Genomic DNA, 144,179 nt, shown 5'->3' on the forward strand with positions numbered 1-144,179 from the left:
TCAGCAGTGCTGCACTGTGTCATTGTTTACAGAACGAGTCAAATCGACTCTCTCCAAAGCGACTGAGTCACAATCCCATCTATAAATAAGACCTGTCCTCTTCTCGGAAGATGACTAACCATCAGTCACCCCGCATTGATAGATTTTTGCGACGAAGTGCTGAGATCCAATTTTGATTCGTTAAAAAAATTTCCATGTTTCTTGGGAACTACATTTTACCGTTTATACTGGTGTAGAACATGAAGTCTCACACTGGAACCTTTTCTGAAGTCAGAATTAACACAGGCCAGATATGCATCAATTATGCACATCGAAACTGAAAATAAAACCATCTTTGCCTTTGAGGGGTGACATGCTGATCAGGTGTGTCCTTACCCACAGGAATACAGCAGGGACCTCAGTGATGCTCAACGCTGTATTTAAGCTTTACATCACACTGCATTTTGTAACTGTGTGAGTTGTGCTAAAGACATACTACAGGTGGTGCTTGGCTTCCTTGAAAGGCGAACTCTCAGTTGATGCAGACTGGAGAGAAAAGTTGATAGTGATACTAATCTCATCACAGTATGAATGTAATGTCACTTTTAGTAACTCGAGCTTATAACAAGCACGTGAAGCTTTTGATTCATCTACAATCTCAAGAATATCATGAATATATATATAAATACTACAAAAGTATACATATATACATCTCTAATGAGTTTATGTAACCATTTAAGGTTTTACACAAGCAAACATGCTAATGAATAATATGAAGATATATCTGCCCATTAGTTTATATTTTCTGTAATGAACAGGTCAAGATTTATCTAAAATGTAGCAGAATTAATTTTCATAACTCGCATGTCAAACTCTCATGTTCCGAACTGCAATCTCAATGATTTTCACAAATGATACAGCTGCAAAAAGACCATTAAGATTTTTATTACAATATATTGTCTTTTCCATTAAATTGCACTATTACCAAACCCCATCAGCCTGATAGGATGTGTGCTCAATAATACTGAATGGATGGATGTTAACCAGTCGTAGGATGATAATGTAACCATCAGTCACTAATAAAAGGGTGCAAATTCATAATGTGTTTAAGATCTCTGACTGGCCGGAATTCAGAAAACAACACTTTCAAACTATTTTCTATTCAACATTCAACTTTGACTCGGCTCATTTCATGACTGCATCCCAATCTGTGAATGTTTAAACATCCGTCTTTGGTTGACAAATCGAGGCTGACAGTGTTTTAGATGAAGAAAAATGTATACGTGAGCCTAAGACCTCGGAACACAATGAAGAAACAGCCTCGGATGAATCAGATTCCGATAAGGACAGCAATACTGCAGAGCCCAAAATGATCCCTGCAGTAAGGAAACTCAAGCCCAATAGGAGCGACGATGTACTTTCGCTTGTGATTGTATGATATGGGATGTATGGCTGAAACTATTCCGTGCTGATGTTTATTTTTCCTCAAGCCAGCACCTCCTACCTGATCCGTCATCAGACTTGTCCTCATTGTCCGAGTCGGTTAGTGTCAAAGCGGAGTTCTCCCTGCTCGACGGGCCGGAGCTACGGCCGGACTTGCCAGCTCGGCCAGCCCAGAGGTCCACAGCGCGCTCCGGGGACATGGCCTCCTCTGGGTCCGAGTCGGCGTCTGAGCCCACGCTTGGCGAGTAGCCGCGGGCTGCGGGGCCCAGGTCCGAGCAGTACAGGCTCGGGTGGGCCGTCGCTGCTGCCTCACAGAGGCCCAGCTCTGCCAGCGTGAAGTTCCCTGTGGAGAAAGTGGTAACAGCCAGATCACAATGGTGCCAGACCAGACCGAACCGAACCAGGAGGCAGAGCAATGGCAGAGTACAGCAGCTCCAATGTGCAGGCAAAGAAATTACATGACGGGGGAGCATGGAGGCAAACAGAGGCAAACCAATCCCCCAGCCCTTTGCAAAGCCCGCTGGTCATGGTGTTTATCGCACATATTTAAAAACACTGTTATTTCTTTAAAGACTGTAAGCTGCCTCTGGCCAGGAGAACCATAGTCCATAAAGACATTCTATGAAGAGGAAGCAGGGTGTGTTGCCAACACACATTTAGACTCTCCCAGTTGTCGTCTCGAGTCATTGCCAGTTTTCACAGAGTCAGATCCTCTCGAAGCTAACGCATTTCCTCTAGTTTCGCTAGATACGTACAGAAGGGCCTGTCTTACCGGGAGGATGCAAACTGCTTTCCAGTTGCCTCTGAGCAATCCAGTCCTCCAGAAAGCTGCTCCATACACTACAGCTACTCTCTGAATTTCGATGTGCCATAGCAAAAGAAAGAGACCTTTCAACCAGGTCTTACCATTGCCCTCATTCTGTACCACACGGGTTTTAGAAAACAACTGTGTACCTCGAGAAGTCACAAAAAAAAGCCCCAGTCAAGTGTGGTCAGAACACATGAGGCATTTCTTTCTTTCTTTTTTATTTATGAATGGTACAAAAGTTATAATCAAGGCAAGTGCTATCCAGCTGGCTACCATCAAATTATACAGATGCTTTTTCTTTATAAAAAAACCAGGGAACCAGCTAGGGACATTCAAATAACTATAATTAACATTTTTTGCCCACAGAAGTATATATTTAAAAAGAATAAATCACATTAAAGCTTTTTCAAATATTAAAATAAAAGTTGGAAGGGGAATGCATTTGAAACTCAGTGAAAGACTATATCTTCCCGGTCACAAGAAACAGAAATGCGACTGATGGAGGAGGCCACCTGAGCGGAGGAACGAGAATCCCGCTGCTATCGTTCTGCACCGAGGAGACGGTAAGAGGATGCAGACATTGTTTAAATCGAGTGATTCAGAGAGGCCGCCTCCACCCACCCACCGGCTGTCCAAATCTCCGCGGCGATGCCACAAGTTGGAAATCCTGAAAGAATTATTCTACTTTTCAAATCGTTTTGGCAGGAGCGACTCGGAAGCGAAACCTTTGTTTTGAGTCTTAGTGCTTAAACCCGAAACAGCCATTTCCATAAGGCGGCGGCTGGATATAAACATCTGCAGGCGGCTGACTGCACAAATAGCGTCTTTCAGTCTGTGTACGGATTAGCGTAAATGGGCCACCGGTTTCTGACCTAAATATAAAAAGGAATTATGCATTTTTTTTTTCCCCTGTCAAAGACAGGAAAGGAAAAAATGTGGAGATTCTGTCTATGCAGCAAGAAACGTAAATATTTTTTATTGCAGATAGCCATTTTGCAAACACTCATTTTCAACTTTTATGTTTTTAAAATTGATATAGTGTAAATTTTATTTATAACCCCTCTTTTAGTGGTGACTGTCTACTTCTGTAGTCTCAGGCACCATCGCAGGAGTCAAGAGTGACAGCTAACGGCAATTAAAATGTGTATCGCAGCAAAGGGCTGCTGTGAAAGACAAAAAAAAAGTGAGGCAGATTAGAAAAGGAGAGGAGCACACGGGTCATCATACACACAAAGGTAAAGACATCATCATGAATGTATCAGACATACAGGCATGTACTCAAAATGAATGTATGGTATTGTGCATTACTTGAACTTTACGTTTGTCACTTTAAGAGAATAAAAATCAAGCTCAAATGGTGAGAGCAACAGGTAACAGCTGCCTGATCATTTCATTTTGCTCATTACTGATAGCAAATTAAAAATTAAGATGTAAGTCAAATGTACATGTACTCAAAGCGCTTCAGAAGAAGGTCATTTAAAACAAATACATAAAAAAAAACATGTATTAAAATAAATCAAACTGAATCAATAAAACAATTAAATCTGAGCTGAGAGGGGAAAGCAATTTTTTTTTAATGCACCAATTTACTCTCTTTTGTAATTAAAACAACGTCGTAATGGAAATCCCAACAAACTGGGGGGAAAAAAGCGCTCTGTTAGTTAGCATCTTCCGAGAAAATGAACATCTAGGAACTGTAAATCAATTTGGTCACAAAAACACATTGCTAAATTAATTCTCTGTTCATTTCTGTAGCAATGCAGTGAGCAGAGAAATCACAGTGTGGCGGGGAAACAGCAGGTGGGCGAGGGAGACGGTAATCACTGTGCGTCACGCCCTGGCTTAATTGTAATAGCTAATAGTTAAAGAACGACCGTGACAGCCGCGATGTGGGATGCGGTTCCTTAAGGTACATTTTGGAGCTGTGAGCCAGACTGAACACAGTACAGAGCAACATACACAGAAATACAGAGAAAAGACAAACAGCTAGAGCACAGTCAGACCAATGCAGATACACCTGTTGAGACACTTGCCTTGCCCCTCCCCCCAACACACAGGTGTATCCACGGCGATATACAGCAGCGTGGTTCAGGGTCCACACTTGGCGCTTCAGTATATCCCCTGGGGGGGGGGGCGCCATACCTGCAAACTGCACGCCTGAAAGGAGGTAGCCAATGGTGACGGGGGCCAGTTCCATGTAGGCTGGACGGGAGGGAACGCAGTGTGAACAATCTGCTCCTGCCCCCCACCTCCTTCGCACGCGTCCACATTACTCATTAGTCATGTGACACGGCACCGTTGGCTAGCGAACAACAGGACGACGAGTCAACGGGGGAAAGAAAACAAAAACAAGCCTGACAACTGGCAGGATTCATCATAAATAATGCATCAGACGGACAGACGGTCACACAGACAGACAGCTCTCAGTTGGGGCGTGGACAGCGGGGTGGCAGACAGACACGCAGTCAAATGACAAAGCCGGGGACCTGCTTGGGTGGGTCTGCTGGCAGTGTTAACGTTTGGGAAACTTGACAGGGAGGGGTACTGTTTTAGCAACCAGCATGGGAAAGCTGGAGGCACGCCGGAAAGCAGAGTGACTGCTGACATGAGAGAACAATGAGACCTTGTGACAGGTGCTACACACGGGCCGCTCCTGACAAAAGAGGCTTATTTCGCAGGCTCGGCCGCATGTGGACACCGCCGTTCCATTAGCATGTCTCCCTGACAGGTAAACGCCGAGGGCACACGGCAGAAAACCCCACCGTACCGTCACAGGGGTAGGCCCCATGTCAGCCTGGGTGACACCTACAGGATTATTCACACTAATGACCTATTTCTGGTGCTGGGTAAAAATAAAAATACTGTTTGCAGGCAGTTGTAACCATAGGAACAAGCCATTTTAAAGATGCTAGAGGAAATAAAATAGATTTTACTCTGGGGGGGAAGCAACAAAGAAAAAAAAAACGAATTCTAGGAAGTCTTGTCATGTGTGAGGTGCTTAAATGTCGCAATGCATTTGCATAAGGCACATCTGAGGAAAATGTGATCTGAGAGTGACCTACGACACAATGTGTGATAAACACAGAATTCAGGCCACACCTGTTAACACACCTGGGCACCTGCTCGCCCTCACAGCTGGTGGTTCCTCAAATTACCGAGCACTGCAGAATACTGACAAGTCCAGGTAAACTGCCTATACATTTATTAAAGCCTCTGTAAAGGATTAACTGCATCATTGGCATTAGTTTTAGCTGTTTCATTGCTAACTGTTTAATTATTTTACGGGGGAGGGTGAAAATGGCCCATGTAAAAGAAATCGTTAGTTAGTCATTAGCTCATAATTAGTTAATTTAGTTGCATGTTTGGCCGCAGTCTGTTTTGTGCTCGCGAGCGCCGGCTTTTAAACGCAGTCCGGCGATTTCTGATTAATTTGTCCTTCACACTTTCTGTACTTTTGAATTTTTGAACTTAATTAGCGAAGGAAACGTTCGGTCAGCTTCCTCACAGAGGGATGCTAATCAAAACACACACCGAAGAAAAAAAAACAAGCCCAGCACATTCTCTCATGAAATACAGCGTTTACTTCAAAAGAAAATATCGTGGAATTAATACATAAAATCCTTTGTGCCTTCAGAGAAAAATCGACAGCTAATAAAAAGGCGACTATTTTCCAAAATTGCAGCCTGTGTGGGCCGGCATTTCATTCCAAACATGTCCCCCCTTCTAGAAGGAGGACGAAGACTTACCATTACGGTACTATATAATTCTGATTAAAGTAAGCGAGTGCCTTCTATATCACAATCCTGATGCTGCCCTTCCCACAATTCCACAGGAGAAAAGAGGGCTTTGGATAGGCAGGCGGCAGTTCTGGAGGAACATCTTCTACTCAGACCTCCTTGGTTCAGATCGAGATCTACAATAAGCTACAGCTTTGAACGGTAAATCTGTCAATATTCAGGTTAAGCCATTTATCCATTACTGATATCTCCCCTATAACACACTTCTACAGGGTTAGGTGGGGGGGGAGCACGCTTTCATTTTTTAATTTCCTCTCTCTCACACAGGTCCATATCTGCAGGGGCACAGTGATCGCCCAGCCCCGCTAACCCTGTCGCCCACCAAAAGCCCTGTGCTCCACGCATACCGATATCCCATCAAACCGGAGGTGGCAAGCGAAACAGGCAGGCGCTCGGACTTGTCATAGCCTCCGGCCACGTGATGCCGACGGCCCCGGCCGTCACGAGATGGCGACGTGATGGAAAGCGTAGCACTCGATTATGTTTTCTCCCACTGGTGGGGGTGGAGTGAGCGGTGGTGGGGGGGGCAGTGTCCCCTGTCTCCCAGCAGCACTTGCCATTTCAGACTGATATCTCTAAATGTCACAGGCCGGCGCCTCCGCGGCAGCAGGCTTGTGATGACAGCGCCCTGTTAATGATGAATAGCCTCGAACGGGGCGCTGGGCTTCGGGAGGTTCAGGCAGCCCCTGATACGACCGGGCCCTGGAACGAGGAGGGAGCGTGTGGGGCGGGGTGCCGTGCCTCTGAGCTGCCCGCGTTGTGTCTATACGAAGGTGACAGAATAATCGGCGAGTAAACCGAGGATCCTCCCAATGAGAGAGACACCCCCACGGACGAAAAAATAAAACATCGAAAGCGTGAAATAGCAAGGGGATGGAAAAAGAAGGGGCAAGTGAGAGGCGGAGATGAGCAGATGGAGGAGCAGAGGAGAGAGGGGTGGAGACGAAGAAGGAGACAGAGCGGCTGCGATGCAGACTGCAACCACGCCACAGAGGACACAGAGGTAGCATGTCCAGCTTCTGCACTGAAGATTGATGGTCCTTCAATGGAAAGCAGCCCCAGTGCACACAGGCCGAACTACCATCGCATTCATTATTTAAGGCGGCGGATAGCAGGCCAGGGTTCAAGTCCCTGGAGGAGCCACACCGTGGCACCGCTGGGAAGCATACTTAACGGGAAGTGCCTGGGGCGAGCAGGCAGTGTGACGGTTAAGGACGTGGGCTTGTAACCTGAAGGTTGCTAGCTCAAATCCCAGGAGGGCGCTGATGTGGCACCCTTAAGCGAAGTACTTAACCTGAATCGCTCCAGTTAAAATATCAGGCTATATAAATGGGTAAACACAATGCCGCTTTTGGTCGGATCGTTAGCGAGCGATGAAACACACCGGGCAACGTTTCAACAACTATTCTGTATGTGAGTTTCTGCGGAAACGCAGTTCAGCAAGAACACTTTCATGGAACATGAAAAGATAAAAACTAGATTTTTAACATGAACAAACTGCTTTTACAAAAATCTCAAAAGGGGAGTTGTTATAATAACAAGAAAGAACATTCTGTTGTTAGGGTAAATTTAACAAAAAATTATAATAATAATAATTTAAAATCCATAAGCTAAGCATAAATATAAACTGTGTAGTTGTGCTGTCAGATATCAGGGTCAAATAAACTTTCACTGTAATGTTTATTGTAAGTTATAATGGTAGCACTTGTGTTATTAGTAGAGGTGTAACGGAACACGGTATTTTATCAAACCGTTCAGTATGCCCTTCATGGTTTAATACGCACACGTGAACCACAGTATTACTATATTCCTGTCATTTTCCTATATGTACGAGCACAAATATAAGATCTAAATACATCTGAAAAGCTGTGGTTGACTTATTTTTGAGGGTTAGAATTTAAATGTTATTATACAACAGCAGATGATAAAAATTATCCACCTCCTGACTAAAGGTGGTCGCAAATTTCAAATGTAATTCACGTAGTTTCAGCAATACTGTGCTGTATTCCCTCCCGCTGTCGACAATTGGCTGACATAATATGACGCTGTCGGTCCGCAGCCGGCATACTTTGTACCGCACCACACTTATCTTTAAATGATGTAAATTAATATGTATATTTGTCTATTTATGTTAATTGTAAATGTTGTAACTGTGCAATGTTTGCTGTGGAATGTGTGCGTTTCATTAGCGTGTAACCGTGAGTGTCATGTAAACTGTTGGTTTCCTTGTCGTGGCACTGCTAATATGAAACCGATAGTGGCTGTTAATAAGTCTTTATTAAAATCACTTGATCATCTGCTACAATACGTTTGTTTTACCCCCTTTACATGGATCTGCTGCATCAAAAACATTCTGCACTTTCTTGGGTTGTGGAGTTATTATCTATCTTCACTTACTGTGAACATAGTTGCTTTTTAACAGTGATATCCTTAATTCTGCATGTTCTTGTCAAATAAAACTATTTTTCTTTATAAAGATAAAATTTGATATTCCGAACTTGGTACTCCAGACTTTTAATGGTAATATTTTTCCCTCCTTGATTTCATATAGTAGAGACATAAACTAGGCCTAGTTAGTCATACTGCCATTTTTCTGAATGCAGAGTTAATCGTTTAATTAAAGAGCTACGTGTTTTTATGTTCTTCCTAAATATACAGATACTGAAACCGTGCCGTTACCATGGTCAAAAATCCGTGACACATACCGAGTAGTGGGACAACTCTACCGTTACACCCTTAGTTATTCATTATAATTACTGTATATGAAAATGTCAGAACACAGTGTTAATATTCATGCTGTGCTATAAATGTAGGTATTTTAGTTGACATTCTTCTTTATTATATAACGGTTTTGTATATCAAACCTTAAGACATGTAATCGTATAAAGTATATTTTATAATGTGTGTGAATCTGGGACGAGGGTAGCGGACTGTAACAATATTCCACATACATGCACAAGTACATAAAGTACAACAGCTACTGGAAACTGATATTTTCATAGATGGGAGCCCATCTCAGGCTCTAGCAGAGTCCAGAATGCTCTCAGAGGAGAGTATCTTTCTGTAAGGAACCCTGTCTGCCGATCCTCATCTTCCAGGAACACACAGCTCCATTATAATCATCTCTTAGCATCCCCACCTCAAGTCTGAATGGCTGTTCACCCGTTGCCTAGGTTCTCCTCCTCTCATATTCTGCAAGGAGATCTCAAGTGGCATTGAGAAAGTTGTGAGATGGAAGCTATTTGTGCTGGGCTACAGCTACGTCCTCCCCAACTCTCCAATGATAACAGAGCAAAAACAATCTCCTTCCAAACACAGCATCTTCAGCCTGGAACCTCCAGAGCTGTTTTTCTCTTCTCAAAGTAAACTACACGTTTACGTATCATTAGGAAAGAAATAAAATAGCTCTCATTGACCACCAAATGCATGAAGTCTTTAAACGCCAAAGTACCAACTTAAAGTACCAGCCAGCATGTGAGCAGTTCTGAGACTCTTATCGATAACACGCTCAAAACCCAGCAGGGAGGCTCCATTTAACCTTTGCGTTATCTACGTCATCCAGCCACTACAGCGAGTTAGGCACAGTTCCTGAGAAAACGGGGTGGCTGCCCCTATGTGGCCCCCGCTTTATGGCAGGAGAACGGTAGAGGAGAGGTAGGTGGTGGAGAAAAATACTAATCCTAGCTTTCCGTGGCATTAAGGTTGGCAGCGTGTGTAGCAAGCTGGATCATGGATCAGCATCCTCATGGGGCTGGGGGCAGATTAAACTTCATGTTTATTTGGGCGAGGGGGGGGGGGCAGAATGCATCTTCCAGCAGTTCTATGTGTCACCAGATTAACATCTCAAAGAGTTGTGGTCACAAGTATGGCGCGAGCAGCCAAAGAGTGATAGAGCTGGCTCCAGACTTCACAATCCCTTTATTTCAGTCAAGGTCGCAGCCACAGAGGAGGCCAGATACTATCAGCCTCAAAGGACACAGATGCATGCTGAAGCAGGGTGCAGGGCTATCTGCCGTGCCAACGGTCACCATCAGCTGGCCAGTTCGGCCTCTCTCCGGCAAGCACGCACAACCGGCGATAAATGACCTCCGGCTCAATTAAAGCTACTGTGGCTGGCTTTCATCGTTAAGTTCCTGCACCGCTCCCTCCACCCCCCCCGTTGTACCCGCTTTGCCGTTTCGCTTTCATTCACCCGTGTTCTCCAGAGGAAGGCGGCTTTACAAGATGAAAGAGTAAAGAATAGCTAATAATTAGCACGTATGCAGCTATGAGACCGTGGCAGAGACTGAGCAACATTCATATCCATAATGAATGAACTTTCTTTTTAAAAGTCTAGCGCTACAGTCCAAAAGTCAACACAAGTCATTTCACTGCTTCATGTTTTGTGAGCCAATCCCATCCTCCCCTTTATAAAAGCATCCTGGCAGAATGGCATGGCCACCCCTCACATTCCCACATTTCCCGCTGACCCCCCCGATGTTCCCTGTTCTGATTACTTTAATCCAACATTCGGCTGCATGGTGCCAGAGGTAACCCACATTTGAAAGCACCTTGGGTCAGGGTGATAAATATAAGCACACAAGGCGGGTGCTCAGGCAGTGAAAGGCGGGCCTATTAGTGAAAGGGAGTTCCTATTCAAGGGTAAGAGAGCTTGGGTAATGATAGGAATGACACACACACCACGGTACATGGATGGGGAGAAAGGTGCTGTTTTGATGAGCAGAAACGCCAAATGGAAATGCGAGACAGGGACAAAATAAATGATGACAGGCAGTTTTCCTGCTAGGTGTGTCGCTCTGGGATATTAGTGACAGAGAAAAACAAAATGACAGCTTTTGGGGATGACTCTGTGCCTCACCGGTGCCCTGCCACCACAAGGCGGCATGCCATGTGCCCTTTCCAAACCAGCTGCGTGTCCCATCACATGCGGGGTGACCCTCTACGGCCCTCGCGGCAGAGTGGATTACGCAGATGTCAAGCATTCCGACAAAGAAGACAGAGAGGCAGGCTGAAAAGACACTGTGCGTCTAATGCCGCATAAACCAGTGCATTAACTGCCAAGGTAACGCTATTAAGTAGGAATATTCTATATTATCTGAAAGTGCAATAATTATATATTCACGGGGCACAAATTTCAGATGAGATGGTTCCTAGATTTTTATTATTTATATATAATAGGTTCTAAGAGTTTTAAATTGACCAAGTACATACTGACTTTAATAAACAGCAGCAGTTTTTAAAAAAGAAAGCTTCGTGCAATACTGTTTTAAACATATGCAGCTTTGTTCTAGTTGTACTCATTGAATCATAATATATAGCATATATTATATTATAAAATTGGCAGTACTTGCATCTCTCCCCCAGTATAGAGAATGGGGACTAGTGTGATTCAGGTAGGAAGGGTAAAATTAGTCTTGGTACTATTCTGGCAGAGTATGGCAAGTATCTCGCTTGACTGACAACCAAAATAAAAACCGGAAAAAAGCAGATGTTCCAGACAATGAGTATCCATGGGATGGGATTTATCAACCAGTCACGGAAAGCGAAGGCAGGGCAAACGGAATCTTTGTAGGCAGGTGAGCGGTGCGGGAGTCCAAAGCAAAGAGCAAGAAGGTGAACCGGGCTTGGCGTTGGCGGAGGATGGACTGGGCAGTGGAGGGAAAACGAAAAGGAATAAGGGACAGAGAAGTGGAGAGGCATGACAGAAAGGAGGAGGGACACTGAGTCACTACATTTTTCAACTTTTTTGAGGCATTTAACTAGAAAAGGTACCGAGTTAAATCCTTACTATTTATAGTTGGTTCACTGCCTCTGCATTTATTTTTACAGGTCTGTGCTTCTATTATTTACTACTGTTGATTATATACATGCACCATGAATACACAGTGCTAAGTCCAGCCCCCCTTGTTCTGTACTGTCCTGTGTTCTTGCACTTCTTACACTCATTGTGAATCTCTGTTTTTATCATTACTTGCTGTCTGTATGACACACCGTAGTCCTGGGAATAAATTTAATCTCCCGCCACTCTATACTTGCATATGCTTCATAAGCATTGAGTTCATACATGAATAATTTTAATAACAAGCATTGTTACTACTGACATACAGAGATATCTGTTTCTTTTAGAGCATCCCTTTGTGGATACAGTGGGTACCAAAAGAATACACAACCATACTGAAACTGTTGATATAAAGGGTGAAATCAAGAGTACGAGTGTCAGACGTTTTTCACCTTTACTGAGATTCTGTAACCAACGATATGAAACTGAAAAATAAAAACAGCACCCTTTCAGTGCTCTCCTTTGGCATGCCGTGGGAAATTGTGTTACTCTGTGCAGCTCAGGCGGAGAATGTCGGCCAGCAGGTCGTGCTGTGGTTGGGCACACGGACACGATGGCCGTACGGGTCCCTGAAGTGCCACTTGAGCTAAAGGTGAATGAAATCACTCTGCCTTGCAAACAGACCATAACCTGCTTCAAACAAGCATCAAGTCAGACTACTTAACTATCATTTGATGACTAACAGGGAGGGCAACTTTTACTTGTGCGAGCAGGACAGCCAAGAGCACGCATTCGTCTCCGAAAAGGAAAAGTCTTACCACCCTGAAGGAAAAATTACAGGAATGGCAACCGGCAGTCGCATGGTTTCACACGATGATGGGCGCTGTAAATGTATTCTAACAACATCTAAAATGGCAGTCAACTGAAAACAAGCATCTGTAGCTGAGAGAAAGAGTAATCATCCCCTACCTGTGTTACCTGCAGGACAGAGGGACCCTGAAATACAGAGTACGCAACCTCATAAAGCTTCCCCCCCCCATGAAAACCCAGAGCTAAAAAGCTGAAAGCGGCACGTGGGCACTTCCATAACCAGCAACGGCTTTCCCGACGTTCCGTAATGGTCGAAGCTGGGACTGCGCCACGCACTGCCAGATGTTGCCAGGAGACAAACTGCTCTTAAGAGAGAGGCTGGTGGTCTTTAAGTGCCAGAAGATGTCATGCATTCTCATTACTACAAGGCCATTACGGGAACCCTAGGACTCGCAAGCTCCCTCCGCCATATGGCTTTGGTGGGGAGGGGGGGCACACGAGTGGCTCAGAGTCAGAAACCCTGACGACACGCGCGGCGCGCCGGTAAGCGGGCGAAGTGCATGGAGAGTGCCTCTCATCTGTCACCTGTGCGCCGCCTGCCATTTTTACGACTCCGTGAGCAGCGTGCGGCTGCGGATGAGAGACAGCGACGAAGCATCAAGTGGAGACGCAAATAACGAGCGTAAAAATGCGACAGGGGCTGACCGGAGGGTAGCTGCAGCACTTTTACGGGTAGTTTATAATTTTCTCCCCCACTGACCCTCTTCTGCCCCTCCTCATGTCCTGGAGAGAAATTCATCAAGAGCTTACTTGACTACGAGACTCCTGGATACCTGGAGTGCTGGTATAGGACATTGGGTATAGGGCATTGGTATAGGGCTGGCTCATCATGGTGGTATCGTTAAAGTGAATTCTGTACCAAACCCAGGAATTGTGCTTGGCAGACCGGCATCATCCAGCCCAGTATTAGGGCATCCCAAAGTCGCCACCAAGACGACAGAGAAGGTAAACAGGTTAAACACCACCATAAATGCAGGCATACCCGCTACACAGAGCTATCTTTTCCCATCCTATTTCTGCTGAAATAAAGTACATTAGGGTGAAGAGAAAACGCGAAAGTGCGTGGCCTCCGGGGGCTGCATGGAATACCTTGCCGCAGCTGCCAGGTTTCTGAAACCTGACATCGATTTTGTACACATCACCATGGTGATCTGAAAGGAGCGCGTGGAGTCTGACAGGGAGAGGCACACGCGGAACACTTATCCCGAAAGGCCGCCACCCCGGGGAATCTCATTGTCCCTCGGATTTCCGCTTGTACACACCTAACCGCCACAAACAACACGATGCAAGGCCTTAATGGCACGGCCATTGAACCCGGTGGCAGATTCTGCCAGATCAGAATAAAGGAAGATGGCACACAGTGGACGAAAGGCACAGGGGGGTTTGCCTCCATAGCCAGAGACATCCGAGCCAGGGGAAAATAATCTCAGGCCTTCCTCTGCCCCCTGAGGAAGCATTTGCCCAGGATGTGTGTTTGAAAGCCCAGCGTGTCCCCACAACAGCTGGGTTCCTTTGAACTGGGATGGGAATGTGGTGGAAGAGTGTGGAGAGACACAGCTTGAGAGTGTTGATGGAGCAGGCAGCCTCCGCATGGGCCTCCCGTCCTTACTGCAAGGGACTCATGGAACAAATCCATGCAGGCCCCAGATCGAGGGAGGGGGGGGGGCGTTACTGCAGTGGCAGATCGATCCACTCCTGTCACCCATCACACAATTATTTCTCTACAAAACGCAACCTGACGTGAGTTACAGAGTAACCGAAAAACAAAAACCAAAAAAAAAAATTTAAAATACAAAACAAGAACCTCACCGTGGCACGACAGATTCGCAGGGAGGAGATTCATGGATTCAGAGCAACTGGTCAGAAACAGCGAAACAAAGCATAAATCGATATTTAAAAAAAAAAAAAAAAACACACAGGAGGAGGAAGTCAGTTTCGCGTCTCCCTCCATCATTTCTGCCTGCTTTTTGGCAGCAGCCGCAGCATCCTGGGGGCAGGCGACGTGCGGGACATGATGAAACGCGACACTTCTGCTCTGGAACAGTCCTCCCGCGGCGGCCGCTGCCACCTCACCTCTGGGCTCCCGCCGTAGCCATGGTGATCAGGACCGAGTGCCGATCGTTAGCACACAGCCCCGGCCTGCTACTAAAACGATTCATAGGCTCATTTTCATCGCTAAGACAATGGCGTGATCAGACCACATTTTTCCCAACAAGGTGACCTCTCCCTGCTCCCGTTCGGCATACCTTCCAGTGTCACAGAGATACACAAAACTGTGTGAAACATTCGGTTTATTCATGTTGCCCCTAAGACTCGCCCCTAAATCCTAAATCCCACCATATCTCAGTCCAGTGCAGCCACACCCAAGCAATAGGGCACAGTCAAAATTATCAGCCCCCAGCTCCACTTGGCTGAACTCAGGAAACACAGTTGTTTGGCTAGCCGAATTTCCCCCTTCTTCCCACTCCAGGCAATTAACGAGGCTGTAATTACATTAATCAAGTAAGTGAATTTGATGTTTTTTTCTTCCCTTCCACATACAATTCCACACTAATCACAGCTTCTACCGCATGTGGATACAGCAGCAGCAGCACAACTCCACTTTGTTTCACGTCCACCATTGTTTTCGTCCTTCCGCTGCAGATGATGACCGATTCCGAACGGCGGAGTTGGCAACTTCCCTGAAGCAGCCCGATATAAAAAAACCCCACAAATACAAAAAAAAGAATCAAAACACAGGCCCACACCCAAATCCAATAACTGCAGTATTTGAAGCTTTTAATTAATATAATTTTTTAAAACATATTTTTCTCTAGACACCTAGCGTGTACCATCCCTTTTGTTAAATGGCGGTGACAAGGAATGACTCAAGAATCTATTCACAGAATTATGAAAAGGCCGACGGAGGAAAAAGAAGAGCTGTTTAAATAGCCCGACTATTGTTTTCTTACACAGATGGTTAAGGGAAATTCAGCGTTTTCAGCTAATTCAAATTCAACATGTCAATGTCTGAAGTGTTATAACTCATATAATGGTGTCATCGAACATAATTACCAAGTCAAAAAAATCTAAAAGGCATTCAAATTATCCACCAGCTTCTTTTGACTTTTTTTCAGCGGTACCCTTTCAGCAATTGGCCAACATATTAATGTTTGACTTTGAGTGTGAAAATATTTGTTCCTGGTTCAATATATGTTTTATATCAAAATAAATCTGCAAAAAAAAACAACCACATTAAATTCATTGGATAACTCAATACAAATAGACAGAATATTTACTTTTTTTTATTTAATGCAGTCACCCAGTTTTATATATCTTTTTTGTCTTGACTGATAAAATGCAAAAACTAAAATTAATCTAATACAGAACTATTACAGAACCCAACAAACAATGCCGTTTTGCAGCTAGGTTGGAAAGACAATACACTTACTAAGCCATATGTGAATAATAAATGGTAAGATGCTGACTTAAATTATAAAGACTCCAGAGATATGAATACAAATAATGCTGTGACGTATAAATGTGTAATTTGTAAGTGATACATTGTGTATTTCCTTTATAACGCAATACACTCCAATTGTTACCCAATGAAAGGCCAGGCCTTGTGATTACTGACAGCAACTGCTGTCGTTCACCAATACGGTCCTAAGTGGTCTAACAAAGGGACAATATAGTTTAAGCGTAGAACAAAAGCCAAAAGCAACGTAATCAAATTCACTGTCACAATATCAGTGAGAAACACTGAGTAGTCATTTAAATGCATACATTGAATAAACAACACTTAAGCCTGTAAGGCGAAGCTGAAACTACAAATGCGTCTGAGTCAACATGTACACGGTGACTAACAGGCTATGCACACAGCATAGCACTTATTAACACCAAAATGTGGGGTTTGTAATCGGTGATCACAACCAACTTATGCCTTATATGCACTCTTGACATAAAGAGTGAAGGTTGTGATGCACATCACTGGCTAATTTATCACAGCCACATCTGTCTATTTTATGACAGACAAAAACAAGAGTGACACCTGGCATTGTGTTTAGATGGGCAATCAGGCGTCAGCGTGTGCTGGGGTTTCAAGGTCCCCCACAATGACTGTCCTCTGAAGTGCCTGTTCCGAATCTGGTCTGCGTCTCATGCAGACATCAATGGTTCGATGCTATAACACCTGTAATAGTTACACATCAATACAAAATACAGAAAAAGAATAACCACACAAAGATATAAACATAGATATGAACAGGGATAAATAATTAATCAAATGTTGCTAATGAAGCAAGAAACCATTATAGATAAATCAAACATGCTTCAGACTATTATGAATAGGCAATTCCTTAGTGTGTCTTGGGGTGAGGTATCTTTACGGCGCTGTGTTGCTAGAGGCACTGTTCTCCCAGTCATATTTTGATTTTATGTCTCCCTGAGATAAACACTTTGGGATGTCTGCTCCTAATTTCTCACATTATGTCTCTTAGCGGTCATAGCTGCAAATGTCTCCAAGACCCGATAATGTCTGTATATTATACATATAAACATATGCATATAATTTACACACACACACACACACACACACACACACACACACACACACACACACACACACACACACACACACACACACACACACACAAACTCAAAATGAAATGGGCATCAGGTTTTAAAGGGCAACATATGAGTGCAGGGATGGGCAACAGGGACCGGGTGTGTTCATTGGGGCCGAGAAAAGACAAAACAAAACCTTATATAACGATTAGGATTAAGAAACATGTCAAAATGATTGAATTTGCTTGTCAGTTGAATCCCCCCCAGATTAGGACGCAAGAACCAAGACATTCCGCTATGCATTCAACATAATACCCTATAAAGAAATGATATAAAAAACACTTCAGATCATTGTGGTAGCTGTTCAATTTAATTCTACAGTTAAGAAGAAAACTGTCACAAAAAAACTGCAGGACATAAACAGTGCACAGACTCCCATGTTATTTTCAGACAAACCGCTTGCACTGATATTTTTATTCACAGCAAGGCCTGGTAGCTAATTCTGTTTGCTGTCGCAGGCAGTGCTTGTGTGCAGCCCTCTATAGAGCATCCCGTGCACAACGGCAGCAGGTGGTGATGCAGTTAAAGGACGGCACTTCTAACCGAAAGCTTGGAAGTTAAATCTTAGGAAGGCGTCTGGTACAGAAGCAGTGTTAATATATTTCTAGCTGTCTACACAGGTGAAGTCAAGTAAAGATAAATACCTCCCACACAACTAAATAATAATAACTGAACGTGTCAGGTGCCATGACAGCTCCGTGAGTGGCACTGCACCATCACAACTTCAAGGTTCGAATACAGTTTGGTCAGTTGTTTACTCTAAATTGTCCATGTTATGTATGAGCAGGTATTCTGTCATGAACAGCATCCAATCCAGTCCAGCCCCCCCCCCCATCTTGTACCCTATGCTTCCTGCAATAAGATCCAGGTTCACTGGAACCTGGCACTGGATAAGCAGTTATGAAAGATGGATGGATCAGAGATTTCATGATAATATCATTGTACATTGTATTGTGGGCCTCCGCGACCTCAGAAGGAATTTTCCAGGATCACATACATTTGCTATAGGATTATAAGAGATGTCAGACTGCATCACCTACAGAAACTGCTTGCACATTTTGAGCCAAATACATTTGAACGACACAAACATGACCAAGAGAGACGAAAGCTTTCTTGAACAAACATTTCACAGTACGCTACAAACTACCCCCGTCCATGACTAGTGCGCTGTGTTGCCAAATGTTTCTTGCTGTTTAATATCCGACATGACACTCATTTCGGATGTCAGCATCGCAACTCTTCGGACCATATATAATCTTCAGCCATTTTTAACTTCTGATGGAAAATCTGGTGGGCTGTCTAATTCCAGATTATTATGTAGTCTCCCATCAGAAACAACAGATGCATGAACAATTGTCTGATAATCCCACACAGCCAAATGAAAAAACATTTCTGTTGCTATGTAGACCAGCTTTCAAATAAGCCGTCAATATAGACAGCAAAAGCAGACAAACTTGAGCATGCACACCAATGTTTTGCACCTTCTGTTGATGGTGTCCCAACTGGCATAGGTACGGTGCCAAAAAAAAATTAAGAAAAATATGAAATAATTTGTAAACTTGAGACTATCAAATGGAAGTGAACTGCAGTAAATGAACTGATCAGAGGTCAGTGAAAGCACACTATGTATATTTGCGTTGACTTAATTGCTTACTTCAGGGCTGAGCAACATTTATTTACTACAGCTATCATCATATATAGTACCAGCCAAAAGTTTGGAAACACCTACCCATAGACAGGTATATTTGTACTATTTTCTACATTTTAGAATAATTATACAGATATTAAAACTATAAAATAACATATATGGATTATGCACTGACCAAAAAAGAACTAAATAAAATTAGTTGGGAGGGGCAGCTCTGTGGGTTGGGACTCAGAAGGTTGTTGGTTCAAATCTCACTGTCAGCTGAGTGATCCCATCATGAAACCTTGAGTGAGGCCCTTAACCCCAATTGCTCCAGGGACTGACTGACCCTACTGTCTCTTCTACGCCGTTTCATGTCCTGAAAGAGGCCCCACATATAGGCTGAGCTCTCATTGGCTGCTTTTCCATGACTCTTTGGTCAAACTCCTCCAAAACCATCTCTGCTGTGTTTAGATCAGGTGGCCAGGTCAAGTCAAGGGGCATATCACCCTCCTTTGTAAGCGGCTTGGCTGTCCAAACTTTTTACTGGTACTGTATGCCTGCATGTCCTTTGCATCTTAAACATGCATGTGTTAATTACAGAAATGTCAACTTCCACAGCTCACAAAGGAGCAGAAGTGAGGCTTGGAGTCCTTGGTAACCTGATAGAAGAGCTCATACTGGGCCCCAACCACCGAATTACAGGCCTGTTCCAGGTCTGTGCCCATTCACCTCTGACCCCTGAACTGTTCCACTCCATTTACAGTGCCCCTGCACATGAGGATGTATACCAAGGAAGTACTTTTTACGTTTTTAACTATTATCTACCTCAATTATCTGACTGAACTGCATTATCGGAAAAAATATACGAGGAAGTGGAATGTTTACAAATATCTGCCCCGTGTTTACTACTCTGACTCTGAGTAAGAATGCGTGTGCTCGCAGAAATCCACATCTCTGCTGACCACTGAAGATCCATGCCACAGTCGCCCATGCCTTAGAAGCCTAATTAGTGTATTTAAAAGTGTAAATTATAATCGTGGCTCTCAAAAGCCCAGACATCTTTTTTAAATTTATAGACCAGGGAGTGCTAGTAGGTCATGAATTGACTTTCTAAAGATTGTCTAGTGATTGATTACACATATCACATATCAGGAATGCAATACTGGGGAATGACTGCCGATAACGTATACGGGGAATGAACGATCGCACCATGCACTAAAGGATTTAAGTGACCTCAACCTATATTAGCCTGATATGGTTTAGATTACATGTGTCAAAAGTTAAAGATTATGGGGAAAAAATGCTCTGCATATACACGCAATGTTCAAGCACACCCTGTATTTGGGGATACAGCTCACATGGAAAACCTGATATGGGTGCAGGTACATTGTTTCCTTTATGAGAAAGTCATGAATATTTTTGATGCGAGGGAAGGTTTGGTAGGAAAAAGTGCCGAGTAAAACTACATAGAACACAGTACAGAGGTGCTTGCAGAGTGATCACCATGGGCGTCGCCGCCATTCAATCTGGGGGGGGGACATGTTGATGCAAGGGAGGGGCAAGGAGAACCTTAAAAGGGACACTTACTTTGCCTGGTGAATTCGTCAGCGTCGCAGTGCACCAGGTCAGCCACGCAGCCGGCGTAGTGCAGCCGCGAGTCGTGGTCGTATGCCTTCAGGGTCTCACTGGAGCTGTACGACTTCTGCGTAGGTACACAGCAGTCCTCGGCATCCAGCGAGGAGTTGTAGTGGAAGTCTTTGCCGTGGCGGCTGCGGGTCAGTGAGCGCTGGCGCTGGTCGCTGCTGTCCATCCTGGCAGCGCTGCACGCTGAGCCAGCTCCAAAATCAAGACCCTCCTTGCTTGAAGCTGGCCGACTATCTACCTGAAGGGGTAGACAGAGGGAGGTCAGGGTGCAGGTTAGCAGGCCAAGCTTTGATCTGAACAAAGCCCGCTGGTTTTTACTAGAAAGCAAGACTGGCACGATAACTGGCTTTCAGGTAGCCCAAAAGCATTACAGTGACTGTACTATAGTTTGTAACTACATCACATGTTGCAAATATCATCTGCATTCAACGTGAACGTTTCACTTAGCTGTAGTATTGCCCTCCCCCTCGTAAACCTGTGCCTTCAGAGATTAAAAGAAAAGCCTGCCCCCTTTCCACCTCTATTGAAGTGGTTTGCAAGTCAGCACAAGCTAATTGGTATGCTAAAAGTCCGGCCTCACCACTGACGTCACAGAAAAGGGGAGGGGTGAGGGGGGGGCAGAAATGAAAGGTTTGTTACCCATTACGCATGAGAAATGGAAAGCGAATGACTGAAAAGGCTGAATGGAAAATGACTCCAGAGCTTTGCTGGTCTCCTGTTCATTATCACTCGGAGAATGAGTTCGGCTCACACGCGAGATAATCACAGACACTCGATCATGCTGCAGGCGACCAAACAGTCAGGCCTCACTTTCTGACTTTCACTGTTTGTCTGCAAACTAAAAACGGCCCCGCCACTGAGGGGGACCAAGGCCGGACCAAGGCTGAAGCAATACAGTAACACGCAGGCTGGCAGACTTTCATTTATGTGTTTGCAAAACACATAAACGGTAAGTGATGTGCCCGTAAAGCTAGCCAGGGCACTTTTTAAATGGTCTCCGACAACATCGTTTTTTACACGGATGAAAGTACGTGACCCCAACACACGTCTACACCCAGGCCGCGAGTAATGTATACTAGCCGCCTCACAGAAACACAAAAAATACCAATAACATTGGCTTTTACCGGCTCGCGTACATGCCACAAAAAACGTACGTGGTACGAGGCCGTTTTATGGCCGGTATATGGTGAATGATTCCCGACTAATTAGTCGTAATGTGGATTTATTTGTAGAGTTTATAAGGCCGTTCCTCGGCGCCGGTTGACGGTCAGCTCACATTCACCCTCGCGCAGGCTGCACCTCACGGTCACTAGGCACGCGCCGGCTCATGCGATTAGCCGCGCGGCGGCAAATGAAGCGTTTGCTTGTGTATTTACGGCTGGGACGGCGACGCGCAAGATGCGGTGAGCGCTGGGCTTCTGTTGCCTCGGCGTCACCTCACGGAAAAGACCGCTGTCATTTTGTCGAAGATCGCTTGTTGACTTTATGTTTAGGGCGAGAAACGCGGAACTCGGTCTCGTCGCGTGCCCGACGCAGCGTCGCATGTAGAGATGCTGGGGGCGGCGGGAGCTGCTCTGCCGATGGCACCTTATCTCAGCTACTCCATTTAAAACAAACAATAAAACACACACAACTGTATGAATGTATTACACTGGGCGAGCTGCATCTCCTTCTCCAAGCATATAAATAATAACCTTCCAAAAAAAAAAAAAAAATCAAATTTCCCAGCCTGACCTGGGCCAGCTGAGTAACTGGGGCTGTCGGCGGGAGGGGGCTGCGGGGGATGTCGCTGGGTAGATGGCGCGTGAAGCGCACATGCAGGCTTGCAATTCAAGGTTAAAGATGCAATCTGCCGCTCTACCTAGGCGCCCCTTTGCGACCCGCACTCGCATATAAAAGTCTTGTTAATCAGTGAGCGTGAGTGGATTTTTTTTAAAGATATATTCTAGGTACATTTAATATCCAAGCCATTTGTTGTTTTTGGAAACCGCAAACGCTGTAAGAAATCCACAAAAAGAAATAAGAATTAGTACCGGCATATTTAATGTGGATAACTTTAAAAAGATACTCTTAATTTCTGCTTTGGCAGAACCTCATTTTAACTGTTTTTGATTTTTATAAAAATGCGGACAGCTCAGCTAAGGAAATCTACCTGAGAGTGAAAAGAAATAATATATTCATCCCCAAGACATTTTCCTGAGTCTCTGCCAGCCCTAATCCCACAATGAACAACTCATAAAAAATAAGAGACACACTAATTTATCTTTTTCTCGCTGTTCTTCACCTGCTCCATTACCGAGCCCGCTGCACTGTTTGCACATGACAAATCGGAGGAGGAAACCCTGGACGATGAAAACCATAATTCAAGTCTTCGCAGAAGGGGGTTCATTATCAGAGGCTTCTCATTATCTAATTCTGTCAATACACGGGGAGTATGAACGCACATGACTGCAAGAGTCACTCCGGGGAGGATGGTGAACTGAACCGTGTGACACAGCTAGGGATGGGAGTGAGCTTCTCCAGCCTGACGTCGGGTTCTTCTCGCTGCTGCGGTCAGGGAGGCGTTACTGCAGCCCGAGGCAAAAAACGGAAACACAGAGGAAAAGCTTCTATGGCGATATGCCGAATGAGGACTCTCCATAGTTAACAAGTCACGTTGCGCACGTATATCATACCATTGGGCACTTGCAGATCATATAACTGTCGCCAATATCATCGCCTATTGTGCATTCGTTTTCTTATTTCTGAAATTTCATTCGTATTTTATTGTTTTTATTCATTATCTTTTATACTATTGCTTTCCTTTGTACTGCATTCTTCTTTCAGTCGCAGTGCAGAAAGGAGGTGGAAAAGCATTTCACTGCACAGTGGTACAGTGTGTGATTGTGCATGTGGCAAAACTTGGAACTTGAAGCCATAAGGACAGGCTAGAAGATGGTCTAAGTTCGATAGAAAAGGTCCTTCATGTTGGGGCCAAAACATACATAAGACATTAAGCTGCAGAATGGCTGCAGCAGAGTGGGTTCCGGGTATGGGGGGGGGGGGGGGCACATATACTGGGTAAAGGGGAAAAAAAGGCAGTGTTACAGTTATTGGGGAAAAAACAGGTGAGCTGAATGACTGCGGTTAACGCCTGGTGTTTCCTGGGATTAGCATGCCCACTCCTCATATTACATACCAAGTCAGTCCACATTTTTGCTCCCTCCCAGCTCCCAACACCTGTAGCAGGTATTCAGTGTCTTTGTGTGCTGGGAGTTGGGAAGGAGCAAAGACGTGGAGACTCTGGGGCACCCTGAGGACTGGATTGAGAAACACTCTACTAAGTGATTCAGTATAGGAATTTGATTGGCTTTCGTTGATGTTTATTGATTAACACTCCTAATGAGGAAGGTCGGCTGAGATGCCAGCATTGTTACCTCACACCTCTAGGGGGGTGGGATTGAATCTTGCCTCTGGAAGAGTGTGTGTGTGTGTGTGTGTGTGTGTGTGTGTGTGTGTGTGTGTGTGTGTGTGTGTGTGTGTGTGTGTGTGTGTGTGTGTGTGTGTGTGTGTGTCGCCATGTGCCACGGGTTTCTCCCATAGTCCAAAGACAAGCAGTTACATAAATTGGCATATCGGCATCTCAAAATTGACCTGGTACGTGATCGTGTATGATTGAGGTCCACCCATACCTGGTACCCTGTGTTTCCAGAGATAATCTCCAGGATACCTCCCCCCCCCCCCCCCTAGAGGTCAGAAGATGTAGCACCAGCAATGCTTTTTTTGTTGGCTTGGTATCTATATTCAGACATGCTGAGTCATGGTGACGGCTGTCTGTCCCGCTTAATTTCTTCGAGTAAAGCGCGCTTAAAATTTTTGCATTCTTCGTAGGTCTCAGGCTGCGTCGCTCTGAAAGGTTAAAAGGAGTGATTATCCACCACTTGTTCTCCATCACGCGGCCAATATGGAGGTTGTCAGCGAGCTGCGGGACGGATGGCTTCATCTACGGAACATGAGACAGGACAGCAGCCTTCTGGCACTCTACCCTCAGAGCCCATGTCCTAAGAACATTCCATATGTCTACATCTCACCGGCACATTTACTTACAGAAGAGAGCAGGATTAGGGTGTTATTTTTATGAGCGACGGACAGGATTTGAAGACCTCTACGTTTTATTAACCAACTTTGTGTTCCTTTTATTAACTTGACTTTATCTTCTAATGTCATCACAGGAACAAAATAGGATGTGAACCAGTGGGGGAACCTTCTCTACGTTCGCAATCTCTGTGGTGCAATTTTCAATTACTGCAAGACACCGTCCCCTGACAACCAATCAGGGATATTTAATACAGGAATCACCGCATCTAGGAGTTCAATTTGTGTGATAAACAGGGAAAAAATAGAAGAAAAAAAAAAAATATATAAAATCAGTACACACCATGCAAAATCCTAAATCTGGGTGTATCACGTTATTCTTACAACATTCAAGATTTTTATCGTTCCTTTTTGAAAGCCAGCTTGCAGGAAAAATTGTGGATACACTTCTGCCGCTTATGTCTATGCATTCAAGACATTTCACGTCTGCTCAAATTGGAAAGTTTATGCCTGTCATCAAGGAAATAGTAGGTGTGACTTCTCTTTTTTTTTGTAATGTGAATGTACTTGGTTTGAGACCAGCCAAACTCGAGCCGAAAGCCATCCCAAAGGCTAAGCTGTATTACTAGGCAGGGAACTGTGTCATCCGCCTTATCTCTTTTCCCCCTTCATTTGCTGCTAGGATATGTACTGTGGAAAAAAATATATATATATATTTGAAGAAAAATGCTTTTCCCTTCCTTGTTGTTGACCATTTTGTGGAACACAAGACAATAAACGTGCTGTGATTTATGATATTAAAACAATTTCTGTACTGCCTCAGGTAAAGAAAAGAAATCAAATTGAAGCTATATACTGATCAAGAGAGGGGGAAAAAACTATAATTCATTTGTTTTATTTAGGTTTTATTATGTCATTCAATGCAGCAAGCGGTACATTGCCGCCTCTCTGGTGTACTGTGAATACATGTGTAATGTTCTCATTCAGAGCTATGTTTCTTGCACAAAACAGTTGGAAGAAACTTGGCCCGCACAGAAACAGAGGCGTCCCTCCATCTCCAGAGTGGAAGTTTCAGTCACACGGGCGAGAGATGATTCTCACTCCAGAAGGTGAGTAGGAGTGAAGGATTTCTTTCCCCATGTCAGGAGAGGCCAAGGACGAGTCAAGGGGTCCACTCGAGGGCCGGGAGGAGCGAGGAGCAGCAGCTTCATCAGGAGGAGTGCGAGACTAGGACAAGGTTGGAGTGCAGGAGGCTTCGCACCGCCTCCCGTTCTGGGCTTTCCACGCGGAACTGGGGGAGGACCCATCTGCCGAACGCGGGATCACGGCAAACTGCGACGGGTGGCGCTGTTTATCGAGATCGCCCGGCGATCCACACGTGCCAGATCTCCGAGCTCCTAAATCTGCCTCGCGACGGACGGGTCCAAAATGGCCTGCGCGCGCCAACGGCTTGCAAACATGGGGGGGGGAGACGCTCCTACGTAACCACGGTAACCGGGAGGCTGAAAAAAACGGCACTGAGGAGGGAGGGGAGCCAACAATCAAGACAAGACAAGGATGTGGTTTGTGCAAACTCAGCTGTATAGGGTAAATTTCATCCCACAGTTACACAGGATAAGGTTAAAGACACCTAATGAGACTATAGCAAGGGTGTCGGCAGAGATTCCCGAGGGCCAGGTTCCTGCTGATTTCGGAAGTCGTCAGAAGGAGAAAAAAAAACATCCGAGCACATTATTATTAGTGTCTGATTTGCAGCTGAAACAGCAGGTGCGGTGATTTGCTCTCCAAATAATTACTTCGATAGAGCAAGTGGGGAGCTGAGCCATGGCGAGAATACGGGGAGCCTGCGGTCCGAAGGACAGGTGGCCCAGAGCGAGCAGAAAAAGTCGTGAGGATGTCCACTTCGGGGCGGTTAAAAAAAAGCAGGCATGGGAGGCTGACTTGTTTCAGAGAGGAGACCCCGGAGACCGGAGTCGTCGTCGGGACGACGGCATGCGGAGGCAGCCGGACCAGAAAGCGGGCAGCCAGCCGGCGAGTGATTGATGACTCACGAGAATGGAAAAGGAGAGACACGGGAAAGTCCACTTCTGAGCACGGGGGGGGATGGGATGGGTGGGCGTTAACGCAGGTTTACGAAGTGGCACGTCAAGATGACCCCTCCTTCGGCGCCGACGTGGGTCGGAGAAAGCGAAGCCATGCAGAGTAACGGGAAAACTCTGCCAAAACAATGTACCAGTGACAACCTCACGCCTCCCATTGGGGGGAAAGAGTTATAGATTAATAAACCAGTGTCATGGCTTGACATTCTCACCATCTGCTGGATGAAATATTCATATCAGCATAGAGAAAAAAAAACCAAGCAGACCGCAACCCACACTGTAATGCTGCTAAACACTGTCCAAAGACCATGAGAAATTAGCACCCTTACAAAGGTAATTCGGGTAATGAGGTATGATTAAAAAAAAAACAGCACAAATGACCGCATTGTTGGCACAGCCGATGATGTCACTGAATATCTCTTGAGTAAATCGTAAACAATGATTGAGATCCTTGACCCAGGAATGGCAGAGAAATGCCAGCGTTTGCCAATTTGCTCGACTGAAATGTCAGCGCGGCAAAGCCGGGTGAAACGGCTCAGTGATCCAGAGGGACCGCTTCGCTTCCCATTTTCTCATTTTCAATTGGTACCAGTAACATTCGATCAAGGTCCATCCTGAGTGTCCCTCATTTATTAACAAGCTCCCCCACACCAGCTTGTTCAATACCAGTAGTTTTCCAGGGAAATAACCACTGGGTATAATGGGAATTCAAAACAAAACGCCTGTAGTTTTTTGTGATAGTTTCATAAGAGGTTACGGTTAGGACTGAGGGTTCATGGGAAATGGAGTTTTGGGGAGGCGCGGTGTTACATAATGTGAATGAAAGCCATCGACAGCAGGAGAAAAAAAAAAAATCAGGAAAATGTGGCTTGGGTTTGTCAGCGAGATCACGAAACGGCGATGATTCACAGAGCATAATTTTTTTGCTCTTAATAAACCACTGTGGCGACATGAGGAGTGTAGGAAAGGAGGAGGAGGGGGGCCTTTAGAGAATTCAACTGAGGCACCCTGGGAACCTCATTCCCTCCCCAGCTGAACGGTAATGAGCAGCACTGGATACACGTGATTAATTAATTCGCATTACTCCCAAACCTGACTACCTACGAACAAATCTACAGGGCCGGAAATTTCTAGAAGCGCAGCCTGACTGCACGGGAGGAGGCTCTGTGTGATCACGCGCGTCTAGGCAGGTAGGGGAAACAATAGCTCTGGCGGAGGGAGTGCACACGCGGGCTTTTTATGGCTAAGCGGAGCCGCCAGCTTAGCGATGCTTCTCCCCTCTTGATTCTGCAATTTATGGGTCGTTACCGAGCGACTCGGTCTCAGTGGTGCACGTCTGAAGAGCAGAAACGCAGCGGGGAGTTTAGTGGCAGGCTAGTGGAGCAGGGAGGGCGGGGGGCCTTGACTCCCCCTCCGGGCTCCAGATGTGCTCATCAAACACATTATATTCCATATAAAAGTAATACGGAGTCCCCTCCGTGGAGCAGGAAGGCCACAGCTATCATTTAAGCACCCTATAGCTACCAGGCAAACAGCGAGGGCAGCCATTTTGTCTTTCCGTGTGCGTCTCTGCCATTACACGGTCGGCACGCAAGGCCCCTGCTGATGTTTTCGTCCAAGGTTTTAGTACGTTTTTATACACTTGGTGGTAAACTCGCGTCTTCCACCAGAGACGACGTGCACTGCTCCGATTCAAATCCAGTGAGTTATGTTACAGTCAGTAAAAAAAAAAGAGAAGTCCATAAAAGAAAATCATCGGAAATGACCCAGCATTTGAAGTTGGATGATGTGGGGGGCTGTCGGGGGTTAATAGAAGGTTTCTGATATACTGGAGATGCCTCAGTCATCCCTGCTTATTGGGGGCGGGGGTCAATAAGTGGGTACTCTAGGTCAAACTAATGACTCCAGTGTAGAATTTCAGCTATCAGGCCTCTTATCAGTCTTTATTGTATGACTAATCCCACTGGATCATTTTCCCCATCTCCCTCAACTTAAAATATCTGGTCACCCCCGCCTGCCCAGCACATACACTCATTCCTCCATTGCCCTAATCACACGCAATCAGATGCTACATACAGGCTCTTACGGTAAATCGATCTGTCATTTGTTACGACGATGGCTAAACTACCCGTCCCCGTTTTTCTCCCCCCATGTATTTTGACAGTGCTCCGAACTAATAACGTGTCGTGACTTCAGTGATGCATTTCGATTTCAGAGGAAATGGAAATTAAATTTAAGCATCAGTGTCTGTGAAGTCCAAGTATACTAGCATACAGTTAGAGATAAGCAGATTTTTGCTTTATGGACGTCTCCATTAAAAGAACACAAGAGCTGTACTCTCCGTGTTAAAGTTGTTTAGTTAATTACTTGACTATAGCAGCAATAGATACATAGGGACGTCTCCACAGTTATCTAGTAGAGCTTAAGATCCATCTTTTTGTACGTTATGAGACTGAACGGGGGTGTGACCCATGGACAGACCAAACAGATTACGCAACCAAAGCTTTTAGATTCAAGATTATTTTTCATTTTACGCCAAGAAAGTACTTATCTTGGCGGATTAGGGAAGAGCCCGTACTCGGGGGAATTTTCATTCATATTCAGATTAATATTTCATTTTATTCTATTTTCCATTTTTTTTAAAGAATTCTTCACAGTTAAAAATTCAGTGTTTTTTGATATAAGCAGACTTATTGTCCTTTTCCACTGGCATTCAAGACTCCTGTCCTGAGGGTTAGACTTAAATGCACCGAGGGTGGAAGGTTGACTCGGTCACTGTACAGGTTATATTTAGACCCGGCTGTTTTTATGAGGCAGTGACATCTCGCCGATGGAGTCCCATTTCCGCGGCCCAGTGACCGCCGCACCACACTGTATTTACCAAAAGAGTCCGGCGTGCACTCAGTCGAGACGATAGTAAACAATGGAGAAGGCAGGATATCTCCAGGAGATGAAAACATCCGATCTGAAACCGGAGTCACGATCGCAGATCTCAGATCAGCCTGGGCAGCACGAAGCTTCTCGCATAAAAAGGAATTTTACAACAGAGTTTCACCCCTATATATATATATTTCACATTCAAACTCATTAAAAAATAACCTTGATATTTCATACACTACCAGTCAAACTTTTTTGTACACCATAGGTTATTACTACTTTCCCATTTATTTCATAAGCTGCAGATTTTTTTTTTATTCTTGTTAGGCACTGGACAGTTGAGTCAACAACTATAAATGAAAAACGTAAGTTTCCTTTATAACGTGGAATGAGTGTGTAACAGTGCATGTCTGACATCATATGGACTGGTTGTGTGGTGATGGCAGAGTCAGATTCTAGGCTGTCCTTCATCCCAGTATTTAATGTCCCTTGTAGAGAATAATGCGTTGAATTTGCTCTGTTGTTATAACTGCTAGAGGAGGCTACTTTGCTGAATCAAAGGTGTGACGTCGTCTTACTAATGAAGTTACTCAGATGGTGAACATACTGCAAATTAATTTGTCAGCAAAGAATATTCAGTAAATGTTAGGTGAGTAACATACAAATGTAGAAGTTCTCATTGCGCAAAAACCTTTGACTGTATACCAGTAGTCTTTTTCCGCTAGGTTACTCTCAATATCATGCCTGCAAAGAACGTATTTTTGTGTATGTTCATGCACCAGATAATATACGAGCGTAACAGCAATATATATTTTTTGAGACTAGCCAGTCCCTGGAGCAGATGAGGGTTAAGGGTCTCGCTTAAGGGCCTGATGGTGAAATCCCTCAGCCAACCCTGGGATTTGAACCGCTAACCTTCTACTCACAGACATTGTGTCCTAACTGTTTGAGCAACAAACCACCTCCAGCCTGCTTCAGTTTGTAGCTATGGCTCTAGGGCAGATGCACCATAAAGGAAGGAAGTTTAAAAAAAATAAAATAAATTGGAACATAAATGGATTGGTTTGGGTTCAGGGCCTAAAATCTCTAGTTTTGTTCCGGGGTAAATCATCCTACTGTTGATTGAGCATCCAGATCACATGGTGGAAATGCAGGCAGGGTGAGAAACTGCATGAACACTCAGCTCCTCCCCTCCAGATGTGTTTTTTTAATCCACATGTTCACACACATCTGTCGTTTCTCACCTACACACGCCGAAAGCAGTGAGATTAATATTAAAGACATTTAACATGCAACGGTTTAAAATTCAAAGCAGACTGCAAATGCTTCCACATAGATGTCGCCCAACCGAGTGTCATAGAAGCCAACCCCACCCACCCCCAAAGGAAAATCAACAAAATATTTAGAGACTTGGGTGAGTCATCCACAACCACGTCCTGATGAAGAGGCTGGAGGAGAGAGACAAATGGAAGGACAAACTGAACAGCATCCTCATTTCGGAATTAAAATAGGATATTTACATTTTCCTGCCCTTAAGCTACAAGAATGAATGTTTGTAAGGTCTTTAGTTAATTAATTCCCACTACAAGGAGGACGATTGTAAACCATAAAACCACAAAGCTGAAAAAAACTCAACCCTGCCCCATCTAATTTAGCTGCTATCCCAGCTTTCTTCTGCTGTTCATATCTCGTGTCTCTCTCCACTCTATTCTAGGCCTATTTCCTTTAACCCCGGCCTCCACACAGGTCTCTGTTCCACCGGAGCCCACATGTGCTCTTTCATCTTCCTCCCAGGACCTCTCCCCTCCCCTGCTTTATCGCCTCGTCACCGCTGACCCTTCCCTCGTCCAATCAGCAACGCTCACATTCTCCGCCACCTCTCTCATTGGCGTGATCTTTTTTTTTGTTTTTTTTTTACTGCTTTGATGTTTTTCTTCCCAAAATCACAAAACTGATAAAAACGATGTAGAAGGACAAAGGAAGAAAAAAGAAAAATGCCAGGCCCATTACCGATTTAATTGATTAACTACTGTCAAAGTAGCAATTTAGCACACAGTGAAAGTAACAAAAGCCTTTACATGATTGCCTAGCTACTAGCATTTTGTCCGGTTCCAAAGGGCCATGGCTACGACAGGTTTCCGTTTACAAATAATTACCTGTCATTTACTCATTTCTTTGGTAGCTTTGTCTGGCTAAGAATACAAAGGTCATCTGTCAGTTTGATGCAGAAAAACAGAGAGTGATAAGAGTGCGTATTTTAATGGAATGAGAACCTTCTGGAACACTTTCCAAACAGATTTCACTCCCAGTCCAGGGCCAGGCTTTGACGTTAAACTGTAATCAGAGGTCGTTAGCGCAGGAAGAATTTCAGAATGTCACGTGAAACAAAGACGATACAATTTATCTTGTCAGATAGGCGCACGACAAAAACATAGGCCAGGAATGGGCGAATGTTACATTTTTGCTACTTATTATTTGTATATACTTTTAGCCTTATCTGAAGGGAGAAATTACTTTATCATTCTTTCATTAGTTTGGATTTGAAAATAGGGTGACTAACTTTTCCGTCAGAATTATTAGCAATATATCAAGTTTTATAAGGCACACATGAGAAAGGCAACGCAGTGGAGCGCCAATAAATAGGCTCTTAGAAGCCTTTTTGAAAAATGATATAAATTTTGAAGATACATAAAAACGTAAAAGCGTGCCCATCATTTTGACAGGTATAAATGATCAGCAGTATGAATACCGCACTGAAGACTCAGCGCCTGGAATAAGGTACTTCAATCCATCCAAGCTCAAGGAAACAAAATCTCATTTTCATTCACATAATGAGTACGTACACACTTTATATACAAATGCTTAAATATAATTTAACAATTTGACGGACCTAAAAAGAAATTTGGACCTCAGTTGGCTTGGGGGTCCAAAAATCTCTAGCAGGGCCCCCGATCGTATAATTCCTTGAGCTGAAACAGACTCCAGTTTCACTGTCCGCAGTTACTCGGCCGTGCAAGCGAGAAGGATGACCCATTGTTACCAGCCTAAATGTACATTGCTGACGTTCATTAATACTCTCATTTAGCAGATACTACTTAATCTTACTCAGTATAGATATTACTCAACACATCCAATACTGAATTATTCAGTACCGCCTAATTGACCGATCATCAGTTTTGCCCCCTGCTATAGATTTTATCAAACAACGGTTAGAGTTTTAAAAAAGTAAACAGTTTGTATGGAATGCGTATAGTAGATTCAATTAAGCTGGGTATGTGTGAGACTAAAGCAACCCACCTTCTGAAATAATCCACCTTTTCACCTGGCATTATCTAAGATTAATTACCACTTTCCATCAGCTAAAACCTACATAAATAATTATTAACGCATGTCCAGAGGCAGCTTGTGCTGTCACTGCCTTCCTTTTCCCCGCGGCAGACATCTGGGTGACGCAGAAAATTCTCAAAATATGTACCCAAGCAACCATTTATATTTGAATAGTCTCATATTTAGAGGTTGAAAAAAGGCCGCTTTACTCATTGTATGTTTTAAGATCGACTCGCAAAAATAAGGCTGGATTTTAAAATGACTTTTTGAAAATAGAGTTGCCGCACATTTGATCACAGTCATATGGCCGACCAGATGTGTTGTCATCAATTCTATCTGCTTGCCAAATTCTATGCATAGTATTGAATCCACTATTAAGGTCTTATATTTGAATTTGTCATAGTAAGATGTCATTGGCTGGTGGCGGCCGTATTGTTTTATATAGTGAGAGCGTTTTATATGCATGTCCTTGAAGACGGCCTTTTGGTAAACGGTGAGATGAATTCAGATGCAGCCATTTTTTTTGCGGCAAGCCCTGTTTGAAATTCAAGAATGCTATTCGTCCGAACCTGTCATTTTTAATTTGTTCATATTAAATGCATTTTTTAAGCCACATTGCCAGAACTTCAGCAGTCAAATGCAGTTAAATATTTTTTACGAGGAGCGGAACTGTCAAGCTTGCCCTGTGGAGGGCTGCCATCCCGCATCCGTTGGCCATAGGGCCCAGGAGGACGGTCGATCTTAAAGGCTTTGCAAACAAGTCAAAAACAATGGGAAATCCAATACAGCGGAAGCCAAATGTTTACATTAGGAACTGTTACTGTGGGCATTCAACGACGTTCATGCATGGGCAAGGTTAGTCATGACTGAGCCATTTTCTGAGTTCAGGAATTCAAGAGCCTGTTAGAGAATCATCATGAGGGTCATCTTTTGGAGCGCCCCCTACTGGTACAATAGGGTTCCTGCAGCTTCAGTCATGCCACAAAACCACATTCAGCAGTACCGATGCTGGTGGGCTGTTCCGAGTCGGCCATGAATACCCAAGAAGCCCTAACGCAGATAAATCACCACGGCAACACAGGGTGGATGAGAAGACAGGAGAATATGACCACATGTGACGAGGAGTAATTACTTCATCTTAAGGCTATCACTGACTAATGACATGTAATATGGGTGTCAGAAATGAAATATTCTGTTTAGCTAACCTGGATGCAGAGCGGGCCCTAGCTCCTCTGCAAGACTCAAAACTTTAAACTCGTTCACCGGAATGGAACAAAAGGAATCATCTGTGCATTTGACTGAAAGAGCAAAGCTGTTTAACAAACTAATGTTTATATTTACTAAAGCACTCCAGCAACAATTTCACTGATTTACTCTGCTCCTAATAGACAATTTGATAAAAAAAAATTCCTGTTTGTAATTATTGCTTTTCTGTTTGAATTAACTCTGCTCTACTAATTGAGGGCTGCCATTTTCTCAATACTCAAGAAAGGCAGTCAGTCAAGCACAGTTAAAAACAGCCACTGAATTATTTCAAGACGGTAATTTGCACACATGCATGGTTTGTGTGAATATTCACTGCACAGATCATTTTGTGTCTCTCATATTAAAATCCTCCACTCCAGCTAAAGCCAAAACAAAATAATTTTTCTCCAGTTTTCCAAGTTTTCCAGACTCTTATCAGCCACAATTATTTCTCATAATGCAAGAACAGAAACTCAGGCTGTCAGAAGGCTGTCTGTTATAAACATGCATCTATTCGCACGTTTCACCATCTGGTTAGCAATTCAGGTTTAACACCAGCACGTCCCAAAAAGGAATCCGTACCTATAGCGTCACACACAGGCTTCTGGGCCCGAACCGCGGCTTGAGTCTAATGTTTCATCAACGATATGCAGTATATGATCATTTTGTGAGTCCGCAGTTTTATCCTCACAGTTCTACCCATTAATACTGGCAGGCATTTTACTTGAGTTATTTGGGGTAACAAAACATTGCGCCAAAGCCTTCTGGGACGATGCTCAGCTTAAAACCGGTGCCCTATAGTCCAGACATGCTGAGCACAGCCCTACATACAAGGTTAAGCTGTAGGTGCGGCCCTGGACACACCACAGAACACTAACACGTTAGGGGATGCACTGAACATATTTGGGTTCAGCACGTGCAAATATAATGGGGCCATAGGGGGGCTGGGGGGTTAGAGAGAACGGGCACCTACTTCCAAACGGACCAATGAAAATCCAACAGCTATACAGGGGGTGGAGCCACTAGGGGCACTAAACCCGAAAGGCGCACCAACGGCGTAGCAGACACAGGCCGCCAGGCTCAGAGCTTGATTAATGGCCCGACATTGAGCTCTCCAGGAAGCTACCTCAAGTGCGTCCACGAGGAGAAACCGGCCGGGTGATTTTCCCCCTCTCTGTGCGGCGTGGGCTGCGGGAGAAACGCCTGGATGGATGCAGTAGTTAGATCAATCTTTGCAAAAAAAAGAAAAGAAAAAAAACACCTGAAAAAGCAGCCTGATTAGCCGGTTCCCAAGTATGATTCATCCACATAACAACACTGAGAAATTATTACCTATTGTCCATTATCATTATTATTATATTTCTTTATTTGCTCCTGCCACCCTTTCTGCATCTCTAAAATCAGCAGCCGTTTATGACTGATTAGATGAACATTCAGGGACCGTCGACAAATTAGCAGGGAGCTGATTTTTTTATTATTATTATATATATTTTTTTTTATTACATGAAGCATCTCTTTTGCCTTTGTGGCAGCACAAGTTAAACTACCTAACAATGAAGTAGGGGGGGAAAAAAAAGAGCAGGAGGGCGAAGAACGGGGAAGGAAAAGGTAGTGAAGCACTGCTTCGCCGCTGTTTATCCTGATGCAGGTGCCTAAAAGCGGCCGCGAGGGAACAGTGAGATACCCCAGGCTGGGTATGAAACTCTTACGTGTAACGGGAAGGAGGAAAAGAAACGCAGAAGAACAACAAAGGCATGAGGGCTGCAGACAGCCACCTCCAGAGGTTATAAAAAAAAAAGTGAAAGTGTGTTGCAGAGAAGCAGAATCAAAACGGAAAAAAAAGCTGGAGATGGAGGAAAAAAAAGAGCCAGTCTGACTAATGTCTTGGACCCCGTTTGCCAGAAATTTCCAACTATGCAGAAATGACACTGGCTGCGGCACTGTCAGGGGGGGTGCGCAAATGCAACGCACTACGCCGCGTCAGTGCCGAATGGGCAGGAGAAACGGGGCGCCACGAAAATTGCATTAACAAGACTGTGACATCTGCGGGACAATGTGAAATTGCGGGCCTCGCGTGCGTTCCTTGGCGGGCGGGGGGGCTAACGCAAACCAACACAACATGGCACTCCCCGAACAGCAGGGAGCCCCCGCTGCGCAGTTTTCCGTGAAATAGAGCGGCTGAGGGAACCACATTGCCATGTACGGCTCCGGATTGATTTTTAATGCCGTAAGACAGAGCAGGTGCCGGTGCAGAAAAGCTCCAGGAAAATGTCTCTATTCCAGTAAATGAGTATTTTAGCGGAATACAGAGGCAGATGATAACGCCACAAAATCGATGCGTTCACCATTTTTAAATTAATCCTTTAAGAGTTTTTAAACCCTGCTGCTTATTTTTTCTCTGCCCCCTACTGGCTATATGATGGCATACATATATGCAACCTAGGTAGTATGTAGTGTGTGTGTGTGTGTGTGTGTGTGTGTGTTTCCTGTGATGGACTCGCTTCCTGTCCAGCGTGTGTGTCCTATGCTTTCTGCAATGAGCCCGACGCTTGCTGTGACCCTTCGTGGGATCAGTGCTCATGAGAAATGACTGCACTTTTCTGTGTAAACCCTACACACTATGTGGCACAAATGTCAGGAGAGGGCGGTGTGCGGGTTTGTGGTCCGGTGTGGTTATAAATCATTAACTGCGACCATGTGATACAGAAATGCTAAATCGGAAGAGCCCAAGAAAGAACAGAGAGCGCGCCTTTACTTCCAGCAACTATTTACTGATCCTCAAGCAATTACGTCCACGGCCTAAATTCTGAAGGCATTTCATCCTCCATCTTAATTTTGTATCAACTTCCTCCTTTAAACCTCTGCTGAATATTTAATATCGTTCATTGAGGAAAAACCTCATGCAAGTTACACCCCAACAAGTAACATCCTCCACATTATCCCAGAAAAATCAAGAGGTACTAAGGATCATGCCCCATTAATTCTCGCTCATAGTGAGCTATAAAAATCAGGCATCTCTTAAGACACCCGGTCCTTACATTACTCTCCTCATCCCAGGCACTTAGTATCTAACTGTTATATGGCATTTAGAGGGGAAGTACAATAATTGTTTGTGATGGATTCATTTAATTCATTCAGACAACATTTTGCGAAGTAATTTAAATAAAAATACATACCAATCTGCCAAACAGCCAAAGAAAAATAGCTCTTATATTTGACTGGTAACTAAAAATAACAACTAAATTATAGTAAAAAAATTATTATACATATTTGATCAGCTGTGTGGGTCTCACTCCTTATTTAAAGACCTTTCCAGAGAAATAAAGATCAGTTCAGATCATTACTCAAGAAGCACGGAATGTAAGGTTTTTTTTTAGGCCTTTGTGTTTGTACAGTGAGAGGATGTAGTTCAATCCACCTTATACATAAATTATTTAAAAGACATTCAATGCAGATTAATGCTCATTTTTGTCCTGACGGGATTTAAGTCAGGTTAAGTGATCCCTCATCATCGCACCGTGAATCATCTCCAAGGACAGGATGTGTAGATGGGAAACATGAAACATCATGAACATGAAACGTAGCATCGGTAAGTGGAATAATTTATGATGGAGTTCCGATAGAATCACACTATTAGGACGAGTTAATGAGAAGTATTTCAAGTTTAAAACCATTTCTCCACATAGGGGACCGTGGTTTTGATTGGTCTTTTCATATTGATGACTGATACTGGACCTTTAACAGACTGTTTTACTTGTGCTAATGCATAAACTGTAGTATTATGTCCGGTATTAAAAGTTGAAAAGTTAGGATTACTCGTGCGGAAGCCAGCGGCAGAAGAACTTGTATATGCCGTACCTGTGTTAGTGGAGCAGATAGCGGAACAGGGGTCACAATACCGACAGAGCGCAAGAGAGGAGGGAAAAAGTCATTTTAATTACCTCTTTTTAATTAATCTTTAATTACATCAATGGTATGTGGGGGTGTCATGAACAATTAAGTAATTAAGATTAGAAAATCATTTTAGGCCAAAAAAAAAAAAAAGAAATTCATGCCCCCTTTAAAAATGATTCTTCCACTTGCAAGCTGTACTCTAATGAATCAGCTGACGGTTTCACTCACCAGATGGGCTGTTTTTGTCGAACGATTATCAAATTCATTAAATGCATATTTACTGTAGTGCTAATTTGCTAGGACTTTCTTCCATGCCACATAACACTGTGTGGAGAAGAATTAACGTTTCAACGTGATTTAGCTTTGACCCCTAACTGGTATCGATTTAGTCATTTAGCTATACACAACATACAAGGTTTAGTATGCAGGGTCATGCTCAGAGTTACCTATGCCATACCGTATATGCTACAATATATAACGTACTATACATATCCAGTGATATTACACACAGTCTGTATAATTTAGGTATATACAAGAGTTGCGCGATGCTGGCTCCATTTTATGCTCACAATTCCGTATATCTGGAGGCTAAATCATGTCCTTTTCAGAAACATCCTGTCATGATATCCCGTCCCTAAGCTGTGCACGCCACACGGGTAAGGAATCAGTCAGCGCCTGTAACGTTTCTGCCAGCTGATTATTCCGCACGTGGCAAAAACGCCACTATTCACATATCGATTGCTGAGGGATCAGTAATCGTTTTTTGCTCTTTGGTCCCTCTTTGTATTGCTGTTGCCGCGCTTTTGGACACCGGATAGCCATTCTCTCCCAGCATCCCGCGGGGCCCGCCAGTCATCCAGATATAACCACTACTCTTTCTACACCCCCCCCCCCAGCTCTTCTTTCCAGGTGTCTCTCACGGGCCCCTCCTCCCAATCTCGGCCCGGAGAGCAGCCGCGGCGAGGAAGCGTGAGCCGCAAGCCGTGGGCGATCGCGTCGCCGGGGTCGACCGCCCGGCGCGGGTGAAGGCGTCGGAGACTGAGCGGAGCTGGGCCGAGCAGAGCGGCACGCTGACACACTTTCCGCAGTCGCTCCCCGCAGGAAGTCGCATTTCTGCATCTAATTAGTGAATAAGGGAAAAGGGAAGGTGGTACTCTTAGGCTCAGCAAGGAGCCGACTGATGCAATATCACTCGACGAAAATAAATAATTCTCACACCGACGTTCCGCCACTGCGTACAGTATGACATCAATGAATCCCAATAAAAGGACACTGCATGCTGCATAATAACTAGCTAATAAATGAAAGATGGTAACTATGAGCACACCAGGTAGGAGCTGGCACAATGGCCCAGCGGGGGGCGCTGTTGCCTCTCACTTCCTAGGGATGTGGGTCACGTGCTTGAATCCAGCTGTGGCTCAGTGTGCACACGCTATTCTGCGTGCATTATTTATTTATTTATTTATTTTTTGCTCGGGGGCTTTTTGGCAAGGCAAAAAGCAGTGACTAAACCACACCATAGGTGCAGCATGCTCGTGTACGTAAATCGCGCCCCGGGCATGACCGGCCAAACGTCCTGCGCTCCCAGAGATAGGATCGACGTGATCCGGAGCCGAGCGGATAAGCAGACTTATAGAGATGAATAGCAAACGGGTGAGAAAAGAACAACATTCCCTGAGTGAAAAGCGTAAAGTCTCAGTGCCTTGACCGCTGTCATTGTCCCCGCGACCTTCCAGAAAACTGCACAGCTCGGCACTCCCCAGCGTCTGCAGCAATCTTCACTCGCGGCAACAAGAGCGAGGGAGATTAATAACATGTCAGTGTTCCTTCTCTTTTTTTGTTCGGACCTGGAGAAGTTAAATTGACAATGTAAACGGTTCTCCCACTCCCACAGATAATAAAAATCGTGAAAGAAATCAAACCCAGTAATTCAGCCAGGGTCAAATTACTGTAAACGCTTCAAACTAAAGTATTGCCTTATACTGCCAAATCAGTAACTTTAAAGGGAATGCACATTTTTAACGATAAAATAATGTATAATGTCCTAGCCTCCTTACAGTAAAGACGCAAATATATAAATGTAACAGACATGCATGTTATGCATTACATTATTGTATTAAATACCATGTTATGAATATCATAGAATATATTAGACAAATGTATATTTCCAGATGGTTGACTTCATCTGACAAAATCTTCATACAAAACGCAGCTTCAAAGGAGAATATCTCTCCTTTTTTTAACTAGACCCAATTGGTAGATCCTCCTCTTTACATAACCTTGCTAACCTAGTCTCTGGAGAAAATTTCAAAGAGGATATTGTGCTTTTTGTAAAAGTAACCCCAGCTGCGGTAAATGTGAGGCAAACCGAATCCTCCGTGAATGCAACAGTTGAACGTAGCACTTGTGTCATTTGGGAAAATGTCTACCCTAAACTTGTGTGTCGAGTTCACACAGATTCTCATGGCTTATTTATTTTTATTCTCAGTCACACTAGATGCACCTTTGGCCTCTTACCTTCAGTCATCGTTCTGCTAAAAAAAAGTAATTGGCAGACTCGGACAGCTTTCCTCGTCTATTTCTTGCCTACACTTTGTTCTGCCCATCTTTCCCCCGGTCCTAACAAGCTTCCCAGTTCCCGCTGAGCAGAATTACCCCCGTAGCTTGCTACCGAAACCACCATGGTTGACAGTAGACATGGTGACGACTTGGTGATGCGCAGCACTGAGTCTGCAAACATGGCGCCTGACATTTACACTGAATTTAGCTCCAATTATATCTCGTCCGACCATAACAGCCTTCGCCACACTGCCGCAGGATCACTTGGGCGCGTGTTACAGAAACAGCCCCAAGAAGCTCCATTTCACTAATGGCTTCCTTTCTTTAAGTAGTCCCCTTGGGGGGGGGGGGGGGGGGGGTCTCACGGTGGCGACATCTGGCCGTTATAACAAACCTCTGTATGACCAAGCCAAAATTCACAGGTACTGCCCTTACTACTCCTCTTTTACTCTGTGATCCTGCCCGCAAATGATTTTGTTCCTCAGTTGTTTGAAAACTAACCGTGTTGGACGTGAAGGAAATTTTGCTTGAAGTCCCAAAGCTGACCAGAGCCTCACAAAAACAGCTTCCCGCAGCGCACATTCCTCAAGGTATTTTTGTTTGCAGCAAATTATTTTCCTACAGCCAAGCACCACAAGCATTTACAACCTGAAGTTATGTTTCTCTATAATATGAATAATTAGTTTTTCTTTTGTTAATTATATTCACTTTTACCTCAAATTGCTTTCTTAAAATGTGTTTTTATTTTACAACAATGACGACTGATTATCAGGGTTAAGGACTGTGCGTTTCACAAAAGCAAAATGTTATTACCGTGTAAAAACTGCACTTTGGTACCATGGTAAAGATTTAGCAAAGATTGAAGCAGGACTATGGTTTCGTTTCTCTAATTCTATACCATTGTAGACAAGACAATACAATTTTTCATGGTAGTGGCATGAAACAAAATATGCATTTTTAAAGATATGCAACGGTTTGATTTTAACGAGATGCATGTTATGAGACCTGGGTTCCGGTCTCCAGCACGGCTCCATGTGTGTGGAGTTTGCTCGCTCTCCCCGTGTCCTTTGCGTACTCCGGCCCCCTCCCCAAGTCCAAAAACATGCTGAGGTTAACTGAAGCTACCAAATTGCCCGTTTGTGTGTGAATGGTGTGTGAGTGTGAGTGAATGGTGTGTGAGTGAATGGTGTGTGTGAGTGTGAGTGAATGGTGTGTGAGTGAATGGTGTGTGAGTGAATGGTGTGTGAGTGAATGGTGTGAGTGAATGGTGTGTGAGTGAATGGTGTGTGAGTGAATGGTGTGTGAGTGAATGGTGTGTGGGTGAATGGTGTGTGAGTGAATGGTGTGTGAGTGAATGGTGTGTGGGTGAATGGTGTGTGTGGGTGAATGGTGTGTGTGAGTGAATGGTGTGTGTGAGTGAATGGTGTGTGAGTGAATGGTGTGTGTGAGTGTGAGTGAATGGTGTGTGAGTGAATGGTGTGTGTGAGTGAATGGTGTGTGAGTGAATGGTGTGTGTGAGTGTGAGTGAATGGTGTGTGAGTGAATGGTGTGTGTGAGTGAATGGTGTGTGAGTGAATGGTGTGTGTGAGTGAATGGTGTGTGAGTGAATGGTGTGTGAGTGAATGGTGTGTGTGGGTGAATGGTGTGTGTGAGTGAATGGTGTGTGTGGGTGAATGGTGTGTGTGGGTGAATGGTGTGTGTGGGTGAATGGTGTGTGAGTGTGAGTGAATGGTGTGTGAGTGAATGGTGTGTGAGTGAATGGTGTGTGTGGGTGAATGGTGTGTGAGTGAATGGTGTGTGAGTGTGAGTGAATGGTGTGTGTGAGTGAATGGTGTGTGTGAGTGAATGGTGTGTGAGTGAATGGTGTGTGTGGGTGAATGGTGTGTGAGTGAATGGTGTGTGTGGGTGAATGGTGTGTGGGTTAATGCTCCGCCCTGGGTTATTCCCTACCTTTCACCCATAGCCTCCAGGATAGGCAAACCGTGATCCTGCACAGGACAAGTACTTACAGAAAACGTATGGATGAATGGATGGATTTTATGAATTTGTTTTTATAGTTATTATTAGTGACACCAGAGGGTGGATCTTTCTAGATAATGGGGGGGGGGGGGTTTGAGAATGTTGCTGGCTGAAGGGCAGTATCTGGCACAGTGGGATTAGATGCTGCACCTGCAATCGAAAGGTCGCCAGTTCAAATCCCAGGTTCAGAAGAGTGATGTCACCTTTAGACCCCCAGCTGCTCCAGGGACTGTCCGACCCTAGAGGTGAAAGAGTACCATGCTGTCCGCTGAGAAACGGCCATCCAATATTCATTACTGCGAAAGACACTTATAAAGGAATGTATTAAACAAAACAAAGCATGCACAAAACTTTATTGTCCGTGTTCGGCTTGCAATCTTTGTATGACTAATGAAAAAATAAATCCAGACTCATCCCGATTAGCCCTAGCATAAGAATGCCGTTCTCTTCTATTAATTGCGCTGCGTGCGCAAAATAATTAAAGTCTTCTTTCATGCTAATGAATAGAGCAGAGTCTCTACTGATATGCTGACGCTGATATCTTTGTTTGTCGGTTTGTTTGTGCGTCTGGGGCAACTCTCGCCAAAGTCTCCGGCTTACAAACCCGAGCCGAACGGCACCGAGAGACTCAGCACAATAAACATGGGTCAGGTCTCCCCCGCATGTTTCCGACGACACCATTCCTGGGCTTAATTGATTTAAGAAGTGGGAGATTTGTTGACATAAGCAGAAAGCTTCCATCAGTTGCCGCAAATTACCTCTTAGCTTCCGTCTGGGTAAGCGAAATCACGTAAAGGGTGTTTTATCGCCTAAAATAGCATCGCGGATAACGCGGTGTACGACGAACTGTCCGCCATATACAAGAAAAATGTTACCAAGATATGAGTGCACCAGTTAATACTGTTAACGTACACCGACAGCGTACGCTCGGCGACAAAACAGAAACTCATTAAAACGACACGGCGAGCAATGGGGGTCTCTGCAAACGTTTGGTTTCAAGGTTCACCTTCTTTGTTTGGCTGTACGAGTGCCCCGTCTGTGCGTGTGCAGTATTTAAGATCTTCAAGAATGAATGTCAGGTTTTATGCGTTGACCTTGCGAGGGCAGTGAATCATAGCCGTAATTATTTCTGCTATATAACAGAGAAAAGCAGAACTCAGATTCAGCCCAAGTAGCTAATATGCATAAAAACAGGAACTACAAAGACATTCAACTTGCCTCGTTCTGCAGGTTGTTTTACATGCTTGCCTGTCAGCTGGCTTCTTTCTCGGCAATCAGCAGAAGCTCACACAAGCTGAACCCTCCGTGTGTGTGTGTGTGTGTGTGTGTGTGTGTGTGTGTGAGATCCATCAGCAGAATACACACCCATCTACGCCCGTAGCGTGCCGGGCCTCTTTCCTCGCCACATGACAGGCCTGCCTACAAACAAGGTCATCGTCTTTAACACAAAGGGGCAGCAGACACCGCCAGATGACACAGTAAAACATGTCAACAAGGTTCTGTTGCCGATTCAAAAATAGCAAAAAGTTCCTGCGTGCAGCGATGTCAGGACCAAAGCGCTGGCAGATAGTTGAATGTTACTCTTGAAAAACACTGATTTGTAACCTATTTCTTACACTTCCTTCAATCCTTTTACACACACACACACATTTCTATTCATATCCTTGTGAGACCCGTCCATTCATTTCTACATGAAAAACCCTAATCCCAACAATGGCAATCTTAACCCCCACCCTGCCCTAACCTCAACCATAAGTAACCAAACAAAATACAAGACTTTTGGCATTTTTCGTTTTTTGATTGCAGTCACAGAGTTTCAACTTATGGGAACTGAAAAAAAATGGTCCCTAAAATGTCAAAATAGCAGGTTTTTATCACATGGCAGGACATTTACATGATCAGTGCAAAATGGGTCCCTACAATGTAATGTATACAAAACCCACACAAACACACACACACACACACACTAATGATTACTCTGTTGTTATTTTAACACGCTGCAATATTGGATATTCAATACAACGGCAGAGTAATTGATGGTGGGACAAGCAGGGAGATTACTAAAGCGTATCGCTCCATAGGGATGCACAGGAACTGACATCTGCGAATTGTGCAAAGGTTCTCTTTGTTATTTTTCTGTCATTTTTAGGTAGCAAACGTGTACATTTCTAATAGAATAGTGTTTTTAAATTTTTTAATTTTCATACTGAAATTTCAGAATTGTGCTGTTGCCTTGAACTCGGGATATGGAAGCTGTTACTGCACAGCATTGTACAGTAACTCGCAACTCGGGTTAAATATAGGACACGACGAATAAAGTGACACACTAATGTGTCCGATATGAAATCTCCATTTTTTTTTTGTCCATCCCTAATTTGCATAAACATTTTGTGACCTCCCGCTGGGACCCGGTGATGTCAGGGGTCCGGCCTGGCCGTCCGGCCGCGGGGCCCCTACAGCAGCCACACGCGGCATGGAGACACCTGGCGCCCAAGGACCTCAGCATCCAGGCCGTCAGGATGAATCACGCCTCGATGGCAAGCAGGTTACGCTCCGTACATAACCCCCGCGCCCCCCGCAGTGTCCCCGAACAATACAAAACACTTTCACCACACCCAGGACTACAAAAAATAAAATAAACAGCCACCCCATCGCAAACAAGAGAACTAAGTTGTTACATCTGACACAACTGACCGCTGAGGAACAAACGTGGCTGACGCAAGTCTTGCAAGCATTCGCAGGAAATGCACAGCCTGTGCCTGACATGCGCGGCTGTATCTAAAGCGTCTCTGAGGTGCATTTCTGTTTAAATGCTTAATATCTCCGTATTTAAATGAACCTTGCACATCCCCCATTGAAATGCATTCAGCCGTTAATACTAAATGACTAAATCGCGATCTCTGTGGACACGTCCTTAATCGTTAACGTGTAATTAACAGATTCTGTGTTTTTTATTTGCTAAATGAACGGTAGCATTTCGGTTGCAGGCCGTATGGCTTTAATCCCCCCTATGATATAGGTTTAACGCGCACCCCGGCGATTACGTGTTTGACAAAGGAAATTGCATCATCCTTTAGCTCGGGGTGATCTTCTTCGCCTGCTTTTGCCCTGAGGGGTGACTGTATCAAGGATCCGGAGAATCCAAGGCTGGCAGCATTTTAATCGAGCTGTGTCCCACGTTTGTTGGTGGGTCGGGGGGGGGGGGTAGGAAAGGGCCTCCCTCCTGGCCAAGGAACCCCCCCACCGCCACCTACAGGCTCTCTGCCCTGCCAACTCTACAACCTCCATTCCACATCGAGCAACACCGGCTGAGTGACATCCCTAATAACCATCCTCGTCCCCGGGACTTGGGCAAAGACATTAATCCAGCGTGTGTTATTCAAAATATAAAGAAATTAATCAACTAGCAACCGTATTAATAAAGCACTATATGCGACTAATAAGTGCAAGTGGGCTTTTTACTCGAAGCTACACGCAAATTATTCATTATTGAGGCTGACGAAATTTTTCATATTATTATTTCCAGCTTTCTCTATATAACCGATCCGCGAGTAGTCAGACCATTATTTTTTCCATGTAAATGTAAGCAACACTAAGAACTTCCTGTCATTTTTTATAATTGCATAGTAATACCATTATGCTGAGGCTACATTTCGGCGTATAAAACATACTGCGTTATTAAGTTATTAACTTCCGCGCGGCTTACAAGGAGGACTGCGCAATAACAAGCCAGCTGGACCAATGAGAAGCCAGCATTGTTCCCATTCAATGATTCCCCGCTCTTTATAAAGAGGAAAAGAGGGTGACGATGCCCAACGTAGTCATTAAGACATCAGCCTTGGGAAGAAAAGCTGGAATTAAACAATATAAAACAGAGTCAGCCAACAACGGAGTCTGGAAATAAGGCAGGCAAGAGGCGGGCAGAGGGGCCGCCTCCACACTCCAGACCCGCTGCTGGCCGTTTTAACCCCATCATCGGGGAAACACGCAGGCCGCGGCACAAACATCGAGAAAACATGCTCTTATTCAGCCGAGACGTCTTTACTGCCGTGCCAGACAGCTGGGCAAGACTTCTGGCGAGCGAGGCATTTTCGAGAATAGAGGCTAAGAACACGGACTCATCACCGGAAGGTTGCTGGTTCGCGTCCCAGGAGGGGCTCCGTTGTGTTCCCCTTGACCGAGGTGTTTAACCGGCAACATCCTCCGACAGCATCCAAGTGCAGCAAGTGCAACTTGGACCAGAGCCTGAGCTCTCAAATACTCGATGCTCAACGGACTGGTGTTGAGATGGGCAAAGAAGCACAGGCGTCTGAGTGTCTCATAAATTACTTTACCCCGCCAGGTCATTAGATCACGACAGCTATCGGAATGAAGCGGCAAACTGCCATTTAGCAAAGCAAATTTTTGCCTCCATAAACATTGACATTTGTAGTATAATTATGGGGATGTGATAGCGCCGTTGGCAAAGGCCGGTGGACAGTAACGCTCCGTTACTTCCTCTCCGTCGCGACCCGCTGATGTTCCTACGGGGGTAGAGCTGGGACTGTGATAGATCTGATGCAGCTTCTCTTAGATGATGGATCCTTTTAGCGACCTCCGCTACCGGCTGTCATTAGGCAGAACCGATGCCATCAAGAGCTGAAAACATTAGGACATTAAAGATGGCAAGGCTTTCAAAACACAGCTCCGTCTGCGAGACCCGAAAAGCCAAATTACATGTCACGGGAGAAAAAGGAAGTGCCGTCCTATGGGAATTAATGCTTTTTAACTAAATTTAAACATGGTGAGTTTTTTTAACTGAGAAATATGCAAAGGGAAAAAAAAACGCACAAAATGGATACCGACTGAATGAATGATCTCGATTAAGGCTAATGTTTTCATTTCTGGCCTGATCACGCAGGCCGAGGCGAGCCAGCATATTCGTGAGACCCTGAGTCACCGGTGTTAAGGCCCAAAGGAGCCGAGTCACTGTACGTGACGTCGCACCAATCCACGTTTACACCGACGCCGCCGAATGCCGCTGTGTAGCATGGGGCCAACGTTGACAGAGATGCAACTCTCCATCATCCCGGAAGTTTGAGAGTTTTAGGACAGACACTGGACGACCGTCTCGTTCAGCTGAGTCAGTGAGCCGACATACGCCCACTAATGAAAAGAACTTTCCAGTTGCTTGTGACTGGCAGCCCTGTTGTAACAGTGGCAGATAATTGGCGCGTTTCCCCCATCATCTCCAAACATCTGAAGCAGGAGATGAACATCAGTTCCCTCGCAAAGAAAGCCCAGCGGTGGAGGTACTTCCAGCGGCAGCCGAAGAAGTTCGATCTGCCAAAAACAATGATGGTGCACTTGTACTCTTCCGCCCGTCGACTCCATCCTCACCTCCTCCATCAGCGTCCGGTTCTCTGCTGCTACTGGCAGGGAGAGAAATGCAGACTGCAGTGTAGAAATCGCAGTGCGGAGAAAGTGACTGGCTGCGGTCTGCCATCGCTTCAGGACCGGCGCACCTCCAGGACCATAAAGAGAGCAACAAAGATTGCAGTTGACACCTCCCACCCTGGGCATGGAATTTTCCAAACGCTCCCTGCCGGCAAGAGGTTGAGGTCCATCAAGAGCGAAACCACACACTCGTAGAGCAGCTTTTCCCCCTAAAGCAGCACCATGCCCCATTCCAGTGCAAACATACATTCCAATGCACTCAGCACATTATTTTATTTGTGTATATGATTTATTATGATAATTGTCTTTGTTTGTTTTGCACAACACCTTAAAATAAATTCCTCATTTGTAAAAATACTTGGCGATGAATAAACGATTCAAATTCTGATGCGTGTCAACGGGAGCATCTCTGGCTTCGTGCTGCACTAGAGCCTTCCAGAACATATCCGGCATCGGCCAGACGGACTTTGCAATGGACGGCAATGGCGGGGGGCTAGCTAGGCCTGGGGGGGTACGAAACCGATTTCCACATTCCCCATGCGTCCTGCTAACTAGCTACATGTAACCGATCACCGTATAGCGATTCCACCCCCCCCAGTGTCCCCCTAAATTGCCCTAAAATCGCACACTTTCAGTGACAGGCATCGCTCCTTGGCTGTACCTCCTTACCCCACTCAGCCGACATCAGGCATCAATTATCCGGCTAACAGGTGACAATTTGCTAATCAGCACATAAGTGGATAACTTTCAACAAACACATAGAATAAGTGGGGTGAGATGCATGCAGTCGGTGTAAGTGTGCATTATTTCTGCATGCGCATTTCATACACAATGCACATCTCACAAGCTTATCAAATGGAATAAAAGGGGAATTGAGGCCATATAAATATAGAAACACTCACTTCATTAGAAAAGGGTGAAACTATTCATTAGATGCTAACCATTCAAAAACTCTGCTGCATAGCAACAGGCTATATCTACATACAAATAAATTAGTTCCACTTTCATGCAAGGTGACACGTATCCAACGCAATAACAGGCACACATCCATGTTTATTTCTATATGAGTATTCTCCCCTTCAGCGGACTTAATGGACTAACATATTTCTACTGGGATTCCAACAGAGATCTCAAGCGATAGGTTACAGAACATCCATATTTATGCTACTGTATAACAACCACTGTGACTAATGAATATATCCATCCATCCATCCATCTTCTATAACCATTCGTCCAATTAGGACCACAGTGCTCCAAAATTTATCCAGCGAAACACTGGACACACACACACACACACACGCACACACACCTTTGACATGCAACAAAATGCAATTCAGAGCCACCAGTTCACATGTACTGGTCCAGTCTTTCCGACTGTAAGCACACCAGAAGCCGGACCTCACACTCAGTCCTGGAGGTGTTAACGAACAGCGGTATCTGCCAAGCTGGCATGCTACCTTAATGAAGGATTGTTAACATCATCAACTTAAGCGACAGACACTTATGATCATCTAAAACACAGGCTTATGGGACACCACTGTTAAATCTGTCCGGAACCCTGGTAATTTCCAGCACAGACTAATGCATACTTAGTATGACCAGACAGTCACTAGAGGGTTGCAATTATCACCCTGAACATTAGCGATGTGGCAGTCAGATATGGTTGACATTTAGGCCGATTTTAATTTCGAAGACCTAACAAGGAAGATCATTTCGAACACAAATTAGGCAGGAATCGGGGAATTTCTTCAACCCCATCCCGGAAATCGCAATTTTCCATTAACCCCGGCTGCATGCAAATGATGCAACGCGAGCAGCCAAGTCAGAATCCGGGGGAGCATGACTGCGCCGAAATCGGCTGCTTTATGAGATCGTGACGTCTGGTAATAAGATCTTCGGCTGTCGGGGAGAGAAAATTTATGGGGGGAGGGGGGAGGGGGGGGGGGCGCACGCGGAGATACCGCCAATGCGGGAATGTAAGCGCTCTCACATCGGCTTCCTGCTCTGTGGACCTGTCCAATAGGAGCCGTGTCAGACTGTCTATTACTACAAGCCCTTTAAGGGACATCTGCAGTCGTTGCGTATCCCCCCCCCCCCCCCCCACCCCCCACCACACACACACACACACACACACACACACACACACACACACACACACACACACACACACACAGTACAGAATTCTATCCCTTTATTTCATATCCCCCAATGACCCCACAGAATACTTAGACAGAAAGTCAAAGGATTTTAATACCCTGTTCTCAGAAATGTAATAAAAATATAAAAATGAAAATGTTCAAAGCGGACGAGAGAGACAGAGAGGGAGAGACCAGAGGCCAACATCTCCGATGCGAAAACGCAAAACAAACAGCTTGGTATAAGCGAGTACGTCTGCGTCAGAGCAGGAGAGCCCAGCCCCGCTGCTATTCAGACCGGAGAGACTGTATCAGTTAAACACCTTTAGAATCGGGTCAATATCCACCGTCATAAATAACTAAGACCATTCATTTTTGTTTGAAACTGAATAATTCAACATTCCCTTGTTTCACAAAAATACGCAAAAATAAGTCCACGGTAGCCATGACCTTAAACTCTAAACTGCTACGTAATTAAAGCAAATTGCAGACACACAGATACTAAGCCCAGCTGCTCTGTCTGAAATCAAGTCCAATCGAGTAGAAGACTATCGGCACATAAGTGGTTTTAAACAGGCAAAATCTCCGATGAACATTTAACAACAATAGCCACTCGTAATATTACACACATTGACTTGATGAATCTGTTACCGATTGCTTTTATTTAAAACGCCGATTATAAGTAGCAAGGGCTTTTAAAAAACCATCACTGCAGATTACATATTGGTGCAGGGAGTTGCATAACCGCACAGCACTCCGTACAGTTGTCTTCTCCTTCTGCATTCCGGTTCTCCTTACCCTGGAAATGAACAGGACACAGGAAAGGAACAGCGACGTTCAGATTTCCAGGCCCGAGACTAATTCCTGGAACCTCCGCTGTGTTCAGGGATTTGATTGATTTAATTAAGGTTAATATTCCATGTATTTCTCCGCTTTCGTTATCCCCCCTCCCTGGCCTCCGCGTAATAGTTCTTTCACGTATTGCATCAGTATTAAGGTATTTTTATTGATATGATTTTGTATCATTTGTCGTCGACCACATAAGTGTGACTAACTCCAACCACAGAACTCGACTGACTGAATGTCTCTCACACACTTTCAGCACATCCCCCCCCCTCCTCCTCAGTCCTTCACTTTTTTCAAATAGTTACATTTTAATCACACTCTTAGAGCCTCAGCAGTCGTCACTCTGCCTTGAGGGGCGGGGCCATGCCACAGTCAGAACAGGCAGGGACACTCAGAGTATTTATTTATTATGCATCAGGGTCGCAAGGACGCTACTCAGAAAGCGAATCGTTTTGTGGATTCTTCCTAAAAATTCCGTAACATCATTTATTTGTCCCTTTACAGATCCATACATGTTGCTGTTGTTTATCAAATATGACATGGCAGTGAGCCTTATGTATATCTTACTCATACCCTGGTGGGGACTCTCTGTCCATTTGTATGGGAAAACCCCAGTCTCAGCAATGACAACCGTAAGCCCTATCCAGCCCTAACCTTAACCAACGAGTAACCAAATTAGATACAAGACTTTTGGCATTTTTAGTTTTTTGCTTGCAGTCACAGATTTTTTTTTTATAAAACTGAGATTTCCCTTGTGTGGACTGAAAAAATGGTCCCCACAGCATCAGAATAATAGTTTTTTTTTTATCACATTGTAGGGACATAACTACACCCCCCTTCCCCCCCCCACCCCCCCCCCCCACACACACACACACACAAGGAAACCCTAGGTAGGATGCCAGTCCATCACAGGACACACAATTACACGCTATTGTTAATTTAGAGACAACAATTAATCCAACTACATATTTCTGGCCTGTGGGGGGGAGTATCCAAGGGCAACATGCAGAAACACGAGTGAAACATACAAAATCCACAGACCCCAACCCCAGAGGTGTGACGCTACATTGTTACCCACTGAGCCACACGCGATGTGAAACATGAATGGAAGCAAACATGATTGATACCAGACAGCAGAAAACATACAGGCTTAATTAAGACAGATGTTCCGGAGAGCAAAGCATTATGGGAGCGGCGTGAGCACAGCGTAAGGACCGCAGGCCTTCCTGTGGTCCGCTCAGCTCAGCACCACCCCCAGGGCCTCGAACTGCGAGCGCTGTCAAAATAAGAGTCACGCACCTGTAGTGAGCTCATTTCGATTCAGACTAGATAATTCCCCCACGGACCTGAATTTTGATTCCTGCCCAAAAAGATTAATCTTCCCTCTACATCAGCAGACAGGACAGGCAGCGTCTCCTCCCTGTCTGATACGTACTGATGACCTACACCTAGAAAAGTACCTGCAGACCAGAGTTTGCACGCAATCTTCCATTTCAAAGATGGTTCGTGATACACAGGTGATGCACCATGGGAGGACACTGTAAAAAAGGGTCGGTCTCCTTTTTACTGGTATTTCAAGACGTACTTGCATACCAGGGTTTTCAATAGAGAGTAATGGGGCAGATATAGTCAGTGGCAGTTATCCATTGTGTCCTTCGAAGGATTAAAAAAATCGAGTGACTTTTTGCCAGACTTTTATTATGACACTCCACCAAGAGTCTTTCCACAAGTGAAAAAAATATATATATATATCACAGACCTCCCCTGTGAGGTATGCGCATTGAGAGATAAAAAAAATACGTTCCTTTAGTGTAGCATTATAAATAATTAACCACACAAACGCACACACATTTTCTGTATTTTCAGATTTTGAGGGAAAAACGTATATATTACACATCTTCTTGTGCTGTCAGTCATCTGCCACTCATCAGTATGCTAAGAGACGCGCAATTACCCCAGGAAGGCCGCGTGTTAGCACCCCTACAGGAGACAGGATGACTGACGTGTTGGCCCGGGTATCAGCCCAGCGGGCCCACGGAGATTCGGGCTCAGAACAACAACTCAAGGTTAAAAAATTTTTAAACATATACAATATATATATATACTGTATACAGCTGTTGTGAGAGGATTTAACAATTCAGCATTTGGAGCAGAAGAGAGAGACCTACAGAAAGGCAGTTTTATTTCACAAATTTTCTATTATTTACAAGAAACGTGTAGCCAACCGCAATTAAAAATGTATGAATAATCAAAAAAAAAGGCAGCCATTCATTTGTGCTGTAGAAATTAGAGCCAAAAACAAACAAACAAATAAATAAATAAACAACAGCGTTTACATAGCAAACTCATTAATTGAAAGATAAACGTGTTTGGAACATGGTACGGCCAGATTAGATAACAGATACTGAAACACCCCGTCTACGTAGGTTAGGATTAGTTCAGGTTTAAGGTAAACCTGTTTTCATACAGGATAGTGATTAACGCTTTAAAGTGTGAATCCTGATAATAAACGAGTCCAAATTCATGCTAATTGAGAAGAGTAACACAGTTTCGTCTCTCATTTATGAGACTGTCAGAGATGTAAGCGCTTTTCCCCTAATTATTTTTCGCAGATGTGTGTGTGTGTGTGTGTGTGTGTGTGTGTGGGGGGGGAGGGATAAGAGACTGACAGGCTCTGTGGGGGGTCGTTATCATGGAAGGATGACAGTGAGCTCTACTCGCATGAGGTCACACCTCGCAGGAGCCCTCAGGTGCGGCGGCATGGAGAGCTGCACCCCAGGCCCCACATGCCCTTGATAGCATCGCCGGTCGCTGGCCGGGACGTGACCACGTCGCAGTCTTTCCTCCCCACCAGCTGCAGGGGGGGGGGGGGGGGGGTGACAAAAGCCCCGCAAACACAACTGACCCAAATGCACAACTGGCCAATAAGCTGCCACCTTCCAAGTTAAGGGAAACAGGTGTCAGAGGGCAAGTGTGTCACAGGCGGCCGCTGGGTGGATTCACACGTAGTCAGAGCCATTTGTGCCACATGTATTATGCATAGTGCGGCGCACATACACACACACACACACATACACACGCACACACACACACACACACACACATACACACGCACACACACACACACACACACACACACACACATGCAGGCACGCACACACACACACACACACACACACACAAACACACACGCACGCACGCACACAGGCACGCACACACACGCACACACATACACACACACACACACAAGCAGTAAGGTTGATGGTGACCATGCTAAAATCATCATTATTATTATTATTATCAATAAATAATAAAATAATAATAATAACAGAATGTTTAGTATGATTGTAGATCAAGACATCATAATATGAGAACCTAATAAAAACACACACACACACACAAATACATAACTAAATACATAAATAAAAACCCTACCTGCAATGGAATACCCCAGTTCTTTGAGATGGCCGCCCCCAAGAGGAGGCCGTGCGGGACCCAACTAGACCCATCCCCCCCCCCCCCCCGAGTTCCGCCCACACACACCGGCTAGCAGCACCGTGCGCCAACCTGAACCGGGAAGTGCTTGTTGCAGGTCCAGCTATCTCAGAAACAAACATGGCAGACACCACACTAGCGGAGCGTCAAGGCCCAGCCAGCGAGCAGCGGGTGGCTACGCAAGACGTCTCAACAATGCCGCGTCGCTGGGGGGCGCTGCACTGTCCAAGCCCGTGACAGATGAAGAATTTATCTGCCCGGCGCAGGAATGATAGAGGCTGGTCGCAGTGATGTGGCTATTTAGACCTTTCTGGAGACAAGGTGCACCCTGGGATTGCCTGGACTCCCGTCCGGAACGATCCCAGCCTTGCACTTCCTGGGATAGACTCCAGGCTCACTGATAAGCAGGTGGATGAAGGGTGGATGGACCGCTAAAACAATTTAATAATAAATCAAACGCTGACAGGAAGGGCTGTGAATCCATTTAGGGAGTCCCTCTTATCACCTGTCTGCCTTGGCTTCATTGTGTTTACGCCCTAGTCCGGCCGTAACACGCGTGTCTGGCTTTGGAATGCCACTCGTGATTTGATGGCTTAGCCGTGTGAACGGGGCCAGCCAATGAATGTGCTTCTTAAGTAAGTAAACAAGAAGCGTTTAAAAAACGGTATATAAATAAATAATGGCCGCCATTCCAAGGCACCTCGGTAATGAGTTGAGATATTGTCTCGCAGGAGGTAATGCCTGAATGAGCAGCCTTATTACGGAGCCCGATAAGGTCTCTGCTCCACACACCGACGCCTCCGAGACGGGAGGACTCCGCCGCGGTTCTGTGACACCCGGGGCGGAAGGAGGCGGCCGCGACCCAGTGGGGCAGCGACACCAGCGGGACAGGGAGTCCGTACGGAGCGGCCAGCGGCGGCTCGCGACGTTCCGTCGGAAGCTTTTTATACCGTGACGTGTGTCTCATGGAAGACGGTAAAAGTTTTCTTATGCCAGAGTCACGGGGAAAGTGGGAGGGAGGGATGGAAAGAATGCAAGAGAGACTAGGAATGAGAAAAAGAAAAGAAAAAGAGAAAGGAAGGAAGAATGAGAGGCAGAGAGGGAGGAAGGAAAGTGCAAGAAAGAAAGAAAGAAAAACTGCAAGGGGGACTGAGAAGGGAAAAGGGAAAGAAAGAAAGAAAGAAAGAAAGAAAGAAAGAAAAAAACTGCAAGGGGGACTGAGAAGGGAAAAGGGAAAGAAAGAAAGAAAGAAAGAAAGAAAGAAAGAAAGAAAGAAAGAAAGAAAGAAAGAAAGAAAGAAAGAAAGAAAGAAAACTGCAAGGGGGACTGAGAAGGGAAAAGGGAAAGAGGAAGAATGACACAGAGAGAAACAGAAACAGAAAACAGTGCAAGAGACATAAAAGAAAGAAAGAAAGAAAGAAAGGAGAAGTAAAAGAGAGACAGAAAGAAGAGGAAGAAAAGAAACAGGAAGAAAGAGAAACAGATCTGAGAAGGAAATAAAAGAACAGGTCTGAGAAAGCATTTTAAAGTCAAAGTATGACCGTATTTGTTTTTATAATTTGGCTTTTTATTTACAATTTAAAGGGGAAGTCGGGAGAAACACCACAGGCATTTGCATTGTTTACTGTGAGAGACTTGAGCAGTAAACAATGCCCAGCATCCTCACATTGTCCAAAAGGTAAGCTAAGAAATAGCTGCGAGTTCTGCCACACTGGATAACAGACCCGCGTTTCCTTCCAGTGTGAACAGCAGATAAGCACGATTAAATCTGGATTTTCCGCCACATACATGTTGGACTGTATCTGCCTGCAATTTGCGTTTGCATGCAGATCTAGTCCTGTCCCCGGGCAGCTCAGTGTGTTTGCAGACGGAGTGCGACACACACTGACCCGTGTCACGCATCGCCGTTCATATGCGCATCTGACGTCTCCAAGTGTAAACAACCTACATATGGCCGTAGACCTCACTGGGGATCACATGCATCACTGCATCTTAATGGGCATCCTGATCGGATTCAATTGCTTCCACCTTGTACCGCAAACACAGCCCAGAAACGTCCAAGACAGCACAGTGTCGTTGGTGATTCTACCGTAGTGCTTCACTCTCAACTTTTTTAAAAATGAGATAGAAGCTGTGGGAAGGGAGACCGGCGCCGAATTTCATACAGGCACTCATTCCTCAGAAGTACATTCCGTGTGACGTCCCGTCTTTGGAAATATGCACCAACTAGGTAGGGAAGCGCTCCATGCATCACAGGAGGAGACGATGGAGGGGAACCCAAAAGAAGGGAAGACAACGGCTGGAAAACACACCATATATATCAGTACAGGTGTTTCAAATGACTGTAGAACTTCTGGTCCTCATGCCGCCGCCGTGGGAGACGAGCACGACAACCTTACCCCGGAGGGAATTCCGGAACGGCCCCGTATGAATATTAATAAAAACTAGCTATCGCCCCGGCTGGCGGGAGTGCTGAGGATTCCGAACCCGGACTAACGGACCCAGCTGTCATCGGATACAGCACTTGCGGTGGAAGTAAGCGGCCCGTAATTAGAGATGATGAAAAACGCCAAGTTCGGGGGGAAACAAAGAGGGCGGGAAGGAGCCGCGCGAGATGTGGAAGCGGTGCTTGATCACGCGCTGAGGGAACGCTGCCAGACGAGAAATCTGGCAGAGCTACCCTCTTGTGAACCAAAAATAAAAATAAAATACAAAAACAGTACTCCTAGTGACCCTACATTACGGAGTATTCCGTGGGATATTTTTCGATGCTTTTTGCCTAATGATAGTAGACAGCCAATGAGCTTGCATCTTTACCAGGGTCGCTGCAGGAGCACGGAGAATTTAAATAGATGCGTTAACCTGTGCTCCTGATAGCTACCACCACCCCCACACGCGACGTGGCCAATGGCTGTTATTCCAGCATAAAGAGGCACAACCACATGTTAAAAACCCAGCCGAGGCGTGTGGCCGTAAAACAATAAAGCACGACTACATATCCGCCGTCCGACGCAACTAGAACTTCCACAAAACAAAACAAAAAACAGATATATGAACAGGCTTAACAGCGACATTGGTGAACAACAAAATTTACCAGTTCTTCGGGAAATGAATCAAAGAAGATATGCAACACCCCACGGTCCAGTGTGAAAATGTAATTGCCCCCTTACACCTAATAATTGGTTATGGCACCTTCTGCAGCATAAATTCAAAGCAAAACTTGTCCAGTAGTAACTGACCAGTCTCTTGTGGCGTCCTGGACAAATTTTGACCCTCTCCCCCACGCAGAGCTATTCTGTCTTACAGACAATTGTGAATTTATGAGCAAAAAACTAATCGGATCGTTTCACAAAATATTACCAAGGAATAGAGCAAGGTTGCCATAAAGATGAAGAAATTAGGACCCTAACAAATTTGAAGAACACCTGGATTGGTCTGGGTTGGGGGGGGGGGGGGGGTCAAAATTATATAGTCTCAAAATCTCTACCGCCACCCATCGCATAAAGCTGCAAGTATGGTTTGAACCCGAGTTCAAGTCCACCTTTTGAATAATCCCAAAAGATCATTGTTCTAGACCAAAGAGGTTTCTGCAACTTAGACCATTTTTACACATTTGGAACCTTGGCTTGCATAGTGTTCTGTTGTTCTTGACTAGTTCTCGAGTAACTTAATGTAATGCTACTGGAGACATAGCAAAAAAGGCCAAGCATGAGGAGATTCACGACCCCAAACTTTCAGTTACTAGACGTTACGGCTATGACTATGACCCTGCATCCCTTCCCTGAGCAATCGGCAGTCTTTGTGGAACTATTCCCAGCACAAGATCAGGGAGACTGTTAACATGCTCGGCATCGTGTATGAGGCTTGAGTCACTCGGATTGGAAGGCTGTAGAGAGTAAGCAGAGTGGGCGAGGAAACAAACAGGAGAAAATCGCTATGGCCAGATCTTCCACCCCATTGGTAGGTGCAGCTCATCCGACAAAATAAAAGTCAAATTGATTTGCATGAATCACTCAATTTGCCTTTTCTCCAAACTGAAGTGGTCCTTACCAAGCTTTTGCACACGTGCATGCATGCGCACACACACATAACACAACAGAATAAGTAGCCTACAGTCACACGGTATCACATTTCTGCTAAAATTTGCCAGTGAGATAATTTCGCTGGCCATATTTGTTAAATGCAACTCGCCTGAGAATGAACAGTGCTAGCGTGCACTTTCACGCAGAAATCAGGTTAGCTCTTGACATCTGAGTGGCTATTTTTGCCTAAGAGAGCAGCAATGTTCATTTTCAAGCACTTTTTGCAAGCAATATATAAAAAATTTTGCTGTTTTTCCCCGGTATTCCAGTACTTGATTCTCTAAACCCCAGATCTGAGCACTTCAGACACTCGAACAAACCCTACACTCATATTTTCACAAGGCCAACGGTGTTAGGGTACCACAGTCTTGTGCTTTAGGGTTCCAGTCCTATAACGAAATAATTCTTCATGCCATTATTAGCGTGACGGAGTGGCTCTGTGGCTAGAATGCAAGCACCAATCCTTCTGAGGATATAACCCATCACTGATCTACAGAATTTGTATGTTCTCCACATGTTTGTGCAAGTTTCCATAGACGTGCATCAAAGCTGATCATGCATGGTCTTCCAGAGCACTGGTATGTGCTACCTGTCGCATATCCATGTACACATCATGTACACATCTCATACCACACACATCCCAGGACAGAGTTTGGCTCACTGTGACTCTAACTGGATTAGTCATATATGATAGATGACACTATATATTAAGTGCATTTCATTAATACTTTAAATGAACCTGCATCTATATAACGTTACAGTATGAACCACACAATTACAATTAAAAGTCTTTCAAAGCAAAGCTTGCGTTTAACATTAACCGAAACTGAAAATCAGCTGCAGGGTTATAGTACAAATCATAAAATCATTATTTATATTTTTATGCCTTCTGATACACGCTGCTGTCGAAAATGGGTTTCAGCCATAATTCCATCTCAGGAATGAGACGGAGAGAAATTGGTGTCCCACTGGATTACGTGTAATGCCTTCGATACGACGCCTAATGCTCTTGTCATGCACAGCCACCAGCTAAACAATAAACCTACTGCTAGGGCGAAATGAATAAAAAAATATATATATATATATAGCTCACCCTACGTGCGTCTACCGCCGCAAAGACAATAAGCGTCAGCCGTTAAAATCTTAAACGAGCAAGACGTTTGGTCCCCCTGTAATCTCTACAGAAGTCACAGTGCAACATAATCCCTGAGCTAATTATCTTCCCTCTAAATATGCACTAAAGTGAACGGGGAGCAGACTTTCTACTTTAGCACCGAATGCCCGCGTACCAGCAGATTTAAGCGCGCCAGCGCACAGCTGTAGCAATTAGCACATTTTCGTCTGAAATGTTCTAAACAAAAACGCGCAAAAATTGGAGTATTTACACACCCCATTGATAAAGTAGCAATACATTATTAATAGGAGCGTTTTTGGACAGCCCTCTGAAGTACTGGAAACATTCATCCGTAATCAATGTTACTGCAGCGCCGCCTTTGGTTATACACTCAGCCTAAAGCTGGCACATTTTGATGCAGATAACCCTAAATGTGCACACCACTGACAATATTCAAATACGGATTTCAATGCTAGGCTTTGAAAAGGCTTCTGCTGAGTCTGCTACCGTCTATTACTATATCGTGTTGCGTTATTACTGCGTTACCCGCGGAATCCGGTGTGAGAACTGATCTAACTTTTGGAAAATTTGACCGAATTGCCGACCCATACAAGCAAAACCAGGCTCTGCCGAACTATTAGTCTAAGTGTGGGCGTTGTCCCGGTATCTTGCCACACACACACACATACCGACAATGGTTTAGGCTATATATATATATATATATATGCAAAAATGAATTGAATAATACTACCTCACTCATTTTAAATTGAAATATTCAAATTGAAATCTTTGGTGCATGTGACAGGACTGACACTATCCATCTCTCACACCGGCTCGGCTCTCCGGAGTCCATGCAGTCAGCATGCTGGGCCCGGCCGTATAACAAACCACTTGACTATTCCTCCTGTCCGTTCGTGACTCGCCCCAAGTGTCGCTCAGTGCTGCCTCCGCTCAAGGACACTCCGTTTACTCTCCTCACGCCTCTTCTTCATTCGCACACTTAATCATACTATTTAAGATGCTCCGCATCGGTACCTGAACACCACTTAACATGTCTTATTTACCGGTTCAGTCACACTTATTCCATATACATTCACACACACACGCACACACACACACACACACACACATAGGAACATACTGTAAATAGGACAGTAAAACAGACACTTAAAAAAGACACTCATCACCCCCCCCCCCCCTCCCCAATAAATACACTTCTGTATTTAAATTATTAAGCTCTCCCCCCCATCAAACTCACTCCTACTCCATTGATTTAGAGCAGTGTTTCCCAACCCAGTCCTCAGGGGCCCACGGACGGTCCATGTTTTTGCTCCCCCAATAGCAGCTCGGAGGGAGCAAAAATGTGGACGGCCTGTGGATTCCCAGGGAATTCGGAAACACGGAGTTAGACATTAATAAAGAGCAACAACATAAAAAAAAGTAACAATAAACAGAAAGAATGTCAGGAAAAGTACTGCACGGAATTCCGTAGTAACAGCTCAGAAATGAATAATATTGTACAGTGGGCTGTACAGTCACCCAATAAACGCTCTGTAAATGTGCCTAAGCAGTTCTGGTCCATTCAGGCAGCTGGTCAATCCCCTGCCAAGTGGTATAGAGTCTAATGGCTGACAGTAGGGATGACCTTCCATAGCATTCCTTAGAATGGCACAACAGCCTCAATCTGTAGCTGTCAGGACTCCAGTCTCAAGCCTCAGGCAAAAAGAAAAAAAAAAAAAATATATATATATATATATATATATATATATATATAAAAGCACAACAGAGGAAGGAAAAATATAAAACTGGACTGATTAATTGCTTTTCTGGGAACTGGGTTAAGCGTGTATTCAAGGTGAGCGATACAGATTTTCTGGCCGATAATCTGAATACAATAAACTAAATGCCAGAGGTGAAACTGATACCAAGGCCAAGCCAATCCCTGGGTTAATACTACAGCGACACCTCCTGCGTACGTCTCTGGTTCACAACATTTTTTTATAGGCACCAAAATTCTTAAAACCAGCGCCCGGTATATATAAACCGCATAATCCTGCATTATCTTATTCGCCATCGCAAATGAACCCAAACATGAATACGACGTTTAAACAAAACGCGGGAATAATCGGCGTCCTGAGCTACGCTCTGAATTTCAACACACAATTCACGGCTGATTTATTTCCACATTTTTATCGTTAAACATTCAATCTTCGGTTAAGAAGTAAAGACCCCTGGCTTCACTCTGCGGCCAAGACTATATTTTTCATTTTTATAGCTAATTAAACGAGGAAAGGTCTCCCGCAATTATTCCTCGTGGCAATGCAGGGGAAAAAAATAAAACCTGCATTACTCGCATGGAAAAGTCTGTCGCAGGGTTAAAGTTTTCCCACAATGTTCTGTTCCTGTTTAGCATTTGTTTACCACAGGTCAGAGCACGTCAGCTGTTTTCATATCGGTTTTACTTGTCACCCTACCCACATTTACTATTGCTAGATAGTTATTTTACATATGTCAAACTGTTACATATACTGTGAACCGTTAACATCAACACAAAATGCCACATTTGCAATGATGGCAGGGATATATGTCACCAGGATTCTAGGACCATTCTGCAGAAACCTGGAACCTTTAATTGATCTTTCTTGAAAAATCGGTGATGCGGGCAGTTCTGGGACGACCTCACGCATGTGCAAAAAAAAAAAAAAAAAAAAAAAAAGCAATGTGGGTCTTAAGAGTAGAGGGTGTTCAGGAAATAAGAAGTTCTTCACCCTGGAGCTCTTCACTCCACTGGGACATTGTCATCCTATGATATAATCCCACGAGCTGGGAGCTAATGCTCCTTCATAAGATGCCGACAATCCCTCTAGACGATAATATATTTCACCGCCATTTAAATGAACTGGTAATACAAAGCCAAAACTATCTGAACTCCATTTCTTTTCTAAAGCTGGATTTCCAGGTTTTTACAGTCCATTCATAGGCAGTCAACCCATGTTTCTGGAATGTGTTAAAGAACAGTAGGATGATGGAGACTCATATGAGCCTTCATGTGAAGGGGTTGCAAAGTAAGGGTTGCAAAGTGAAGTAAGGGTTGCAAATGGGTGGAAAATTTCCATAAACTTTCCATAAACTTTCCATTCCATGGAAAGTTAAAATGGGAAATGTTGGAAATATTACGAGTTGGAAACTTTCCAGGGGAATTAATGGGAATACATGGGAATTAATGGGGAAAATCCCAGAGTTTTACAACCCTAGTTAGTATGTAGCTTGAGTGCGGCATCCAAGAAACTGTCATTCAGGTCAAACAGGGATCAAGGAAAACCTTTGGAATTTTATGACAGATACAAAGAGAGAGATAATATCTCTACTGAACTTATAGAAAGGATTACAGAACTGCAGCATCATGTTTGTCAGCATCTTGGAATGGTGGTACAGGTATGTCCTGTATTCCAAAGCCCAACCCCAAAACTTTGATTGCACATTTAAGATTCTGTTGGTTTTAAACGTCAGACTTATTTCACGAGCCGTTATGAGAATCACAACTGCAGACTCCACCCTTGTCCAAGATAAGTGCTCATTAACTCACCATATTTTGTATCTCTGGGAAAAACAAGGTGAGGTTCTTATTGAAAATACCATTTTTGAAACACCCCGCCCTGCATTTTAAACAATCCTTCTTCAGCTAACTTGCTCATAAAGAGCAAAAGTCTCTCTCAAGAAATACTGCAATCTGTTAAGTATTCATTGCTCACAGGATTTTACATATGCTGATATTAGCACAGAACAGCGACAAATTTATGTTGTAGAATATTTCTTCTTATTGTACAGTTTCATGCAGGTCAACATTTGTCTATTACAGTACAGTATCCCAATCTGGTCTTCGGGCACCCACAGTCAGTCCACAATTTTGCTCCCTCTCAGCTCCCTGCCAGACAGTCCGCATTTTTGCTCCCCCCGCCCCCCAGCTACCTACCATTGGGAGCTAAAACGTGGACTGTCTGTGTCTACATCCAAGGACTGGATTGGGAAACAATTATATGCTTTTTCAAACTATTAAAATACATTCGTCTACGGTCATGGTGAAATATTTGAAAGATGAAAAGACGCTAAACTTTCTGACCGCACAACACACGGTGAGGTGATAATTCGCTTGTACAACATATTTCAGCATCCGCGCACACCGCCATTTGGAAGCGCGAAATGAGCGACAGCGCAGTGACACAGAGCCCTGCTGCACTACGGACGATTAGGCAGATGACCTGATGCATCAGAATGTATCCGGCATGTCTGATCTTTGTGGGGGAGGGGGGGGGGGGTGTCTTTGGAGAGGTGAGCTCCCAGGACACACTGGACCCCTAACGAGTTTTATAGTTCACCTCTGCCTGGTTCTATAGATACTGCCAGGGTGCCGTTTAGGGGGGGGGAGGGGGGAGTTAGAATGATTGCAGTTAAAATGTTTGACAGATTTTTTTTTAAAGACGAAGCATGCATGTATACTGAAAAGTAAGCTGATAGATATTCTTTCACAAAACAAAATATCACGATCCCAAAATGTCTTCTGGTATAACATACCAGGGCACATACAGCCACGATGTCTTGTAATAACAAGCACCATTTACTGTACCATATAAATCGCTATATTATCAAACACATTTTAAGATCTCCTCTAACGTACGCAGGTGTACTATGATGGGAGGGCATTACACATGCCGACTTTTCCCCCCTTCACACATTTTCTAAAGATCACGGCAGCACCAGGCAGCGATTTTGCATCCTGCTATATTCAAAGCAGAAATCTCTTAATCACCTGGCGGGTCAGACGTCCATCAAAATCTATATTTCATAACTGCGAAATCGCTAAGCGCTCTTTACCCCCGGACACTTCCCTGATTACTGACTGGGCGCTACAGGGCCCGGCGGAAACGGCTGAAATTAATTCAAGGCGTCCTTGATGATTGTATGAAAATGCAGGAAAAAAAGCTCTAGGAACAGATCCGGCGAGTATATATAAAAAATAAACTGTAAGAGCAGAGAGTCTGTGGGAACGCAAATGAGGTAGTACTTCCATATTTTTTCCCTGAGTACTAATCAAGCACTGCGGAGACCCTAATTTTACTCCCCAGATATTGTGAATTAAACAGGGTCTAATTCGCCTTTCCCTCAATATTTGCTCCCCACCCTCCAAGGGGAAAGCAGATCCGCGTCAACCGTGAGCGGTAAGGGGGCAGCAGGGAGCAGCGCAACCCCGCGGAGCCGAAAGGCGTCAGGGCTCCTGCGCAAACTCCGAAAGATAAAAATAAAAAACGGGGAAGCTGGGGGCAGACAACTCGCCTGACAGCGTATAATTACACACCTGACATAAAGACGACCAAGATTTTTTTTCTGCGGCAGACGCTGAGGCCTGGAGTCCGTGGTCTGGGGGGGCGGGGGGTGAGGTCCCCACCCATTCATCATGGCAATATGATTTCTTTTTTGGGTGAAGCGGAGTGAATTGGCTGGATCTGATTATTGGGGAGTTACAGCCCCCCCCCCCCCCTATCCCCTCCATAATTTACGCCCATGCTGGGGGTCACTGTCTCACATATCTCTTCGCTGTGACCCCCCCCTCCCCCAACGAATTTGTGCCAAATTTTTATTCAAGAAAAGCAGGAAAACAGCACAGAATTCTGTCGAGTTGGCTATTCTTCCCTTCCTCTGTCCATCAAAGACCAAAAAAAATAAAATAAAAAATCTGAAACAGTGAGGTTAGAATTATATACGCTCTGCAGCACATAGTCATGAAAACGTGTGTTAACAGTTGGGGTCTTACAGAAAGACGACTTTAATGATAAAAATCGTGCCGCACATCTTGGCTTCTTTCCAGCTGCGAAGGTGGAGGAAACTCCCCCCGAACAATTTGATATCAAAGCGGTTTATGTTGTTTAACTACGACTCACTGCAAATGTGTCCCTCATGGTTTTCTGGACGATAAACGTTTGAACGTAGGCCTACAAAAAAATATACGCGTTTACAGCACACCTGCATGCCGGAGAGCCAATTATTCTTCCACCCATCCTCGGAGTCGCCCTCACTCCGGCGAGCGCTTTTCAACTACAGTCATGAATAATGAAATCGATTGCGATCCCGCACGGTTTTCCGCAAGATGTCGTCATCTGCACCCAGCTTCAGTAGACGGGATGCATCGGGCACGTGCGGAGAAGCTGGCGTAATGTCATTAAATTACCGGTATGAATGGGAACGCGCCTTGTCACTCACAGGCAATGTGCATCTCTCTTTTAAAAACTCCTTTGTTTTGTTTTTTTTTTCTACAGAAGTAATACATCCCAAACTGTTCCCAGCAGAGATGAATTGCATCACACTAGTGCGAGGCAGTGCCTCAATTACTCATCTGATCTGACACCCGTTTCAACGGGAAAAGGGCTTCGAACACGATCAGAGTCCATTTGCGGGACACCTGATTGCAGCGGAGATATTACGCTTATGGGCTTCGGGGTGTAACGCGATATTTAAAAACACGGATAGCGTTCATCTCCGTCATGCCCAACAGCCGCTAACTACATTACACCCCCGTCACAACATTTCATCATCCCTCACATCGCTACCCGGAAAAAGAGAAGTAAATAAAACAACAGGTCCATGTTTGACTTTCAACTTGGCGTCTTACCCATGTAAAAATTACATCTGATAATTACTGGGCATTACCGATTTAATCTCAACATTTAACACGAGGGCCATTTCCCCGTGTCAAAGACTGACGCATTTTCTTTATATAACCATAATACATTAAAAGACTATAATGCCAAACATCACTTGTGTTGGCAGACATGATGCCGTCTTCCACTAAAAATAACTACGGTTTCCCCCAAAGCGCATATTGCATAATCCCCAATTAGGTCAAAACACATCCACATTTTTGTGCGTTGCCAACAGCCTGGTTTCTGCCAGATACACAACTATTAACCAGGTACTGAACAACAATTTGATTTCAACTCAAATCAAAAGTGAATTAAAAAGGATCAGTTTAAAAAGCCACTCAATCTGTAGGCCTACTTTGTTAAACAGAAATTTACATTTATAATTACTGTACTTACATATAAATGGATACTACGCTACTTGCAAAATAAAGGAATGCAATTTGAAAATATTTCTGAACATTACTGCAATAACATTCTTCCGATACAAACTACTGTCCTTCATGACATTTATTTTCCAGTCAAATACCAGATGTAAAAAAAAAAAAACTCACTGTATCACTGCAAGCTGCAGATTAAAACACTGCATGGCACTCTGGAACTGCGAAGGAACAAAAATTCCAAAGCGAATCGGTTTCATTTCAACGTATGACCTTCTCATGTAATTGTGCCATTAACAAGTAACAACGTTCACTGAAGAAAGAGCAGCGATCTTATTTATTCTCAAAGGAACTGCTAAATTCAATTGCAAGAGGCTCATTTAATTTCATAATTGTCTCAAAAAAGGCTAGCATTTATTGGGTACTGACGGATTTTAAGATAATTCAGTCCTTGGTTACTCAGACTAATTACAGTACATGTTTACTTTTCCAGTCCTTAATACCCATACCTCATTACTTACAGCTTACACAAGGATAACCACAAGCACGTCTTGCCCATACTCCATTGCCTCTAAAGTTTAAATCCGCCAAAAATAATTACATTTATTTTCTCCTTCACCAGAGGATGTGCTGCATATTCAAAGGGAACTGCATTACTGCCACCTTGAGCAGATAATTAGCCAGTCAGTTTTGCCCCCCAAAAAGACTGACGTCATCATACTGTTTGACTCTGTGGTGTGAATCTTTGGTGCTCTGCAAAACACCCCCCCCACCCCACACCCCCCACCATGTTCACAAGGACTCCTGATTGTCATTGCTCAATCAAAATGCTGAAGATTTCAGGCTATATTTACCTTGCGACGCACATACAATAACTGAGGTTTCCACTGCAACAAACTGCATAACTATTCAGCTTAAGCATAGTATCCAACACTGACTCTCTCAACCAATAATTGTAATTTAAAAAATACCATCATGCCCTTTTTTTTGTAAAAGTAATGATGCCAAAGCGATCAAGTTTTATAGAAATGATTGACATCACTTAAGTAGCATCATGGTCGGGGATTCAACCTCAAAAATAAACTGGATTTTTATAACTCTAGATAATACCGAAAAGTACAATTAAGCTTTATGTGAAGGAGAGTGCTGTGTCCCACAAAAAGGACACGTCTGGTGACAGGATTTCTTACAGCACTACAGTCAAATTTAATGGCTCTTGGGGTGGGGGGGCAGAATATTGAGCTTCTAATTTAAACAGGGCCCTTGATTTTCTTGAAAACACTAGATTTACAACAGCAGCAAATTCCTCATTAACTGGCGAGATGACTGTCAATATTAGCCATTGAGTTATCATTTAAGCCAGGGGTGTCAAACTCCAGTCCTGGGGGGCCGGAGCCCTGCACATTTTTGGGTTTCCTCCTCATTTAACACACCTGATTCAACTCCTTGTGCTAATTACCACACAGCTCTTGAGCTGAATCATTTATGGTGGAACAGGGAAAGAACTAAGCTACACAGGGCTCCGGCCCCCCAGGACTGGAGTTTGACACCTCTGATTTAAGACAAAGGGAAATTCTGTTATTTTTATAGTATTTAAAATCCAATCTTAGGGTGCTTTAGTAGGATGGTGGTGCACACACACACACACACACACACGGCAGCCCAGTGTCTGATTAAGTTGAGACAGTTTATGATTGTTTGTCAGAAGCCATACGATGTAGAAACCCATTCGCGATCCATTCCCAACAGATCAAGCAAATGTTGACTTTGCCCTATCTGCAATCCACGGACCAGGGCTTATCCAAAAGCAACCTCAAATCCTCTTGAATAGTTCCGGGCCCCATTCGGATTTGTACACTGGGGGCTATCTGGCCGGACCATAAGGAAACCTTCTGCTATTCAGCACAAGGATCAGACATGGAATTTTTCCACAGTAACTGCAAACGGCCACAGCTCTCGATCTGTTTCCGCACTTCGGTTTGCTTTGCTTGATCAGAGATTTGGTTTGATGAGAAACGCTCTCTGAAATAAGCCTGGACAAGCACCTTGTTCCTCTGAAGTAAAATCATATAGAAATCTAATAGGCTACCTTGCTATCGCAATCTAATAGTAATCTAATAAGCTCTAGTAGCTCTGCCAATTATATTGAAATGTTCAGGGGCAGCAGGATGCAAGGAGTCAAGGAAATCTTAAGAGTATATTAAACAAACTAAGTTATTAGTAAGTGTAACTCACTGCGAGTGTAAAAGCACGGACCCAAGTGTTTAATACTGTTTTATGCATTACTGCCTGTAAAATACATTCCCCATTTGGTCATTAATAAATGGGTTAAATTTGGCTAAATTATACAAGTCATTTAGTGAATTGTTCCTTGGCTACTATAATTAAGTAAAAAAAAAGTTGAAAACACTCAGAAAGGGCAAAGCCGGGGATATTTTTTTTTAAAAATCTAGACATTTTTTCACTATAGCAATTATTCCTCTGCTTAAGCATAATTGGGAAATCAGGCCAATGAAAGTCTTGGGGTTAGCGCATTACTTTAATGCGATTTTAATGAAAATATTTACATTTTTAAATCTAAAAGATTCATTCAATCAACAGCTCAATCAAGCCTAATTACCTAAGAGCTCAGCTGGACGGGAAACAAGTACGCACAGGTCCCCGTGTCTACCTGGGTGGGGAAATCCCGGAATGAACTAGGTAAATCGATCAATCTCGCTAACTGGAGTGTCTGCGCCGCCATATCTCATTCCCATGAAAAAGCGGATTGAAGAAAACAAGGACGAAAATATAATGGCGAGATGTAAACACGAAACGGCCCGCTAGGGTTTGTTTTCTCCCCCACACGTTCAGTAAACTGCAGCTGTACTGGAAGGTGCTGATTTTGTGCCCAGAAAAGAAAAATAAAAGAAAAAAACCTGGATGACAGAAACGCGCCCCGCGGCAGAACAGTATCTATTACTTTCTGCCACAACAAACTCGCAGGCACAGCCGGCTAACGATATAAGCGCGACTTGAGCAGCGGTGCACGCTTCAGAGCTCATTTGGCATGGAGGAGGAAAGCCTTCATTGGCAGGGCTATCGTCAATCCTTGTGGGTTGCCCATTTACTTAGATTTGACCTAGATACCAGACAGTAACGCAACATTTTGACAACTCGTAACTGCGCAACCTGCACCGAGTCTGTATAAGCATGTATATTTTTCAAAAAAAGGTTTAAATATATAGACCCAACTACAGCCGGCTTGGAGAAAAGGTAAAATGTACATAATCTTTATGCTGTTAAAAAACATTGAAAAATACGTTATGAACTCCTACCTTCGCTGGGTGGTCTGTTGGTGCATTAATGATATTGCACAAACCATATATCCTTTAATCCCTTAATCTGCTGGACCTGGACGTTCCCCCATGCATCTGGCCGGATTAAGGGGTATTACCACACACGTCCCCCCACACCCCCGCCCATATCAGCCCGCAGTCACACACGTGTACTTTGCATTAAACCACTTCCCCCAAAAAACACCACTGTAATCTCGGGTCTTGCCATGCAGAGGGCCGTCACTCCTGGAAAATACTGATATCTCAAAATATCAAGATATTTTTCTAGGAAAATTCTGCCCTCTTTCACGAAATCTGCTGCCTCGTGGAAATTTTTATAAAGAAAACTTCCGGTTTACAAGACGCCTACCGTCAATCTTAAGTATCATAACGGAGAGATTCTTTAGTTTTGAATCATACTCAGAATTTACAATTTAACGTGCATCTGGGCCACAAAATGAGCAGCAGGGCAACAGCATCACAACTTTTTTTTTCTATAAATGTTCAAGGAAAAAAAAATGCGATTTTACCATAATTTACAAAAAACAAACATTTCTGTTTTGTTTCCTTTAAACTCCCCAAAAAATTAAGTATTTGACGAGGTTCACAAAAAAACAATATTCTACATTCCAAAAACAGTCAGAAGTTCCAGAAGTGGAGGGATTAATTATCACTCCCAATTCTTTTTTCTTAAAAGACAAATTACTTTGTTTCCCCAGAACATTTAGCAATTAGCTTTAATATCCAAAAGCCCAGGAAAGGCATTTACACTGCAAAACAGACACGGTGGGGGACTGAACCTACATGGCTCCCATAATAATTGTGGGCATAAATTTGCATAGGCAGGCTGCCATTGGCCCTACAGCCTTATGGAACGAGCTGGCAGACTGCATACACACAGACACACAGGCAGGGGGAGACGCAACTACAGCCTGCGTCTACTGTAAATAAAAGTTACGGTTCATTTTTTAAATTACACTTCTCACAATCCCATTGATTGTTTATTCAGTGCTACTTAATTTCCAATTTAAGATGAAGAAAGATGACTCCTTTCCCCTGACAGCTGTTTAAATTATGAGTGTGATATTCTGTTAAGCAGTTAGCATAGTAAGGTTTACAAATTGCACAGTCCGTGTTTTGCAGTTGGAATCACATTTGTATTTCATCCTAAGTTGTTTTTATCTATTATTTTTTTTGTTCTGAGGATGAAACATTACTGTTACATAAAGAGTGACCCTGTATCACTTGGCATCTGCTTTATTTGTTGAATCTTACTGTTGTGATGCAGCGATAATGAACAACAGAATCAAGAAGGCCAATAGCAGGACCGGCTACTTCGAAACATAAGGGGAATCTCAAAAGAACATGGCCGACAGAATTTGTTATTCAACAGCTACTGAAATCCATCATCCGGTCAGCGTTTCGGTTAGCAGTGAATCCAAACACGTCTGGCCTGCCCTCTCTGGTTCGTCTAAAGCTCAAAATGTTCTTATATAAGAAAACGCCTGCAAACACATCTTAAGCACGCACACACTGAGTAACGTTTAATGATCTCTTAAGAGCATTAAGTACAACATGATTAAAATGCTGAGGATTCTTGCGATTTATTCCACTTTCTCAGAACTTGCATGGCAAACAATCACAACCAGATAATTGAGAACATGATATATAAACAAAATACATAAACAAAACAGAATAATCAAAATAAATAAAATAGCTTACAAAACGCACTCAGAGCATTGCCATTTTCACGTTTTATTGCTTGTCACGACACTCCTAAATAGTAATTTATAGCAGAGACTATAAGCAACCTACACAATTACCGTGCACAAAATTACCTTCAACAAGTAACATTCTCAGCCCCGTGTGTTGTTGGGCAATAATTGTCTTCCTTGCAACATGAAATGAAAAAATTAACACCCATTTGGTGAGGTTACTGGGGTAGGTAATGAATTCAAATCAGAGCCTCTAGCAAGAGCACCAAAGAGCCTACACTGCAACAGACATGAAAAACCGTTTTAAATCATAGGTCAACGTCGTCAGATGAGTTTGCACGGCCATGGAACACTCCATGGAAGATGCCCATCACCTAGACCAGGGGTAGGGAACCTGATCCATGGAGAGCCGGTGCGGGTTTTTGGGATGGCCTCTCAGTCAGCCAATAATAAAGCAGCGATTCTCAACTCCAGTCCTTGGAATCCACTGTTATTGGCCGATTGAGAGGCCACCCCAAAAACCGCCACCCACACCGGCTCTCCATGGATCAGGTTCCCTGCCCCTGACCTAGACAATGCCTTCAGTTAGGAATCTTAGGCGAAGGCCAGCGAGCCAGCAACCCTTCAGCAGGGACGGACGAAAACATGACGTCTACGACACAAAAACAAATATTCCAGACAAAGTGGCAAGAGAGAAGCCATTAATATATGCTAAAAGCTAATGGTACAAGAATGCGGCAAAAGGTGCCATGGTCAGTTGACACCAAACAGGAAGTCTCTAGACTAAACAGCAACTGTTACGCTTGGCACAAACCCAGCACTGTGCATCACCAAGCCGTCACCATCCCTACTGTCAACTGTGGTGGATTTGGGGGATAATTCTGCTCAGCAGGAACTGGGAAGCTTGTTAGGACTGAGGAAAAGATGGACAGAACAAAGTGTCTGCAAACAGTAGAAGAGATTCAGTCTCTTAGAAACCTAACTAGGCCAAAATTCATTTTCAGCTGAATAATGATGCATAACAAAAAGGCCGAAAGGTACAGGGGGGTAGATTAGGGAAATCCTTCAATTATTATTGAGAATACAATTAAAGAATATTGTACCTATAATCGACACCCAAGACATTTGTCAACCCTTAAAGCAAGAAATCTTTCAGGGAATGAATAACTGGTCCCAGTTTACCTGCAAAGTTCACGGCTGTTATTACTTTTGCAACTAGCATATTTCGCCCTCAGAAGTGCGAGTACGAGAGTTAATACATTTTGTGATTACGTAAAACGTGACACGGCGAAGAGGTCCTCGATACTTTTACAAGATGCTGTACCCACCTTCATTAACGCGAACACCCTGTAAGTACTGGGGGCGAAGCTTTGCACTGCCATCTGGGCAGGAAAAAAGAACACGCCAGTGTGCTGGTATGCGAGACTCGTATGCGCTTTAACAGAGGTCATTAATGTTTTGGGTACAGTCTGGATTACCCATCGACTAATAAACGCACTAAAGCAAGAAAAAAATCATCCAGCGTCGTCCACTTATTCCTTAATAAATTCTGCGGACATCCCGGGCACATTAGACGTGTCTTCTGATATTAATTTATAACAAAAGATGCAGATGCGCTACGATCCCCTATATCGTATTATGAAAGGACAGAGCATTTAATACAGTAACGACACAGTTACGCTGCCGGTCACCTCATTTGTCAAGTGGGAGATTTTTTTTGCATTGTTCCTCCTGCAATGTATTTAAACATCATCCGTATGAATGAAAACATGTTCTTACCTGCTCCGATGTTTTCCCCCCTTTTCCTTACAGGATTATCCTTTTTCAATCGGAAACTTTCCTTACGTTGAACGCCAGACCCGATCTTGACTTCTTTTGTTTTCTCTCGTTTAAATGTCTATTTTTAGTGGTCGGAATAACTCCCCGACTTTTTAAGCTGTCGTCTTTGGAAAATAAAAAGATAGATAACGACTGAAAGAACTGAACAACAAACGCGGGTTTAAAATAGTTAAATGTTAATAACGCAAGATAACGCAATTGATAGGGTATTACTGTTGATCGCGGACAGGGACATCATGTGCACAGCTAATAGTCGGTTCACTCTTAAAATTTAACAGGGACTACTCTGCATGGGAGCAGCGTACGATCCGGGGCGAAGCTGCTGTTTGTGAAATGTGAGGCGGGTTGGAAGCTACCATTCGCAGCGAGGGAGAGGCGCCGCACCGCACGTCTGAACGCGCGTTAATATTCTCCCGATCGGCACGGTGTCGGCGGGGTATAACATCCGGCTTGCAGTCAATTTGCGCATCTCGCATCTACAATTTAAAATAATATACAGGCTTCTTTCCCCTTCAAAATAATACTGGATGCGAATCAGTCGCCACTTTATTTTTGCAAAACTGCTTTGTATTTATTTTAATTAATTGCTTTATACGGGCATCTGCTACAAGTAGAAATGACAGTTTGCAAAGGTTATTTCTAAGGCAGGAAAATGCGTAATATGGACAAGATCGAAAGTATTTCCTTTAAAAGTTTTCATTAATCGCATACATATTGCCTTTGCGCCAGTTTGTATAAACGGGAGAGACTCGTCGACACGTGAAACTCATCTGCTCCGTCTGTCAATGCATATCAAAGAGGCGGTCAGGATGGATGCTGGCATCGCATAGCGCTTCATTAACGAAAGGGAAAGAAATAGCGCACTTAAGCAGCTCCCGAATAATCTGCCACTCGGGTTGAGGACTACACATGTGACATTTGGGTGCCAGAAGAAGATGAGCAGTTATTGAGAGATCAATGGTGAGACGTCTTGAAGTCGGAGAAAATTCCTTGGAGTTCAGCCTGACTGGGACTGAGCTATCCCGTGTGCCCATTCAGCCTCTGCAACGTGAATGAATGAGATGCGCGACCTCCCAAATCTAAACAGACAACCCACAGACCTCCTCCTACCATGCATGAACGGAAAGTCATTGTGACAGAACGGGTACTGTCTACGTCATCGCCCAGGGCAGAGCTCTTGATTGAGATCACATGGTAGTGCAGTAGGGTTGATGCCATTACGGATTCCACTTTAATTAGCTACATTTTGCTGAGGTTTTTGGTTAGCCTGCCTTTCACCTGCCTCCACATGTCTGGTCTAATGATAGATTTGAGCCATCTCTGTGTGCATGATATCTCACTTTAGAATCTTTTTTACATGCAACCCAACATCATTCTACAACGGGCCTACAGGTATTTATAAGAGGCCAGTGACAGGCCAAACACCTTATAATCGGACATCATGTTGAAATGAACAGAAATGTGTTCGGTTTGAAGACAGGGCTAAACCTCCACATTCCTGCCTTTGAACTCCTGGGTAAATATCCAGGCAGCCGCTGAAGTGGCTACATGCAAAACCGGACCTTAGAAAAGCGAGAAATCGGGGGAAAAAAAAACAGCCGAGATCAAACCAGATCCCAGACTGCACCTGGGAAGAGATTACAGATGATTCTGCAATGGATTTCTGGGACGTTCAAGCTCAAAATGGTGTGTGGCATGCAAGAGAGAATCCTGAGCCCTGAATGTAGACATTCAAAACAAGCACGCTGATATGAGGAGACAAAACACACTTTGTTCAGGGGGTGGTATGACATTTGCAAAAAATATGACCAAGAAATACTCCATGTAAAATCAGGACATTTTATTCTTCTGGCTGTTAAGTCTGAACTAGCGCTGACCGTTCTCGCTTGCTTCGCTGACCTGGCACAGGGCGGAAACATCCTTTCTGAAGTGCCGCGACAAAAGTTCTCTGCCGAGCTTTAGGTGACATCTTGGCAAAGCATCGTAGCACCTCAGCGGGGCTGCTTGGGATTCAAATTGCATCCGCTTACAGATACGTCCAGCTATCTTGTTTACGTTCTGACTCCTTATCTCCGCGGCACGATAGCATCAGACACAGACAAGTTTATGTAAATGCCAAAATATTTCTCAAAAGGGGGCGGCTATTATCACCGTGTCCCACATGCACAGAGGCTGTGGTGTACGTTCCTGCTCCTCAGATGAATTCGGTATTTATCCTTTACTGAATTTCATCTGCCAGGTGTCTCCCGGCTCTGCGATTTCCTCCAGGTCTTTTTTATAATTCTTTGGCTGCAAGTTCGATGTCTGTTACACAAGCTAATTTTTATGTCATGTTCAAATGCTGCCAGTTTGTTAAATCTCTGTGATCCATGTCAGAATCTCTGCCATTTTTCTGTAGATTAGGAAGATTAATAGTCCCAATAAAAGCTCAGTGGCATTCTACTGGTTGCTCTGGCCCAGTTGGAGTCTATCCCTCTGAATATGTAACTCCTTCACTCTTTCCTGTGGGCAGTTCAGCATCCAGACAAACATACTTCCTTCACCTGTAGCTCACTGTACTTATAGTGTAAGTGTTTGTGTACAAAGTGTAGATATTTTTAGCAGATCAGCCATATTGGATATATCTGTTAGGCAAGGTCTGCCTTTCCTTCTTGGTGATTCATCAAAATGTTATTAATTAACAAGAATGGCCCTTTGTTGAAGAGAATAAAGGTAACATGACATACAGTACTAACGAGTAGGACTTGTATCCATTACATTCATTATATTCATATATACAGATAGAAGAGGAACCCGTAAAAAAAATCCTGTGTTCATTTCAACAAAAACATGCATTAATTTAATCCATTTAATATTCTTTCGTCCTCCCACTTTGTCCTGGAGCCCAGTAACCTTTACATTTCATACCTTGTAATACTAAAAAAAAAAAAAAAAAACATTTTACCTATTGTACCAAATTAAATTTTTGGCCTTTTCTCCTAAATTGTTTGTTTTCTGTTTGTCAGAAACAACAGCAATGTTGCATTGAATTAAATTGTATTTTAATATACTTATTATAGTCTGTTAAATGTCTTACTTCACTAACTCTGAAGAATTGATTGTTGTATAGTTGCTTGTTTATTTGTCGATTCATTTGTAGTGAATTTATCTCTATCTTTCCATACGTCTGTCAGATGTCCATTTATATAGGATTATCACCAGACAAACATAAAGCATGTTCCTAACTTATTATTTTCGCCTAGCAGAGATTTACTCAGAGGAGAATTCACAGGTTTTCCTATTTATACAGTTGAATATTTTCTGAGGCAATTTGGCTAAGTGGTGTTCAGACGCTCTCCCTTATGGAATTTGTACTTACAAACCTTAGACCATAAATCTAATTCCTTAGCAAGCACACTACCTGATTTGCAAATTGTTTGCTTTGCTATAGATGAAATTTGAACAGACTACAAAAACACAAGCGCCTGCCCCCTCAGTGGTGATGGCCGAAGCGAGTGGTGGCAAGCAGTCTAAGTCTTCAACAGACAATATTAGTGTTCAGCAGACTTCTTGTGTCTTGGTGTTCGCCAAGTCGCCTTAATGTTGAACAGGCAGTCTTAGTGTTCAGCAGACAGTCTTGGTGTTTAGCAGATAGTCCTAGTGTGTAGCAGATGGTTTTGGTGTTCAGCAGGCAGCAGGGGCGCCGCTAAGGGGGGGAAAGTTGGGACAATTCTAAGGGCCCACGCCCTTTAGGGGCCCCCAGAGATCTGAATGGGTGTGGTAGGGGGGCCCAACCTCATATTTTGTCATAGGGCCCAAAATTGCTAGCGGCGCCCCTGGCAGGCAGTGTTGGTGTTTAGCAGGCAGTCTTAGTGTTCAGCAGTCTTGGCATTGAGCAGACAATGTTTAGCCAATGTCTTGGTGTTTAAGAGGCAGCCTCAGTGTTTATGCCAGTGAATCGGGGTTTAAGAGGCAGCCTCAGTGTTTTACCCAGTGAATCGGGGTTTAAGAATCAGCCTCCGTGTTTTACCCAGTGAATCGGGGTGTAAGAGGCAGCCTCAGTGTTTTACCCAGTGAATCGGGATTTAAGAGGCAGCCTCAGTGTTTTACCCAGTGAATCGGGGTGTAAGAGGCATCCTCAGTGTTTTACCCAGTGAATCGGGGTTTAAGAGGCATCCTCAGTGTTTTACCCAGTGAATCGGGGTTTAAGAGGCAGCCTCAGTGTTTTACCCAGTGAATCGGGGTGTAAGAGGCATCCTCAGTGTTTTACCCAGTGAATTGGGGTTTAAGAGGCATCCTCAGTGTTTTACGCAGTGAATAGGGGTTTAAGAGGCAGCCTCAGTGTTTTACCCAGTGAATCGGGGTTTAAGAAGCAGCCTCAGTGTTTATGCCAGTGAATCGGGGTTTAAGAGGCAGCCTTAGTGTTTTACCCAGTGAATCGGGGTTTAAGAGGCAGCCTCAGTGTTTTACCCAGTGAATAGGGGTTTAGGAAGCTGTCTGAGTGCTTAGCATACTGTGTTTAGTCAGTGTCTTTGTGTTTTGCAGGCAGTCTTAGTGTTTAGCCATTTAAGCCACCAAAGCCAAGTGATAAACTGAAATAAGGAGCTTGTGACAAAATGTTCCACATATTTAATTCGATTTTATTTGCAAATCAGCCTGGTCGCGCCGTTCTTAAACTAGCCCTGACGTAATGTCTGATATCTGCCAGCTTCAATTCAATCAGGCAGTTAATGAAAGACTCACTGTGGTAACTTTCAAAATATTTTAGGTAGATGTTGTTTATTGGCTTGGAATGTAATTCATGTTAAGTATTTAGCAAATGGTTATTAATATGTCATCTATTTTTAGATATTCAAATATGTCTATTTCTGTCATCTGAGTCGCTAACAAAGCTTTGAAAGATGATTAATAAATAATAAATTATATTTATTGTGCAATTTTCATACACTGTCTGACAGCGCAGAGTGCGTGCAACGATGGAGAGAAACCAGAAAAACAGTGATTATAAAAAAAGTTAAAATGCACAAGCAGAATAATGGAAATCATAAATAAACATGCATTGTTCTTTTGCTTTTCCAAGCAGAGCAGCATTTGCAGATCTGAGGAAATTTTGATGCTGTGCTGTTTAATACTTTAATATCCAGTGAATGAATCTTTAAATTCCTTCTAAACATACAGGCAATAGTTACCGGAATCCAGTTCAGGCTGAAGACGTCCTCTTATTACTGTTTTCAGCTACTGCTGAATAAATAACGAGCTGCACGCGATCAGGATCTTTCGGAAGAGGAAAGAATGCATGTTAAGTATTGGCATTCAGACCTGTGCTCATTAGAAATTATGCATTTACCAATGATCAAAAACTCCGCAATCTTTCTTTAAAGTCTTTCTTTGCATTTAGTGTGAAAGGGAAACGTGGATTACAAGGAATCCCGAGATGCCATGCTGAAGATTCGCTGGTTTCTTTCCTTTTCACCCAGGCCTTCAGCACCTGTAATTATAATCCAGGTCTCATCTAGGTTTAATTGTACTTAATTTTGTGACCCCATAAGAGAGAGAGAGAGAGAGAGAGAGAGAGAGAGAGAGAGCCCACAGGCTCCATTTACAGTATTTATTTTTCTAAAACATTGTCTTCTAAGGAATGGACTGTCTAAACCCCAGTTTATACTTAGTGTTAAAATGTGTCTTGAGTGATCGGCTCAGAAGTAGACAGTTGAGGCACATGGCCGTTTAAACCAGTAACAGCAAGTCCCAAGACGTCCAGCTGATTACCTTTGATCAGTGCTAAACACAAGTGTAAGCGACCACCAAGACACACTGTGATCTGATCACTCAAACCACTAGCTTGGGTGGTCTGGCATGCAATTTGACCGCGTATCTTTCGTAATGTAAATGCTAATGTTTCCTGCCGCATCCTGATGCGTCGCCGACAAGGATGTCAGGAGAACTGTGCGAGGGGCCATTTGACCTTCTTGCAGAAGTGACGTAGGCAGTAATGAAATCTGACCAAAGGAGGTCAGCTGGACATCTTGGAGGTGTAAACGGCCCAGTGTCCCGACTATCTATTTGCGAGCCGATCGTTGAAGACGCATTTCAAAACCGAGTGTAAACAGTCTTCTGCATTCAAAATACTATTAGTAGCTCCAACACTGTCATTGTTTCCCATCAGCACTGAACCTGATATCAGGGTCATGCTCAGCACCCAGGGGTCCTGCAGCACAATCAAACACCTAAGGAGTTTGGATGATTTGTAGTTGAAGGATCTCTGATACCAACATAAAGAAAAGACAATTTGAACTCCCAGTGACAGCGGTGATGACAGATTGCAATGGCTAGCAGCCTGCTACGTGATCTCATATTTGGACTTTTTTTAAACCTTTTCTCAAAGCCCATGTTTAGGATGTGAATGCTTCACGTTGGAAGTCTCCTGCAAGACTGTCTCTCTGAGAAAACGAGAATCTAATCCTGAAGAATCTATTGCACCCTTGACGTCCAGCTGGTTAGCAGATGTGCTGTTGACAACATAAGGAAATTAGGAAAATATATTCGCAAAGCTGGCGCCATGATGGCAATAAACTTGACAAACAACAAATGTGTGTCAGTATAACTCACCTTATTTTCCTGACACAAGAATATTTGTGTGTTTATTCTGCGGTAACATGGATCTGACCGATGGTCATCCAGTGCTAAATTTGTACATAAAACGGACTGGATGAATACTAAAAACGGGGCACGATTAATTAGCCGTACATCTCAACTCACTAGGGTAATTCAAGTAGTCACTGTGTGTTGTACTCCAGAAAGGATGTGTAATGTTTGACGATGAGAAATTGTTACATATCCAGTATACAGAACGCAGCAGAGTCACACCAGCAGTAGCTATACAGAGCGCAAAAATGTCACGCCTGCAGTAGTTATACAGAGCGCAAAAACGTCACGCCTGCAGTAGTTATACAGAGCGCAAAAACGTCACGCCTGCAGTAGCTATACGGAAAGCAGAAACGTCACGCCTGCAGTAGCTATACAGAACACAGAAACGTCACGCCTGCAGTAGCTATACAGAACGCAAAAGCGTCACGCCTGCAGTAGTTATACAGAAAGCAGAAACGTCACGCCTGCAGTAGCTATACGGAAAGCAGAAACGTCACGCCTGCAGTAGCTATACGGAAAGCAGAAACGTCACGCCTGCAGTAGCTATACAGAACACAGAAACGTCACGCCTGCAGTAGCTATACAGAAAGCAGAAACGTCACGCCTGCAGTAGCTATACAGAATGTTCAAAGTTCGTAAATGTGGAGCCTCTATTTAGGCCTACTTGGATTAAGACAATCAAGCAGTTGTTGATATTCAACTCAATTAAATTGAAATTTATTTATATAGCACATTTCACAACATTACATTGCCTCAAAGCGCTCTGCATTATCCCCGCCCAGAGCCCCCAGTGAGTAAGCCAGAGGTGACAGTGGCAAGGAAAAACTCCCTAGAAGGAAGAACCCTTGGGACTCGAAGGGGGAGCCCATACTCCAGAGGCCAGCAGAGGAAGCCCAAGACAGCCAACTCCCAGTTTATAAAGTAAAATTATGTGTAGTGCTGGTATAAATGAGGGAGGGGTCCAGCGGATGTCAGGACAGGCAGGTGGGGAAGCTGCATTCATTGGCGGGATGCAGGGATGCTGTTACTATAGATATCAGATTAATGTTTTGGTATCACCTACTTGTCTCCTCTGTAAACCATCTCAGGATTTCCAGTCTTGGCCAAATTCACTCTTATTTGTTGCCCTGATATCACAGCCTGTAGTGAGACCTGGTCACCTTACTTGAAGGTGGCTTCTCTACATACCTCCATCTTCCAACCTTGTGCTCCTGCATCAGCTGGGCCAACGTACTGCACTACACATATTTAGGCACTGTATTCTAAGGCAGCAAAGGAAAATGATGTTTGTACGATCTTCATCTCGGTGTAAAACAAGGTGTGTCAGCTTAGCTGTTTCGAAACCTCTCTTAAAGGCACCCCGGAATTTGCAGCGATGATCCAATCCAACTGTGTGGTTTTTGATGCAATCACTACCCCACCTCGTACTGCTATGCAACACCTGACTGACTATTTAAACTAATTTAACGAGCTGGTAGAGAAATTGAAAAAACGCATGGAATGGCTGAGGCGCCCCTGAGGAGAAGTTTGGGAACCACAGCGATGTTCTACCAGCCATCCAACAAGGTGTTAGTAACTCTTTGGAGAAGAGAAGAAATTCTTTTTAGTTTGCATTCTGTTGCTCTTCATTCGCATTATGTTCTAATGTCAAATTGCAAATGTTTTTTATTATTATTATTTTCTTTTATGAAGAAACATATACTTATTATCCAGAAAAATAACTTTAAACATTTTCTTTGACTGCCTAAGACTTTCAGGGTATCGGGGCACAATAAAGGGGAAAAAGATTGCAGGGGGGCCCAACAAATTTGTAACCAATATGATATGCTTTCAAGGGGCCCAGAATACCTAGCGAGATGCCTGCACAATACCATACTGTGTATTCCCCCTTCTGTATATATCACTCTGTCCCACCGTACTGTTTACTCCACAGACCTGAACCACAGCACCAAACCTGGGTCTATTCTGGTAACCTGTAGTGTGACCGCAACATCCCACCCAGAACCTGCTGCTCCCTTTCACTCTGTTGTCTCCATGGCTCCAGCTTCAGAAGGTCCTGGTTCTCCTTCACAGACACATGCTGCTCGGAGTGGCTCGGCCTGCCATGTAGGACACTTGCAAATTCGTCTGTTTGCTCTGGTTTGTTGAAACCGCTTTGGCTCTGTGCCGCTCGAGCCGAACCCGATTTTAAGATGATGCAAAACACTTCCGTGGTCTGCAATATTAAGTGCCGCAATCAGCTGTCATGCAACAAGGACAGACATAAATACAGACATATTCCTGTAATAATTCTAATCACGTAAAATGCCGTCTGTTGAATATCTTCTTCCAAATAAAGAGGTATTGTAAAAGAATTCTGAATAAGACGTGGAATACTTAGTACTGGAGAGATATCAGCACATGCAGACAGCTTGATTAGAATTTCTGTGTATCCAGAACACGTGTGAATCTGGTTTCTACCATAGCAATGGTCCACCGAGAGACCAAACATGGACATTGCTGGAACAACGTTCTTGGAGAAATATTTATTTCTCACCTCAAAAAAAAAAAAAAAAAACGAATCACAGAATATTGTTTGGGCAGCGGAAGGCATTGTTAGACGGATTGTCATGGAATAATTAGTGAGACATTCGCAAATTCTTTCACTCATGCTCATCTGCATTTGGAAGTTCTTCAGTAAATCTCCCAAACTACCAATTCTGGTTCCTTTTATGTTTGATCTTTGAGTAAATAACTGAGCTCAGAAACCGAATCATATTGAAATTATTCCCTTTGTCTTTCCTCTTTTAAGTAAAAATTCATCTTTCAAAAACTTATCCTGTTGAGAGTCACACTGGTGGCTTTGAATATTTCCCAGGCAGCATAGGGCACAGAGCAGGGGACACTCAGGATGGGATGCCGGTCAATCACAGGACACAGGACAGGGGACACCAGTCCATCACAGGACACAGGGCAGGGGACACTCAGGATGGGACACCAGTCTATCACAGGGCACAGAGCAGGGGACACTCAGGATGGGATGCCGGTCAATCACAGGGCACAGGGCAGGGGACACCAGTCCATCACAGGACACAGCACAGGGGACACTCAGGATGGGATGCCGGTCAATCACAGGGCACAGGGCAGGGGACACCAGTCCATCACAGGACACAGGACAGGGGACACTCAGGATGGGATGCCGGTCAATCACAGGGCACAGGGCAGGGGACACCAGTCCATCACAGGACACAGGACAGGGGACACCAGTCCATCACAGGACACAGGGAAGGGGACACCAGTCCATCACAGGACACAGGACAGGGGACACTCAGGATGGGATGCCGGTCAATCACAGGGCACAGGGCAGGGGACACCAGTCCATCACAGGACACAGGACAGGGGACACTCAGGATGGGATGCCGGTCAATCACAGGACACAGGACAGGGGACACCAGTCCATCACAGGACACAGGGCAGGGGACACTCAGGATGGGACACCAGTCCATCACAGGGCACAGGGCAGGGGACACCAGTCCATCACAGGACACAGGACAGGGGACACCAGTCCATCACAGGACACAGGGAAGGGGACACCAGTCCATCACAGGACACAGGACAGGGGACACCAGTCCATCACTGGACACAGGACAGGGGACACCAGTCCATCACAGGACACCAGTCCATCACAGGACACAGGGAAGGGGACGCCCTGTGTGGGAAGCCGGTCCATCACAGGACACAGGACAGGGGACACCAGTCCATCACAGAACACAGGGCAGGAGACGCCAGTCCATCACAGGACACAGGGCAGGGGACACCTTGATGGGATGCCGGTCCATCACAGGACACAGGGCAGGGGACACCTTGATGGGATGCCGGTCCATCACAGGACACAGGGCAGGGGACACCTTGATGGGATGCCGGTCCATCACAGGACACAGGGCAGGGGACACCTTGATGGGATGCCGGTCCATCACAGGACACAGGGCAGGGGACACCTTGATGGGATGCTGGTCCATCACAGGACACAGGGAAGGGGACACCCTGGATGGGATGCCGGTCCATCACAGGACACAGGGCAGGGGACACAAGTCCCTCACAGGACACAGGGCAGGGGACACAAGTCCCTCACAGGACACAGGGCAGGGGACACAAGTCCCTCACAGGACACAGGGAAGGGGACGCCCTGTGTGGGATGCCGGTCCATCACAGGACACAGGGCAGGGGACATCAGTCCATCACAGGACACAGGGCAGGGGACGCCAGTCCCTCACAGGGCAGGGGACGCCCTAGATGGAACGCCGGTCCATCATAGGGCAGTAGACAGTCTGGATGGGGTCTAGCATGGGAGGAAACCCATATGACAAGAGGAGAACATATCAGCTGGACATGCACAGAGCAAAGATTCAAACCCCAAAGCCTGGAACTATCCCATCACTACCGACTGAGCCACCATGAAGTATTCCTGACAAATGGGCAATTTATAACATTATGCACTACGGCTAAGACATTAAAACACAACAAATTTACACACCAAATACAGAATTTATTTTCTGAAACCAAAAGGCTACATTTATAATAATGTAATATTTATTTTTTATATTCAACATTATATGTAGATAGGATTATTAGTGTTCATTGGTGGTGATAAATGAAAGTGCCGTTCTCACTTTGCCGGCCTGCTGTGAATTTAAACACAATTACTACAAGCATCATTACTGACTCATCGTTCTTTCAGCAGCTTAGCTACGGAGAGAGCCGGAATGCGCTTCCATGCAGCCTGAAGAGCATCCCTTTCGCTCTGAACAGCATACGCGATATGTATTGGGGGCATGTCCGTGCCGATGCGCGGATAGGGTCTGACGCGTACCGCATTCAGATATAAACCCATCAGGATGACAGGAGAAACCCACGTGTGACGCCGCTCCGGCAAGGCTGCCATTTAAAGGTGAAAGTCTGACACATTCGATAAATTATGAAACGTTAAACAAATAAATAAATAAATAGACGCCCCGAGATTCTCCCCACGTCATTTATCAAGGCTGCGGCCGGAATGTACACTTTGAGAAAATTTCTCATCAGAAAAAGAGATGCATCACTAACCTTGAATCCTTGCTTTCCTGCGAGATTATAAATATATAACTTCATTTATCTTATCAAGGTTCTGTGACTGGTACACAAAACCTTTTTGATTATCTTATTTAGCCAGATGGGAGGGGCGCCTTCGTACCCCGCTGTCTTTTCGCCATCTCGGCAGTGCATGAGCTCCGGTAATGGACCTTTGATGGCCGGGCTGACAGCAAATCGTCGATTCTCGGGTTTGAGATCTGCTCCACGGAGTCTAAATCGTTCACTTTTTCCGATAAATGATAGGAGAGAATGGGTGGGTGCACACAAATAACCATCTGGCAGGTGATTACGGTCTCTCTTCGGCACGGCCGGAGTAGTTTACAGCAACACGTCATGGTTAAACAATGGAGTTAGACAAAGGACAAATGCATCGCTGCCATGGGGATCATTACTGCCAGTGCCAAACTTGGTCTTACTCGTGTCCTTTGTGTTTGTGTCTTTGTGTCAGGTTCACCACCCCTCCCGGGGCCCTGGAGAAGGAGCAGGTGGGAAGGGTCATGCATCACGGGGGCCCAGTCGAAGTCATTTTGTCCCAGGTCTGACGGACCTGGTTTGCGTCTCTGTTTTCCTAATTCCCCTGCAGAACCTTCAGGTATTTCCTCTAGGTCCCTCGCCGACGCTCCAGCAGCCTTGTCAACAGACGCTTTCGGATGAGAGTCACATACACCGGTAGTTATTTTGACCGTCGTACCGCCGACGTTTTAACCGAACAATTAATGAGCCTTCTGTTTTCCGTATTCCCTTAAAGTTAAGAACGCGGTGACACAGCGGAATTGATGGCTCTGGCGTGGTCCCTGGCCGCAGTGTCCTTGATTATGACTGTTAACCTGGATTTTCAGTAATATATCCTGCGCTATAGCGGGAAAGATAAAAGTGCCGTATGGAAGTCACCTTGGACACATGCATCTTCATAACAAATCATCCGAGTTGGGGAATTCAGGTCCGGAGAGTAAAAGTCCAGACCGGTGATTTTGTTTCAACCAACCAGTTGAGCATAAAGAGTCACAGTCACAGAGAACCCAACTGGTTGGTTGAAACAAAATCCTGGTCTGGACTTTTACTCTCTGGATCTGAATTGCCCAACCCTGCAAATCATTCCTATTCTTGCATTTTGTACATGGACATGTTAAAGATCCGACACTGAGTCAGTGTGCAGTCATTTAAAAGGAAACGCACGTACTGTTTCACCATGTATCACCATGCAAAATTAACTCCCCGTCAGTGTTAAGCAACAGAGGCGGGGCCCCCCTGTGGCACATCACAATCACGGTGTTCCAGTGTTTGAAATCCACACATCAGCGACACAGAGGCTTCACAAGCAGACATTTCTCCGGTTATCTATGGACTTGGCTCATCTTCACAGCAAGCACACTTTTCACACTGAGGAGCACTGTCAAAATGTAATTACACTATTATAGTGTTGGACGCTGAGTAATATGTGAAAGGTGCTATACCCGAAGCATACAATAACATCCTATATAACAGCAGAGCAGCTTCTGTGGCAGACATGCGGAAAAAGAATTTAAAGTTTTCTGAAGTGTATTTCTCAAAATAATTTATATAGGAAATAGGACTTAAGCAGGGATGAGGAGATATACAGTACAGGCTGGGTGGGGGGATTAGGAGGAAAAGATTAGAAAGGAAAGACAGAGTCAGGTAGAGGTGCTTGTAAGAAAAGGGAGCAAGCCCCTATCCCCTTACTCCCCTCCCCATCCTATCCACTCCCCAGCCCTGAGCCCCCCACTGAGCCCCTTGCAGCAATGTCCTTATGATTCCCTCAGGGACTCACTCACGCCAATTATAGACCAAACACAGAAATAAAAGCATAAATACTAATTCAATAATAACAAATCCTGGACGGAATCAATCAATGGTGGCTTGTGTCCGAGTTCCGCTCGCTAGCCGCAGAAGACAGACACTTCATTTCCGGTCCTTAATTGTATTTTACGTCGGTTCTTTTGAGAACGCGAGAATTGCACGTTTGAGAAGCGGGCGTTTTCAAAGGGCTGCATGCGAGCAGCGGCTTTTCAGAGATAATGAAAAGATGGGCCCGGCCCAGCAGAGACGTGCAAGACCGATTTAGCACCAAGTTGGGCACTTTGTACGCAGCAGAATGGAAGGCATCTCCCATCATGCACGGGCAGTAAATACAGGGCTTTTACTGTCACTTGAAAGAGCGGTTGGAAGATGCCGGAGTGAGATTGCATGCTCTCCCTGTTTATGGACCTCCATGACATAAGAGAGGTCAACCTTATCATTAGCCAATGATATGTTTTGAATCAGTGAGTGTAAGGGGAGGAGCAATTCGCGGGCCAATCGGCTTTCGGCCTGGGACAATGATCCCGCGGCTCCACCCCTCTACTGAAATACATTCAGTCATGTGACCTGGTCTCTTAAGCTGCCCATGACTTCTGTCCTATTAATTAAGATTTAATTATTTTTAAAATAGAGTTCTCTTTCATATGCAGCCTATTTATACACTGAGCATCATTATTTGGGGGTGGATACTACAGAAGTTAAATATAAACCTACAAATATACTTTAAATATATGAATGGGCAGACTAGCTTATTTAAAGTTTTTCCCACATATATTATTTTAATCCTGCTGTCAAAAAAATGTGTCGTTTTGATTTTAAGAAGAGGTGGAATTGCGCTCTAATATAGATACGTTTCGATTCATCTCTTCGTGGGGACCGTCCATTCGTTTCTATGGAAAATTTGTATAAAACTGAGGTTATCCATGTGGGGACATTTCTTTGGTCCCCACAAGGTAAAACGTTACAGGTTTTTACCACTTTGTGGGGAAATCTGGTCCCCACTATGTAATAATTGCAAAAATGCATGCACACACTCACACACACACACACACACACACACGTTGACGTATCTATCCAAATGGAGACCGGAAAAAAATGTCCCCAAAATTAACGAATTTTCAGGTTTTAACACACTTTGGGGACAAACACAGACATACATATTGATTATAGGAAGCAGCTTCTGCCATACAAAATGGGAGGGGTTAATATAACTGCCAGTCAGGGACTGATGTAAATGGTGGCTGGGGGGGCGGGTCATGTCCCTGTAGCCACCCCTCATCAAAATAATATAAATAATATTTAGTAAACGGAAGCGGAGAAGAGGCGCAGTGCGACCTCCCCGAAAAACATAACTACCCCACCATGGCCACCACAATTGAAACTTTCTGCCGACACCACTGCTGCCAGTGGGGCTGTTGCTGATGTCATACCATGTTTTTTTTTTTTTTATGGATGGCAGGGGGGGGTCTTATAGGATGCAATAGAGGAGAGGAGGAGGGGAGAGAGGCACTCCATGGCCAGTTCCTAATCGAATATATTCCACGCCACTCTGTCTCCCAGCCGCTGGTGCGGGCTGCCTCCCCAGGACTCCTATGCTCCCCCCCCCCAGCAAACACACGGCCGCGGCAAACATATTTCAGCACCATGGACAGCTGCGGTCCCCTGCACCGCCTCTCAGAGTGCAAATACGCTTTGAAGCAGAGTCTCAGAGGAGAAACCGTACATCACAGCCTCATTTTTCAGAACCGGGCCGGAGCCAGCCAACAAATAAGCAAGTAAATAAATAAATAAAAGCTCAGGGAGATCCCGAGAGTGTCTGTGACGGGGGGGGGGCGTCGTTTTTTATCGTCGATGTGTGAATGCAGTGTAACACTGTATACTGATAAGTATCACAGCTCTACATTCCAGTAACAGGAAGTTTGAAAATGAAAGAATGCAAAATTCATACTCAGACGAAACGAACTCTAGATATTTCCTTGGAATTTAGAACTAGTAAGAAACACTGTTATGAGCGTAAAACGGTTCAGCGATTGTTATGTTTTTAATGTTTGGGCTGGGACCCACGTTTGGTAAGGACTCATTCCAGTAACTCGGATATTCTTAAGGAGCATGTTGACAGGGAAGGTTTTTGCCAGGAAATGTTGTTGACTGAGTACTTGACTACTTGTCAGGTTTCTGACTACCTGTTCTTGAGTCGCTGTCAGGGAATAACTGTGGACTGTTGAGTCTGTAGTGATTTTTACAGTCCAGCATCTATACATCGCTGTTAGCATTTCAGGAGTTTGGTTTAAGTTTGGGAGAGACTAAACTACAGCTAACTGAACACCGGTGACATGTAATCCTGCTGTCGGATTACACATAAAAATTTGTAAAACACGTTTTATGTCAGCAATTTAGGAATAACAATGTAGTGCAACATTAACTGATAAACATACCCCCAATTGTACCACATTACTGTAATGAATAACAGGTATACCATAAGAAATGACATGCCATTCAGATTATTATGCAAACACATGAAGATTATATCTACGTTTCATGTAGAACAGTCACAGAGCACTAATGGTCCAACAGGTCAGAGGGAATCTCCGCATTAGCGTTGTTAAAAATTCAATCAGTCCCGTGGATGGTTCTTCATTACGATACGGCAAAGCAGGAACTCCTGGGTCAGGCTCCTTCAGGGCCGAAGACACTCAGGTACCGCGCGCCAAGCAGACTATTTAAAGTGGATCCTCTGGTCTAAAAAGTGGAACTGGAGGACTGGGATTCGGTTGACCGCGATAATCTGTAATGAACTCCCAAGGGGGGGTTCGTTCCAGTTTTTCGTAAGCGATGTTCCTCTAGGTGAAATGGTAGTTAAACCATAAACTGCCGCTCGAACTCCAGCGTCCCGGTCGGCCCGGCGCTGGAGGAGCCCTGACCCGCCACACTTCACCGGATCACTAACGACGTGGGCAGAGCACGCGGCGGGACGTCTGCAGCTCTCAGACTGGCTCTCATGTTGAACCTCACGGGAGTTTGCGTTTCGTTTGTGGATGTCGCTGGTTTTTCAATGTGGGCAGTTGTTCACGGAACCTCACGGACAACACGACTTCACCAGAAGCAGTGGTTAGCACTGTTGCCTCACACCTCTGGGATCCGGGTTCGAGTCTCCGCCATGACTCCATGTGTGTGGAGTTTGCATGCTCTCCCTGGTTCACCGTGGGGTTTCCTCCGGGTACTCCGGTTACCCCCCCCCCCCCACAGCCCTAAAAAATGCTGCGATTAATCGGAGTTACCAGATTGCCCATAGGTGTGGGTGAATGGCGTGTGAGCGCGCCCTGTGATGGGTTTGCACCCCATCCTGGGTCATTCCCCGCCATGCACCCATAGGCTCCATATCCGCCATGACCCTGAATAGGATAACTGGTTACAGACAATGGATGGATGTTTATTCTCATGAGTATTAAGAAATACCTGCTTTAATACCCAGCTAGCTGAATGTTCCTCCAAGCTACTTATTCACTGTATGACTGTCCACCATAATTTACGCGTCTTTTCCGACATTCTCCTCACGCAGGAACAGGTGTGCTGGAAGGACGACGGGGAGCCGTAAGCACCTTCCTGCACCTGTTCCTCGCAAACAGGACCTATAAATAGTCGCCTTTTGTTTTCTTCCAGCCCCAGTAATCCGGTTCGGACCCTGACGTTCATCCTAGTTCCTGCATCTGTCATGGCTGCCTGGCGCCCATGTTATCCCCCGCCCCCGAGAATACCTACTGCTTCCCACTCCCCCAGTCATATGGTCCTTGCGCTACTTATACAATAACATTTGTGGGTATGTGGGGGGGGGCGGGGGGCTTGAGATTTTGGAGCTAATGAAAGCCTGAAATCATACTGGGCCTCCACCCCAGACCAGTCCAATTAGGTTCCAATTGGACTGGTCTGGACTGGCCCTGCCAAATTTTAAGAGTACAGCACCCCTGCGTGGAGGCAGTGTGTGGCTCAGCGGGTTTGGACTGGGTTACTGTCCGTGATCGGAAGGGCGTTGGTTCAAATCCCAGGGCCGGAAGACTGATGCCACCGCTGGGCCCTGGAGCGAGGCCCTTAACCCTGATTTGCATCTCATGGAGAGAAAGATGGCATGAACGAAAATACAATTTTCATAAAGTATTATCATTCTGTGCTGTAATGCTGGTTGTTTATTTGGTGAAGTGTCCTCTTCGGATGTATGAGTGTGGGTCCCTATGTTCAGCCTTCCGCCGTGTAGCTCTGATGGACGGTCATCTAACCCCTCCCTCTCCCACCTTGCGCCTTGGCCCACGTCCAGCATCTGGTGGTCTTACACCCCGTTACTCTGCGGGCCTGGAGCAGAGTAATCTGTCAGGGAGCCGCAAGGACGCTCACCCCACGCTGTCCAATAGGAGGGCAGTGTGGCGTCTCGGCCCCAGGAAGCCATACTTGCGTTTTGCCTACCCAGTGGCACGCCGTGCCTGAGGTGATATCTCACACTGCATGCCAGTGGGAATCCAGAAAGCGCATGCGAGTCAATTTCACACAACTGACACACACCCTTATTGCCGTGGATGGATTTTAGGTCCTAATTGAATGCAGACTTACCGATGCACATTTTTTAACGCTCAAATCTAAATGCAGAAAATGCTACAAGCATTATAAACAGACTCATACTGCACGGTCATGTAGTGATTAACAGGCTTTGAATGCATAAAAAAAAAATAATACTCTTTGAATGCATCCACATGCAACCTGCCGCCAGTCAGGTGGGCTAATTCGTCAGCAAAATCAATCTCTTTTGTCTGGAAAAACACACACAAGTCGTTGGTTTTTCAGTATAGTTACTGTGTTCGGTCGGTCTCAAACATCCAGTGTGGAGGACATTAAGCTCATTCGAGTTCTTTGCTGCCCCGTTCTGCATAATTGTCGAATCAAAGTAATACTTTTGGGGCCTTTTTTTTGCCTTCAGCCTTTCCAGTGATTTGATGTTCAGGTGATCTGCCAAACCGTTCGGCTCTACCTGAATAGACCCCCTGATCCATCTTTAATAGACTAGACATAAATTCATTTTTATATCACATTTACAACGGGGGTGAAAATAGACCAAATGTATGGATTCGAAGACTTGAAAAGATACCCTCATCTCATTGGCACACGGTATATTAGATTTCCGGAGCTCAAACGATTCCAGCTTTTCATTTCTAAGCTAATATAAAATTGTCTGAGTGCTGGATCCATTCTTCCTCGCGCCTCTCGAACATTACCTTCATCTCTCCCATTGACCTCGTCTCTACCACAGGAGAGTAGAAGATGGAGCGGTTCAATTCGTAGTGTCCCCTAGAAAGGAGTAACACTCACCAGACCAAGTCCAAAGATTCCAGTCTCCATACACTCTATGCTGCTTTTTGGGAAGCCTGAAAGGACCTTGTTCAAGGGACCAATGTGAAATGATTTCTCTGTCAGTCTTGGGATTAAAACCCATAACCTTCCGGACATAGCTACAGTTCGCTAATCCACTGAGTCACACACCACTCCTATTAACAAAACGCTCGAGCTGTACGTCTCGGCGAATGAAGTTTAAGGGAAGTTTATTCCTGACGGTTCGTTCATTGCGGAGCTCAATCCGTGTGGAGAATTTTAAAATGACTTTAACAGGTGAGTTACCTTAATAAATGCGAGCCTGTCTCAGACAGACACAATTCAGAGGTGAAGGTTTCTGTCAGACACCTCCGAGTTTTAAAGCGTCATTTTCCCCTTTCCATATTCATGGGATGTTTAAATTTTACAGAAATCGGAGAAGCAACACACCCCGGAATCACGTTATCTCTCTAGGGAAGCACCACATTGATTTTTCATACACAGAGGAGACCAAAAGTGACAAAATGCAGCATCACCCTACTTGTCAGGCACAAATTCTCCCCCGTCTACCGGTGTAAAAGTGGCAGGGACTTTGACAGAAATGTGAGTGATGTAATAAAAGCAGGAGTCATCCCAGTCTGAGAGACTGTACTACAGCTCACACAATGGGGGGGGGGGGGGGGGCAGGATCGTGGACACCACCATCCAGGCTTTGTCACGTTCTGCATTATGATGCCAGTTCAGTTCGCCAAACGCTGCACCACAAATGAAAAACAACGAACAAATAAAATGGCAAAGCTACTGGGCACTATGACACCGATTTGAGCCTGTCTGAGACGAAAGTGCCCCTCGCCGCATGCAGCTGAAGACCTACAACTGGAAAACTCGCATAATGGACACCGAGACCTTGACGTCTTGTTAGACTAAATTACCCTGCATGAAAACACGCGCGATCCAGCACACAACTCTGTGTCAAGTGTCATAAATGCACAGATGCGGCAGAAATGCCAAGATCCACCCCCACTGGAATCGATACGGACTCCCCCCCTTTCAAAACTTATCGAGCTGCAGTGTGAACGACGCGGCAAGGCACAGTCGGACCAATCACCGAGCAGATTATGGACTCTTCCTATGGATGTGAAAGAGGACACGATATTTCCCCGTTGATCCTAGCCTACTTGCTGACCTAGTTAGAGGACTGGCAACATATTCTGAGGAATATGAAAATAGCTCGGAAGACTCCCTTTGAAAGTCCCTTTAAACCATAGCTAACTCTTACCCGCATTGGTGCATACCGGGGAAAAGCTACAGCTCAGATACTCTTCCAGCCCTTTAAGCTCAGGTGTACGAGCCTCGGTCCTGTCGGGGCGTTGGCAGGTACGGCTGGGACATCGCCTGCACAGCTAAGCTAACATGTTCTGTTGCTTTAAACAGGACGCGCTTAAGAGGAGCTCAGTCACGTCACGCCAAGGCAGCGGAGACGAGGGAGACGAAGAGGCGAGCCGCCGGCGCTGCGCTCTCATGCGCGCTTTCCGATGCCGACGTAAAGACGGCACTGTGTTTCATCTGAAGGTGCGAACCGGGAACCGCCCCCTGTAGCTCTGCTCGGATATCACCGGAGAGTCGATCTGCGTCGTTATCTTAACGCTCTTTGGACTGTCGCTAAAAGCATTTAGCGCAAGGAACAACAGAAAATGTGTAGGTTACGTTGCCTATTAGCCTCACACACTGTGGCGGAACCTGTCATTTGAGGGAGGATTTACAAATTACGTGTATCACCATTAGCACCAGTCAAAAGGACTACGAAGGAGGTCGCATCACGTGACCTGGCCACCTGATCTAAACACAGCAGAGGTGGTTTTGGAGGAGTTTGACCAGAGAGTCATGGAAAAGTGGCCAATGAGAGCTCAGCCTATATGTGGGGCCTCTTTCAGGACATGAAACGGCGTAGAAGAGACAGTAGGGTCAGTCAGTCCCTGGAGCAATTGGGGTTAAGGGCCTCACTCAAGGTTTCATGATGGGATCGCTCAACTGACAGTGGGATTTGAACCAGCAACCTTCCCTAACCCACAGAGCTTGTGTTGTATATAATCTGTACATGGTTTGACAGCATTGGGTGGGACCAAATTCCTTGTGTGAGTTGACACTTGACCAGCAAATCTGACTTTGACCTCGTTCTGATATACTAGTTTAGAGTTTTGATGTTTTTATAATTATTCTAAAATGAAGAGAATGGTACTGTATATGTAATAGCTTTTTTTTTCCTGAATACTAATCCAGTACAATCCAAGGGTCAAACTGGGGTCGTAGTGCACCCCAGGAAGGACAGGACACCCCGGAATAGGTGCCAGGCCCTTGTCAGGCAACACAAGTCAGGCACAATGGGAAATACAGTGAAGCCGACCTCCCAGACAGCATGTCATTGGACTGCAGGAAGAAACTGGAGACCTCAGAGGAAACGCTATGAATGCTGGGAAACAAAAACAAACTGGACGCACACCCCAGCCAGGCTGGGAATCGATAAGTTACACTGTAAACTTTCCAAATAAATATTTATAACAGAAATTACAATTATTACTTACCATACCATATAAATCCTTGATGAGCCCTTGATAATACGGTAATAAAAACGTAATCTTTATTACAGGAATGAGCAAATTTAACACCGAGCTTAATATGTTAGCTTTACTACGCTAAAATGTGCTCATTTACGACATTTAATCAATCAGAATTACAATGTTTCTTGACCCGGGAGTTCTGGCTTCAGGATAAGCCTTCGGAGATTACCGTTTGAAACAGTTTAAGCAAGTCTGAACTAAATGGGGCAGGCAGAACAGGAGCCAAGACAATTATCTGGCAGAACGGGCGAGCCCCGGCCAGGAATCAGTGCCGAGACGCGGTGTTACCATGAAAGCGGTATCCACGGTGACTGACGCGCACACACAGGCGGTGTGGGCCTACCCATGGCCCAAGCACAGAGAAATCACACACAAACAAACAAACTCGCCGATAGAGCAGAGATCAAGGCCGCGAGTGCTGTCACCCACGGACCCATATTACCAGTGATCCCTCCGAAAGGGGTTTCACGTGCAGATTTCACCACGTAGCCGCGCTCAAAATCCTTGGCAGGCAACCGGAGCGTGACTGAGCAGTATGGCTGAGGTTCTGCGCTCGAGTTAAAACGCGACCATCTCTTCCTGTCACCGGACCCCATTCCTGTCAACCGTCCCTTATATTTGGCCGTACATCCCGGGATGCATCACAGGGACAGAGGAGCGTGGATCCCCTCCAGCGCTCCGTCTTGGCAGCCCATCTCCGTCTCTCACTCCGTGAATTATCCGGGGTAATGTGGCGTACCTAAAGGGCGACTTTCAGCGCGGGCACTGCGCTATCCGCGTTCCGCCGCCGCTCATCCGCTGGCGCTGCTCACATCCAAGTGACGGATGGAGACGGCGGTGGCCAAGAGACGCCCAATTTTTTTTTCCGGGTTTTGCCGCGACCCGGCGCCGTGACTGACATCGCAAAGCCAGCAGAGTTCAACCGCGTCGCGTTCGTCTCCAACAATTATGTTGACATTTGCCGGAATGTTCCCGAAACACGTAAACAACAATGGCAACATTCCTCTTTCCCCATAAAAAAAATGACTAACCCTCGACAACCAAATGAACCAAAATTCTGCAGGCTGGACACCCTACGGCGACCGAAAGCAGAGTGCTGGAGTAAGACGGTAATCACCAGCCGGGCCGAGTCGGAACCTCAGGCCAGGTATCACGACCTTGGACAGAATAACCACCAAAACCTAGAAACAAGTACTTTCGGGTGGCTCTTTAGACCGCAGGCTGCATGCAGGGTATGAGATTGGAGAACACCTGATTTTGCCTTGTTAAAGGATCATCAAAACTCAGTTCTACCTCTCTCTCTCCCCCCCACTCTTTCCGTACATCCCCCTCCCATGTTCCTGCCCACCCCCCCCCCCCCCCAGGACAGTCTGCACTATATTTCGCCGGTTTACAATCTTCTCCAATGCCACGTTTGTGTTTCTAATGAGGTAAGAACACTATAAATGCCATGTATAAGCTGCAGTGGAAGTTTTATTGCAGAGACAGGATTTCTCGGGCAGGAAATGTCTGCAAATGGGAGATTTAATTCAATTTAAGTCACTTTTGACATTTCTCCTCCCACAGCGCGAAACAAAATAAATGACATTCAACATAATGTCCAAATAAATGCTCATACGAGGCCTCACTTTCCTACTTGAGCAAATATCTTCTTTTTTTTTTCTGGAAAAAAAATTAAACCAATTAGCAAACAGCGCTGTCGTATTACGTGTACTACAGCCTCCAGGCACTTCCGTCTCTGAAATGATCTCTGACTCGGAGGCATTAATCACACGTGTTCCGTGGTATAATGTCGGCAGTTTGGGGTGTATCCTTGGCACCGTTGGACCTCGTCTCGAAGAGCGCGTACATTTCATCGCCTGTACTTTTCACAAACATCCCGGCATAAAGCAAAAATTCAGTGGCGACGAGGTTTAGAAACAGGCAACACACAGTGCATGGGACACGTCGCAAAGACCCCCCCCCCCCAAGGGTGTCATTTGTTTGGTGAGGAAGACAAGACGGGGATGGTGAACAGAGAGGAGGAAAGAGGGAAAGACCAGTGAAAAAAGAGATGAGAGGAAAATGTATGAAGGAAATAGACTGGGATTAAACAGGTGTACGATATGTGTGTAAATATACAGCAGTGGAAGAAATGAAAAGACCGCTCTATATTTGTAACCAAATCTGCATTTGTATATCCTGGTTTAGTCGTGGTTCTGCTGGCAGAAGGCTACGCTGAGCAGCAGGCTGCTTCCAGGCTCAAAGTTTCTAAGACAGCAGTAAACAGGAGCAAGGTGAAGTAGGAGACACTGGGAACGAGCAGAAACCAGCCAGGTGGAGGGAGGAAGCGACTCTCTAATGCCAGAGACGACCGTCAAGTTATCCAGCAGTCCCTCAAAAATCGGAGGATGACCTCAAGTGACCTTCAAAAGGAATGGGAAACATTAAGTGCAGGTGTGAAGTGCACTGCTAGGACAGTTCATATCAGGCTCCTAGAAGCAGGACTGGAGTCCCATAAAGCAAGGAAGTAGCTTCATTAATGAGATATACAGAAGAACCAGGCTGTGGTTTGCGAAACAAAAATACGTATTATTCATAGTTGCAGATCCACATATTTAGAAATGAGTGAAACAAAAAATTGTGCTGTGGTCTCCTATTTTTTCCCCGAGCTGCATGAGTGATGATTAAACACGAGTAGTTTCTATAACCACTGTGACGGTGTGGATGTTCTAAGCCAACGGTGGCTTGGCACTGAATGGCATGTGGGCCCCGCAAGCTTTTCGGAGCACAGCACGGAGGTCAGACTCGAGGGCAGACACAGGCCAGGGTGGGGGGGCACGGGGCGTCCTGCCAACCAGGCCGCGTGACGGGTCGTTCGCAGACAGGGCAGGCGCTTCAAAGACTTCCCTTCGAGTCGATTCCCTGGCACACAAAGGCTCGTCAAACAAAGGGGGGGGGGGGGGGGGCAGATGACCTTCTCACAGTGACAGCAAGATCACGCAGATTGTCTATTTAAATGACTGAAGACCCCCTCGTGTCCGATAGATCAATGTCTCGAGGGATTTCGAACCTTAGAACGAGACAAAACATGGCTAAAACACGTCTGCGTCCATCTCGCCGCGAGTGTCGGACATAAGATATGGATGAGGAATAGAAATAAAGATGAATACAGTCAGTCTTCAATAGAGAACGACATGCAGCAAGCAAATTATTTGTGTATGTGATGACATATTCATGAAAAATAAGCATTATATTGACAATAAACATTTCCTTTTATTCTGTTACTTTTAACATTATCACACACTAAAAGTAGACAGTCCCCGATTTAACGCATTTGTACAACTGAAGTGAGTCAGATTAAGTGCCAAGCTCATGTGTTAACAAAATCTTCCCTGAGATCATGGCCTGTAACGCCGGCCACAGATTTGGACGGAGATCCTTAACTGTGGTTCCAAGTGCCCTCTTGATGCCAGGAGGGCAAAGGGAAAAAAACACACAGCTGACAGGAATGTGAGACGGAACAGCCACAGCGAACGAAATAAGCAAAACAAACAAATAGGTCAGGAAGAGGAACCACGAGAGTCACGGGTTACGCGTCACCTGGGAGGAGAACTCAAAGAAACATTTCGAAAAAGAGAGGCCACTTTCATTTTCCGGTGACAGCAATTTTTTCACAGACAATTAAATTTGCGTTAAAAATCAGACGGTGATTCTAAACACTGAACATCCTTCTGAGGCGAGTTGTTAGTACAGTTTGAATTAAACAGACATGTTCATTCCATTAAATCGTATGTCCCTTACGCGCTACATCACTCCGACACCAACAAACACATACCGCCTGTACTCGTTCACGTGAAAATCTAAACCGCCCGACCGTTTGGAGGCAGCTGTGTAGAGAACCATGCGCACAAGGATCAACAGCTTCAGTAAATTGCTGGAACATCAGAATGAGGGAAAAATGTGATCTAAGTGACTTTAATCATGGGATGGTTATTAGTGCTGGACGGAGAGGCTGGAGAATTGCAGAATCTGCTGATCCCATGGGATTCTCATGCATAATACTCTCTAGAGTCTACACAGAATGGTGCAAAAAAAAACTAAACAAAAAAAAAAACAACATCCAGTGAGCAGAAGTTCTGTGGGTGGAAACGGTTTGTTGATGAGAATGGTCAGTGGAGAATGGCCAGAGTGGTTCGAGCTGACAGGGCGGCCACAGTGACTGAAATAATCACTCCATACAGTTCAACGTGGCGAAACTTGAGGTGGATGGTCAACGACAGCAGAAGAGCAGATCGGGTTCCACTCCAGTCAGCTAAGAACGGGACGCTGAGGCTACAGTAGGCGCAGTCTCGATGAATCCGGACAGCTGAAGATCGGGAAAATGGCGCACGGTCTGATGAGTCTCAATTTCTGCTGTCACGTGCAGATGGTCTGGTCGGAATTTGGCGTGAGCAGCCCGAATCCATGGACCCATCGACGGCTCAGGCTGGTCGTGTTGGTGTAATGAAGTGGGTAATGTTGTCTTGGCGCATGCTGAAGAGCCCAGTACCAATCAGTCATCGTTAAAATGCCACAGCCTGTCTGATATCGCTGCTGATCATGAGCACCCCCTTCATGGTTCCAGCTTACTCATCTTCTGCAGGCTGCTTTGCGCTGGATAATTATTATAAATCACAAGTTATCTCAACCTGATCCCATGAACGGGGAGGGGGGACAATTCCAAGGGCCCTAAAAATTTGGAACGTAATATAATTGGTTTAGGGTGGGGGCCCAATATGATGTGTTTTTTGGAGCCCAAATTCACAAGACCCCCTGCCCATGAACATAGAGGTCAATGTTATTCAGTGACCTCCAAGGTTGCAATAAAGGTTTCAACCAACCAGTTGAGTATAGAAAGTCACATTTACGGAGTTGGTTGAAATAAAACCCTGGTCTGGATTTGCACTTTCCGGACCTGAATTTCCTACCTCTGCTCCCCAGCCACCAGATCTGAATCCAATAGAGTACATGAAGGACGTGATGGAACGGGAGAATCGCGGTGTGAAAACGCCGCAGACTCGTCTACAGAAATTACGTGATGCTGCCACGTCAAAGCAGAGCGGAATCTCTGAGGAGTCTTTCCAGCGTCATTCTGAGTCTATGGCATGAAGAATTCAGGCTATTCAGAGAGCAAAGGGTTTCCTGCCCAGTACAAAATGATTCCCACTACCTGGCAGAAACAGGTGTAATACGTGGGCTTCTTTCACATGTTTTAGGCGTCTGTCTCAATGCCTGACGGAAAAACGGAACGGCCCTCACTGATGGCTCGGGGCTGGAAACGCAGCACAGAAAGGGGGGAGGGAAGAGGCCTGTTTAAATCTCTGCGCTTTAAAATTTACCCTGACTGGCTGCCAGGAAGGAAAGTAGAAAAACAAACGGCAAAGTGGGTAGAAAAGCACAGGCGTTTGTTTTGCAGATATTGCCGTTTGAGACTGCTGACATTCCCAGTTTAATTCGCCTATACGTCTTCGTGCACATTCCGAACGGACGCATCCAAAGGAGCCACCTCTCCAAGAAAGCGACTGCAACCCCGGCAATTCCTGCAATATTTAAACGGCAGCCGCGGCGCATTCAGCTTCGCCGGCGCTGACTCTGTCAGCGGGTTTTGTCGCGTACCGCGCCGTCAGTGATACCATCTCCGCTGCGGACATCTCCAGGAGCAGGGGCACGGCCGGGAACCGGCCGCTAAACCCAGGCCCGCGGAACGCGCGATTGCACCGACGGCGGCCGTCAATGTGCAGAGGTCATCAGACGCTTTCGCTCTTTCTGCCTAAAAGGCTCATTTGTAACACGGTCTCAGGATAGCTCGGTCAGCGGACCTCTCCGGGCCTCCAAATCTCCTTTCTAATCTCCTTTCCACCGAGGGTCTTCAGGATTAAGCATCACCAGGTCCTGGGTATTCTCCAGACAATAAGTGCAGTACAGTGGGTTCCTACTTGATATCCTATGGTGAAGCATTCAGGCATTAGGTACACAGTATGCCTAATACGATCCCTTTAAGATGAAGTGTGTGGCTCAGCAGGTTAGAATGCTGGGTCTGTGGTCGGATGGTCGGGGGCTCAAATCCCAAGGTTGGCAGAATGATGTCACTGTTGGGTCCTTGATCAAGGATCTTAACCCCCAGTTGCTCCAGGGCCTGAGTGATCCCGCTTTCTCCAATGTACGCTGGCTTTAGATAAAAAAAAAAAAGCGTGTGTTAAATAACTTAAAGTGCGTGACTTTGCAGTGATGGACAGTTAGAAAACGGTGAGTAAGCAGTACAGAGATGTGTGCCGTAAGCCTGAGTCGCAGCTCCTCTCTCGAATACAGGAAAAAGGGGACGTTCGCTCACAGACGTCTCCTGGGATCTCTGACATTCCACTTGAGCTTTATTTTTTGTACATTCTTCATAAAATCACTTAACACTGCAATTTCCTTGAAGCAGTTATCCAGGACTGGACTGGCCATCTGGCCTACTGGGCGTTTCCTCGGTGGGCCGACGGGTTTGTTGGCTGGTGAAATTTATTGTGGGAGGGCGGGACCCCAAAGTCCTGAAACTCCAAGCCAGGAGCTGGCCTCGAAAGCACAAGACTAAATAAAACAAGATTACGCCTGGGACATTTCGGAGATTCAAGTGAATTCAGCAGCGGGTCCATGCTTGAGATGCGAAACAAAACTATGCTTTTCTTTATAGAAAACCACAAACAAGTGTACAATAGTATCCAAGATCATAACAATGCAGCGATTGCGGGGTTATGCTGTATTCTCTATCGCTGTACATTAATCCTGCTCCAATAAACCGACAGCGGCAGGACAGCACAGTCTCACGGCGTACAACACAGCTACCTCACACGCATCTCTCCATGTGCGCACGGGTTACCTCCCACTGCCTAAAAATACACAGGTGTAAAGTGTGATTGTGCGTGTGACAGCAAGTGCCCGCGCATGCAGCGGCGTCCTGTCCGCGGTGTCCCCGTCTCGGGCCCTGTGCATTCTGGGAAACGCACCGGGATCTCCGTGGTCCGCTATTGGACAAGTGGAAGATGGATGGAAAATACCAACAAGCCAAGCAAGTTTCTGAAAGAGCAGAGGCCACTGGTCTTAGTGCCGACCTGCGATGCTTAAAAATTCAGATGAAACCTGAAGCAGTCTTGGTCTTCAGTGTTTGTTCTTTTCCCTCCCACTTACGATTTGGCACCTCTGATGTGTATTAGCTACACTTTGTGTGAATTCCTTGGGTGTAAGATATGCAAACCTAGATATAGAGGCTCATGGCTGAAAAACGTTTCGTAAGAAATTACTCCTTTTAATACCCTCAGTTTATTTTACATTTTATGAGAATTTCTTCAAATCAACATTGAAATGATTGACTTTTTTTTCCCTTCTGCCAATCTATGAGTATTTTTTTTGGTATTTATCCAGGATTAAACTGCACAGCCAATGTACCGTCATATATTACCATATCAAACTGTGATAGCTTTTTCCCCAAAATCCTGACATAAAAATAAAATATTGCCCCTACTAATGCAATCAAAAATCTTTTAACTTCAAATAGAGACATCCAGTACGGGCAAAACATCTGTGCTTTTGGGATTTATTTGTCCTTTGTGCCTGAAATGTTGTACCTATTTGGTTAGTGGGTTTTTGATGCATATTTTGATAATAACCCATTTCTAAAGGAATATTAATACTTTAAAGAGCATCAGTCAAATCAGAAGTTTTAGATTTTTCTAAAACTTCTAGGAGGACTAATTTACATTGAGTTTTCCATCTTACAGTCGATGAATGATTGCGGATCATTGCATCATTGCGTGTCTCCCAATATATCATGGTATTGATGTTTTAAATAAAACACACAGCATTATCGGTGATGTCTTTCAGTATAACAATACCCTCTAGGCTTTAACCTTACCGCATGCTAACCCTCACCATTTGTGACAAGCAACAGTTCTCAAGAGAACCTCCTCACTTCTGACTTATCAAACTGAGATATTTCTTGGGCCAGAAATTGAGATATTAGAATGCAGGAGGTAAAAGGTACAAAAGTCAGGTGATTATAATGTCATGGCAAAAAGCACATTCCCTGCAACACCACAGAGCATTGTTCTCTTATAACAGGAAAGAATGGCGTTTACTGCTGTTGCTGTCAGTGAAATCAAGCAGAGAACATCAGTAATGTTAGACTTCAAAGTTCCAAGGTCCTACACATGAACTTAATGTATGTCAGAAAAAATAACTAACTGATAAACCGTTAACTTGTTTAGCATATCAGTGTTATATTAGTCAGTGGTGAGTTCAAGGATATTGAACTACCAGCGTTGCATTTATTTCCCTAACACTTCCAAAGTAACGTCCATAGGAAAGGGTAACAGTTTTTGTGTGTGCAGTCAGGGATTCGAACCCTCAACCTTTGCCTTGTTAGTGCGACGCTCTACTTGTTCAGCACGGTAGTTAAAATGCAGCTACGTGAAATATGTGCATAAAATACATAAAGCAAATTTCATGCATCTGGAAAAATACCGCATGTTATAACAACTGCAGGAAAAAGCTGAGTAATGAGTAACGTAGTAGTAAGCACACTCTTGTCAGTATAGTACACCTTGGTGTATCTGGCAGACAGCAGCAGGTACGAATTGATCTTTGGAGGTTTCTGGCAGGTGGTTTAGATCTTAGCATCTTAGCAACTCCCCATGTTACTATGGACACATCAAGAACAACGTTCTGGGGGGTGTCACAGAGGGACTGTCGTCTGTGGTCCACCCCCCGGCCCTTCACGCCAACGTCTTACAAATTGAAACCCGCTGGAAACGACGGCCCTGCATCACTGAGTGTCAGGGCGCGGACTGTCAAGTGCGGTCAGGATGAAACGGGCGTCTCAGAGGGGCCATTAATCCCCGTCCAATGAGAGAGCTGCGGATTAATCCCCGTCCAATGAGAGAGCTGCGGATTAATCCCCGTCCAATGAGAGAGCTGCGTTTCATGCCTGCTGGACCTGCCGAGACGGAATGGTGCACATCGGCTTTGCTTTTCGTTCTTTGCGGCATGAGTAAAAAGCAGGATGAGAGAGTGATGCTAGCAAAGCGATAAAGACAACCAGTCAACTGGATCAAAGTATTCCATCCATCCATCTGTCCATCCATCCCATGCAACGGAGGGTCTGGGTGAGAGTGCGGTCTACCACAGGGCACACTGCTGGAGCCAGTCCGTCACGGAGCATGAGCAGGCACACACACACACACACACACACACACAAGGTGTAATTTACAGACACAGCCTCTCACCAAAGCTGCATGTCTTTGGCCAGACAGAGGAACCTGGAGCTCAAATTATGCAGTTCATTAAAACGAAAACTGTGAATTCAATTTCACTTTACTATAAATTAATTTCCCCCACCGAGGACAACCTTCTTCTGACCACAAAGCCGGCTTGTCGGGGTGCTATGCACTGTCACGCTCACAAAGGGAGGCACGCCTGCCCAGCTCCCACTGAAAACCCCATTTAAAGACCACCGCTGTATTGCGTCATTATAATTTCCATGTTACTGAATCACCCATTGTGTATTGTAAAAACTTGATGCTAAAGGAACAAGAGGGGAAAAAAAAAACTTTGAAAACGTACTTAGAGTCAGATTAATGCCATGCTTTCACAGCTACCAAAGAAAAAGTGAACAGAATGCGTTTGAAAGGTGAATATTATGTGTTCAGTCTTTAAACATGAAAGCAAACATTAAATATTACAAAAAAAAAAAAGTGCTCTTTAATAAAATTGACTGGGGTGACAAAGACTTTTTTTTTACTTATTGTCTCGTTTGCAAAAAAAAAAAAAAAAGATGATTTGAATGGAATCAATTAAATTGGGAAGTGCAATTTCATGCATTAGCGTCTGCAGTACGGCCGCCGTCTCCTTTGTTGACGCGCGCCTGACCTCCTCAGAATTCCTTCTGCGCGGAACCATTTTCACAGGCAGAGGCACATTTCGGTCTCTCATTTGCAGTGTGATTATCAAAATCATTACAGAGTCCGCACAAGGGCTAAGAAGTAATTGTGTGATGTAAAGTGCACTTTGGAAGAAATGAATAATACAAGCAGGCAGCTCCTCGGGCAACCGAAGAAAAAATAAAACAGGTCTGTGGCGATGGTCTCCACCACCGTCTCCTCGGGCTCCGTTTTCTCCACTTGGAGTTTCGATGGATGGCTTCTCACACCAAGAACCTCCCCGTCCAGACTTTCCCATCTCTTTTAAGAGAGTGCCTGTATCAAACACTCAATGGAGAGTCTTTCTGACTGGCTAAAAATGTTTGGTAACACTTACATTAACTGCAACTTCATAATGCATTCATACGACATTCAGTGCCCCTTCATAATGCATTCATAGAGCATTTAGTGCACCTTCATAACGCATTCACAGAACATTCAGTGCCCCTTCATAATGCATTCATGGAATATTCAGTGCCCCTTCATAATGCATTCACAGAACATTCAGTGCACCTTCATAACGCATTCACAGAACATTCAGTGCATCTTCATAATGCATTCATAGAACATTTAGTGCACCTTCATAACGCATTCACAGAACATTCAGTGCAGCTTCATAATGCATTCATAGAACATTCAGTGCACCTTCATAATGCATTCATGGAACATCCAGTGCGCCTTCATACTGCATTCATAGAACATTCAGTGCACCTTCATAATGCATTCATGGAACATTCAGTGCGCCTTCATACTGCATTCATAGAACATTCAGTGCGCCTTCATAATGCATTCATAGCACGCCCCTGCTCTTCACTGACTCCTGGTGGCAGGAAAATGGAAGGCCCCACTTAGCCAGGGCCACAACAACAGAATGTTCACAGTGCTGCACATCTAACCTTCAGTAACATCCCTCCACATCATACAGCTCCCGCCTGAACAAACCCCCGACATCTGTGGCTAAGCTGAACTAGGCCATTCCATTGCAGCTAATGTTAAGATATAATGTTGATTGTTATTACAGTTCAACCCCAACCCTAATTACGCCATGATAAATAATTTAACGTAAATACTAATTACAATTATTGACACCATTGACTTACATTTTTAGTGCTGAGGCGAAGCACCTTCCTCTGAATAAGAATATCTTCTGAGTGAAAATGTAATAAATCTATTTTCTGTAACTGCAGGGCAGCACCAGGGTATGAATTTGCAGCAAAGGACCCTGAACAGAGTGTCGCTCCATCACAGGGCACAATCTAAGGGCAGCTGGAGACAGTGATTTATTGAAAGCGTAATTCTGAGAAGTCGAATGGAATCATGGGAAACACACAGGCCAGTGTGTAAATCACAGGAACTCCACATCTCTGGAACAATGCTGGGAACTAAACCCACAACCCTGTGGACTAATCACACAGGCCAGTGTGTAAATCACGGGAACTCCACATATGCGGAACAATGCTGGGAACCAAACCCACAACCCTGTGGACTAATCACACAGGCCAGTGTGTAAATCATGGGAACTCCACATATGCGGAACAATGCTGGGAACCAAACCCACAACCCTGTGGACTAATCACACACGCCAGTGTGTAAATCACGGGAACTCCACATATGCGGAAAAATGCTGGGAAGCAAACCCACAACCCTGTGGACTAATTACACACGCCAGTGTGTAAATCACGGGAACTCCACATATGCGGAACAATGCTGGGAACTAAACCCACAACCCTGAGGACTAATCACACAGGCCTATGTGTAAATCACGGGAACTCCACATATGCGGAACAATGCTGGGAACTAAACCCACAACCCTGAGGACTAATCACACAGGCCTATGTGTAAATCACGGGAACTCCACATCTCTGGAACAATCCTGGGAACAAAACCCACAACCCTGAGGACTAATCACACAGGCCTATGTGTAAATCATGGGAACTCCACATCTCTGGAACAATCCTGGGAACTAAACCCACAACCCTAAGGACTAATCACACAGGCCTATGTGTAAATCACGGGAACTCCACATCTGCAGAACAATGCTGACAGCCGAACCCACAACCTTGAGGTTCTCCAGCCCCAGCAAAACCCCTGACCCACTAATCAGCAAAGCAAAAAGTTTATAGTATCATCGCTATCCAATGAAAAACAGGTATCTCCAAAAATCTCTTATTTCAAGAGTATGGAAAAACAGCACGTTTTCTCAGAAACTACAGTACTTTACAAAATCAAACTAAAACAACGTAATGGGACACCCTTAGCACCACAAACAGAAACCCATCATCACACAGCCGTCAGTGAACAGTTTAATATCTTAAATGGACTTACGAGTATTATCAGGGAGGCAAATAAGTCAGTGTCAATAAGACACACCCTAATCTCCCTTTATATTAACAATTAACAGTGGCGTTAATTAGCAAGCTATCTAGCTATCAATGTTAAGGTCTTAAAATGAACAACCATCAAGAATACAAATGTCAAGAATTATAAACATAAATACTAGTTAAATTGAAAAAAGCCATAAACCCTCTTTTCACTGGTCAATCAGGTCTCAAACGCTATCAGTAGGCAGAGCAGAATGGACAAATTCCATCTGTAGTAAAAAGTCACAGTTACAAAGTGGTACAACACGCGGTTTTCATCGGACAGCGCCGATACGTCAGGCCTTCGTTCCCTCTGCTCACATGGGCTAACCCTAGCTAGTTTCTTTTAATGTCTGGTACTGTTAGCATTGCGTTATCGTTACTGTGTTATCTGCCTTGGGAACACAGAAACACCAATCACGTGCTTAAGGCCCGCCTCTTTCAACGAAGGACTCTCTGTGCTTTTTTAGCTTAGGCAACAGACAGAAACTCCGTTTGTAATACTCTGTCAGTGGTATTTATTACTCATTGGTATGGTAGGGCACTGTATTCATGTACATTCCACTTGACAAACCCAAACATTGCTGATACCAACCTAGGGAGCCTGCGTGTGTTCGGCCAAAAGCATAACGCAGTCAAACAGAATCGGGGCACAAACACACATGTGTAATGAGCACAGAAGCTGGTGTTTTTATAACAGAGCTGTCAGCCTGGGTCTGTAGGAGAGACGGGAATGGAGCACGACCCAAAAAATAGAGGCAACCACTGATAACAACATTTTTTAAATTAATATATTAGCTCTTCCAAATGGAATAAAGTTAACCTGAGGAAAACATTCCACCTATGTCAGAAAAATGCAGTGTGCGTTTGTGTTATGTATGTATTACATTATGTGGAGCAAATGTCCCCACAATGTGATAAAAATCTATTATTTAGACATTGCGGGGACAATTTTTTCAGAGAGTGTTTATAAAAATCTGTAATCACAATCAAAAAACTAAAAATGCCAAACGTCTTGTATTATTAATTATTATTATTATTATTATTATTATTATTATTTGGTTGCTTATGGTTAAGGGTAGGGCTGGGTAGGGGTTAAGGTTGTCATTGTTGGGATTAGGGAATTTCCCATAGAAATGAATGGACACAAATGTGTGTGTGTGTGTGTGTGTGTCTGTGTGTGTGTGTCTGTGTGTGTGTCTGAAAGCACTTAAAGGCCAACGTATTACAGATTGCTATACGGCTTCTCAAGTTCATTTCATTTCATTACCGTGTCATTCCCAGAGATGGGACGGACACAGCAAAAAAGTGGCAGAAACCGTATTCGCGATATATAAGCAGGCAGCCGATGCTTGGAATTCAGTCATGGCGAAGAGATAAGCCTGTTAAATGCAGTCTGTGGATGACAGACCGCACACTTTCTAGGCTGTGGTGTGTGTCTGTCTGGGGTTAGAGGTACGAAGGTCATTCAGGTTTATGAGAATGATAATACTGATTATTATTATTGTTATTAATAACAATAATGATGATAATAATTATTATTATTAATGATAATGTAGAGCGGATACCGGCAATCAAATTTGATTAGCGTTTGCAAATGCAAGGGCAACATCTAGCCTTCGGCACTGGGACCCCCTCCCTTGTGTTAGTGATGTTGCTTCATGCACCCGGCATTTCACGAACAGAAAATAGGATTTTATTGCACTCCTCATCCCCTGAAGCCCCTCAAAGGGGAGATTCGGTAACTCTTCCGTTCCTAGAAAGGTCTCCGTTTGAAGTCTATGGAGTGAACACCGTTCAAAGCAGCAAGTTCCTAGGCAATTATTCAATTAAAAACTATTTTTAAATGATATGCCCTTGGCCATATTTCACAGGTGTCAATAGCATGTAAGCAAAGCATTCCCCCATAGCGCCTCCCCCTTTGTGTGTTATTAAATGTTATTTATATAAAATGAGATTAGATGATGAAATAGTCGGCAGCTTCAGTAAAGCATGTTTTCTGTGGCATCGGACGGTTTTTATTTATTTTTATTGGCGGTAGGTTTGCAGAAAAGGGTCGCACCCCCATAACCGCGCATTACGCTAGTCGCTGTCATAGCTGAGCCGCGGCTGATGCAACCCAAGCCACCCTCCTCCCCCCGACAGGCGCACACACACCCTCCATTATCGGCACACGGCCGGCTGCACCCACCAAGTCACTGACAATTCAGGCGCCGCGGAAAAGTGCAAAGCCAATCAGCCGGCACTGCTATTTTACTAAAGCGCTTTAAGAAATGCAGCCCACTTCGTTACCATTTAACGCGCATGCATTTACTGTAAAACAACATCACGGCGCTTCATTCCTTATTTAAAACTCACCTGCCGAGCGATGGCCGGGCTACAGGTGCAATTATCGCGGCTCCTGTGCGAAATTTCACAATCGGGCGCCAAAACTGAAGATAGGACCAAACCAAGTGCGCCAGTATTGCTCAGCCAACTGTGCCTAAAAGCAAAATCAGTTAATTATAATTAAGCATTTTTTTGCATTTGTTGCATAAATCCATAAACATGTAAATGTGATAGAGGTGACTGACTCCTGTATATCGTCTCTATTGCTATGCCGAATAGCACAGATTATACGTGTATAAATGTAGCATACATCCATACATTCACCTCAACTGTTCACACTAGCAGTCGTATTTTAGTGTCCCCTTGTAACCTGTATTTGCTAGTTGCTGACTGTAATTCCAAAATGTATTAATCTCATTGCAGTAACTCGGTTATCAGAGCATAATTATCTACATTCAAATTCTTAAAGGTAGCTGATAGGAGAGGAAATTTTTCACTGGGCTGCGCTGCACTGAAAATAGCAGAGACAACGGAGAGTGAAACTGACACATAGATCCTGGAAAGATGTTAAACCCTAGAGGGCCTGAGAGCGATGGAGTGCAGCGCCGAGAAGAACCCTTTCTAGGGAGTGTAACCAACCTGGTCCAGGCTGCTCGGAGATCAGGCATGCTCTGAATGCACTGCACTGCACTGCAGGATCATAAACCACAATGTATGCACTGGAGCGCACAAGAGTAATGGCACTATCCCCTGCATATTATTTACCTTCAACATCACCATGCATTAAGCTCTGTACATCCACTGCTCCAGCTGCACACAGCATACCAACACTGCAGTACGATCTTATCAGGGTATAGGAACACCTCACAACTTTATCAGGAGTAAGACAACAACAGCCATGTTTAACTCATTTACTAATGTCTTTTTCCAGCTTGCAATGAATTATTTGTAATTAATGACACTCCCGAAGTTACACCAGTGCCCTCCTCGGTCCCAGGATTCATGAGTGACACACATCTGTAGATTACATGAGCAGTGATTTATGGGTAAAAGACCTAATATGCATGGAAAACACAGCCAGAGAGCTATGGCAACACTTTACGAACATTTACCTCACATCAACTACCACGTGCAAAGCGAATAGTAATTAAAGCAAAAGTAGCTTTCCGGACTTCTAGATGTGTCAAACGGTGTCGCTTGAATTTCCAGCAGGCGGATAAAACCGGTTATGACACGTTTGAGATACGGTATCTATCAATTTATCTTCCGATCTGTGGCATGTCTCCTGGACCCTGATAAGCGATAATTCTGTTACTGATCATTATAACTGACAGATACTGTCAGATAAAAATATTCTCTGGCTTCAGGGAAAGATTAGCAGTAAGTGCTTCCTGTTTACACAAAGTCCAGGTCGCAAGCCGGACGGGGATGGGTTAAGTTATCCTCTAACTGACCTCCTAAAAGGACCACGCCAAAACCGCAAAACCCAGAACCATGTTCATTACTACGTCTGGGTTCTTTCGTATCGCAATATGCGATCACATCTGCTAATATTAACGGGGGAAGAAATTCATGATGACCGTAATCAGTCAAAACACCAAAATTCTTTAAAATAGCCACATGCAGGACTAATGACAGCCTCCCATCAATGTCAAGCTGGTGTAAAACGTAACGTATTTTAAGGAGCAGACCCCTAAATCTGCCAAAAGCCTTAATACCCAGCAGAGCCTTCAGCGGTAAAGACTCTTCGTCATCCCTTTAGCCATAAACTTATAGAAGAGAAATTTGTTCCAAAGCCAGGTCCACTTTCCGTCGGAAACTATTAGTCGTTTTAATGTGTATTATTAGCGTTCATTATTTATAACTGAGCCAAATTACCTTCCTATGTTACTATATTAAGCGGTAAATCGGAGAAGCTTCAGCGACATGAGATAGAATCTCAGTGTGATATGGACTGGAGTTAAAAGGAGGTGAGTGTTATTACAGGGTGCACTTATGAGTGTGTGTGTGCGTGTGTGTGTGTGTGTGCGTGCGTGTGTATGCCTGAGGGTAGGAAATCCATCAATAACATGAAATTTAAGTCAATTTACAGAAGCATGGTTGATCAGACTGTCTGTTTTACTGATCATATATCATTCATTTATTATTGATTATTATATGTTCCACATAAGGTCCCACTGCACTGTGATTAATGACCAAGATTCTGCAGTATTCCATCCATCCATCCATCCATCTATCCACACATGCATACATCCAGCACTTATCCTGGTTGCAGGGGGGGCACTGAAGACTATAGTGCGCAAGGCTGGGGTACACCCTGGATGGGATGACAGTCCACACAAGGAGCCTACCTGTATGGAACTGGAGAACCTGGATGCAACCAGGGAACCGGAATGATACTGGAGAACCAGGACACAAACTGGAGAACCTGAATGAAACGGGAGAATCTGGATGAAACCATAGTCTCCGGATGAAAACTGTCCAAATTAGGGAAAACACCCAGTGTGGAGACGGGACTTGAACCCATAACCTTGGAGGTCTGAACCCTCAATCTACAATAACACATTATCAAATAAATTATACATTTGCATTTCATCCATTTCCTATTATCGATATAACAACAATAAAAAAGTACTATAACATCTGTACTTCTAGTGTACGTGCACTTTCAAGGTGAAAACAAATCCACGTATAATTTAAGAATTTATGTTTCAATGAACGGATGAAGATGGTATTAAATCCTTTAGAATAACTGAGGGAAGTCATGAACGGGTAATTCAGTGCACCTTGTCGTCGGCGTCATTTATCACATACACACCGTTACAACCCAAACTAGCCGTGGATGTCACTCTTCAATAGACTGGCTGAAAAACAAGGCTAATATCCAGATATAGAACTCAATACAAATCCATTCAAATGTCTATTTTGTTTCCCTTGTAAGTATAAACATAACTGTACAAGGACACATACAGTATCCTTCCATCCTCCAAATATTAATTCTGGTCAGGGTTATGGAAGCACAATATCTTGAAAACAATGTTGCTGCATCCTGCAAATGGTTAAAAAAATTCTATATTTTTTGACAAATAGAGCCTTGTTAAAAACATATAGATTTTGTAACTACAGAAATATTAATCTTTCGTGGTGGTAGTCGTATTTCTCTTTTTAAATAAATATATATAATGCTTTTGAAAATATTTGCCATTTCCAATAGAATCTCGGCACTTTATATAGCAGAGCTATTAAAAATAGATTTGTTGTGAGTCCTCTTCCGGACTGCCCTGTTTATGCACTTGATTACTATATAGAGCTATACCAGCTGGTGCAGAATTCTAACGTCAGTGTTGCATATCTATGTCTATACTGTATGTGTATATGGATCTGTCTGTTGCTAATTGGTATAAGGCTAGAGTAATCAGGCTTGATTACAAAGTTCTGCTTTTTAAGTCAGGAGTGCTACTGTTTGGCTCGGAGTTTAAAGACCAAGGGAGACAGCTGGCACTAGCCCGATGTGCCGTACTGATTTTAGCCTGATTGGTTTCCTGGAGGGATTTTGGTAAATGATATGTTTCCCCGGGTTTCAATGATTTTTTTTTCTTTCTTCCTTTTCAGCATTTTTTTGGTTGCAGCAGTATAAAGTGTGATCCAGCAGGCGGCGTGGTGGCTAAGGATCCCGACTTGCCAGCTGTATGGGGGCACTTTGGAGAACAGTCAAACAGTCAGGTGATCATAAGGAACATAGCTCTCCCCCCCCACACACACACACACACCTGATCTATCTTAATTTACTCGCCCCCCGTCCAATAATCCCTCCCCAGAAGGCTGTGTCAGTGCCATTCCCGGCATCCTCCCTTTCTCCATCCGCGACCACAATTTCTTCTTCTCGCCCCTCGCTTACTCTCCCTGACGTCTGTTTCCTATTCGCTCCCATTTTTCTGTCTCGGTGTAGCTGAACCCCCCCCCCCCCGCCCCCTCCCCCTCCGCCTTGCCCCGCCAAGCGGAACCGCATCCAGAATAACGTTCAGGTCGCGCGGCTCCGTCCCTGCGCCCGGGGAGTCGGCTTCACCGCATTACATGGCACCGACAACACGACGAAGTTTTCCTAGCAATCAAATTAAATACATTTAATCTAATTAACTGAGTGCACCGGAGTGAGTATTGTTTGCGTCTCGCTGCCCCGAGGTCTTGATCGTGAATCTGCCCATGTGGAATGCACGCTCTCGCCACGTTTCCTCTCAGCGTGCTGCGATGTGGTAAACAGATAGGCTGTCAAAGTTAATTGGTGCCCCTTGGTGTTCGTGTGAGCGCCGCGTGCTTTCACACCCCGCATTGTGCTCGATTCCCACCTAGGACGCGGCGAAACTCCCCATGCAGGACCAGATAAGCCGCGATTCTTACGTAACGTCCTCTGTCAGTCACATTTAACTTACGTTTATAATAACGACTAATGACTAATCATTTGACTCGTTTATCGCAGCCGAGCATCGTTTTTATAAGCCACTACGTTCCTCTGAAAGGATTATTAATGTGAGGTTAGAGCCTTAACACGTAAATGCATTTCCATCCACCAAGGATGTCAGGATGAAAGGCAAATGCCAAATATATACCTCCAGGGACTTAATAATGGAAGAGAATTAAACCTAACCTAAGATCAAAAGAAAGTGTAGTTAACATGGATAAGTGATATTAATTTGTCTTCACTATTGTCATTGGATTACTGTGTACAAGCAAGATATTATATTACAATGGCTGAAAGGCTTCATATTTCGCATTGATTACAAGCTAATTAATGGGGCAGCCTTCCTTATTGTATTGGAACACCGATTGAGCTTTTGACCCCAAATGCAGGGATTAATCCTAATTACTAAGCATTTTGGCCTGTCTCATAGGATAGAGCTTTGTGTCACTCTTTGTAAACTTTGTCGGATGGTCTTGTTTCCATAGGTACAGTACAGTGTTGCTATAGGAGCAGGTACAGTGAAATCATTCAGGATGCTGCATTGGATTTAAACTCAGTTTTCACATCTTGAATCTGCTCTCTAATCCATCCATTTTCTGAAACCGCTTGTCCTGTTCAGGGTCGCGGGGGCGGGGGTCCGGACCCGACCCCGGAGGTTACAGCTGCAAGGCGGGGGAACAAACCAGGATGGGGCGCCAACCCATCGCAGGACACACGCACTCACACACCATTCACCCACACCTATGGGCAATCTGGTAACTCCGATTCTACATACATGGAGTCATGGCAAAGACTCGAACCCGGGTCCCAGAGGTACAATGCTCACCATTGCGCCACCCCCAATACACTCATCAAAATGCAAAAATGGGCTTGTACTCCTTTTTGTAGGCCTAAATGTATTAGAAATGAATATGGCATGTACAGGACTATTCAAACACGAGCGAAACGCATTTTGGATTATGATTTATGAGCAGAGATTACCAACCTGCCCATTCCCAGACGCACGTGCAGTGCTTAGACGTCTCTCTGTCCGATGCAAAATGTTTTCATTGAGGAAAAAAAATTAAAAACTACGTAGGTTATGTTTTCAAACACCATGTCCGGAGGTAAAATCCCATTGGTCAAAATGTCTGTCAGAATTCATCATGCCGTCGATCCCTGTTTATGAATGATTAAATTAATTCGATCCATATTTGAGCATGTCTGTTTGCATGTAGCACAATGTGGGAATGGGAAGAGATGCGAATGCTTTCTGAATGTACTACTGATGGCTACGTCTTCAGAACCTACAGGTCAATATCTCCGAACTCATAGGTCACAGTCATGCCTGTACTGTTGTTCTTTGTGTGTGAGATGTCGTTCATTTTCTGCTACATTGTATCATCCACTAGCATCTTTGGAGGCTGTACCATCTGATCTGTTGTCATAATGTAGTGTATCTTTTCCAAAATGTTACAGTAAATGTCCGAAATGGATGATTCCATGCTCTGTATCTTGTTCTTCCTTTAACTCAAGAAACATTCTTGTTTGCTGTTTAGGCCGTCGTCGTGTCCCCATAAACCAGGAACACTCAGATCTCCATTATTTCATACACATATTTCTATTATCTCACCATATTGCTGCAGCGCTGACGACAGGCGGCTTGTTACTGCCCCCGATATTTACTGATCCGTGGGCCCCTTCTTGGAAAAATGCAAATGAAATCCATTTAAATGGTTTTAACCTGAAGCGCAGATATATTTATAATTAAAGACGACTTTTTTTTTGGAATTCATTTGTTTACCCCGACAATCCATCACAGCATCTACACCCTGTGAGTCATCAGATCATTTAGGAACCGGCAGCCCTTCCGCTGAGAATCGTCTGGAACCAGAAACTGTGTTTTTGGCTGCTCGGGAAAAAGACAAAACGCGGTTAGGAACGAATGTTTGATGCTGCGGAATCATACATATCTGCGTTTAGTTTCGACTCGGGAGGCATGAGTATCTTTAAATATACAAGGATTTCTTCATCCTGCGTTCAAAATTCAACACAGAGAAAATCGGTCTGCGGAGCAGTGATACGCGGTAACTTCTTTCGTGGCAAAAGTCAACCTCTTGAACAACAATTGTGGGTAATTTTTCTCCAGAGGTAATGTTAAGAAAAGCAAGCGAAATGTTAAACAGCGGATGTCTAAGTCTTGTGGAAAAATATACATATTATGGAAATGAATGCCGCTTTTGCGTGCAGTTTGGAAGCTATTATCGTTTGTGCTGCCTGAGTTGATTCCAGCAGCTGATTAATGTTTGTGCCTGTAATGTAGAATGTTTCATTAACACATGAGAGAATTTCCAATGTGTTCTTAATTGGAAATAATGTCGAGTCTACTCTAAAGTCTCATCAAGCTTCAAAAATAATGTGGCTGTTATTAAATATATATTTCTATATGTTTATGTAGAAATATTTTGTATATATATATAAAAAAATTAAGGTGCTGCCGCGAGTCAACAATGTAAAATTTAATCTAATAATAACTAATTCATTTTATTACATTTATTACAAATTAGTTTTTCAAGATAAGTAAATAGAAATCTTTTTTTTTTCCCAAGGATACCAACAGAAAAGATCGGAAATTATAGAAAATACGTAATGTTGTACTTCAAAATAAATTGTGCAGTATAATTCAATTAACAGTAACTCAACACAACTAAGGCCTGAATTCACACAAATCTACTGAGATGAACTCAGTGTAGAAAAATAATAGCCACTTATCTTTGCTTTGATGTGTATCAAACCACAGTGGTGAAAATTAGCTAACTTTGACAAATATGGCAAATCGCACTAACATTTGCTGGGATGACCTTAACGGTAAAAAAAAAAAAAACAATTTAAATAAAACCCAATTCATCGGAAGGATTATTAAAAAGTCTTTCAATATGGCAGCCTGCTTTGCACAGGTTGCGGCTTCCATTATGCCTCATGCCTTATGTCTCATGCCTCATGCCTTATGTCTCATGATTCACGGAAATAGCCCAGGGCAGATCTTGACCCTGCACCAGATAAACTGTTTTGGAAGACGGATGGATTAAAATATAGTTCATGTTCTTTCTACAGCAGAGGAGGAATTGCGTCGTTCGGGGTTACTGTTGCACTAGACTTACATCCACGTATTAGCTAGCTGCACTGATTTGTACCTTCAATAGATGCAATTGTGGATGGCTCATTAGTGAAGAACACATTCCACGTTAATTCATGAATACAAATGGTGCCTTTAAGTAATTTTACTTCTGCCATCACCATTACGGCAAAAAGACGGTAAAACCGTCTCGGTTCCGGGTTCTACACTGTAGCCTTTGATGCAGCATTTGCCATATTCACAAGTACCTGCGGACAATCTCGTTCTAGTACTGCATGCACGACTGCCGATGTTTTTCTTGATGGTGCCCAGGTCTAGAGGGCATCTTTTATCTTGTCTGGTGGCTAATAATCCAAGGAAATGACCTATTTAAATATTTAAGGCATACAATTAAAACAAATCTGTAAAAACAAAATGGAGGTCCGATCGCAGACTAATAAAAGAAGTGAAAAGAACTTCAATTATAGTTTTACTAAAACTCCCCAAACTCCAAACAGAAGAAATGTAGCATACAGGACTCATCCGAGTTCAAATGCAAAGACAGCAGCTGATATAAATGCGGAACTTCCCGGTTTGCGATGCACTTTGTCTCTGTGAGTGCATGTGTGTTTGTGTGTCGTGCTGTAGTCAGATCTCCATGCATACACACATTGCAGTTCTACCCCCCAGATATAATCTATATCACGAGTTCGGCAACAGGCCCCTTAATTTTGCTTTATTTATTTATTTTTTTTTTGGGGGGGGGGCTCTCCTCTGTGCCAAATGGGGGATTTTGCCGACCAGGGAGCTTAACAGGAATTCAAGGACGGTTCAAACTTGCAGTTTTACTACCTGGCTACATGCCTGTTATATATCAATGTAGTGCACTTATTCAAAAGGGTGAACACACAAGGCGCACACAAGGGCACACACAGGTGCACACGGGGACAGACACGGGCGCACACGGGGACAGACACGGGAGCACACGGGGACAGACACGGGAGCACACGGGGACAGACACGGGCGCACACGGGGACAGACACGGGCGCACACGGGGACAGACACGGGAGCACACGGGGACAGACACGGGCGCACACGGGGACAGACACGGGAGCACACGGGGACAGACACGGGCGCACACGGGGACAGACACGGGCGCACACGGGGACAGACACGGGAGCACACGGGGACAGACACGGGCGCACACGGGGACAGACACAGGAGCACACGGGGACAGACACAGGAGCACACGGGGACAGACACGGGCGCACACGGGGACAGACACGGGCGCACACGGGGACAGACACGGGAGCACACGGGGACAGACACGGGAGCACACGGGGACAGACACGGGCGCACAAGGGGACAGACACGGGCGCACACGGGGACAGACACGGGCGCACACGGGGACAGACACGGGCGCACAAGGGGACAGACACGGGCGCACACGGGGACAGACACGGGCGCACACGGGGACAGACACGGGCGCACACGGGGACAGACACGGGCGCACAAGGGGACAGACACGGGCGCACAAGGGGACAGACACAGGAGCATACAGGGGACAGACACGGGCGCACAAGGGGACAGACATGGGCGCACGCAGAGATACACACAAAATCAGACACACAGATACACACTCTCTCTCTCTCACACACACACATACACACACACGCACACAGACACACACACACTCTCACACTCAGACACACGCACACTCTCACATAAACACATGCACAGACACATGCACACACTCTCTCTCTCATACACACACACACATGCACAGACACACTCACACTCTCTCTCTCTCACACACACACACACACACACACACACACATATACAGACACACAAAACTGCGATCTGCTTGGGGGTCCCCCAGGACTGGTTTGGGAAACACTGCAGTATGAGTCACAACAAGTCTGGAGGACACACAGTCACGACGGGAAATTTAGGGACAGTAGTTTCTCTGAACTGTATGTTCACACCCAACCATTCACCCACACAAACACACAAGTTTGTAATTATATCTTTGTGGGGACTCTCCATTCATTTCTATGGGGAAAATGCTAATCCAAGCAAGACGCCCTTAACCCCCCACCCAGCCCTAAACTTAAGCATAAGTAACCCAACAAAATACAAGACTTGTGGCATTTTTAATTGCATTCACAGATCTGGAAAAGGGCTCCCCATAATGTCAAAATAACAGGTGTCACTCGGTCCCCACAATGTAATATAAACCTAACCCCCCCCCCCCCCCACACACACACACACACAGACCCACATACTGGAATGAAGCCCCCATCTCTGGAGCCCCCCAGTGAGCCCCCTTCCTTCCCCCAGCATCTCATAATCAGCAAAAATAACTTTTTGATAGAACAAGCGGTCCCTTAATGAGCTCAGTATTTTAATATCACAAATAGACTGGTGTCCCACCCGGGGGGGTGGTACCCCTGCCTCGCGCACCGTGCCGCTCAAAGGGGCTCCAGTGGGTGGAAGGTGGATCAACAGAATATCCCAAATAGGAGATTAATACACCAGCCAATCGCTGGGACCTTAAGGGCGAAGGCTTGGCACCTGCTCTCAGTACCGGCTGGGTTTCTGCTGCCCGGACCAGGCAGTGCCTGGAATCGTACAGCAGGACCACGGGTGTGATGAGAGGCATCCTACAGTGTACACACACACACACAGTTCATATTCTCCTGTCATTGTGGGGACTCTCCATTCATTTCTATGGGAACAATGCTAATGCTAACTATGACAACCTTACCTCCTTAAGGGAATGGAAAAGGTGGTCCCTATAAAGTCAAAACAACAGGTTTTTAATCACACGGTGGGGACATCTGTAATATAATCTATACATGACCCCCCCACCCCTCAGTTTTGGAAGGAATTTTATTCCTGTCCGAATAGTCAATTAAATATGATGAGAGCTTCACAGAGGCGAGATGGTGAGCCCATAACTTTGATGCATATCAAATGAACCCTAGCTATCGGGTTACTGGGTCTCCCTGCATAGCTGGTGCTTGTTTATCTACCAGGACATGCTGCTATGACATTTGAGCAAAAGACATCATGCTTATATTGCTTGGAGGTTCTGGGCTAGATCTGATGTCCTATCTAATAATCAAGTCGGTACTTTCAAAATGGAAACAAGCCATAGTTAATTTTTGAAGCCATAGATTATATATAAAGTTATACAGCTCAGCGATTCTCAACCCATGGGTCGCGACCCAAATCAGCAAGTTCTGAAAGGGTTCTGAGAGTTTGGAATGGAAGCATTTTAAATCCAGCGAGCTCCTATGCTGATCTGCGATCAGATTTCCCAGCCCCAGTCCTAGAATTACCCTATATAAACAGGTATTAGGTCTGCAAGTGCCTAGCGCAAAACTAGTGAACAGTCAACCAATCCAAGAAGCCAAAACCCAGATGCTTAATTTAAAATTCACAGCCCCATCCAATCAGATTTGATCAGTGTAAATCGCAGGGCACACTGCGTGCTTGACCACAGCATTAATGTAAACCTATACTCGGCATTGGGGGACAACAGAACCGTCACGGAAAACAGGAGCCGTGGTACAAAAAAGGCTGAAATACATTCAGTGTAGCACAATTCAAAAATGAGTGATATCAGCTTATCATCTTAAAAACTGGCTTTCATACAAGGAACAGAAGATAAGGGCATCTCAAATGCCCCCCCCCGGTCACCTGGAGGTGAAAAACTTCATTCAAGTTGGACGGTATTTATATTTATGATGTATATTTAATGAGGCTTGTACTCAGTATCTCCCGTTACTATTAGTATCTTGGGCATGACATCAAACATCATAGTAAAGCCTGGCAACCAGACAATGCCTAACATTTACATTCCTACTAATGCAGCTCGCTGGCATAATTATTCCAGAAGCGACTGGAGGTTGGGTCCTTGGTCTGATAATGAGCTGACTAGTTAGTGTCTGAGGTCAGATTATATTATCTGCAGTGTTATGAGTAACTGCCCAGTATTTCTCCAGACAGCAACTGCTTGTTTATAAAAACCATACGTGTATAGAAAACTACAATGAAGTTAATTAGGTCGTCAGATCATTTAAATTTGCTGCTCTGGTTAGCCGGCAAATGTCTCACTAGGTAGGTATTTTGCCATATATAGGATGAGCAGATAATCCACGTCGTCCTGGACACTTTGAGCTACTTCAGGTTTTACAAACTACCTTAAAACCCAAAGGTTCCTGTGATTGGATAAATAGTTCCGTTCTTGTTGCACTTTGATTGGTTTGTTTCCTTGACTGAAAGACTCATCCGGCTGTTTCACATTAACATTAGTGACACGTGCATGATTATAGGAGACTGACCAATCAGCACGCAGCAAGAACTCAATGCTTTTCATTGAAATGGTCATTTACAAATCCTGTCCTGGCTCAAAGTTTCCTCCCTGACATGGATTAGCTGGTCACCTTACGGGTGCAGCTGTGCTAATGGTGTGTTCATTACTACTGACACCGATCTGTTACTAATAACCCTTTTTTCAAACTACAATTGGTAACATCCACTGCTTGCTTATTCACCAAACAGCCGAGCCAAAAGTGACCAGATATTTTTCCATCCATCCATCTTATCCGCTTATCCTACTGGGTCGCGGGGGGTCCGGAGCCTATCCCGGAAGCAATGGGCACGAGGCAGGGACCAACCCAGGATGGGGGGCCAGCCCATCGCAGGGCACACTCACACACCATTCACTCACACATGCACTCCTGCACACTTACGGGCAATTTAGCAACTCCAATTAGCCTCAGCATGTTTTTGGACTGTGGGGGGAAACCGGAGTACCCGGAGGAAACCCCACGATGACATGGGACAACATGCAAACTCCACACACATGTAACCCAGGTGGAGACTCGAACCTGGGTCCCAGAGGAGTGAGGCAACAGTGCTAACCACTGCACCACCATGCCGCCACACCAGATATTTATATGTAACTAAATGAATGGTATTTCCATCGTTTTCAAAAATGAAACGTCACTGAAAATCTGATGACAGACACGTACACCAGCATAGTGAAGAGACACAGAAACAATTTCTGAAAATGTGTTTATCTCCAATAAAGCATTGCATATTCATCACACGTGTATCAAAATTTACACCACTTTGTGAAAAGGAGAAAACAATTAAGTCTACAAATCTTACAGAAGTAGAATAATTACCCAGCAAGGGAAGGAAAACGAAGAAACCCTCCTCAGTGATATATATTCATACAGATGCATAAAGATAGTAGCGATTGGCTTAAAGAGACAGTTACAAGAATAAAGAATATGGTGTTTCGAATCATAATATATCTAAAAATTAAGGCTTGAATAAATCATTGCCGGGTCCTTCCAGTATCTATATGTTTCTAGAAAGGTAACGATGATAACTAGGTTAATAAGGTCGTCAGCTCAGTTCAATTCACTGTTCTGGTTAGCTGGCAAATGTCTCGCTAGGTAGGTATTGTGGCACAGCTGGGTGACCAGATAATCCACGTCATCCTGGACACCTTGAGCTACTTCAGGTTTTACAGACGTACAGTAAAACCGAAAGGCTCCTGTGCCTGATGTCGACCGGCCCTCCAGTGCTGGCAGCCACATCAATTGACAAAGGCACTTAGGACAACAGGAAGTCCAGTATAAAACTGAGAGCAGAGACAGAGCCTTAGAAATACATCTAAGTGTGTCCTGCGGTGGTGCGTCAGTGTGCCATGCGGTGGTGCGTCAGTGTGTTCTGCGGTGGTGCGTCAGTGTGCCATGCGGAGGTGCGTCAGTGTGTTCTGCGGTGGTGCGTCAGTGTGCCCTGCGGTGGTGCGTCAGTGTGTTCTGCGGTGGTGCGTCAGTGTGTTCTGCGGTGGTGCGTCAGTGTGTCCTGCGGTGGTGCGTCAGTGTGTCCTGCGGTGGTGCGTCATTTTGTTCTGCGGTGGTGCGTCAGTGTGCCCTGCGGTGGTGCGTCAGTGTGTTCTGCGGTGGTGCGTCAGTGTGCCATGCGGAGGTGCGTCAGTGTGTTCTGCGGTGGTGCGTCAGTGTGTCCTGCGGTGGTGCGTCAGTGTGTCCTACGGTGGTGCGTCAGTGTGTCCTGCGGTGGTGCGTCAGTGTGTCCTGCGGTGGTGCGTCAGTGTGTCCTACGGAGGTGCGTCAGTGTGCCCTGCGGTGGTGCGTCAGTGTGTTCTGCGGTGGTGCGTCAGTGTGCCATGCGGAGGTGCGTCAGTGTGTCCTGCGGTGGTGCGTCAGTGTGTCCTGCGGTGGTGCGTCAGTGTGTCCTGCGGAGGTGCGTCAGTGTGTCCTGCGGTGGTGCGTCAGTGTGTCCTGCGGAGGTGTGTCAGTGTGTCCTGCGGTGGAGCGTCAGTGTGTCCTGCGGTGGAGCGTCAGTGTGTCCTGCAGTGGTGCGTCAGTGTGTCCTGCGGTGGTGCGTCAGTGTGTCCTGCGGTGGTGCGTCAGTGTGTCCTGAGAAGGACTAGTGCCCCATCCTGGGTTATTCCCTGCCTTGCACCTGATGTTACTGACATAGGCTTCAGACCTACACAATCCAGCACAGCACAAGAGGGTATGGAAAATGGATGGATGAATGAATGAATGAGACGAGAGCCCTGTGGATAAAACACAGAGTCTCTCATTCTCTCCAGCTCCTCTCCACCACTCTCTTTCTCTCTCTCTTTCCCTCTGCCTCTTTCACTCACTCTATCCAGCTCCTCTTGACCACTTACTTTTTCTCTCTCCCTCTCTTGAGCTCCTCTCCACCACTCACTCTCTCTCTCCCTCCACCACTCACTCTCTCTCTCCCTCCACCACTCACTCTCTCTCTCTCCAGCTCCTCTCTCTCTCTCTCCAGCTCTTCTCCACCACTCTCTCTCTCTCCTTCCTTCTCCCCAGCCCCTCTCCATCACTCTACCACCGGAGGTGACCAGCACATTCTGGATTCTACAGCTCGGTCAGGCTTATATGAGACAATTGGCCTTCATTAGTTCAATTAAGAAGGTATTCAAGCTCAGTGTCAGTATTTCAGCCAACGTGGCCTTGTGGAAGGCGCGGAGTCCGAGCAGTCTAGCATTGCAACATCACGGCGGGCATGGAACCAAGCACAGGGAACAAGGAGCAGCGCGTTTCCTGGGCAGGAGTTCAGGGACATGGCAGGTCGTTTGAATCACGCATTTCTGTGTGCAGACTTTGCCCACCACCACACGACTGTAATTCATGCCACAGTTTTTTTTTTTAATTCAGCACTGTGATCTCTTCGCAAATTCTGGTCAAGATCTGGCCGCAATCGCTGCGACAGTTTGCTCTTTTTGGAAGGACTATGAAGTGTTTTTGCCTCCTAATCTGCCGGGGCACAGCAAAATTAAAAATGTTTACTAAAAAAAAGGCCCTCAGTTTATGAAATCTCACTAATACATAATGGCCTGTTCAGTCACACACTCCGAGGACTGGTACTGATCCAGCAGCAGAGATATACTGAAGCTCTGTGTTATTTTTATGTGCACACACACACACACACAGTAAGTTTCAATATGCAGCCTTGAATTTTTAAAGTATCTTTAAAGTTTTGCCAGCAATTGATGAATTGCTTTTCATAATGGACCCGCCGCCTACGACGTCACCTCCACAATCAATTCCTACACATTTGTTTGTGAGTCAGATCTGTTTTTTTCCTGCTCCAGTGATCTCACTGCTCCCCACTCCGGACTGACAGAATCCCGTTTCTTTCCACTTCCGGCTACCCTATGATGCAGCGAGATATATGCTTAAAATTCCTTCAAAGCGGGTTGCTGCTCAGCCCGTGAACGCCGTACCATCGAGTCCACGCCGATGCCTTCACATACATCGGCAAGCATATCCTCCGCGGGACAGGAAACAGGCGCTTTAGGGTTAACGCCGCAGTTTTTCGTTTTTGACGGAAACGAAAGCTTTTTCTTAAATTAAATCAATATATAGTTTCAAATTTCAGAATCGATTCTTCCCTCAATGGTACTGCAACACACATTTTTAAATGTTTACAGAAATGTAAAATACACTTGTGTTTACATTTTGCATCCAGATTTTTAATATGCTACAAAAAGTTAATTGTGGGTGATGTTAATTGGACGTGAAGTACCCAGCTCTTGACAATTATGTAAATTCTCTAGGTGGATGATGTCACAGAGTATCTGCTTTTCCATCTGCGTACATCCGTCGCATTTGACTTGGGGATATTTCATAGGTGATTGATTTCCTGACGTATGACAGATATGGATTGGGGTAATAATAAAATCCCCCCCTCTCCCCCCCCCCTAATAATTATAAGGGCCATGAGAATGGCGACACGTTGGTAATAAATTTAGCAGGAGGGCTGACGTGTTATGGAAAATGGTAATAAAGTAATGAAGAAGTGTCACAGTATTCGGAATTATTCATGCCGTGTTAAACGAATCAAAGACTACTGCCTGATTGAGAAACTGATCAAAAATGTGATTTGTTTGTGAAAACTAGAGATTAATTTGGATACTTTTTTAGGAACGCAGATGAGAGGTACGACGACCAAATCCTTATCTTCTCTAGGATGTCTCCACACAGATTTGCATAACAGACGATGGTGCATCACGATACAACAGCTTCGCACACCCAAAATAATACTATCCATTTGTATGAGTCTCTTTCGTGGGTAGCGTTTTGTTGTACTGGCTGTGTACGATAACAATAAAGGCATTGTATTCTACTGTAAATTTAATAATGTCTAATATTCCCGTCATTGACCATACTTGTATTGATCTGGGCTTCTAACAGAATGCAAATGCAGCCACGTGGATTTACGTGATCGTCAGCTTTCGGAGGGAAAGCGCAAAGAATATAAACTAATCAAACGATGAAAACAATGAGACACCACCAGGGTGCAATCTGATGAGAACTATGCTCTTTAATAACAAGTTTTCTATCAATTTTGTATTAAGGAATCAGTTCGGAATGAGTGTTTGTTGCGAGAATCTTGTGAGAATATCATAAGATTGTTGCAGCGATTAGATATATTAAAATAAATCGATAAATCTTTGGCAAAAATTCAATTCGGTTTTTATATAGCACCTTTCACAGCATGTGTTGTGATACATCATTAAAACAGAAAGAAAGAAAGAAAGAAACCAAAAACTCCCCAGTACTTTGTGTGGGTCCAGGGTCAACTGGCTGCCCATCCATCTTCCAAACCGCTTATCCTACTGGGTCGCGGGGGGTCCGGAGCCTATCCCGGAAGCAATGGGCACGAGGCAGGGAACAACCCAGGATGGGGGGGGGGGTGCAGCAGCCCATCGCAGGGCACACTCGCACACCATTCACTCACACATGCACACCTACGGGCAGTAGTAACTCCAATCAGCCTCAGCATGTTTTCGGACTGTGGGGGGAAACCGGAGTACCCGGAGGAAACCCCACGACGACATGGGGAGAACATGCAAACTCCACACACACATGTGACCCAGGCGGAGACTCGAACCCGGGTCCCAGAGGTGTGAGGCAACAGTGCTAACCACTGCACCACCATGCCGCCCCCACATGCCAACATTACAATGAATACCAACCAATACATATTGATCAAAATTGAATCTGCTGTCAATAATATATCCGGAGAATACTAGCCAGACGCATCTATCTACTTCACGGCCAACACAGCGTCTCCAAGCTAAGGTTCCCTGCATCACACTTAAGTCACAGGAACCAATCTTACCGTTTTACCGGAGGTGCTGAATCACAGGGAAACCTCCGAGGTAGACCTGCCCCTGAGACCTTCCACGGTGTAAACATCAGGGAGTTAAACTAAGGTGTTATTTTACAACAACTCAAAGGGCAACGAAGAGGCAACAGATTAAAATACAGGAAAGGTCATTATGCTCTTCAGACCCAGAAAAAGCGATAGTGGATTTGTTATAAAAAAAAATGTTAAGGACAGACAAAAGCATGACTGAAGCATAATGAAACCACAAATGTCTGTATTATTAAAGTATAATTAAGGATGAGATATATATTTTTACTGTGACCTCAATGTTAATCCAGCATGTTTGACTGAAGTTTTTCTCACTAGTGATTTGTCTAGACGGATTTATCTCACTGTAAACTAAAATATGCAAATGAATGGTACAGATGTAGCAGTGTTTGGTATTTGACGTGCCCATTACCTAATCATGAAAATTACAAGAATGACATACAGCCCAAACTGCCATGATATCCATGCGTAGGTCGCAGAACACAAAATCTTAATTACACTTTGTTCCCACGCTCTTGAAAATGATTAACAAAATAGAATGTATAAAATAAGATTCACGCCGAGCTATATTTTCTGCTCAAATATGGACCACTACAAAAATTATTAATAATACACTGGCATCAACCATAATGGCAGCAATTATTGCGGCAAAAAAAAAAAAAAAACGAGACGTCAAAACATTCATATTGACAGCTGATGTTTCGTACATGTCTGTGTTCCTGGACTGGTATTTTACGGTTTGCTGGTGATTTTCTACCGGAAAGTCCTCTTCGGAGAAGAATGGCCTGCACATCTTCGTTATCCCCCATTTGCGGTTTGCTTTATTTTAGTACACGTCACAAATGCTCAGGTACTGAGATTAATATGGCTGGTTCAGAGCGCCGACTATGCGATCACTCAACCACTTATTGCTAGATTTTGATGTATGATTGAGTCGCAGTCTTGCTGGAAGGTCCAGTCGTGGGCGAACTCCGGGACCTTGACCGCAGGCAACCTGTTGCGAAACTTAGAAAAATGCGCCCTGACTACAGCGGGAACAAAAGTGAAATAGAAAATTAATAACGATTTTTTTATATAAGTTTCAGTCAGTATGTGGTGGCTTTACCGATATTTGAGCTAGGCTGGTATACGGAGAAAGGCATCTGAGATTCTTCCCGCAAACTGGCCTCTGTGCTGCAGTCTCCCACTTGAAAAGAGAAACCGAAGAAGAGAGAATAAAAAAGAGGAGATGGAAGATTAAGATGGAGGGACAGAAAACTGAGTGCTACGGATAGCTGAGCTACTTGCGGCAAGGCTACCGGCTCGTCGAAATTTCCCAGAGGGATTGTATTTCCGTTATGATTTTTACATACGAAATTGTTTTTATTCCTGCCCCAGTTATGTGTGCCTTTTAGATGATTGCGCCAATCAGCCGCGGAGCTTTGGAAGCTGGCCATGTTTATTGTAATTTACGACCAACTGTTACATTTTTTCCCCCCACCAATATATACACCTGGATGTTTTGCGGGAGCAGAGTTACCGACGGAGTTATGAATGTATTGCATAAACTGGCAGACCACGGGAAACATCCGTCCATCCATTTTCCATACCCGCCCGGCCTATGCAGGGATGCGGGGGTCCGGAGTCTATCATGGAAACAATGGCTGCGAGGCAGGGAATAACCCAGGATGGGGCGCCAAGCCATCATAGGACCACAGGACGCAACATCCCGGAAAAGTGAATTGATAGCAGTATGTGAGCGACATGCTAAATACAAGCAGATCCCGGGTTTCAAACATCCGATTTACGCACAACTCGCACTATCGAATGGACTGACATACAACATATATTAAAAATTCGGGTTATAGTACAGTTACGTATGTCGTTACTTTTAACGTTACTGTATTTTTATTATTACGACGCACTATTATTATTCATCTGATTTAACCGCAAGTTCGACTCAAAGGCAGTGTTAGAAAATGGATCTCACTTATTAACTGGGGAGTGACGGCACCCACAGACACACCAGGAGGGTACATATTATATAATCACAGGTTGATTGCATGTGCAGCTGAAATAATATCATGTTGAGAAGGGACTAGGCTTTCTGCGCGATTCCGGCGATGATTGCATCCTCGGACTGACGGCTGACGGAAATCGATTAGTGCAGATAAATGGTCAGATTTTATTTCACTGGTGCAGGACGCATGAACTGCTTCTGCATGTATTTCATAATCAGTAATTAATGTACAAGTCATAGACGATGTCCCACCCCTGGACCAGGAAAGTGTTATAGCATTCATCCATCTTATAGAGTTTATCTAATACAGGGTCATGATAGTACGGATTCTGCGAGGCACAAGGGCCGGTCCATAGCAGGGCACTGACGCTACGGGCGATTTAGAGACGTCAAACAGCCTGACAACCTGCTTATGGACAGAAGGGGGAAGTCAGTGTGTTTGCAAGCCAACACCAACACACGGAGAACATGCACACTCCACACAGACGGGGGCAGGGCATGACCCCCACCCCAAACCCTCTGCACCTTCATACTGTCCATCCAAGTCATCGATCGATTTATTTCAGTTCTAACAACAATGATCTGATATAGACCTAACTCAGTCACGCTCTCCATATCAGGCACGTGCAGGGCGAGGAATCACGTTAGTTACTGAGGCGACCCCCCTCCGGTATGCAAAACGTACCATAAGTCACCCCCTACCATTTAAGCACCCACCTCTTTTTAATTTTAAAAGCTTAACATATCACTGAAATAAAGCTTTGCATATTCAAACAAGTAAGAACATTGTCTACGTACTCTAAGCAGGTTTGATACATTTTTGTATCCATTGTTAGCCGAAGGCCCCATCTGAGAGCAGTTATGGACCCAGACAGGGCTATTCGTAAGCGCAGTTGCGGAGCGCGTCCCATCGCTGCCAGAGGCTCCGGCGGGGAGATGAATCCTCCGCTCAGTCAACGATAGGTGCCGGGCTCGATCTGCTAACCCCGGAGCTACAAATGGATATTTTCACGCGAATGTAACAGTACCCGTTTATTAATATGAAAAACCACACTCACGTATAGACGAAACAATTGCTGAGCGATCGTTTATCGTTTGACTCCGTTTTTTTTCAAGCGCCACTCCAACCACATCTTTCACAAATAATTACGACTGTCGGGACTGTTACATCACAGCTGGAACTCAATCAACAGCTCAATTAAAGTTAAAAGCAGAGCTGGAAGGCGGGCTAGCGCGCACCGCGGGCAATCGGGGAAAGCGCGCTCCGCTAAATTACACCGGGCACCGTAGACAAGCCTGGATGCTGATTGTTTCAGACGCGTGCTGACTGTGTCAGAGTTGCCCTCTATGCTTAAGTACAATCAGAAATTAAAGTGTGCTTGCTTGTGCATATACAGGGATAGACACACAATAGTCCTACATTTGGTTTATTATGCAACACTGAACAAAGAGGACACATATTGTATTTAGATGGAAATTTAAAGTATTATTTTTTACGGTACTTGAAAATTCTTTAATTTAAATGGAAAAGGTTGACCTTGACCCTGTACTCAATAAATTGTAAAGATGGATGGGTGAAAATAAATATTCCGTTTGGCAAAAGCTTTCGGCATAATATCATTATTAGATGTAGGAAGTTCGCTACTTGCGTATGCGGTGCACATCCAAACACATGACTTCCAAGCTTAATCTGAGGTTAATTTTAACTGAGAGGAAAACATCATCGTGTTTTTGTCGCGAAACCCATTCCACCCCCAGCTGAGCAAGCATAAAACTTACTCCCGAAATTCCCGCTCCAAAAATGCGGGGAAAACGCAGGAATCACCTATGCCTGAGCGTGGTAGTAAATCTTGTCGGTGGTCCGTACTGCGTGTTTTTGCTTAGTGGACTAGTTTGGGGAGCTATTAGACCCGTGATATATGTACTAAATCGCAGATACATTTAAGCAGAGCCAGATTTGGAAAGTTCATGCAACTGTCAGCACGTTTATGTTCCCACACCGGCGTTGCGTTTGGTGGGGAGCGGACGGCATGATGGACGGGGGGGGGGGGACTTTCTCAGCCGACTTATCTTATATCTGTAAGTAACACACATCAATGTCCGATCCATGGGCCCGCAAAATGCATCCGAACGAGGTAGGGGCGGCGTAATCATGTTCATTGTTTGCTTATGAAAAACTCAGACACAACTATTTGTTTTTATAAACACGGACATAAATTGGGGTTTTATTAATAAAGTTTTATTTTGCATAAAATTATTTGTAGATCTTTTTTTTTCGTGACTGTTCATCGCTTTATTTTTAATGCTGGACATTTTGATCAAAATGGATTTTTATTTTTTTTTTAAACCATGGACATGGTGCTTCCAAAAGTAACACACCCGATCTCTGCACGGTGGAGCAAGGTGGAGTAGAGGGCGTACCAAAAGGCGAGCGGGCGTGTCGAAATGCAAATGGGCGTGCCCAGAGGCTTATGGGCGTGTCAACAGGATTGTGGGCGTGTCAACAGGAATACAGCGTTGCGAAGTGGGTGGAACACCCACACATGTAATTTCCTTTGTGCTTTCTGGACGCGTGGCAGGAAGTGTAAGTCAGCACAGGAAATGTCTTGCATTATAATAACAAATATGATTTAGTTATAGATATCCGTTACCTGACCTTTATAACAGGGAAATGATCGTTACACCAAACTTGCTCTGAGGGCAAGCTGGCCATGAAGGGCAGCCACCTGTTGTGGTGGCCATGGAGCTGGGGATTAAGGGCCTCGCTCAAGGACCAGCAGGCGTGCCGCGGCCGGACTTCAACCGGCGCTCCTCAGACCACAGGCAGAGAGGCTTAGCCCACCGAGCCACAAGCCAGGCAGACAAATACATCTTTCTGAAATAACGCTTATTGACAGCATTTTCGGCCAATACAAATAAGCCTTTGGCACACCTGCTCTATTACACACGTCGCCATTCGACGAGCCGCCTTCTGACACGCCCACCTTTAGATACGCCCTGCAGACGTCTTCAGTTTTGTGGACCAATCATAATAACAGTACAGTGAAATGATGCAAGGAAGCTGGTATTCCTAGCGGTGACCAAAAGGAAAAAAAAATAAAAAATCAAGAAAAAGGAGATACGAGAGTATTTATGAAGTACCACTTTGAGAACATGAACCAAGGGTTTGCATGCAGTCATTTTACTTTATATAGGCCGGATTCTGTCAGATGAGAAACATGAAAGCAACGTCAACACATTTAATCGTGGAAGAAACATGAAGGATTTTCGGCTTCTTGGCTACTTTTACCACATGACAAAAACGATAACCGTAGATGCACTGCGCTAATGTTTATCGGTCTGTCATCTCAGTCCCGGGCGTATTTCACAGAGGTTATACAGGTGAGCACAGTACAAGATGATCAGCCAAGACACCGTGGAGCTGGGCTTCCACCGAAAGCCTCACCCCAGGCTGTAATATACGGTATTTCCTTCCCCTGCTAATATCTGCAATGTGCCGGCGCAAGATCAACCAGCACATCTGTGAGATTGGACTGGCCTCAAGAGACAAATTGAGTCTGGCCATTGTTGAAAAAAAAGAAAAAAAAAAACACAGTTTCCCATCTGTCACACAGCACACAAAGACTCGAGGCGGTCCGGACCGGTGGCTAAGCACACAGCTAATCAGATTTAGATTTATTGATGGCTGGCAAATTGGACAGGAGTTAAAAGGAATTATTATCATTAGTGTAGTGTTATTAGTACTGCGTTCAATGAAGTCCTGTAGCGGGGCTGCTCATGAAAGGGAGCAGAGACTCTTCCTCGTAATCAAACATCATGCTAGCGACTTCATTGAAGCCTTGGAGACAGGGGGACGACAGACTTCCGCTACAGCGGAGAGCGACCGTGTCATGTGATGAAAAGGCAGGAGGAGTGAACCCGTTCTTCCTGACCCAGAACGTGGTCGTTTTCATCATCTGCAGGTACCATAGTCTCCACATCTCCATTGTGGACCACGCCTGACCACCCTAACCCTTAAAACGGGCGGGTCAATTGTGGCCAAACACAGTCATAGCACTGCAGAGTAACACAACAAGGAGTGCTAGATGAAGGGTGTAGTAGTAAACCAACATTATACTTCACTGTACTGCTATACACTGCCGCTAAAGCACTGCGCATGACCATGGTTACCGTCTTTAGAACGATGACGAAAACCAGGACTCAGTAGCGTTATATGGGGGGGGGGGGACTCAACTGGGAACTGGATGGTGGAGGAAGTTCTGGTCCAGATGGGGGAGGGCTGTGGTGTGCAGGCAGTGAGCTGCAACCTGCGGATGGGTTTAACGAATGTTGATCTCTACTCCAGTTTCACGTAACCCGGGGGGAGCGTGTCACGCGTGTAGGTGCGGAATTCGGTGGGACACACCATGGCACGAGTGATGCTACAGGAGCCAGCCTGATTTATGGGTGGTTTTCAGGGTCTGTTACAAAGCTACGGGCTGTGGTCTAGAGTAGTCTGTCATGGATATGCTAGCAAAGGCTCTTTGGTCGTGCTGATTAGCTTGTGGTCTGTATAGGTTACAGTCATCCTCAAAACAACGCCTGTGAATAAGGCATCTGTGATAGTGATTGAAGAACCTCTGAGATGGTGGACTGCAGTGAAGGAGAGCTTCTCCAGTGGGTGCTGGATCCTGAGTGGACGGTGTTAGTCATCCCGTCTGTCACTGCCAGGGGTTTGGTGCCTGATGTCCAGCAAAGGGGCTTAGAAAAGACCTAAGGTCATTGCAAGGTCATTGCAATGACTGTCAAACAGTGCTTTGGTCTCCTAGGCAACCTGCTTTCGTTCATGCGGGGAATCTGCATGTCTGGCAGCTGAGTGAGCTCTTCTCGCAATCAACCTACGGACCTACGCTCTGACCGGTCGCTGCTTTCATGTATTCCGCTCATTCTTTAGCGGTTACTCTGTGCTTCTACCGTCATATTTTCAGGATGCATCCCAGATATGTGCACTGGACTAAATGGGAATGCTCTCACTGGAGGAGACGTTTCCAGAACCTTGCAAAACATTTAGAAGACTATGAGCTAGACTAGGATAAAACAATAAAAGGTGGGGAGTTCAGGTCCAGTAAGTAAAAATCCATACCGAGATTTTGTTTCAACCCACCAGTTGAGTATAAAGAGTCACAGTCACAGAGTACTCAACTGGTTGGTTTAAACAAAATATTGGCCTGGATTTTTACTTTCTGGACCTGAACTATTCACCTCTGTCGACATATTTACCCTCAGTAGTCATACCAGATGGAATTTCATCTCCACTCCATACCAGCAATACACAACGTGCCAGTCTGGTGACCCAACTATGGCTTTGGTGGACCATTAGTAGGAAGCGTGTTGTCCTGCTTCAGGAGGTAAACCTGACCTAGCTTACTCTGGGTGTTCCTCCCAAGAAAGTTCATATGATGCTACTTCATAATGATGAAGTACAGAGTTCACGTCTATTCTAGCTTGGTATTGCTATTAGTACAACATGTTCTTCCTTTTTAAATCTCCATTTAGTCCCAAATCTAATTGAAGGAATTTAAGTTTGTCAGCTTGCTTCATGACTTTTTGGGCTTCTGTGAGGATCCCAGCATCCACCTCACTGCGGTGACGGCCTTCACGCAGAAGACTGAAGGCCTGCCTTCAGACTTCCACCGCCAACATTATTTTAGAATCACAGATGTGCGAATGATGTGTGAACTTTATAAAAAAAAAAAAAACGAAGAAAACAAACGGCTAGAAATGCACCAAAATCGACGTGAGATGTTCCTGTCATCTTCCAGGACCTCGCAGAGGCACTTGTCACGGTGCCCACTGTGCGGAGCATGTGTGTTTGTGCCCAAGTGAGACAGCATGTTAACCATACACAGTTAGCCAGCTCTGAAGCGGCACAGGGAGGCGTTCTGGGTCTTGCCAAATGCCCGACACTTTCATCTATCTGTATTCAAAGCACGTCGTTGTGATTGTGTTACTCCTAAATTATGACTCTTTCCTGAGGCTTTTTTATTTGGATTGCATGTTTGCTAATCAAATATGTGCATTTGTTTAGCTTAATGGATATTTTACAGAAAACAGCTGCCAATTTGCTTAATTGATTTATTATTCCAAGGTATTTAAATATTCATATTTACGTACTGTTTGCGTACTGTTTTTTTTTTACCCCGCTGCCCAAAAAGTTCTCGTGAGTAAATATGGAACCCCCCTCCTGCCAAGTTACCGAATGCGATGATGAAGACGCAGGGAAAGCACAGATGGGACAAAGGAGCAAACTCTAATTACATTTGAAGCGCTGTGACATAATATATGCTTATTAAAACATCTTGCTAAAAAGGTGAGACCTGAAACACCAGCGCAATTAGCAAGTCTCCACGCCCGCTGAACTTGTAGCCAATTAATTATTACACCTGACACACACATGCGCACGCGCGCGTGCAAATTTAGCCGAAATGTAACAATGGAGTTGAAGAACAGAAATGCCGAATTTAAATCGAAACAATGTCTACGTCTCAATTTTAGAAGGAGGAGGGGGAACAGCTAACGTGCGTTACGATACAGAGCGATAGTGACGATAAAACGATCGTGTGACTGGTATGCGTGTGCGTGGTTAGAAGAAATGGGGCAAAATGTGCTACCGAGAGGTAAATAGATTTTTATTTCTCTTTGTTCATTCGGTCTTAGTGATGCCATGGGTCATTTAAAAAGTGATAAAAAAAATATGTAGGTGATTTTGTCGCTAAGGGAATTGTTATGGGACCGGCCCACCCGGGTTCCTGCTGGCTCACCCACGCTATGATTTCTGGCTCCACCGTTGGGATACGACTGCCGTGCTAATTTCTGATAGGAGGCGCCCCGCTGGGTCGCAAGTTGACCCCCATCCAATAATTTTATGTATCCCCTCAATCTGCCAGGGTATTGATGCCCGTACTGAGCCCCAGGTTCTACTGCTTATATTTAAAGCTCAGCTGGCAGGTGCTAATATAGCAGTGAAGGCCTTATCTGACCAAGGAGGACCACTGACCAAGATGTCAATGGTGAGCATCCTTCAAAGAGGTCTACATACTGAACTCATGCGGGGGTGGGAGCGGGGGTGGGGGTAATTAACCGTAATTGCTTCAGTGAATAAAGGACGGTCATGAATCTAATTTCACATTGTTTACACTAATAAAGTATAAATATTTCAGGTACATTACAAAGGAAAAGTCTGTGCTAAGCAAGTGTGAGCTATTTACGTCTTGAACGTACACTTTCCATTGGAGTGGCTAAAGAAGTAGGGAAGAGGTGTTTTTCAAGCCATATTTTTAATAAAAAAACAGGATATTAAGTGTACTTAGGACCACAGGTGCATAACTGAAGATGTATAATGAAAAATTCCTTTTTTTTTCTGGAAAAACTCCATTGCATTGGAGTTCTATATACAGACTGACTGTGTCCGCTTTATTAGGTACACCTACACAGATCCAGGTACGACACTTTCCTGTCTCCAGAACCACTTCAGCTGTTGTCACGTCGTGCATTGAGCCTTTCTACACACCACTATTGTACCGAGCTGTTTCGTTTGCACTTGTGGCCTTCCTGTTAGCTTTACCGAGCCATTCTCCTCTGACCTCTCACTAACAAAGTGTTTTCGGTAACAGAACTGGATTCCTTTTGTTTATTGCACCATTCCTTGTGAACTCAAGGCACCGTAGTGTGTGAAAAGCCCAGGAAGGTGGCTGCTTCTGAGATGCCGGAAACACCACGCGTGGCACCAACTATCACACCACATTCAAAATCACTTACATCACGCATCTTGGCTGTTCTGAGGCTTATCCACACAGTAACTGAACCTCCTGGCCTTTTCCACATGCTGCGTTTATTAAGTTGCAGCCACATGATTCGCTGTTCGAAGGACTGGGTTGTTTGCATTAACCATCAGGTGTTCTTAATAAACCGTGGCCTATACTACGAAGCGGGGTTACTGGCTTATCGGGGTAACTTGTCGGATTTAAGGTACCACAGTTTAAATGGGCTTCTTATTCGTTCACTTACATTTTGCCCAGACCACCTTAAATCCGACAAGTTACCCCGACAAGCCAATAACGCCGCTTTGTAGTAGAGGCCATGCACTGGTCAGTGAGTTTGTGTTTGTGATGTATTTACGATCTCATAGTTACGAGTACTTGTCTGCCATAAAGTCTTTTATATTCATGTTAAATGCGATGTTTTGCAATAACGAACACACGCCGTAATCGGAGACCCTCGTGAAAACATTGCGCAGCTTTGGCGGTTCATCGGCTTGAGCTACAGTAATGCACCGTATGCAGTTACTTTTACTATTAGTGCTTTATTGTTACTATTATTACCTACAAATCTGACTTGAAGCCAAACTTCTAGAACCGATCTTGTTCATAACCTGAGGACAGCCCGTATACTTAAATTTTGCACGTTTGGATGAAATGGACTGAATTCTGCTCTTATAGGAATCACCGTGAGGAGTTTTCCCAGGATTTAAGTCGGAAGTGGCAGCCCTCGGGAGCCAAAGGGTTTGTTGGTTTTCATGCTAACTCATCTCGTAATTGTAATTGCACTCACTGTACCGATTTGTGACTCCGGTAGCGGTTAGGCATCTCTTTCGCCTGTGGACTATTAGCTTAAACGGCAACATAGTTTTCAGTCCCTTTATCGTCAGCAAACTGGACCACAACAATCCACTTGAACCAAGTGCTCCATTAGATACATGCTAATTGACTAAAGTATCACCATTATATATGACTATACCCCTGAATAATTTTCATGTTTCACTCTTTCCAACTGCGAAATGAAGTATGTAAAAACAACAATTAAAAAACTGTAGATATATGGTAATATGTGAAAAACGGTGCATATATCATATCTGTGCCAGCATAAATTTAGGATGCAGGCTGTAGTGGTTATGCTGTGTGGTTAAAGCAGAATTGTTTTACACACTTCGAGGTTTCCTAGGCATAACCAATGCATAAAAATGGGCATAATCTATCCATTCACTTCCCACAACTTCTTACACAGTACATCAGCGGGTAACACTTTACTTAAGACCAAGATTTTAGTCATTTATAAACACATTCGTAATGCATTATAATGCATTCGTAAAACATTATAAATATGGCTATACATATTCATGTCTATAGCCATGCATTATGAATGTTTTATGAAGCTCCCACCTTTAATGCACTACAGATACCTTTATAATGCATTATAATGGTATAATCTATAGTGCATTATAGATGGCAGCTGCATAAAGCTTTTATAATGCACAATAACCATGGCTATAATGTGTTGCATCTTTTTTAGAAATATTTTTAGCCATGTATATAATGCTTTATGAATGCATTATGAACATACTATGAATGCATTATGAATGTATTATGAATGTGTTTATAAATTGTTAAAAAAAACATGGCCTTAAGTAAAGTGTTACCCAGCCATGTTTCCCTACCCGGTCCTCGAGGACTTACAGATGGACCACACTGTTGCTCCCTCCCAGGAGGGTCCCCGGGGACCGGATTGGGAAACAATGCAGTACGAGGTTGGATGAGCAGGAGAATGTACCGCGATACCATAGCATGTTGCTATTATATGATCCTTTGATAACACTTTACATTAACTGCACCTTCATAATGCATTCATAGAACATTCATAAGCAGCATGCAGGTACACCTTAACATCCTAACGTCCTTTAACGTCTTTAATATACATTAATAACAAACATTACATGATTATACAATTATAATGTTTGTTATCATTACATAATCTTTGCTATTAATGTATATTACAGCTGTTAAGGGTTGTTAGGATGCTGAGGTATACATACACAATGTTTATGGATGTTTTATGAATACTTAATGAATACATTATGAAGGTGCTCTGGACGTTTTATGAATGCAATATAAAAGCATTAATCAGTAATCAGTCCTCAAATGAGGCTCCAGTCCAGTCCAGTTCAGTCCAGAGACTTTCCCACTGAAGAAATTCCAAATAAGTGAAACATTAAATTCTCTGCTTAAGGCTTAAGATTGTTAGACAGAGGATTTTAACCATATAGACTGCTTCTGCACTGTGATTTCGCCCATAAAAAAAAATCTTGCATACCGGAGATAAAAGGTGAGTTTTACTTAAAGTTTAATCCGACACGGTGGACAACAGACAAGAGTTTGTACACAATCTGTAAGGGGAATTATTCATCATTCAATATATATAACTGGCTTTTTCACCCCGCTAAATGTTAATCCTAATTAGAATGTTGTTCAAGTCATGTCCTTTCAACAAGAAATAGAAGACGACAAAAGGATTTCTGATCCTTAAGTTATGGAAGCAGTATTTTAGGATGGTTTAGTAGTCATTTATGCTTGGGGTTTAAATGAAAATTATTTTTACTGGACTAATTAGTTATTTTGGCGTGTCATTGGTTAGAGTATTTAGACAAGGTATTTTTAGACTGGCAGAATTCCCTCACTGTGTCTTCCTGATCTCCTGCAACCCTGAAGGGCAAGAAGAAACAACTCTAATAAGGTAAGAGTGCCTTCCCAACAGCAAAGAGGCAATGTGTCACTCGGTGTGACACGAGGGCAACCAGTTTCATCTCCTGTATCACTCCAGGCAGGGCGACCGAGATGCTCTCGTTGAGGACAGAAGGCGTGACTTGCATTCAGAAAAGACGAGAAACGAAGTTGAATGTAACAGCTTGCATGTCGCCGAGATCCCCTGCAAATGACAGCTTTTGCCCTGGTTTAAAAGTCAGATTCTGTACAAAACCAGGACATCCAGTATCATCTAACTGCAAATATCTATCGGTCTTGGTACTGCACGTGGAAAATTCAAAAAGCAAACATAAAATAGAGGCGTAATCATACCGGCCACACTTTTCTGGAAAGGCCGGTGTGTCTTCCATTAAAGGCGAAAAGTCGATGTGCAATTGTTCTTAAACCAGATTGCCGGCAATCTCAGCCAGAAATCATCTCCCGCTCCCCATTGGACGAGGTGTCCTCCAAGAGACACCGCTGAGGCACACGGGGCAGGTCTTTCTGATGAGGTGTTTTTTTTCAGAGCCGGGTAAGATCCCATGGAACAATTGGGAGATGGTTTGGGGAAACGATCACCAAAGTGCTCGCTGTCTTTGTGAGAAGCGTGTGAATTGGAGGGGGGGGGCTTTACTGCAGTGCGATGCCTGCCCGCTCCCACCCCCCACCCCTGCGTCGATCAGTCATTGTGCCATTTTGTCAAAACGCACCGTTTACCCCGCGCGCTCTGCCATCGCCCCCTTGCACACCGTCGCTCTGTGACTCCAGGTTCCGAACGAGACCCCATTGCGATTCCTGACCTCGCCAGCTGACGCAGACGGGCATCCCGATGTCGGAGATCCTGATGAGGACCTCGGAAGGTGTCCAGTGGACATTCCGTCGATGGGAGGCTTAAACGAGCTTGAGAATGTTGGCTCATTCCAGCAACGATCAGTAACACTGCTGATTTGCTATTAATTATGCTCTTACTTCCAGGGAATATTCTCAGTAATGGGCATTGAAAACAGCCAGCACAGCAGCACAGACCTTACACATCCAACAGCTTCTTCATTATTCTTGTTTTTTTTTTTTGTTACTTGTAACTCTGTTAACAATTACTTCCTGGCTTTTTCCCCAATATTAATCTCCCTGCCCTATCTGTCTTCATTACCACTGCGGCAATCTGGATAACATTACTGAGTGCATCACTTGTCTCCTGGGGCAGGAGACTGCAACATGACTTAATGTGACTACATTAAGATACCTGACTACAGACCTGCACCATTTTTTCCCTCCAGTGTTACCTTGAATGAGAACCTGAAACTCGCAAACAGGAAGTGACACGGGTCAGAGCCACATAGCGTCCGTTAATGTTACTGTGGTTTTAATGGCGCGGTGTTACCCGGCAGCTGTGGGGAGGTGATGTGGCTGAATTCTCCACTAGATGGAGTTGCAACCTGAGCAGACGGTGGCAGTCAGCCGGCGTGTTCGCGTTCAGTACTGGAAGCAGCTCGAAGATTCATAAACAAGATTTGCATCATCCGTCAGTCTCACGTGTCCTTAGAAGTCAAATGTGGCAGAACCCTTTTTATCTGATAATTCTTGTAATCTCGAGGCAGACTTCTGTCATCTGAATAACTGCATCTATCAGACTTGCAGATGGTAGAGACACAGGAAAACAAATAAAATTAACCCAGCAGAGGAGAAAATGTCCATACTGCTACAATCACTAGCAGAAATTCAGCAAAAAATACTCCCCGGCAACTAGGTGACAAGAAGATGTCCTTATAAAAAAAAAAAAAAAATTGTTGAGAAGAATTTTGTTTCTATTTAAAGACGTTTTGCAAATGATACCAGACGATTGTGGCAGCATAGCGATTCGGTGGGTAGAACTGAACATCCAGGGTTTTGGGTTCGAATTCTGTCCCTCGTGTTCTCACCATTTTATGGAGTTTTCTTCTGGGGATCCTAGTCCCTCCCCCCTCCTCAGTCCAAAGCACTTCCCCAGCTGTGTCAAGCCCCCCGCCCCCCATACGACCCTGTCTAGAAAAAGCAGTTGGAGGATGGATGGATGGTTATAATTTAATATGAATTATTGACGAGTCATCTCCTGAAAAGTATTATCTACGACATGCAATTACCAACGTCAGCAGTAAGGTATTACGGTAAAGAAATCCCCTCAAACTATTGGTAAGCGCTGACAAAATGTCAGCCCTGGCGAAAGATTAGAGCTTTAATAATGCTGGTCATTTGTTGTGGAACACGCCAGCACGGTTCTGGCTAAACCGCGGAGATAATGTCAGGTCAGCATCTCCAGAACCACCGTGGCTGTTTACGGGTCTCATGCCATTCCGAAAGATGAATTCCGCATCCTGCTTCCAGGTCAGTGTCCACAATGTCTGAAACCTCACTGCAATCAGGCTGAGCCATTTAATATTCCAGGGCCACTACAATGATAGTATTATGCTAAAAGATAATCATGAACGCCATGTGTATCACATACACCGATAAATGGGGACAAAATGATGAATTTGTGTTGATAGATCACTGGCCAAAATGATACATAAATCCTTAAAAAAGGATATTTTTTAATATGGAGATTGGGAAATTAATACCTGAAATGTTACTAATAGGGAGGCATGGTGGTGCAGTGGTTAGCACTGTTGCCTCACACCTCTGGGACCCGGGTTCGAGTCTCCTCCTGGGTTACGTGTGTGTGGAGTTTGCATGTTCTCCCCATGTTGTCCTGGGGTTTCCTCCGGGTACTCCGGTTTCCCCCCACAGTCCAAAAACATGCTGAGGCTAATTGGACTTGCTAAATTGCCCGTAGGTGTGCGTGTATGAGTGACTGGTGTGTGAGTGTGCCCTGCGATGGGCTGGCCCCCCATCCTGGGTTGTTCCCTGCCTCGTGCCCATTGCTTCCAGGTTAGGCTCCGGACCCCCCGCGACCCAGTAGGATAAGCAGTTTGGAGGATGGATGGATGGATGTTATTAATAAACTTTGAATGAAATCTTATGCATGCACTAAATTAACCTACCACTTTGTTAGAATGTGCATGCATGACTCAAATTATTAATAATTTTATGTTAATTACTTTTTAAATAACGGTAATAAGTAGCTGAATCTCTCTGACAAAATTAATTATGAAAGGGAATATTGGTGTAGCTGTAGTTTGTCCATTTTTGATACACGAAGCGAACAAAAGTATTGGGACACCAGCCCATTACACCCACAAGAACTTTTATGACGTCCCATTATAAATCCATAGGCATCAATATGGAGTTGCCCCCCCCCCTTTGCAGCTATAACAGCTGCCGTTCTTCCTCCTGAATTACAGTTTGCAGTTTGTATCCTTAGCTTTTCAAGGTGAGAGAGCACAGAGAAAAAAGCAAAGTTGGTATTGAAAGAAGAAGAGATTTTTTACTTTTACTATGGCTAATAGTATCCATCCATCCATCTTCTAATCACTTATTCAATCCTGAATTTTGGGAGCGGGGGCAGGAGGGGGTAGCAGAGGGCACAATGCGGGCGGCATAATCTGGGTAGGATTTATACGGATCCCCCAAAAAAACTAATTATTCCAAGTTTACAGTTGAAGCCATGGCAAACTGAAAATGTGTATAACTAATATAATTAACTTTAACGGAGGCCTTGCCAGTTAATTATCACTGCTCGGAGTATATGTGTGCAGAGACATGAGTTTCCCGCACTGCAACAGCCATTTCCATTCAAATCCGCAAGACAAAGACCCAAAAAGCTCAAGGACTGTTGCTGTATTGCTACATTTTTTTTCTTCCTGACACACGGGCTGATTAAAACTTCAGCTAAATTTTGTTGAAGTGGGAGATTCAGGCAATAGAAGTCTGGCCTTCTATACTTAGAAAATTAAAATACTGTATGACAGCCTGGTGAACTGAGTACTACGTCTCTCTTATTATCTCCACACTTCAGCCGCTTTCTTGCGTTTGGAGCCATTTGAAATGTTAATTACATTTTTTACCATCCCACAGGCCATGGAGGAAATGCTCGTACTCATTTTAGTAACTTTGCATTTTTTTTTTTTTTTTTGTGGTTGTGTCGGAGAAAAAAAAAAAAAATGAAAAGGTGGAGTACCGGCCCCTGAAGAGGAGGAGGATGAGGAGGATGGAAAGGCCCGAGAAGCTGAAGCCTACATGTGCCACCTCAGTGTTCCCTGATTGGCTGAGCATCATCGACACTGATGAAGCCACGCCCCCTGACCATGAGGAGTCCTCAGATCCCGCCACTGTCCTGTTTATTATTCAGTCTATAATAAATGCACGGCTTGAAAGTTTAACGAGTTTATTAGCTGAAGTGATTATATTAATCATACGATATATTTATGTATTTATGCCCAGAGATGCCATACTGTCCTGGGTATTCGTCTGCATTGCGCCCTCTGCTGGCTGGGACTGGCTCCAAGCCTCCCTCCGCATTAGTAGC

At 44.6% G+C, this 144,179-nt stretch overlaps 1 protein-coding gene and 1 long non-coding RNA gene across 2 annotated transcripts; both read right to left on the reverse strand.

Annotated features, from left to right (window-relative positions):
* Positions 1 to 898: 898 nt before the first annotated feature.
* Positions 899 to 109,950, reverse strand: LOC125720019 (teneurin-2). The gene is made up of 3 exons (XM_048994953.1): positions 109,917 to 109,950; positions 20,499 to 20,793; positions 899 to 1,765 (listed from the first exon to the last, which is right to left on the reverse strand). The coding sequence occupies exons 2-3, from the start codon at positions 20,719 to 20,721 to the stop codon at positions 1,455 to 1,457; spliced, it is 534 nt and encodes a 177-aa protein (XP_048850910.1). The 5' UTR covers positions 20,722 to 20,793; positions 109,917 to 109,950; the 3' UTR covers positions 899 to 1,454.
* Positions 109,951 to 127,898: 17,948 nt separating this feature from the next.
* Positions 127,899 to 130,380, reverse strand: LOC125720087 (uncharacterized). The gene is made up of 3 exons (XR_007385345.1): positions 130,244 to 130,380; positions 128,292 to 128,372; positions 127,899 to 128,211 (listed from the first exon to the last, which is right to left on the reverse strand). It is a non-coding gene; the product is annotated as an uncharacterized LOC125720087 (long non-coding RNA).
* Positions 130,381 to 144,179: the final 13,799 nt, after the last annotated feature.

The sequence above is a fragment of the Brienomyrus brachyistius genome, chromosome 24 (assembly GCF_023856365.1).
Source record: "Brienomyrus brachyistius isolate T26 chromosome 24, BBRACH_0.4, whole genome shotgun sequence".
In the NCBI taxonomy this organism is placed as follows: domain Eukaryota; kingdom Metazoa; phylum Chordata; class Actinopteri; order Osteoglossiformes; family Mormyridae; genus Brienomyrus; species Brienomyrus brachyistius.

Bases quoted from the DNA above. Each gene is read 5' to 3' on its own strand.
- LOC125720019 (XM_048994953.1), bottom strand. From the start codon at position 20,721: ATGGACAGCAGCGACCAGCGCCAGCGCTCACTGACCCGCAGCCGCCAC. The intron at 1,766-20,498 runs GTAAGTGTCCCT...CTTTCTCCACAG, and splicing joins TGACGAATTCACCAGGCAAA to GGAACTTCACGCTGGCAGAG.